The sequence below is a fragment of the Chlorocebus sabaeus genome, chromosome 16 (assembly GCF_047675955.1).
Source record: "Chlorocebus sabaeus isolate Y175 chromosome 16, mChlSab1.0.hap1, whole genome shotgun sequence".
NCBI classification, from domain to species: domain Eukaryota; kingdom Metazoa; phylum Chordata; class Mammalia; order Primates; family Cercopithecidae; genus Chlorocebus; species Chlorocebus sabaeus.
The window spans coordinates 4,817,881-4,951,516 of record NC_132919.1 but is presented as its reverse complement, the minus strand read 5'-3'; the positions used below and the strand labels follow the sequence as shown (position 1 = coordinate 4,951,516).

The window sequence follows — 133,636 nt, the reverse complement described above, 5'->3', positions numbered from 1 at the left end:
CTGACTTCCAACCAATCAAATCATCTGAAAAATCTTCTTTTTAGTTTTTCAGACAGGGTCTCACTCTTTCGCCCAGGCTGGAGCGCTGTGGTGTGATCTCGGCTCACTGAAGCCTCAACCTGGTGGGCTCAAGGGATCCTCCCACCTCAGCCTCCTGAGTAGCTGGAACTACAGGTGCACACCAGCATGCCCAACTAAATTTTGTATTTTGTGTAGAGACGGGGTTTCGCCATGTTGCTTGGGCTAGTCTCGAATTCCTGGACTCCTGTGACCCGCTCACCTCAGCCTCCCAGAGTGCTGGGACTACAGGCATGGGCCATCATGCCTAGCCTGTAAAATATTCTTTTCAACTTGACAGATGGTATCTTACTGATGTCTTAATTTGCCTTTCTATATATATATAGTCAGGAAGAACACCTTTTCCACATGTCTGTTGTCCACGTGTATTTCCCATGAAATATTTCATACCACCCCCTCACCATTTTACAGTATGATCTTTATCAGTGTCACAGCACTAGGATATGTCTCTAACCTGTATCTTTTATTTTCTTTCTTTCCTTTTTTTTTTTTTTGATGTGGAGTTTTCCTCTTGTCGTCCAGTCTGGAATGCAATGACACGATCTCGACTCACTGCAATCTCCGCCTCCCGGGTTCAAGCAATTCTCCTGCCTCAGCCTCCCGAGTAGTTGGGATTATAGGCATGTTCCACTATGCCCAGCTAATTTTTTTTTATTTTTTTTATTTTTTGAGATGGAATCTCGCTCTGTCGCCCAGGCTAGAGTGCAGCGGCGCGATCTCGGCTCATTGCCAGCTCTGCCTCCCGGGTTCACGCCATTCTCCTGCCTCAGCCTCCCGAGTAGCTGGGACCACAGGCGCCTGCCACCACACACAGCTAATTTTTTGTATTTTTAGTAGAGATGGGGTTTCACCGTGTTAGCCAGGATGGTTTCGATCTTCTGACCTCATGATCCGCCTGCCTCAGCCTCCCAAAGTGCTGGGATTACAGGCGTGAGCCACCACGCCTGGCTAGTTTTGTATTTTTAGTAGAGACAGGGTTTCGCCATGTTGGTCAGGCTGGTCTCAAACTCCTGACCTCAGGTGATCCACCGCCCCCTCTTGGCCTCCCAAAGTGCTGGGATTACAGGCACGAACCACTGTGCCTGGGATCCACCCCCCTCAGCCTCCCAAAGTGCTGGGATTACGGGTGTGAACCACTGTGCCTGGGATTAACCTATATCTTTTCACTTATTAACTTGTCTGTGCTTACTGGAGTGCACAGTACTGAGTTGAGCCTGGACAGGTGAGACTTTCTGTCTCTAGAGGTTTGCCTATTCTATATATTTCCTATAAACAGGATCATACAATATATTGGAATTGCGTCTTTATGTCTCTTTTCAGTAGTCCAATGGCACAATCTCAAAAACAGTCTAACTTCTGAACTTTCGCATACTGTTTGTTTGTGTTCTTCACATCTGGATTTGGCATTCCCACGCTGGAATGCTGTTTGGGGGGATGACACACAATCTTCACTCAGTCTCCATGGTTATTGCTGTGAACTCACCGCCCCGCTGTAGGGCAGCACGTGCACGTGACCATTGTAAACTGCAATACACATTCAACTGAAATATAAAACCACCTCAAGGATGCACAGTGAAGCTGGTTTTTTTTTTGGGGGGGCGGTGGGGAGGGGACGATGTCTTGCTCTTGTCGCCCAGGCTGGAATGCAACGGCAAGATCTCGGCTCACTGCCACCTCCGCCTTCCGGGTTCAAGCGATTCTCATGCCTCAGCCTCCTGAATAGCTGGGATTTCAGATGCCTGCCACCACACCTGGCTAATTTTTGTATTTTTAATAGAGACGGGTTTTCACTATGTTGGCCAGGCTGGTGTCGAACTCCTGACCTCAGGTGATCCACCTGCCTCGGCCTCCCAAAGTGCTGGGATTACAGGTTTGAGCCACCGTGCCTGGCCTGCAGTGAAGTTTTCAAGTCTATCTTTTCTTTTCTCCTTTCCTTTCCTGTGGCAAAGCTGTCCCAAAGGTAGGACTATGCCCCTCCTCTTGAAGTTCCTCTGATTGTCCAGTCCTCCACGGAAAATCTTATTATTTGTTTATAGAACAGAAACAAAATAAAAGCCCTTAAAAGGTGACAAGCAACAGCATGAGGAGGACCCCGCTTGCCCAGGCAACCTCCTCCAATCCCACCCTTGCCCCACACCAGAACGGAGGATAATTTCAGCGCCTGTGCCTGGGAAGACACCCAAAATGGGTGTCTGGAATTTGTTCCCTCTTTGAAAGAATGCAGGGCTTGAGAAGGCTCCCTTTCCCTGCAGGCCTCTGTCTGTGCCAGTTGGTGTAAGGGAGCAAAAACAGGCAAAGGACTAGCTGCTTTCAGCTTCAGGGTTTTCAGTGTGGTTAATAGACAATTGAAATCAAAGAATCATGTTTACTTCTTTTTTCTTTTTCTTTTTCTTTTTTTTTTTTTTTTTGACAGAGTGTTGCTCAGGCTGGAGTGCAGTGGTGCTATCTGGGCGCACTGAGGCCTCAAACTCCTAGGCTCCAGGCTGGGGTGCGGTGGTGCGATCTCAGCTCACCACAACCTCCGCCCCCAGGCTCAAGCGATTCTCCTGCTTCAGCCTTCCGAGTAGCTGGGACTATAGGCGCGCACCACCACACCTGGCTAATTTTTGTATTTGTTTTTGTAGAGATGGGGTTTTGCCATGTTGCCCAGGCTGGTCTCCAACTCCTGGGCTCAAAGCAATCCTCCCTCCTCGGCCTCCCAAAGATCTTGGATTACAGGCATGAGCCACCATGTCCAGTGGAAATCCATGTGGAACATATTCGTTTTCCCTCTACTAGCTTGCAGCCCGGCTTTCACTCCACTATTTGTGTTATTTCACCTCCTCCCACTTCAGCACCTCAGTCTCTTTCATCCTAAGAAAACCTACCTCACCCTGTGGAATTAAACACATGTAAACCAGCCAGGCACAGTGGTTCACGCCTGTAATCCCAGCACTTTGGGAGGCCAAGGCAGGTGGATCACCTGAGGTCAGGAGTTCAAGACCAGCCTGACGTACCAACATGGTGAAACCCTGTGTCTACTAAAAAATACAAAAATTATTTGGGCATGGTGGTGGGCGCCTGTAATCCTAGCTACTTGGGAGGCTGAAGCAGGAGAATCGCTTGACCCCAGGAGGCAGAGGTTTCAGTGAGCCGAAATCACGCCATTGCACTCCAGCCTGGATGACAAGAACAAGACTCCATCTAAAAAAACAAAAAAACAAAAAACCTTTAAGCCAAATAATTTGGATGCAGATTGAAATGGTTAAAGAATGTGGCCGGGCACGGTGACTCACACCTATAATCCCAGCACTTTGGGAGGCCGAGGCAGACGGATCACCTGAGGTCAGGAGTTCGAGACCATCCTGTCCAACATGGTAAAACCCTGTCTCTACTAAAAATACAAAAATTAGCCGGCTGTGGTGGCACATGCCTGTAATCCCAGTTCCTTGGGAGGCTGAGGCAGGAGAATCGCTTGAACCTAGGAGGCAGAGGTTGCAGTGAGCTGAGATGGTGCCATTGCACTCCAGCCTGGGGCACAAGAGCAAGACAATGTCTCAAAAAATAAAAAAGAAAAAGAAAAAGAAAAAAAAAGAAAAGAAATAGTTAGAGAATGCAAGGCCCTGGGTTAGTCATTAGCCTTTGTTTTTCAGAAGGACAAGAAATAAGGTGGGGAAATTTTTACATACCAGTGGCCATAAAATTTAAGTTAAATCTTGACTTATTCTGTGTCTTGGCCTGCTAAAACTGGGTTTCAGTTTCTTTTGGTTTTCTATAACGGGAAAGGAGCTTTTCCTTCCTATGAGAAAGGTCATTTTCATAATTGTGAGAATTGTCACTTTGTCACCTTCAAACTTTGAGTCTGATCATGTTTGTTATTAGAATCTACATCTGTTTGAGTGTTTGTTGTGGAAAACTGTCTTTGTTCCAGGAAGTCGTAAACAATGTTGATCCTAAGATGCTGACTTCACTGCTGAATAGCACGACCTAATCGACCTAATCGCTATTAACCCCAGTGGCATTACTATTCTAGCTGTAATTAACTCTACCAATAACAAAACCTCTGAGGATTCTCTGAAAATCAGGAAGCTATCTAAAGGCATTCCTTCTTGTAAAACACACACACACACCACATCAATTAATAAGTAAATCTAGGCTGGGTGCCATGGCTCATGGCTGTAATCCCAGCACTTTGGGAGGCCGAGACAGAAGGATTGCTTGAGCCCAGGAGTTCGAAACAAACCTGGGCAACATAGAGAGACCTCGTCTCTACAGATACTTTTAAAATTAGCCGGGAGTGGTGGCACATGCCTGTGGTCCTAGCTACTTGGAAGGCTAAGGCGGGAGGATTACTTGAGCCCAGGAGGTCGAGGCTGTAGTGAGCCATGATTGTGCCACTACGCTCCAACCTGGGTGACAGAGCGAGACCCTGTCTCAAAAGTAAATCTACACTCTACTTTTTGCATTTTATTTATTTATTTTATTTATTTATTTTTAGACGGGGTCTTGCTCTATTGCCCAGGCTGGAGTGCAGTGGCGTGATCTCTGCTCACTGCAACCTCCGCCTCCTGGGTTCATGCCATTCTCCCGCCTCAGCCTCCCAATTAGCTGGGACTACAGGCGCCTGCCACCAGGCCCGGCTAATTTTTTTGTATTTTTAGTAGAGACAGGGTTTCACTGTGTTAGCCAGGATGGTCTCGATCTCCTGACCTCGTGATCCACCCGCTTTGGCCTCCCAAAGTGCTGGGATTACAGGCATGAGCCACTGCGCCTGGCCAATCTAAACTCTACTTTAAACTGCAGACCCAAACCAAGTAATCCACAAAAATATCTAGGACAAGAAAAGTTCCCTGGAAGGGTTTCACCGCTTATCAGTAGATTGGTCACAGCAGATTTGGAGGTCGAGGAAGAAGCCTCTCAGGGAGGGGAAATATCTGATCCCCTACAGTGTTTCAGTAGCAAGGACAGCTTCACAGCTCTGACACATTTTTTCTTTTAGACAGAGTCTCGCTGTGTCGCCCAGGCTGGAGTGCGGTGGCGCAATCTCGGCTCACTGCAACCTCCGACTCCTGGGTTCAAACAATTCTCATGCCTCAGCCTCCTGAGCAGCTGGGATTACAGGTGCCCTCCACCATGCCTGGTTAATTTTTGTATTTTTAATAGAGATGGGTTTTCACCATGTTGGCCAGGCTGGCCTTGAACTCCTGACCTAATGATCCACCCACCTTGGCCTCCTAAAGTGCTGGGATTACAGGCGTGAGCCACAGCGCCCGGCCAGCTCTGACACATTTTGAAGGAGGAAGGGCCTAGGAGCTAACACTGACAGTGCTTACCATGTGCCAGACATGGGGCCAGGTGCCCATCGATGCCTCAGCACAGCCTCATGAAGTTGGCACCATTATGTCCCTATTACTGTTGGGGACATTTCAGCACAGAAAGTTTTAGTGACTTCCCAAAGTCACACAGCTAGCGGGTGGCTCAGAGTCCATGCCTTTGGCCACTGCAGTTTACTGATAAGAGGGAGCCATTCTTTTGGTCAACAAATATTTGAGCCGGGCACACTGGCTCACGCCTGTAATCCCAGAACTTTGGGAGGCCAAGGTGGGCGGATCACTTGAGGTCAGGAGTTCGAGACCAGCCTGGCAACATGGTGAAATCCCATCTCTACTAAAAAAATATAAAAATTAGCTGGGCATGGTGGCTCATGCCTGTAATCCCAGCTACTTGGGAGGCTGAGACACAAGAATTGCTTGAACCCAAGAGGCAGAGGTTGTAGTTAGCCAGGAGCATGCCACTGCACTCCAGCCTGGGCGACAGAGTAAGACCCAAAGTCTAAAAAAAAAAAAAAAAAAAAACAAAGGCCAGGTGCGGTGGCTCACGCCTGTAATCCTAGCACTTTGGGAGGCCAAGGTGGGTGGATCACGAGGTCAGGAGATCAAGACCATCCTGGCTAACACGGTGAAACCCCGTCTCTACTAAAAATACAAAAAATTAGCCGGGCGTGGTGGCGGGCGCCTGTAGTCCCAGCTACTTGGGAGGCTGAGGCAGGAGAATGGCGTGAACCCAGGAGATGGAGCTTGCAGTGAGCCGAGATCGTGCCACTGCTCTCCAGCCTGGGTGAAAGTGCGAGACTCCATCTCAAAAAAAAAAAAAAAAAAAAAAAAAACCCCACAAATATTTGAGCATCTGCCATAAGTTAGGTAATAAGGAAGCTACGTAAACCAATGTGGCCTTTGCTCTCGAGAGGGGGAAATGTAATGGGGGTAAATTACTAGGGGAAAGCAAGATAAGCACATAAGTAAACAGTAAAGCAGGATAAGATTCAGCTTCCTAAGAAGGGAACATAATTTTTTTCTTTTTTCTTTTCTTTCTTTTTTTTTTTTTTTTTGAGCAAACATCTTGCTCTGTTGCCCAGGCTGGAGTGCAGAGGCACAATCTCGGCTCGCGGCAATCTCTGCCTCCAGAGTTCAAGAGATTCTCCTGCCTCAGCCTCTTGAGTAGCTGAGATTACAGGCGCACGCCACCATGCCCGGCTAATTTTTGTATTGTTTTAAGTAGAGACAGGGTTCGCCATGTTGGCCAGACTGGTCTCGAACTCCTGACCTCAGGTGATCCACCCGCCTCGGCTTCCCAAAGTGCTGGGATTACAGGCGTGAGCCACGGCGCCCGGCCGGTCAATTTTTTTCTATGGGCGTTCAGAGGAGGGAAGAGAAGCCCTCAGCCTACACCTGGTAGGGAAGACGAAGAGGCTTCACTCAGGAGGTAGAAGCTGAGCTGGATCTTAAGGAAGGGCAGTTTATTGGCCAGGAGATGCTTGGGGAAGGACAGAAGTCACCTTATGCTCAGAAAAAGATGTGACATCTTGGGGAGGCCCATTTGGCCAAAGGGTTCTCATCATGGAATGAAGTGAATTGAAGGCAAGAGGTCAGGGGGAACAGAGCATGAACCAAGACCCAGGTCTCCTGGTGGCCAGTCTCAGGCTCCTTTCACTACTCCTCACTGCCTCGTCATCCAGAAAAACATTCCCCAGTTTAGGCTGCGGGCTCCTGATCTCAGTCACAACTGCCCTGAGGCTCAAGGGCCTTCAGCTCTGAGGTGAAAGGTTGGGTTGCTTTCAAATCCCTTCCCAGGCTCCAATTGGAGGTGGACTTCCAGCTCTGGCCACCTGCCAAGAAGCTGAGGGTGACTTCAGGCAAGGCACAGCCTCAGTTTCCTCATTTGTACTGCTCTTCTGGCATCTATCACACCCACTCTGATGGAATCATGTTACAAGATCATGCTGCCTTCTCTCTCCTACTAGGCTGCAATCCCTATTAGAGGAAAATCGGGGCCGGGCGCGGTGGCTCAAGCCTGTAATCCCAGCACTTTGGGAGGCCGAGGCGGGCGAATCACAAGGTCAGGAGATCGAGACCATCCTGGCTAACACGGTGAAACCCCGTCTCTACTAAAAAATACGAGAAAATTAGCTGGGTGTGGTGCCAGGCGCCTGTAGTCCCAGCTACATGGGAGGCTGAGGCAGGAGAATGGCGTGAACCCGGGGGAGCAGAGCTGGCAGTGAGCCAAGATAGAGCCACTGCACTCCAGCCTGGGGCACAGAGCAAGACTCTGTCTCAAAAAAAAAAAAAAAAAGAAAAGAAAATCGGGTAATCCCAGCACTCTGGGAGGCCAAGGCGGGAGTATGGCTTGATCTCAGGAGTTTAAGACCAGCCTGGACCACATAGTGAGACCCTGTCTCTACCAAAAAATAAAAATTAAAAAAAAAATCACCAGGTGTAGTGGCATGTACCTGTAGCCCCAGCTACTGAAGAGGCTGAGGTGGGAGGATTGCCTGAGCCCTGGGGATCAAGGCTGCAGTGAGCTGTGATCACACAACTGCACTACAGCCTGGGCAACAGAGCAAGACCCCGTAGAAAGAAAGGAAATGTAGCCAGGCACAGTGACTCATGCCTATAATCCCAGCACTTTGGGAGGCCGTAGGCAGGCAGATCACCTGAGGTCAGGAGTTTGAGACCAGCTTGACCAACATGGAGAAACCCTGTCTCTACTAAAAATTCAAAATTAGCCAGGTGTGGTGGCGCATGCCTGTAATCCCAGCTACTAGGGAGGCTGAGGCAGGAGAATTGCTTGAACTTGGGAGGCGGAGGTTGCGGTGAGCCGAGATGGCGCCATTGCACTCCAGCCTGGGCAACAAGAACAAGACTCCATCTCAAAAATAATAATAATAATAAAGAAAAAGAAAGAAAGGAAAGGAAAGAAGGAAGGAAGGAAGGAAGGAAGGAAGGAAGGAAGGAAGGAAGGAAGGAAGGAAGGAAGGAACGAACGAACGAACTTAACCCAGTCTGAAAGAGTCAAGGCCTCTTCACGCTACAGCAGCTAAGCTGAGACTCACCGGTGAGTAGGAGTCAGCCAGTAGAAGGGGGCTGTGAGGTGTGGAGGATCTTCCAGGAAGAGGAAAGACACAAAGGTAGGACACAGTGTGGGGTCTGCAGAGAACCACAAGCAATTTGGTGGGAGGCCTAGAGTGCTAGAAAGGAGGTAGGAGAGGAAGGACAGGGCCCGGCCTTGTAGGATTTTACTTATGTATATGTCTTTGTGTCATCCAAATACATAACAAAATGCATTCTATACAGTGGGCCTTCCATAAATACTTTCAAAAATGAATACAATGATTGGCTGGGCACGGTGACTCACGCCTGTAATGCTAACACTCTGGGAGGCCGAGGCGGGCGGATCACCCGAGGTCAGGAGTTCGAGACCAGCCTGGCCAACATAGTGAAACCCCACCTCTATTAAAAATACAAAAATTAGCTAGGCAAGGTGGCGGGCGCCTGTAATCCCAGCTACTTGGGAGGCTGAGGCAGGAGAATCACCTGAACCCAGGAGGCGGAGGTTGCAGTGAGCCGAGATTGCGCCACTGCACTCCAGCCTGGGCGACAGCACGACTCAGTCTCAAAAAAAAAAAAAAAAAAAAGAAAAGAAAAGAATACAATGAGATGATGAATTAGATGTTCTCTAAATTTCTTTCCAGCCCTCGAAAGCCAGCATTGCCGCTCAAGGCCTCCCTGAGATTTGAGTTCCAAATATTCCCAAGTCTTTAATGGAAGAGTATCAAACCTCATCTGTGGGCTTATTTCACAAAACGTTTGCTCTGTAGAGGTATCTGTTCAGGCAGGAGACAAGGCAGTGTTAAATTCACCCTGACGGTTTAAGTTGTACCACTTGGCTGGATTTTCTCTCCCTGCCAGGCAAGTTGTCAAACCCAGGCCAGGCCCAGAGACAGTCATGCTGGAGGGGTAAGAACTATGGCCTTTTGCCGGGCACGGTGGCTCACGCCTATAATCCCACACTTTGGGAAGCCGAGGGGGGCGGATCACCTGAGGTTGGGAGTTCAAGATGAGCCTGACCAACATGGAGAAACCCCGTCTCTACTGAAAAACAAAAAAATACAAAATTAGCCAGGCGTGGTGGCGCATTCCTGTAATACCAGATCCCAGCTACTCAGGAGGCTGAGGCGGGAGAATCGCTTGAAACCAAGAGGTGGAGGTTGTGGTGAGCTGAGATGCGCGCCACTGCACTCCAGCCTGGGAAACAAAAGCAAAACTCTGTCTCAAAAAAAAAAAAAAAAAAAAAAGAACTATGGCCTTTTAACCCACAGGGAAAGGTTGAAGATCTGGGAGGAGCCAGACAGATTGAAGCCAGCAGGAGTAAGATAAGGATTCAGACTGATTGGGCTTACCTTGTCCTCTGAGCTCTGAGGCCAGGTGTTCCTGAGATAGAGGAAGAGGGTGGAGAGCAGCTGCCTGAGCAGAAGGCAAAGGAAGACAGCACATTTCTTTCTTTTTTTTTTTTTTTTGAGACGGAGTCTCGCTGTGTCGCCCAGGCTGGAGTGCAGTGACCGGATCTCAGCTCACTGCAAGCTCCGCCTCCCGGGTTTATGCCATTCTCCTGCCTCAGCCTCCGGAGTAGCTGGGACTACAGGCGCCCGCCACCTCGCCCGGCTAGTTTTTTGTACTTTTTAGTAGAGACGGGGTTTCACCGTGTTAGCCAGGATGGTCTCGATCTCCTGATCTCGTGATCCGCACGTCTTGGCCTCCCAAAGTGCTGGGATTACAGGCTTGAGCCACCGCGCCCGGCCGTGGAAGACAGCACATTCCTTTGTGATGACCTTTCTCTACACAGACACGGGAAGTGGAACAGGGGGTTCAACAGGAAGTCAGTGGGAAGAGTTTATCCCCTGCACCACAGTTCATGAATGAAGGGCCTTCAAGTGCTTACTGTAAGGCCAGCCCAGTGCCCCAAAAGGCTGTGGGGACTGTGTGCCCCTCTCCCTATCCATCCCCAACATGAGAATGCTAAATGCTGCGCTGAGGTCTTCAGAATAGGAGCCCTAACCGTTGTCTAGGATTCCAGGTACTTTCTGGGTAAGGAAATTAGGGGCAGTGAAAAATTGGAAGTTGGACGGCTGGTCATGGTGACTCACGCCTGTAATACCAGCACTTTGAGAGGCTGAGGCAGGAGGACCGCTTGATCCTAGAAGTTTGAGACCAGTCTGGGAAACATATTGAGACCCTATCCTTAAAAATAGGCCAGGTGCGATGGCTCAAGCCTGTAATCCCAGCACTTTGGGAGGCCGAGATGGGCGGATCACGAGGTCAGGAGATTGAGACCATCCTGGCTAACATGGTGAAACCCCGTCTCTACTAAAAAATACAAAAAAAACTAGCCGGGCGAGGTGGCAGCGCCTGTAGTCCCAGCTACTGGGGAGGTTGAGGCAGGAGAATGGCGTGAACCCGGGAGGCGGAGCTTTCAGTGAGCTGAGATCCGGCCACTGCACTCCAGCCTGGGCAACAGAGCGAGACTCCGTCTCAAAAAAAAAAAAAAAAAAAATGCCGGGCGCGGTGGCTCACACCTGTAATTCCAGCACTGTGGGAAGCTGAGGCAAGTGGATCACTTGAGGTCAGGAGTTCAAGACCATCCTGACCAACATAATGAAACCCATCTCTACTAAAAACAAAAAAAAATGCGGGGTGTAGTGGCTCACACCTGTAATCCCAGCACTTTGGGAGGCCGAGGGGGGCGGATCACCTGAGGTCAGGAGTTTGAGACCAGCCTGGCCAACATGATAAAATCCCATCTCTACTAAAAATACAAAAAATTAGCTGGGCATGGTGATGGGCACCTGTAGTCCCATCTACTAGGGAGCCTGAGGCAGGAGAATCGCTTGAACCCAGGAGGCGGAGGTTGCAGTGAGCTGAGATCGCACCATTGCACTCCAGCCTGGGCAACAAGAGTGAAACTCCGACTCAGAAAAATAAAACAAAACAAAACAAAACAAAATTAGCTGGGCATGGTGGTGTGCACCTGTAGTCCCAGCTACTTGGGAGGATGAGATGGGAGAATCACTTGAACCCGGGAGGCGGAGGTTGCAGTGAGCCGAGAGTGCACCACTATACTCCAGCCTGGGCAACAAGACGAGTCTCCATCTCAAAAATAAATAAATAAATAAATAAATAAAAGTAAAAAATTAGCCAGGCATGGTGGCTGGCACACACCTATGGTCCCAGCTACTTGGGAGGTCAAAGCTGGAGGACCACTTGGAACTCAGGAGTTCAAGGCTACAGCAAGCTATGATCTTGCCACTGGACTCTAGCCTGGGTGACAAAGTGAGACCCTGTCTCAAAAATAACAACAACAAAAACAACAAAATTGGAGGTTGGAGACTTAGAAAACCCTTACCACTGCCCCTCCTGCCCAAGTGCACTGACTGTTATGAGTGAGCATGAGGGCTCATCCTCTTCTTGCCTGCTGAAGGAGGACAGCCCGTGCCCCTCCCCTCAAACTCAGCCCCTCTCTAAGAAGAGCTATTCTTTCACAGGTTGTCAAGATTTGGAAAAGGAAGGCCCAGGCGCGGTGGCTTATGCCTGTAATCCCAGCATTTTGAGAGGCTGAGGTGGGTGGATCACCTGAGTTCAGGAGTTCAAGACCAGCCTGACCCAGACGGTGGAACGCCGTCTCTACTAAAAATACAAAAATTAGCTGGGTGTGGTGATGCACATCTGTAATCCCAGGTTGCCTGGGCAACAGAGTGGGACTCCATCTCAATAATAAAATAATAATAATAATAATAATATCTTAAAATAAAATAAAATAAAATACAAAAATTAGCCTAGCAAGGTGGCAGGTGCCTATAATCACAGCTACTCTGGAGGCTAGGGCGGGAGAATCGCTTAAGCCCGGGAGGTGGAGGTTGCGGTGAGCTGAGATAGCACCACTGCACTCCAGCCTGGGCCACAGAGTGAGACTCTGTCTAAAAAAAAAAAAAAAGTGCTATTCGGTGCTATAAGGTTATGGTGAACTGAGCTGGCAAGTAACAGCCTTAGGGCTTTGTAGACACAGTAGAGTACCAGGTAGCCTATCTACCAAGAAGCACAGGGATCTTCCAGGTGAGGATTCTGCACCTTGGTGAGTTAGACCTTCGGTCCCCTTGGTTATTCTCTGCGACCCCAACCCCATGGCCATCCCTTGCTCTTTTCTGAAAATTCAGGGTGAAGCTAAGGTTTGAGGCACCTAGTGTTGAAACAACAATGACATATCCTATCATTTGCATTAAGTTCTCTCACCCCATGCAAGAACAAATTTGGGCTGGGAATGGTGGTTCATGCCTATAAACCCAACACTTTGGGAGGCCGAGGTGGGAGGATTGCTTGAGCCCAGGAGTTTGGGACCAGCCTGTGCAACATAGCAAGACCTAGTCTTTACTTGTGGGGGGACTGGGTTAGGCTGAAGTGGGAGGATCGCTTGAGCCTCCGAGGTTGAGGCTGTAGTGAGCCGCGATCGCCACCGCTGCGCCCCAGCCTGGGTGAGAGAGCGAGACCCTGTCTCAAAATTAATTAATTAATTTAAATAACAAACAACAAAATCGGAGCCGTGCAGGCTCTGGGCTGGGCCGCCTCCCCGGCGGAGGGGGCTCCCTCTCAGGGGGACCGCCAGCTGCTGGTTCCGGGGACTGCTGCATCCGGAGGCGCGGGGACTCCTGCGCACCTGGCGGCTCCCGGGACGCCCCCCCTAACGCAGGCGGGAGGGCAGAACGGAACGCCCCTCCGGGCAGAGCCCGCCCCGGCCACTCCCCTCTCCAACCCGACCTGCCTCGGCAAGTCCTGAGTGTCGCAAAAGCGCTAGGGTTGCGCGTGGCACCTGAGAGGTCCCCTTGTCCCGGGGTCCATTTGAAGGTGAGGGTGTTGGTGCGGAGCTGTTGTTTTGTGTTGTTTTGTTTTTTGTTTTTGAGACCGAGTATCGTTCTGTCGCCCAGGCTGGAATGCAGTGGCGCGATCTTCGCTCACTGAAAGCTCCGCCTTCCGGGTTCAAGTGAATCTCCTGCCTCAGCCTCCTGAGTAGCTGGGATTGCAGGTGCATGCCACCACGCCCAGCTGATTATTGTATTTTTAGTGGAGACCAGGTTTCACCATGTTTGCCAGGCTGGTCTCAAACTCCTGACCTCAGGCGATCAGCCTGCCTCAGCTTCCCAAAGTGCTGCGATTACAGGCGTGAGCCACCGCACCCCGCCAGTGCGGAGCTGTTTTGACAACTGGGACCTCCGGTCCTCTGTGGGTAGGAAAATCAGCTCCCTCTTTGCTCCTCTGGGGCAGCTGCACCTCGGGCCAGCTTCCTGCCTCTCTCCCTGCCGGCACTGCTGGGGTGCCGCCCCTACACGCGCAGCCGGTGCCCCGTGGTAAGTCCTGGCCCCCCCTCTTCCCCGCCGGCGCCTGGCCACTGCTCCCTCCAGTTGCCCTGGTCTTAGCAGTCTGACCGACTTGTCTTCTGACTCCGGTTCTGTTCCACCTGCCTATTACCTGCCAGTCTGTCGGTTTCCTTCCAGCTAGAAGGTCTTCAGTTTCCAGAAGAGCCGAAGGGTCTTTGGACCTACCTGGGAAGGACCTGCCTGTGACCTCTGCACTGTCCTGGAGGGTCCAGCTTTGGGCTGAATGGCAGCACCCACGCTGGGCCATCTGGTGCTGACCCACCTGCTGGTGGCCCTTTTCGGCATGGGCTCTTGGGCTGCTGTCAACGGGATCTGGGTGGAGCTGCCTGTGGTGGTAAAAGACCTTCCAGAGGGTGAGTGGGAGGGAGGTACAGGGAAGCGTGGGGCAGGTGTGCCCAGAAAGGTGGCCTGTGGCAGCTCTTTGTCCTTTAACCGCTATGCTCCTGACGTAGCGTCATTCCTTCCCCGCAGGTTGGAGCCTCCCCTCATACCTCTCTGTGGTTGTGGCCCTGGGAAACCTGGGTCTGCTGGTGGTGACTCTGTGGAGGCGGCTGGCCCCGGGCAAGGGCGAGCGGGTCCCCATCCAGGTGGTACAGGTGCTGAGTGTAGTGGGCACAGCCCTGCTGGCCCCTCTGTGGCACCACGTGGCCCCAGTGGCAGGGCAACTCCACTCCGTGGCCTTCCTAACACTGGCCTTAGTGTTGGCACTGGCCTGCTGTACCTCTAATGTCACTTTCCTGCCCTTCCTGAGCCACCTGCCACCTCCTTTCTTACGGTCTTTCTTCCTGGGTCAGGGTCTCAGTGCCCTGCTCCCCTGTGTGCTGGCCCTAGTGCAGGGTGTAGGCCGCTTCGAGTGCTCGCCAGCGCCCACCAATGGCACCTCTGGGCCTCCCCTCAACTTCCCTGAGCGTTTTCCTGCCAGCACCTTCTTCTGGGCACTGACTGCCCTTCTGGTCACTTCGGCTGCCGCCTTCCAGGGTCTGCTGTTGCTGTTGCCATCACTACCATCTGTAACCACAGGGGGCGCAGGGCCTGAACTTCCATTGGGATCCCCAGGAGCAGAGGAGGAAGAGAAGGAGGAAGAAGAGGCTTTGCCATTGCAGGAGCCACCAAGCCAGGCAGCAGGCACCATCCCTGGCCCAGACCCTGAGGCCCGTCAGCTGTTCTCAGCCCATGGTGCCTTCCTGCTGGGTCTGCTGGCCATCACCAGTGCCCTGACCAATGGCGTGCTGCCTGCCGTGCAGAGCTTTTCCTGTTTGCCCTATGGGCGCCTGGCCTACCACCTGGCTGTGGTGCTGGGCAGTGCCGCCAACCCCCTTGCCTGCTTCCTGGCCATGGGCGTGCTGTGCAGGTGCAAAAGGGGCCCCAAGCTTGGCGGGTGGAACTTACAGTTGGGGCCCAGGTCCCAGAACAATCAGCCCTGAGTCTGCTCATCCCCAACAGGTCCCTGGCAGGGCTGGTTGGTCTTTCTCTGCTGGGCATGCTCTTTGGGGCCTACCTGATGGTACTGGCAATCCTGAGCCCCTGCCCACCCCTGGTGGGCACCACTGCAGGGGTGGTCCTTGTGGTGAGCAAGTGGGGACATGAAGTGGGGAGGAGGGTGTTCCCTGGGGCAAAGGCATTCACACTCAGCCTGCTGCTGTGTCCCCCCTTGCAGGTACTGTCGTGGGTACTGTGTCTGTGTGTGTTCTCATATGTGAAGGTGGCTGCAAGCTCCCTGCTGCATGGTGGGGGTCGGCCGGCATTGCTGGCGGCTGGTGTGGCCATCCAGGTGGGCTCCCTGCTTGGTGCCGGCGCCATGTTCCCTCCCACCAGCGTCTACCACGTGTTTCAAAGCAGAAAGGACTGTGTAGACCCCTGTGGTCCCTGAGCCTGGGCAGGTGGGGACCCAACTCTACACCACCTGCCTTCATCTTGAGGCTGCCACAGTGCCTGATTACTTGTGGCCGAGGCAGGCTTCCCCCAACACAGGAACGCTCATGGACACCTGCACACTCCAAAGAAGACCTTGGCTCATCAGGCCAGGGTGGGCACCAAAGACCAGGCCCGGAGCCAGGGGACAGGTTGGCGCTGTGGGCTTGGCCCCAGGACCTGAGACCTTTGTGGGATTTGGGCAATAAAGTATTCTTATAAAACAACAACAACAACAACAACAACAACAAAAACCTAATGAAAACCTTGGCTGGGCGCGGTGGCTCAAGCCTGTAATCCCAGCACTTTGGGAGGCCGAGACTGGCGGATCACGAGGTCAGGAGATCGAGACCATCCTGGCTAATACGGTGAAACCCTGTCTCTACTAAAAAATACAAAAAACTAGCCGGGCAAGGTTGTGGGCACCTGTAGTCCCAGCTACTCGGGAGGCTGAGGCAGGAGAATGTCGTAAACCCGGGAGGCAGAGCTTGCAGTGAGCTGAGATCCGGCCACTGCACTCCAGCCTGGGCGACAGAGCGAGACTCCGTCTCAAAAAAAAAAAAAAGAAAGAAAAGAAAACCTTATAAGAAATATATAATGAATATATAATGAAATCAGGAAACTGGGTTAAATAATTTTTCATATATATATTATCTAATGTGCAATTAGATTTAAATAGATTGTAGTGTCTTTCTTATCATATCCACAGCTTATCTCTTCTTCTGTGGGTTTTCTTTGTCAAAAACCTTTCTTAGTCAGGTGAGTCTCTGTAATATACTATGGGATTGGCCCTTAAAGACAATAGAGTCTCGCTCTGTTGCTCAGGCTGGAGTGCAGTGGTACGATATCAGCTCACTGCAACCTTTACTCTCCCGGGTTCAAGTGATTCTCCTGCCTCAGCCTCCTGAGTAGCTGGGATTACAGGTGAGTGACACAACACCCAGATAATTTTTGTATTTTTAGTAGAGACGGGGTTTCACCATGTTGGCCAGGTTGGTCTTGAACTCCTGACTTCAGGTAATCCACCTGCCTTGGCCTGCCAAAGTGCTGGGATTACAGTCATGAGCCACCTCGCCCTGCTTTTTTTTTTTTTTTTTTTTTTTTTTAGACGGAGTGTCACTCTGTTGCCCAGGCTGGAGTGCAGTAGTGCGATCTCGGCTCACTGCAAGCTCCGCCTCCCAGGTTCAAGCGATTCTCCTGCCTCAGCCTTCTGAGTAGCCGGGATTACAGGCGTGTGCCACCACGACCGGCTAATTTTGTAATTTTAGTAGAGACGGGGTTTCACCAGGTTGGTCAGGCTGGTCTCAAACTCCTGACCTCGTGATTCGCCCGCCTGGGCCTCCCAAAGTGCTGGGATTACAGGAGTGAGCCACAGCGCCCCGTGGAAACACGGATTACTTCAATTTTCTTCCTTCTGCTTTTCTGTATTTGTTAAATTTCAAATAAAGCAAACCTGATCCAAACCTCCTCTAAGAAGAGGGTATCGTTTCCCCTAAGGTCGATCTACCCCCTACCAAAGTCCCCAAGGCAGAAGAAGCTGCTCAATGACAGCTTCTCTTCCTTTCCTTTGGAACTCAAGAGCATCCACGAAGGGGAAGAAATGCTAATTCTGAAAGGAGTCAGGTCCTCCCTTCTGAAAAACGAAGATGACAGCTAGTCCTGGGGGAAGAGGAAATCCTCGCAGAGTTCGCACCCACCTCCGGACCTTCCTCCAGCCCCAGCTCCAGCCACGCGGAATACAGAAGCCCAAACCCGGCGCCGCGTCACGCCCAGCCAGCCTGCTGCGCGTGCGCCCTCCCGCCTCGCCCCCGGGAGACTCACGGGCGCGCACGGCCGCGGGGGTCCGCTCGGACACTCCTTCTCAAGGCTCCATGAACGCGCAAGCAAAGACGTCCTTCGAGGGAACCTTTTCTCCTCCTGGCGGACAAGAGTGGAACAACAGGGCTTGAGGAGAAGATTTGCCGGGTTGGGGGTGACATCTTTTGAAACTTGACCTCGTTTTTTATTTTGTTTGTTTGCTTGAGACGGACTCTCGCTCTGTCGCCCAGGCTGGAGTGCAATGGTGCAGTCTTGGCTCACTGCAACCTCCGCCTCCTGGGTTCAAGCGAGTCTCCTGCCTTAACCTCCCGAGTAACCAGGATTACAGGCACCCTGCCACCATGCCCGTCTAATTTTTGTATTTTTAGTAGAGACGCAGTTTCACCATGTTGGCCAGGCTGGTCTTGAACTCCTGACTTCAGGTGATCCACCTGCCTCGGCTTCCCAAAGTGCTAGGATTACAGGCATGAGTAACTGCACCCGGCCTTTTTTTTTTTTTTTTTTGTCTGAATCTCGCTCTGTCGCCCAGGCTGGAGTGCAGTGGCAGGATCTCAGCTCACTGCAACCTCCACCTCCCAGCTTCAAGCTATTCTTCTGCCTCAGCCTCCTGAGTAGCTGGCATTAGGGTGAGAGCCACTACGCCTGACTAATTTTTGTATTTTTAGTAGAGACGGGGGTTTCTCCATATTGGCCAGGCTGGTCTCAAACTCCTGACCTCAGGCGATCCACCTGCCTCAGCCTCCCAAAGTTCTGGGATTACAGGCATGAGTCACCACGCCTGGCTGTTGGGGGCATGGCAGGTTAATGTCAGCTCCTACAACTGTGAAATTGTTGAGGGATGAGAGAAGTAGTTTCTACAACTCACATCTGGTGACCAGGCCTTTAGATGAAACATACTATCCCGATGATGCCACAGTCTCCTCCTGCCTTTCAGTAGAGACAGAAGTGTGTAGCGGGAGTGAGAACAATCCTGTACAAGGCAGAGGCTGCTGGCCTTTGAACTGGAGAGATGGACACTAAGCCAACCTTAACTGAGTAGCCAGAGATGTTTATGAGGCAGCAGAGTACCAGAGGTGCAGGGAGAGCCTGTGAGCCAGATTAGATTAAGTAGGATTTTTTTTTTTTTTTTTTTTTTGAGACATAGTCTCACTCTAGCCCAGGCTGGAGTGCAGTGGCCAGATCTCAGCTCACTGCAAGCTCCACCTCCCGGGTTTTTGCCATTCTCCTGCCTCAGCCTCCCAAGTAGCTGGGACTACAGGTGCCCGCCACCTCGCCCGGCTAGTTTTTTGTATTTTTTTTTTTTTAGTAGAGACGGGGTTTCACCATGTTAGCCAGGATGGTCTCGATCTCCTGACCTTGTGATCCGCCCGTCTTGGCCTCCCAAAGTGCTGGGATTACAGGCTTGAGCCACCACACCTGGCCTAAGTAGGATATTTAAAGCCAGACTGCCTTGAGTAGTGTTTAAAACCCTACTGGTACAGGAAGCAGAACCTCAGTGACAACCAGGGGCCCATAGACTCTGTTTGAAGGAATAAGATGATGGTGCAAGTGTTGTTTGTGACTCATCAGGAGTGGCAACCTTTGGGCGTGACGAGTGAAACCTATTCACAGTCCATCTGAAACAAAACGGCATCCAGTAGCTGTGGACACAAACTCTTTAAAAGGGAAAAGAAGGCTACTTTTAGGGCCAGGTGCAGTGGTTCATGCCTGTAATCCTAGCATTTTGGGAGGCCGAGGCGGGCGGATCACGAGGTTAAGAGATCAAGACCATCCTGGCCCACGTGGTAAAACCCCGCCTCTACTGAAAATACAAAAATTAGCTGGGCGTGGTGGTGCGCGCCTGTAATCCCAGCTACTCGGGAGGCTGAGGCAGAGGTTGCAGTGAGTCAAGATTGTGTCACTGCACTCCAGCCTGCTCTGTCTCAAAAATAAAATAAAAATAAATTAATAAAATAAAATAAAAGGGAAAAGGTTACTGGCTCACACCTATAATCCCAGCATTTGGGGATGCAGACATGGATGGATCGCTTGAGCTCCAAAGTTCCAGATCACCCTGGGCAACATGACAAAACCCTGTCTCTATGAAAATTACAAAAAATTAGCTGGGCATGGTGGCATGCGCCTGCAGTCCCACCTATTCGGGAAGCTGAGGTGGGAGGATCACTTGAGCCTGGGAGGTTGAGGCTGCAATGAGCTGTGATGGCACCACTGCACTCCAGCCTAGGTGACAGAGTGAGATTCTTTCTCAAAAATAAATAAATAAAAGTTAAAAAAAAAAAAAAAAAACCAGGTGTGGTGGCTCACGGCTATAATCCCAATACTTTGGGAGGCTGAGGTGGGTAGATCACTTGAGGTCAGGAGTTCGAGACCAGCCTGGCTAACATGCCAAAACCCCATCTCTACTAAAAATACAAATATTAGTCGGGTGTGGTGGCACGCACCTGTAATTCCAGCTACTCAGGAGGCTGAGGCAGGAGAATCGCTTGAACCTGGGAGGCGGAGGTTGCAGTAAGCGGACATCGCGCCAGTGCACTCCAGCCTGGGTGTCAAGAGCACGACTCCATCTCAAATTAAAAAAAAAAAAAGGTTTGGGGGAGAACAATTTCAAACCAAATCAAATTTGAAGCTCTTAATATAGAAAGGTATAAATAAGACTGGTGGAGAAAAAATGTAATCGATCCCCAAATTTATTCAAGATACAAAAGTTCCAAATGACAACAACAACAACAAAAAAATGTCTAAAAGAATAACCAACATATGCTGGTATGGTGTGGGAAGTTAAAAATAAAATAGTGACCAACAAGAGGAAAGAAGCTCCAAAGAAAGACAATGAAGAAAAGCAAATTAATTTCCAAGAAAACCAAGGATGACATTGTAGAAATGTCAAGATTGAGTGAGCTAGAAAACTGAGATTGTTTGGGTGACTTATGATTCCAGAGGTGGCCCATGAAATAGCTGCTCTCACTCACAGGACAACCTGGGCAATTTGGGAGAGAACAGAAACTAGATCCAAGTTCATGAAATACCTCGGAGGATCTGATTTGAGGAGAAGGGCTCATGGTTTCTAGGAGAGGTGATGGTGATGTCTGATATTCTTTTTATTTTTTATACATATTTTTGAGACAGGGTCTCCCTCTGTCACCTAGGCTGGAGTGACAATCACAGCTCACTGCAGCCGTGACCTCCCAGGCTCAAGCCATCCTCCCACCTCAGCTTCCCAAGTAGCTACAGGTGTGAGCCACTACACCCAGCTAATTTATATATTTTTTGTCTTGCTATGTTGCCCAGGCTGGTCTCAAACTCCTGAGCTCAAACAATCCTCCCACCTCCGCCTCCGCCTCCGCCTCCGCCTCCCAAAGTGCTGGGATTACAGACAGGAACCACCACACCCAGCCAATATTGGGATGAGATGGGGTTTGGGCTTTAGTTACATTGACCTGGATTGGAATCCTAACTTTGCCACTTAAGAACTGTCTGAATTTGGGCAAGTCATTAATCTAATCAAATCTGTCTTCAGGAGCCAGGCATGGTGGCACATGCTTGCAGTACCAGCTACTTGGTTTGGGAGGCTGAGGCAGGATTGCTTGAGCCTGGGAGTTAGAGTTCAGCCTGGGCAACATAGCAAGATCTTGATTCTAAAAAAATAAATAGGCCGGGCATGGTGGCTCATGCTTGAAATCCCAACATTTTGGGAACCAGAGGCAGGCGGATCACCTGAGGTCAGGAGTTGGAAACCAGCCTGGCCAACATAGTGAAACCCCGTCTCTAGTAAAAATACAAAAAATTAGCTGGGCACGGTGGTGGGTGCCTGTAAATCCCAGCTACTCAAGAAGCTGAGGCAGGAGAATTGCTTGAACCCGACAGGCGGAGGTTGTAGTGAACCAAGATTGTGCCATCGCACTCCAGCCTGGGCGATGGTGTGAGACTCCGTCTCAAAAAATACATAAATAAAAATAAATAAACAAAACCTCAGTCTTCCCATCTGAAAAATGCAGACAAAAGACCTATTTTACAGGGGTACTTTAAGGACTAAATGAAATGTGTATGGAATGCTGGCACATGTAGCACAGATAAAAGATAAGTAGGCAGCCGGGCGCAGTGGTTTACGCCTGTAATCCCAGCACTTTGGGTGGCCGAGGCGGGTGGATCACGAGGTCAGGAGATCGAGACCATGGCGAAACCCCGTCGCTCCTAAAAATACAAAAAATTAGTTGGGCGTGGTGGCTGGCACCTATAGTCCCAGCTACTTTGGAGGCTGAGGCAGGAGAATGGCGTGAACCCGGCAGGCGGAGCTTGCAGTGAGCCGAGATCACGCCACTGCACTCCAGCTTGGGCGACAGAGCGAGACTCCGTCTCAAAAAAAAAAAAAAAAAAAAAGATAAAAAAAGATAAATAGGCACTATTCTGAATAAAATCTAAACAAGTTTGCCTGCATTATTATTTTTTATTTTTATTTTTTGTAGAGATGGGGGGGTCTCACTATGTTGCCCAGGCTGGTCTCAAATTCCTGGCCTCAAGTGATGCTCACACCCTAATATCCCAAAGTGCTGGGATTACGAGCGTGAGTCACTGTGCCTGGCCCATGCACATTATTAAAGATTGACTTGCGAGGCTGGATATGTTGATTTTTTTTTTTTTTTTTTTTTTTTTTTGAGAGGGTCCCATTCTTGCCCAGGCCAGAGTGCAGTGGTGCCTTCATGGCTCACTGCAGCCTCAATCTCCATGGGCTCAGGTGATTCTCCTACCTCCCTAGTAGCTGGAACTACAGGCACACACCACCACACCCAGCTAGTTTTTGTATTTTTTGTAGGTACAGGGTTTTGCTGTGTTGCCCAGGCTGGTCTCGAACTCCTGGACTCAACTGATCCTCCTGCCTCAGCCTCCCAAAGTGCTGGGATTACAGGTGTGAGCCTCTGTGCCTGGCCATAAGTGCATTTTTAAAATTATGGATAATATACATTTATATAAGGCAAGGTCTTTTGGGAAAAATAATCCATCTTTTAAATTAGCAAGCTATTTTTCTCATCTTGAACCCCACAGTGTTCTCTGTAACACTCAGCTCCCTGTGACCTCCAGAGAACTTTGTATTCTATCATTTTCTTGCTCACATTTAGTCTCCCTGGCCAGATTTTAAACTGCTCAAGCAAACACTGTTGCCAAACCATCCATTACATTCCAGGTCTTGGGTCACTGTCAACAGGTCTGTGAAAACCTGGCAGTCAGAGGTGTCAAAATAAAGGTAGGAGCATCGGGGTGTGGAAACCACACCCTGTGGAAACCAAGAGTAAACCTAATCCTTCCTTCGCCCAGAGCCGTGGTTTGGCTGCAGTTGGCATATCTATGGTTTTGGCTGCTTGCAACTGGAGACTGGCCTCAGAAAGCTGTGCAGTAGCAGCTCAGAGCTTCAAGTGGGTCAAAGTGTTTTCCTGAGAACAGGATAAAAATGTGGGGACTCCAGAGTCTGGCAAGCCTACGGCAGTGCTGGAGTACAATCTAACCTGCAAAATCCTGGCAATGTGGCATAGTCAAGGGCTCGCTGCCTCGATCCAGAACATTAAAACAAGCAGGTGGCCGGGTGCGGTGGCTCAAGCCTGTAATCCCAGCACTTTGGGAGGCCAAGACGGGCGGATCACGAGGTCAGAAGATCGAGACCATCCTGGCTAACACGGTGAAACCCCGTCTCTACTAAGAAAAAATACAAAAAACTAGCCGGGCGAGGTGGCGGGCGCCTGTAGTCCCAGCTACTCGGGAGGCTGAGGCAGGAGAATGGTGTAAACCCGGGAGGCGGAGCTTGCAGTGAGCTGAGATCCGGCCACTGCACTCCAGCCTGGGCGACAGAGCGAGACTCCGTCTCAAAAACAAACAAACAAACAAACAAAAAAAAACAAGCAGGCAACAGTCTGGGAACAATGATGTACCCGGCCAGAAGGCAGGTGACACAACCAGGATGAAAACAATCAGGAAAGTGCTTGCCCAACCCATGCGCTATCAGGAGAAACTAGCTACTTGGGGGACCTTTCAAACAAGTGAGGAGACTTAATAAAGCAGAACTCCTCTGTGTCCACGGGTCCTTCTGTATCTGTCCGCAACAGCCAGCGAGGCATTGACAGGCTGGCAGTCCCTCTACCTCCCCTCGCATCCCCCCTTCTGTGCTTTGTCCATAGCAGACAGTGGTGTGGCTGGCACAGATTGAGACACTGGATAAGCAAAAATGAAAGCAGGGGAGGCCAGGCGCGGTGGCTCACACCTGTAATCCCAGCACTTTGGGAGGCCGAAGTGGGCGGATCACTTGAGGTCAGGAGGTCGACACCAGCCTGGCCAACATGGTGAAACCTCGTCACTACTGAAAATACAATAATGAGCTGGGTGTGGTGGCACATGCCTGTAATCCCAGCTACTCGGGAGGTGGAGGCTGCAGTGAGTCAAGACTGCACCTCCAGCCTGGGCGACAAAGCAAGACCCTGTCTCCACCCCTCCCCCACCAAAAAAGAAGCAGGCGGAAAAGACCGGGCTGCGCACCCTGAAGGAAGAGACGGGAGGCTGCAGTTCAGGACGACAAGATGGAAACATTCTTATGTCCAGATCCGGGTGGTGCCTGCGCAGAGCACACATGTAAAACTTCACTGGTAAGTATGCTTAAGACCTGTGCCATTTCCTTATATAACCTACACCTCCATGAAAATCCAAAACAAACAGGCCACAAGCTCCCTGTTCACTATCCTTTATTAAAGGGGCCACATCCTCATGGGACTCCAGCCACACCAGTCAGGTCCCCCAAATACAGCAGGAGGCCTGGAAGAGGAGGGGAATGACTTATGATCCTACCATGTCTCCCTAGAAACAGAAACCACCACAGACAGACAGACAGACGGACAGAGGCTGGGGAGAACTTGCCTCACTCTGTCCTCTCCCCCTTTCCCCTACTTAAAAAGAAAGTCAAACACTGGCTACGCAGCACCCCAGCCCCCCACCCCACCCATAGCAGCGTTTGTGGGACCCACCCCCTTGCGAGGGGTGGCCCCGAGGCAGCTTCCTCTCTTGCTTCACTTTGGTTTGCTCCTGGCAACTCCGTGCCCTCTTCCTTTCCTCAGCCTCCAGCTCGGCCTCCCCTGCGTCTTCTATCACCTACTCGGACCTTCTCTCTCATCTCCTGGGCCTCCCTGCCCCAGCGCTTCCGGGGAAGCAGCGTCTCGGGCATCTTCCCTTTTCCTAGCAAGGGGCCCCACCAGGCCCTCTGCCCAGGATGTGGGACTCACACAGCCGCCCCACTCTCCTTGAGGTCAGGGGCAGAGCGCTGCCGTCTCATTCGTGGGGGAGTAGTGTATGGGGGGTAGCGGGGCCCTGGGGGCCGCTGGGCTGGGTAGGGTTGGGGCGCCTGGGGATGAGAGTTGTGCTTTTTGGGTTGGAAGTGCTGGGGTTCAGGCTGTGCAGAACCCGCTCCCCGGGATCGGCCCCCTCCATCCAGGGAGTTCCTGCGGGGATGGTGGGACCTTCGGGGACTCGGAGGCCTGCGGGCAGGGGTGGCTGGAGGGGGAGTGACCTCCTCAGGGGGTTGGGGTGGAGCTGGAGCCTCCCCGCTCCCCATCCCTGGCCAAGACTCCCGGTGCTGGGGGTTGCTCTTGAAGGGGAAGCGTAGCTTGCAGTCGTGAGGGGGCACAAAGCGGGCTGGGGGCCTGCGCAGCCCCCCGCCCCGGCCCCCAGAGCCCTGCAGTCCCTGCAGCCGTAGCTGCTCCTGCTTAAGCCAGCGAAGACGACCACGACGGAAGGCAGGGTCCTCCTCCATGAGCCGTGACACCCGCTCCCAGCTTGACAGTGGTGGCGAGGGGGGCCGGGCTGACGGCATGCGGTCACTGGGGGCTGCCTCCTCTGCTGCCTCTGATCCTTCAGGCGGGGCCCAGGGGACCTCGCCACCTTCTTCATTCTCATCCTCATGATCCTGGGAGGGAGGAGTGAGAGAAAAGGAGAAGGGATGTGAGGAGAGCTGAATCCTCAGGACATGTGGATTCAAGAGGGACCTGGAGTGCCTGGAGGTCAAAGGGTCTGGAGAAAAGCCTGCAGATAAGGAAGCTGGAAAAATAGGGGTTTAGGGCCGGGCACGGTGGCTCACGCCTGTAATCCCAGCACTTTGGGAGGCTGAGGCAGGCAGATCACAAGATCAAGAGATCAAGACCATCCTGGCCAACATGGTGAAACCCCGTCTCTACTAAAATACAAAAAAAAAAAAAATTAGCCGGGCATGGTGGTGCACACCTGTAGTCCCAGCTACTCAGGAGGCTGAGGCAGGAGAATTGCTTGAACCTGGGAGGCGGAGGTTGCAGTGATCTGAGATCGTGCTACTGCACTCCAGACAGGCAACAGAGCGAGACTCTGCCTCAGAAAAAAAACAAAACAAAAAAACCCTGCACACTTTATATCAGTGGGTCTTAAACTTCGCTGTACTTCAGAAACACCCAGAGCTTATTACAAATGCAGATTTGTCCCCAAAGATGTGATTCAGTAGGTCTGGGGTGGAACTCAGAAATCTGCATTTTTAATTAGCAGTCTGGTGACAGTGAGGCATGTGGTTCATAAACAATATTGGAAAAAAACTGTGCTATACTTGGCAGTGAATTTTTTTCCAGACTCGGGGAAGGTTAGGCTCTGAGATGGAAGGTTCAGACTCCTAAAGGGAAGAGCTGAGGGAGGAGAGAAGGACGGGAGAAGGCCAGACCTACCTGGGCCAGGGGGATGACCCTCTCCATGCGGAGCATGCGGTCCCGCAGGGCCTGCAGCTCCCGGTCCTTGCTGCTGTTCTGCAGCTTCACCTCCTGCAGAATCCCTGTCAGCTTGTCGATGTGGGCCCGGAGGTCCTCCACCTCTGCCCCTCGGGCTCCCTCCTCACTGCCACCACCACTGCCAGCTCCACCTCCTTCCTCCTCGCCAACAGTGTCCCAGACATCCCGGGCCACGGCCCTCCAGGCATCTCCAGGGCCCTCCGGCTTGCCATAGGTGCGACACAGCTCCCGCATCTTGAGGGCGGCCAGGGCCTCAATCTCAGCCCGCCCGTGGCGGAAGTCAGCCAGGGCCACCTCGTAGCAGATCTCCTTCACGGCCTGCATCTTCAGGTCAGCCATGGTGGCCCAGCGGGGATCTTTGCCCTGCAGCCTCCGTCGCTGGGGGATCTGATAAACCCTGCGAGGGGCCCTGCGTTTGCCACTGCTGGGCAGGCCACAGCGTTTGACAATGGTCTGGACCGTGGTGGGCGGCAGCTGCTCTCGCAAGGAGGAGATGAGTCGCCAGCTCTCTTCACAGGAGCGCTTGTCAGAGTCATCCCCGCTGTCTGAGTCTGCATACTGGGGCCAGAGAAAGAGGAAGAGAGGGCTAAGGACATCCAGAGCCCATGTGTCACTGAGGACACTGGAAACGCACCCATCAGGGAGCCTGGGTTCAAGTCCTGCTCCATCCCGACAGCACACCCTTGGGCAGACTGCTTAACCTCTGCTCCTCTAGACAACAGAGATAATGACGGTATCTACCTCCCAGATCCATTTGGAGTACTTAGAACCATGGCTGGCACGGAGAAAGTTACCATAAGTATTAGCTGTAGCTAATCAAGTGTGGAACTTTGTGCAAGACTTAAAAGACCACTGAGGGGTGGTGGCTCGTGCCTGCAATCCCAGCATGTTGGAAGGCCAAGGCAGGAGGATCGCTTGAGCCCAGGAGCTGAAGACCAGCCTGGGCAATGTAGTGAGACCACCATCTCTAAAAAAAAAAAAAAAAAAAAAATGTAGCCAGGCATGGAAGTGCACACCTGTAATCCCAGCTACTCAGGAGGTTGAGTTGGGAGGATTGCTTGAACCCAAGGAGTTCGAGGCTGCAGTGAGCTATGATCAGGTCACTGCACTCCAGCCAGGGTGACAGAGCAAGATCCTGTCTCAAAAACAAACCAGAAAGTCCACAGCCAGGCGCAGTGGCTCACGTCTGTAATCCCAGCACTTTGGAAGGCCAAGGCGGGCAGATCACGAGGTCAGGAGTTCGAGACCAGCCTGGCCAATATGGTGAAACTCTGTCTCTACTAAAAATAGAAAAATTAGCTGGGCGTGGTAGCAGGCTCCTGTAATCCCAGCTACTGGGGAGGCTGAGGCAGGAGAATTGCTTGAACCCGGGAGGCAGAGGCTACAGTGAGCTGAGACTGTCCCACTGTCCCACTGCATTCCAGCCTGTGTGACAGAGGGAGACTCCGTCTCAAAAAAAAAAAAAAAGAACAATCTTAATAGCAACACAGGTAGTACTTGGATACGGTGAAAATCATAAACTTGGCATGATCAACTGGAGTATGGGAAGCCCTGGTCAACTGGAGGAATCTTACTTCCTTCCTCACAATGGATTCCTCCTGTAGTCACATCTCTCTCCTGGCTTTTTCCTCTCGGACCCTTCCCCTTACCCCCATGCCCACTTCCTTCCCACTCTGGCTCAGTGGTGAGCACTGCACTCGGACTCAGGCTTGCTGCTCATCCGCCCATCAGCCCATCTCCAGCTCCTGCTGCCCCTTACCAGTCGCTGCTGCTCCAGCAGAAGATCGGCTTCTTCCTTTTCTTTCCGGTACTGATTCTCCAGATCCTGCAGCCTGGGATTGGGCCGGGAGGGAAGGAAGAGCAACCTTGGTGAGGTACCTGACAAGAGGAGGACACGGGCCCAGAGGCCTGGGAGGGATGGCCTAGAGGGCCGTGGGGCACGTGGGTATCCCCCTCGCACCTCTTCTCCATTTCCAGCTTGATGTCAATGCCTTGCTGCTCCAGCAGTTCCTTCTGGGCAAAGTTCCAGTCGACTGGCTCAGAGGGCGGTCCTGGGGGTGGGGGGACCCCTCGTTCCCGTTCCAGCCTCGCCTGCTCCGGGTGGTTGAAGCGGAAAACGTGGTTCTTGCCCATCACAATCCTATTCCCTAGAGATGGGAGGAGGGAAAACTAAACTCGCTCCCCAACAGCACCAAACCCATCCCTACACCCAAGGCATAGAGGATCTAGCACAGGGGCTGTGACACCCTCTCTTCCATCACCCCAAGTCTGAAGGCAGCTGGAGCCTATGCTCCCCTGGCTGACACCCAGGGACCAACCCCATTCCTATCAGCCAAAGGGAATTGCGAGAGCTTGGCATCCTCTTCCTGTTCCCTGGGACAGCAGGAGAAACCAAGAACTGATTCCTTGACCTTCGCTTCCCAGTTCCTGTTTTATATCCCCGTGCTATTTCTGATGTATTTCAGGGTCCTCCTCTAGGATGCACCCAGAAGGCCCTCCCTTGAGACTTCCTCCACACAGCCAGGCCCCAGAACCCTCACTCTGTGACACAGCTTCTACCTGACTTCAGCACCAGCGGCTCCGTCACAAGCTTCCCATTCACATATGTCTCAGCTCCTTCACAAGGCTCCAGAGTGACCACCACTGAACGGAAGGGCAGAGGAAGGGGAAAGATCAGACCCTGGAGGAAGGTGGGTCATGGTCACAGATTCCCACCTTGCCTTACCCCGAAAACCACACATGCACCACCAGTCCCACCCCCAGTACCTGTGGGGGGTGCCATGGCCCCTCTGGTGGCAGGCAGCACGGGAAAGGAAGAGCAGAAGGAGGGTTAGAGCCCCAACTACAATTCCCAGAAGCCTCTGCAGTGGCTCCTGACTCACCCACCTCTACCCTCCCCAGTAGCAGCTTAGAAAACCAATAATCGTCAAAAGGATTCATTCCTCATGTTTAACTGCTCAGAGGCCCTGTCATTTCTGCCTTCCAGATGTCCATTCCTACTTTCCCACTGACATTATCCCTGGTGGGGCCTGGGTTTCTCCAGCAGGCTTGTAGTCCACCTCTCTGCCTCATGCATCTTGCAAACTGCTGCCTGACTCACCTTCTCAAGACACAGCTGACATACGACAAGAGAAAGTCAGCCCAACCCAAACATCCATCAAGCTGCTCCTCAGTACAAATCACTGAGCCTGCCAGTTTCTGGGGACACGAAGATGCATGAGGCAACTCCTTGCCCTCAAGGAGCAGTGGCCATTGCCACAGAGGAACCCTGGTTTCCCAAAGGCCCAGGCTCTGCAGCTCCTTAGCCAGCGATGCTGAACAAGTCAATCTAACTTCTGTGATATTTTATAAGATGGGATAATGAAGTCTGAATGAAGAGTTGTTAGAAGGCCCAAATAAGTAAACTATAAAATAACATGCAATCATGTTTTATTATTATAATACTTATACTAGAAGTAATAGAGAAACACAGAAACTGGGATGAACTATAACATCAGGCAGGGATGGGGACAACGGATGCTGCTGGGAGAACAAGGAGAGCAGAGGACTCAGCTTAGGGGCAGAGGACAGGAAATGAGCCAATGCAAAGAGAGACTCAGAAGATGATGGCGAGAGAGGCAGCCAAGGGCATCACGGTGGCTCAGGGAAACGGCAGCAGCAGAAGTGGACAGCAGGACGGGATGCGGGTGCCTAGAGGGGGTGCCATCTATCCCCACCTTTTCTTCATTTCTCATCATGCCCCAAAATTCATTTATTGATTTAAACCCAAATATACCACACTCCTACTATCTTCCAAACACTATTTTATTAGGTCTTAGAAATACAGTGGTGATATAAAACAAAAAATCCCTGCTCTCATAGACCTTACTTCCGGCTGGAAAGACAGACAATAAACAAGATAATCTAAAGTCATTTAATCGTGATGGTGTTTTTTTTTTTGAGATGGAGTTTCGCTCTTGTTGCCCAGGCTGGAGTGCAATGGTGCAATCTTGGCTCACTGCAACCTCTGCCTCCTGGGTTTAAGCAATTCTCCAGCCTCAGCCTCCTGAGTAGCTGGGATTACAGGCATGTGCCACCATACCCAGCTAATTTAGTATTTTTAGTAGAGATGGGGTTTCTCCATGTTGCCCAGGCTGGTCTCTAACTCCCGACCTCAGGTGATCCACCCGCCTCAGCCTCCCAAAGTAGTGGGATTACAGGTGGGAGCCACCGCACCCAGCCAGATGCCATTTATTAAAACTAAAAAAAGAGTGAAAAAAAGGCGTTTAATTCTATTAATATTTTTAAAAGGAGATAATCTAAAGTCCTCTCTAAAGAAGGGAGTTGGGTTGGGTGCAGTTGCTCATGCCTGTAATCCCAGCACTCTGGGAGGCCGAGGCAGGTAGACTGCTTGGGCTTAGGACCTTGAGACCAGCCTGGGTAACACGTTAAAACCCTGTCTGTACAAAAAGTACGAAAATTAGCCAGGTGTGGTGGTGCAGGTCTGTAGTTCCAGCTACTCAGGAGGCTGAAGTGGGAGGATCACTTTAACCTGGGAGGTTGAAGCTGCAGTAAACCATGATCGTGCCACTGCACCCTAGCCTGGGCAACAGGGCAAGACCCTGTCTCAAAAACTAAAAACGAAAATGAAAATAAAAAAGGAGAGTATAGGTGTTACGCAGGGTAAGTGGGGCTGGGTGAGAAGACTGCTCCAGCTTGGCCCAGGCAGCCTTACCCTGAACCTATGATAATCTGACAGTCCAGGGCAGAGTTCACAGCACAGCCCCTGGTGCCTTCCACTCTGTGTCTGAATCCAGTTCTGCCATTTTGTGTGCTATTTTGCAAATCACCTAACCCCCTAACCCCCGAGAGCCTCAGTTCTCTCACCTGTGAGCTGTGTGAGACAATGCAGATGCACAGAGTAGATGGTTAGTAAAAACCATTCTTCTACATCTGTACCTGTCTGTGCTGCCCCAGTCCTCTCTGCCTGTCTCTGGCCAGGACTTAAATCTGCTGTTAAGAACCGAGGCCCAGGCCGGGCGCAGTGGCTCACGCCTGTAATCCCACCACTTTGGGAGGCTGAGGCAGGAGGATCACAAGGTCAGGAGTTCAAGACTAGCCTGACCAACATGGTGAAACCCTGTCTCTACTAAAAATATAAAAATTAGCCGGGCGCGGTGGCTCACGCCTGTAATCCCAGCACTTTGGGAGGCGGAGGCGGGCGGATCATGAGGTCAGGAGATCGAGACCATCCTGGCTAACACGGTGAAACCCCGTCTCTACTAAAAATACAAAAAATTAGCCAGGCGTGGTGGCGGGCGCCTGTAGTCCCAGCTACTCGGGAAGCTGAGGCAGGAGAATGGCGTGAACCCGGGAGGTGGAGCATGCAGTGAGCCGAGATTGCGCCACTGCACTCCAGCCTGGGTGACAGAGCAAGACTGACTCAAAAAAAAAAAAAAAAATATATATATATATATATATATATTTATATTAAAATATATATATAAAAATTAGGACTGGGTGTGGTGGCTCACACCTGTAATCCCAGCACTTTGGGAGGTCAAGGCGGGCGGATCACCTGAGGTTGGGAATTCGAGACCAGCCTGACCAACATGGAGAAACCCTATCTCTACTAAAAACACAAAATTAGCCAGGTGTGGTGGCACACACCTCTAATCCCAGCTACTCAGGAGGCTGAGGCAGGAGAATTGCTTGAACCTAGGAGGTGGAGGTTGCAGTGAGTCAAGATCGCACCACTGCACTTCAGCCTGGGTGATAGAGCAAGACTCTGTCTCAAAAAAAAAAAAAACAAACAGCTAACCATACAGGTCCCAGGTCCCTTGTTCCCTGGAAGGTGTTAGGCCAAGCACTCCTAGGTTTCTGAGGCACAACACATACACCAAGTCCAAGCTGACAGACGGCACATGTGTACCATGTCCTGCCTCCCTGCCCAACTCATTTTCACAGAGACTTTGCTTGAGTTTATGTGAACCCAAATCATTCTATTTTTTTTAAAGTGTCAGAACTAAAACAAACTGGCAACCTCAAAAATACACCTCAGCAGGTGCAGTGGCTCACGCCTGTAATCCCAGCGCTTTGGGAGGCCGACGCAGACGGATCACCTGAGGTCACGAGTTTGAGACCAGCCTGACCAACATGGTGAAACCCCATCTCTACCGAAAATACACAAATTAGCCTGGCGTGGTGGCGCGTGCCTGTAATCCCAGCTACTCAGGGGGTTGAGGCAAGAGAACCACTTGAATCTGGGAGGTGGGGGCTGCAGTGAGTCCAGATCACGCCACTGCACTCCAGTCTTGGGGAGACAGCGAGACTCCGTCTCAAAAAAAAAGGCCGGGCACAGTGGCTCACGCCTGTAATCCCAGCACTTTGGGAGGCCGAGGCAGGCAGATCACCTGAGGTCAGGAGTTCGAGACCAGCCTGAACAACATGGAGAAACCCCGTCTCTACTAAAAACACAAAATTAGCCAGGCATGGTGGTGCATGCTTGTAATCCCAGCTACTCAGGAGGCTGAGGCAGGAGAATCGCTTGAACTCGGGAGGTGGAGGCTGCAGTGAGCCCAGATAGCGCCACTGCACTCCAGCCTGCACGACAAGAGCAAAAACGCCATCTCAAAAAGACAAAAACAAAAAGAAAAAGAAACGTCGGCAATCATAGCTGGATAAAAGCAGGTTTTCCACAGGGATAAGTTCCGATATTCAAATACAGGTCTTTATTTAAAAAGGATCAGGGTGCTAGTTTTCATTAACAAGATCAAGAAGGGCAGGATCTTCTCTTCAGCAAAATCCCACCCTCTGGCTCACCAGTGTTCCATTTCTTTTTTTTTCTTCTTTTTTTTTTTTTTTTGAGATGGAGTCTCGCTCTGTCACCCAGGCTGGAGTGCAGTGGCCGGATCTCAGCTCACTGCAAGCTCCGTCTCCCGGGTTTACATTATTCTCCTGCCTCAGCCTCCCGAGTAGCTGGGACTACAGGCGCCTGCCACCATGCCCGGCTAATTTTTTGCATTTTTTAGTAGAGACTGGGTTTCACCATGTCAGCCAGGATGGTCTCAATCTCCTGACCTTGTGATCTGCCCGCCTCGGCCTCCCAAAGTGCTGGGATTACAGGCATGAGCCACTGCGCCCAGCCAGTGTCCCATTTCTACCTTGGGACCCTCACCAGTTCCTAAGCACGCAGTAGTCTGCCCTCTCAGGGTGAGTGCAGAGGGCCGGGCCTGGGGTCTTCCTCCATTCATACCCATGAGCCCGAAGCCCCTCTGAGGACAAGACCGCATCCCCTCTTCATATGGCCGCACTCCCTGGTGCCTGACCCAGACCTCTGTGTTCAGTGTCTGGGGTGGAACATGGGGGCCTCTCTGTCTCCCCGTCTGGCCTCTCTCATCCCCTCAGCCATTACCTTCTCCATCTGGCTGGGGGATGCTCCGGAAGAGACAATGTTGCTCCCGAATGAACTGTCCGGTCAGCTTGATGTCCATATCTACCTGGCCGACCCTGGGGAAGCAGTGGCCAACATGTGTGAGCATACGCCAGACTTTAACCAAGCCCTGAACACTAATTTATCCAACTCAATGAGCCAAGCAGATTACTCCCATTTCACAGATGAGGAAGCAGAGGCTCAGGGAGGAGATCGGGTATGCCCAGGGTCATTCCGGTGGGCAGTGGTGATGCTGGGATCTGAGCCCAGGTCTGCCTGACTCTGAAGCCATGCTCTTAGTCACCATGTTACAGCAAAGGGAAAAAGCAAACCTGGGAGAAAGGGGCACCCTCAGCCACAGGCCTCCACCCATCCTTAGGCTGATGATCCTGAGAGCTCACTCCCTACCCACGATGCTCACCAAGGACAGCCACAAATGCCTGTGGTGGGAGGGGAAGGGCACCCTCACCCCTTTAGGGCAGGCACCGAGCCCCCAGGACTTCATAATACCAGCCCAAGGAGCCACCTGCCTTTAGCTGCCCAGCCCTCAACCACACAGACCAGGCTGTGTTTCCCTTCTCCCGCCCCCAGGGAAGGCCCTACCAAGGGAGGCCAAGGCAATGGCATCAGGGGCTAAGAATGCAGGGGTCTACGTTTCCCAACTCTCCTGCCCCAGTAAACAAGGTTGTCTCGCCCTAACCAGACTGCCAGGTGGAGGCAAGACAAGCACTGAGCAGGCAGGCTCAGCGACTTCTCTTGAAGCTGGGAGAGCATGCAGGGCTGTGGAGGCAGCTGTTTAGAGATCTGAGGTATCTCCAGGGACCACCAGGGAAGGGAGACACCAATGTGGCCAACCCCCTGCAGCCACACCCCAAAAGCACAGGCTGCCCCTCAGGCTGCTGGGTACATGCTACCTGGTGACGCCATCCTTGATGTGGTAGAGCAGACACTCAGACATCAGAGGATCTTCATTCAGGTTCACCAGGTGGGGAGTCTAAGACGGGAGAGAAATGTGGTCAGGGGGAGCCAGCCACGGCTGCTATGGAAAGGAAGAAACAGAGTGGTGGGAGGAGACACTCCTCCAGGCCTGGCACTGCCAGCTGCACCCCCTCACTCTGGAGAGCTCTCCTGCCCTCTGTGTTCCTCCCATCGTCATCCTTCCACCCTGAGGATCACATTGGTTCTTTGGTTCCCACCTCTCACACCAGCTGCCTTCAGGACAGCCTGATCCACCCTCTCCTCACACAAGGGGCCTACAAAAATTGCCCTACCCATCCAGCTGTGTCCAGGTCAGCAACCCTTCCCAAGGCCTGTCTCTTCAGAGCACCTCGACCCCAGACTCCCTGACCAGAAGTCCTGGACCCCCCTGCATTCCCTTCTTCTTCCCTATATTCCTCTGTCTCAGGTCCCATCATTTCTTTCCTCAAAATGTACCTTGCAGCTTCTGGAGAGTTGGGGGAGACTGAGTGAGCAGACTGGTGCTCCCCACCTTTCATCAACCTTGAATTTCCTACACACATGAATTACTTTCACAATTTAAAAATGAAAAGTGGCGCTTCAACTTAAAAGCAAATGGAACAAACATGTTTCTTGAAGCGGACTCCCTGACTCTTCCCCAGTGACTACCTCTCCCTGGACTGCTTCACCTCAAGCCCGCGTCCCTGCAGCGCCTGCCTGGGGCTGTCCTTGCCTGAGCCCCTCAGCGAAGTCCATCCTGAGTGACTGTCATGCTGCTTTGTGCTGAAAACCCAGCCCATTCCCTTCTCCCAAAGCACCTTCTCCTGACTTGTTTCTGTTACAACAGCCCTGCCCTTGCTAGGCAGTACTCTGGGTGGCACACAGGCCTTGCTGCCTCTGTACCCGTTCATGCCACTGCTGCCACACCTGAGGAAGCCTCCCTTCCTGCCAGCTGCTGCCCCCTCACACACCTGTCCATCCCTGGGCACCACCCTGTCCCAGGCCCACCTGCCTTCCTGCCACCCCTCAGGTCTCCCAGCTTCCTGCCCACACCTCGCTATGGCCATGTCTTTGCGTCTCTGCTGAGAGCTCTCCAGCTGGAACCCCAGGCCCGCAGGACTTGAGCCTGCTTTTTCCCCTGGCATCCCTGGGCCTCCTCCATGTCCCGGCTCTAGTCCACCTGTGCAAGCCCCCCTCCCAGGCGTCTCTCTCAGGCTCTGGACTTCCACTCAGCGGACCCCTGAGTACTCACTCCAAAGCAGGCCTCCCTGACCGCCAGTGTCCCCAACAACAGCCCCACTCCCACCCTGCCCCCACCTGCCAAAATCATTCACTTCCTTCACGTTCCTCCCAGTCTGTCTGAAATGTACCTTCCTCCAGGAAGTTTTCCTGAGCCTTCCATCAGAACACAAGACCCCTGCCTCTGCTGCAGAAGGACTGACTGTGGCCTCTCCACCTCACCCTGGTGGAGCACTAGGCGGGGTACAGAGATGAGTCAAGCCCAGGCACTGCTGTCCAGTCAGGAAATCAGAGTCAGCTAGGGGAGGTGAGGCTTGGCATGGAAACACCATTACGAGTGGGAAACAAGTGGGAAACGGATGCCTCATGGGGGAGTTTCTGATCGTCTCATGCTCTTGCTTAAGTCCATTTGTTCATTCATTTGTTCCCAGGGGGTTGAGCGCCTCTGTGTTCTGGGAGGGACTCACATGCAAAGAGGAACAAAGTGAAGAACTGTGGGATTTCAAGGGGACCAGGACGACTTAACGGAAGGGCAATGCGGGAGCTAGCCTTGGAGGACGAGGAGGGCGTGGACATGCACAAGGAAGAGCGCTCCAGGAGAAAGCAGCCTGGACAGAAGCACGGAGGCAGAAAGCACAGGGTACAGAAGGGAAACAGCACGGAGTCAAACTTCTGTTTCTCTGGGAGCCACCTGAACACTCAAGAGCCCAAAGCTGTGTCCCCCACGGGTGTCTGTGTATCCTGTGCATCCGCTCTTCGCCCAAGTGCTCCAACGATCACTCCTGTGACACTTCTCCTGAGGGACACCCATGTCCTTCCCTACACTGCAGTGTCAGGCCTGCTCTGGGACTGGCAAACACTGATGGGCTCCAGAAGCGGAAAGCAATCTGTCCCTGGGGAGAGGGAACACGATTTGGGGCAGTGCTTTTCAACTTTTTCTTCAGCCCTATAACTCTTGGTTCAAAATGAAACCTTCTCTAGAAGCCAAGGACATCAAGCAGATAAGCAAGAAGCCGCTCAGGCCCAGGGTGGGGGTGGGAGCCCCTGGGTCTGGTCCTGCCCCTCTCCTCAGCCCCTGAGAAGGAAACTCAGAACCAGGTTTGAATACCACTGATTTAAGCAATCATTAGCCCCGGTGAGGGGGGTCTTACCAAGAGGAGACTCCCTCCAAGACAAACTGTAGTTTTTTCCTCTAGGACCCAACCATTCCCTGTTGGAGCTATCCACACCAAACCCATTTCCCCCATGAGTCTAACAGTTCTCTCTTCTGGCTTCAGATCACATGGCTTTCAAACATGAGAATAGTTCTTTTTTTTTTTTTTGAGATGGAGACTCGCTCTGTCACCCAGGCTGGAGTACAGTGGCGCGATCTTGGCTCATTGCAAGCTCCGCCTCCCGGGTTCACGCCATTCTCCTGCCTCAGCTTCCCCAGTAGCTGGGACTACAGGCGCCTGCCACCACGCCCGGCTAATTTTTTTTCCTTTTTTTGTATTTTTAGTAGAGATGGGGTTTCACCGTGTTAGTCAGGGTGGTCTCGATCTCCCGACCTTGTGATCTGCCCATCTCGGCCTCCCAAAGTGTTGGGATTACAGGCGTGAGCCACTGCGCCACATGGGCTTTCAAACACGAGAATAGTTTGTCACCGTCTTGAGAAAAATGTAAAAGTGAACTACCCTAAGACAACTTCTCACCAATCACACTGGCAAAGAGAAAAGTCTTATTAAGCCGGAATGTGGAAAAGGGTGAGGGGAAATGGGCTGTCTTGTATGTTACCCTTGGGAGTATAAATTGGTATGCTTATAATCTTCAGAGGGCATTTTGGCAATATAGATTAAAATTTTACATGGCTACTATTTGATTCAAAATCTACACTTCTAGGAATCTGCTCTACAGATAACACATTTGTAAGACTATGCATTGTAGCCTTTTTTGTGGTATCAAGGAATGGAAAACATGCTGAATGTCCATCAGTGGGAAGCTGGTTAAATACATTATCCTACATCTACACAACAGAATACCCTGACACCAGGGAAAAAAATAAAGGAACCTTTAAAATAAGGTATACAGGCCAAGCGCAGTAGCTCACATATGTAATCCCAGCACTTTGGGAGGTCAAGGCCGGCGCATCATTTGAGGCCAGGAGTTTGAGAACAGCCTGGCCAACATGGCAAAACCCCGTCTCTACCAAAATACAAAAATTAGCCTGGCGTGGTGGCGGGTGCCCGTAATCCCGGCTACTCGGGAGGCTGAGGCATGAGAATCACTTGAACCTGGGAGGCAGGGTTTGCACTGAGCCAAGATTGGGCCACTGCACTCCAGCCTGGGTGACTCTGTCTCAAAAATAAATAAATAAACAAACAAATAAAATGTAAAATAAGCTATGCAACTACAAGTATTAGAGAGGCCGTGAATGTGTGCAAACGTGCATAGTTCTACATAACACATGCCTGTACACGTATTATAACATCCCCTAGACAGCATCTCTAGGAGAACTTTTTTTTTTTTTTGAGACGGAGTCTCGCTCTGTCACCCAGGCTGGAGTGCAGTAGCGCGATCTCTGCTCACTGCAACCTCTACCTCCCGGGTTCATGCCATGCTCCTGTCTCAGCCTCCCTAGTAGCTGGGACTACAGGCGCCCACCACCATGCCTGGCTAATTTTTTTTGTCTTTAGTAGAGACGGGTTTCACCATATTAGCCAGGATGGTCTCGATCTCCTGACCTCATGGTCCCCCTGCCTCGGCCTCCCAAAGAGCTGGGATTACAAGTGCGAGCCACCGCACCCAGCCCAAAGAGAATATATTAATCACTCATAATGGGCCGGGCACAGTGGCTTATACCTGTAATCCCAAGACTTTGGGACTCCAAAGTGGGTGGACCACAAGGACAGAAGTTCAAGACCACTCTGGCCAATATAGTGAAACCTCATCTCTAATAAAAATACAAAAAATTAGCTGGGTGTGGTGGTGTGCGCCTGTAATCCCAGCTACTCAGGAGGCTGAGGCGGGAGAATCGCATGAACCCGGGAGGCAGAGCTTGCAGTGAGCCAAGATCATGCCGTTGCACTCCAGCCCGGGTGACAGTGTGAGACTCCGTCTCAAAAAAAAAAAAGAACTCATAATGAATGCTGCCTCTGAGAGGGGAACTTAAGGGTGGGAAGGATGGAGAGTTACTTTTTTCTTTTCTATAACAAAATGCTGTAAACGGAGAGACTTTTCACTGTACACACCTTTTAGAACTATTAGAATGTTCTCTCTGGTGTGTATTACCTTTATAAGAACAATTAAAAACAAAATAAGAACCTCCTTCTTTGGTCTCCAGGCTTTGGCAGGTGGCATCTCTGCAAGCTCTCCAAGGAACAAACCTTCACCCCACCAGTCTCCCACTCCTTTCTGCTTTTTCTCCATCCTTGCGACCATGGTGGAAATGGCCCAACTCCAGGTATACAAAGGTGGATGGAAGCCATGCTGAGAGCATCTGTAGCCCCTCTCTCCACCTAGATGTGGCTGCGTCCCAGAAGAGTCTGGCTCCTTCAGAAGGACCCCAAAGCCCAGGGTACCCAGCCCCAGACAAGACCCCGGACAAGCAGCCTGGCCTGCCGCCCACAGCTCTCTCACTCCCTCACTGTGGCTTGAGCCAGGCAAGGCAAAACCCCTCTCCTCTTTTCAGAACAGGGGTTCAGTGATCCCTGCTTGCTTAGTCCCCCAGATGGACCTGACTTTACAAAACAGAGAAGAGCCTTGTTCTGAGAACCCATCACCTCTTCCAGGCAGCCCCCAGTGACCCTATCAGGCCCAGAGCACAGTGTATCTGATTTAGGGCCTGATCCTCTGCTGCTTCACACCATGGTCCAACGGGCTAGGCTGGTTCCCTGGTGGAACTGGAAGTTCATGCTCTGCTCAAACTGGCCTCTGCACCATCCCTTCATTGGTATGCACCAGTACAGCGGAGTGGCTGTCTATAGCCAGTGTCCTTTCTGACTGGTCAGTCCCTCTGCCGAATGGTTATTAATATTTTGAGTATCATTCCTGCCTCCACCTGAGCCTGACCTCTCCTGCCCTGTTCCTTCCTTCCTTTCAGCAAAGATTTATTAGGCACCTAAAACCTGGCGGCAGGCACGCGTCGGGCACTGGCATGTCCCACTCACCCCAACACGTACCCCAGGCTGTTCAACCTCATGTCGGCCCTACTCCTCCATACCCCCCAAGTCCTGTCCATCTTTCAGGTTCCACTTTCCAAACCACCTTCTCCAGGAAACCAGTTGCAGCATAGCTCCAAGTCACATGGGTGCCTCCATCTATAACCAACCCCTCACTGCACTGGCAACCACTGTCTTACATCGCAGTGCTTATGCCTCCTCTATTCCTTTAGTCTAGTCTTCCCAAGTTATCCTTTTGAAAATAGATTCCTTTAGTTATCTTTTTAAGCATGCACAGAATACAAACCTCAAATGATACAAAAGCATGCACAGTGCCTCAGTCTCTATCCTAACCAACCTCTGACTTCCCAGGTCCTCTCCCTCTCCTGAGGCTGACTGTCAAGTGGCTGGAGGGAGAAGGCAGGGATGACTAGACAACAGAGAGGTGGTGGCAGGGTGGGGACAGAAATGGAGGGACAAGCCAGGGAACTCAAAGGGAGCGATCAGGGACAGCATTCACCACCCTGCACCTGCTGCCTCTTTTCTAAGCATCCAGAGGCTCTCTAGGCCTCCTCGCCCGATTCCTCACTCACCTTCTTTGGAGAGAAGACGCCCACAGTTCCCCCGTCCTCCCGGACGGCCACCCCCATCTCAGCCAGCAATGCTTCTCTGTGGGCAGAGGAGAGGCAAATGTCAGTCTTACCTTCACTGCCTGTGACCTCCTTCCCTGTGGGACCTGACCTCCCCGCAGCCTCCAACTCCTCCCAGGACCCCAGCAGTCAGGCCTCACACCTCTCCATCCTCAAGGCTTCTGTCTTGCGTAGCTTCTCCTCCCACGTCTCGTTCAGCTCAGCTATTATCTTCTCTGTCTCCTGGGAGTATAAGGGTGGGTAGGTTTCAGGATGGTCTGGGTCAAGCAGACCCAGGGTAGGGACAATCTGCCCTGGGGCCATGCTACTCCTAGAATTCCTTCTTTCTCAAGCTTGACTTTGGAGAAGTAAACTCCCAGGAACGCCCAGACCCCCAGCCCTTGCCAGCTCCAGCTTCCCACCTGTAGCCTCTCCATGGCTTCCTCAGGCCCAATCTGGGGCTCTGTGTTGGGGGAGAATGACAGCTCCAGCTCCCCATTATGTGTGGTGGGTGATGAGGGTGAAACTGGAGCCGGGGGGGATGACACAGCTGGCAGGGCGCTTCCGACACTCCCTTCCTCTGCCTTCAGGCCTGGGAGGGAGATAGGGGAAAAAGAATGAGGCTAAGGAAAGAAGGAGCTGATGAGAGACATCCAGGAGACCAAGAGCTTCACAGAAGACAATTCTGTAAGGACTACAGAAGACCGCTGGTCAGCCTCCTACCAGGCGGGGAGCCCTCCTACTGCAGCCATGACAAACGGGCACCCAGTCTCTCTGCATGAACTCCAGGGGTGGAGAGCTTGTTACTGAAGAAGGCGGCCAGTCCTTTCCACTATTACATGACTTGCACCATCAGAAAACTTTTAGGTGGGGCCAGGTGTGGTGGCTCACACTTGTAATCCTAGCACTTTGGGAGGCCAAGATGGGTGGATCACCTGAGGTCAGGAGTTTGAGACCAGCCTGGCCAACATGGTGAAACCCCGTCGCTACTAAAATACAAAAATTAGTCTGGTGTGGTGATGGGCACCTATAATTCCAGCTATCTGGGAGGCTGGGGGAGGAGAATCACTTAAACCCAGGAAGCGGAGGTTGCAGTGAGCTGAGACCACATCGTTGCATTACAGACGGGGTTTCAACATTTGGTCAGGCTGGTCACGAACTCTGACCTCAGGTGATCTGCCTGATCTGGCCTCCCCAAATGCTGGGATTACAGGCATGAGCCACCATGCTAGGCCAAAACCCCCATCTCTACTAAAAACACAAAAATTAGCCAGGTGTGGTGGTGGGCGCCTGTAATCCCAGCTATTCAGGAGGCTGAGGCAGGAGAATCACTTGAACCCAGGAGGCGGAGGTTGAAGTGAGCCAAGACTGAGCCACTGCATTCCAGCCTGGCGACAGAGCAAGACTCCGTCTCAAAAAATAAATTAATTAATTAAAAAGAAATTCTTGGCTGTGTTGAGCTGAAACTGGCCCCACGTCATGTGTGCTGGTGTTTCTAGTTCTGCCCTCTGGGATAAAAAAGTCTTACTGCTTTCTCTTCTGCAAGACAATCCCTCAAATGTTGGAAGGCAAACATCCTAGTTACCTTCTCCTTCACTTCCCAAGAACGCTCATATTCTCCGCACTGTGCCCTCAGCACCCTAACCATCTTCAATGCGATGATCTCAAGGCTGAATGCAGGGCCCATTCCTGACCCAGTCAACATGGATTACACACCCTCTGACTTGGACACTGTTTCCATCAGCGAGGCTGAGAATGACATGCCAGAAAGCAGTCCACTGCGAACTGCTAAGCTATGGTCCACCTGGACTCTGGTGTTTTACAAGAACTTCTGTCAAGAAAGTTACAGTAGCCTAGCCTCTTCTCAACAATGTACTGTTTGACCCATAAGTCCAGATTGCCATTTTTTCCTATAACGGTCATTAGTTCCAGGAGCCTGACAGGTCCCTCTGGATCCTGACTCTCCCCGAGAGTATCAGTCCCTCCCTGTAACATGTGAAGACATACATCCCCTCTCCACATCTGTGTCCACGTCACTGAGCACATGGAGGGTTTCATAGTGTGTGGTCCCTCCCTGGCTCCAGGACTGGGCAAAGGCAAGGGAGGAGGGATGGGGTGGGCCAAGGGGCATCCCTGAGCTGCCCCTCCCTGGACACTCGACCTTCCAGAGCAGAGGCTGACAGTCCCTGAGCCATCAGTAGTTCCCGCAGCCGGGCTACTTCCTCCTGCAGCTCTCTGATCAGCCGGGCATTCGGGTCCTCGTTGATGATGGCATTGCAGCGGATTTGCTTGGTGCGGTCAGCATACCTGGGTGAGAGAAGAGAAGGGTCAGTGAGGCCTGGGTGCATGGGACCCTTGGTCTGCTGTTTCTCCTTCCCTCTCTCCCAGGTCTCAAGATATTGTGGCAGGGCTCGGGCATCTCCCCCATCTCGTCTCACGAGCAGGGTCCTGAGCAGCTTGCTGAACTCCTGGCACTTTTCCTATGCTGCCCCATCCCTGCTAGAGCCAGAAGCCACACCTGAGGGTGCTGAGAGTCTCCTCGTAATTGATGTCAGCAGGGCTCAGGGCTGCAATCATTGCTGTGCGTGAGTTCCCACCTGTGAATGGAGTGCAGGGAAAAGCTTTAGCTGAAGTAGGGGCTAAGAAAAGTCAGACCTGGGCCGGGCGCGGTGGCTCAAGCCTGTAATCCCAGCACTTTGGGAGGCAGAGATGGGCAGATCACGAGGTCAGGAGATCAAGACCATCCTGGCTAACCCAGTGAAACCCCCATCTCTACTAAAAAATACAAAAAAACTAGCCGGGTGAGGTGGCGGGCACCTGTAGTCTCAGCTACTCGGGAGGCTGAGGCAGGAGAATGGCGTAAACCCGGGAGGCGGAGCTTGCAGTGAGCTGAGATCCGGCCACTGCACTCCAGCCTGGGTGACAGAGCGAGACTCCGTCTCAAAAAAAAAAAAAAAAAAAAGAAAAGTCAGACCGGGTCATGGGGCTGGGGCCCACTGCCCAGGTGGGGGTCTTATAGGGTCACGTCCTGAGGTAGGGGAATCTAGTGGGGTGGAACTAACCATGACATGTGGTTGTGGTAGGGAATGAGGTCAGGGAGATAAATCTGCAGGACAGTCACAGAACCATGGAAGGGGGATGAAGTGAGCAGTGCAGCAGTGGGTGTGAGATCAGGGATTGGGGATCAGGGAGGGGTCATGAGTAGCCAGGTCAGTGAGGCCCTTGGCTTGGCAGGAGGGTATGGCCTTGTTCTCAGCATCAGGAAATCTTCGAAGGATGTTTCCTTTGAAGGACCAAGGGGAGAAGTGAGACAGTGGGATTTGGGACTCTCGGCACAGCAAGGGGATTTGTCAGATGTATCGAAGGAGTTTGTGGGATGTGCCAGGGTCAGCAGACAGAAAGGAAGAGGCCCTCACCCAAATTTTCCTTGAGCAGCCAGGTGAGCACAGAGTCCCTGTAGGGGATAAAATCCGACTTCCGCTTCTTTGATTGCTGGGGAATAAAAAGGTGGAGGAGATTAGGGTGGGTTACCCCCCTTTCCCAAGCCCCTTCTCTTTCCAACACCCAGGTCTCACCATATCTGCAAGGGCCGAGATCACCTTCCCTAGAGTAGTTAGGGACTTATTAATGTTGGCGCCCTCCTGGAAAAGGATAAGGAATGTGGGGGATAAGTGTGCTCTCCCAATCCGATCCATTTCCCCTTCCTACCTCCCCAGTGAGAGTCTCATGTTCCGACTGGAGACCTCCACATACAGCCCACAACACTGTGAAGCCCCTCACCTTCAGGCGCATGCCCCGGGCCCCTGAGGAGTCGGCTCGCTCACTCCCAGCAAGGTCCACCAAACTGATCTTACTGACCTGGGGTCAGAGGAAACAGGCAGGAGATAAGGTGCGGGTGGGGGATGGGGCAGGCAAATCAGGGAAGCACCCAGCAGGAATGTGGGCAGCTGGCAAGGGCTAGAGAGAGCCAGGAGGAGGCGAGGGAGGAGGCCGGGGGAAACAGAATACATGACAACAGTGAGACGGTGGTTACTCACTCAATTACAAATAGCTACAGGCCCACCGTAGGCACGGACAAGGGACACACAGGGGATCCAAGCCCTGTCCTGGGTCTCGTAAGAACAGCCGGGTGCGGTGGCTCACATCTGTAATCCCAGCACTTTGGGAGGTTGAGGCGGGTGGATCACCTGAGGTCAGGAGTTCAAGACTAGCCTGGCCAACACGGCGAAACCTTGTCTCTACTAAAAATACAAAAAAATTAGCCAGGCGTGGTGGCACACGCCTGTAATCCCAGGTACTCGGGAGGCTGAGGCAGGAGAATCGATTAAACCCAGGAGGTGGAGGGTGCGGTGAGCCGAGATCGCACCACAGCACCACTGCACTCCAACCTGGGCGACAGAGCAAGACCCTTAAAAAAAAAAAAAAGACAAGCAAACAGTAGAGGGGGACAGATTGATCTGATGGGAAAACGGGGTCGGGGTGGGGCAGGGTCATGGAAGGCCTGAGGAGGCACTCAACCCAGCATGGGCAAGGAGGGCCCAAGACCTTCTACCATGTCCCTGTCCCTGTTGCCAGGGGAGGTTGTGTCCAGTGCAGGGCCGGGGAGCAGTCTCACCTTCTCCGAGTCCAGCCCAGTGAGCTGGTCATGGCAGCGCTGTGTGAAGACGATGGTAAAGACGGCATGGGATCGGCTGCTGGTCTCATTCATGTTGGTGGCAGCCACAGTCCTTGGGGGCAAAGGAAGCAGTCACTGGATCCTGCCTCTCACCTTCCCAACCCTGGCCCCCTTGCCCTCTGCTCCATCAGCCTGCCTCACCGTGCTTTATTTCCACAGTCCATGAGGTCAGCAATGTCTGCATAGGAGGTCACAGCCAACTTGGACAGGTCCTGCACGTAGGGGCCCAGGATGGGATGCTCCCGGACCCGCAGAGAACCCCGACTCTTGGGGTTCAAGAGGTCGCGTACCCGCTCACAGTAGATCTCCATATAGCTCACCTGAGTGGGAGAAGCAAATGAGAAGTAACAAAACTAGCAACAACAATGACAACGAAACTTAATCTGACTCCACTGGACATGATCCAGGTGACTGCAGCTAATACACAGTGCAAAGCATTCTGCAGATGCTAGCTCAGCAACCTGTCCAACAGGCCAGGAGGTGCGTCCGATCATTAGCATCTCCCAGATGAACGTACAAAGCTGAAGGACAGAATCACTGCCCCAAAGTCACAGTTTATAACCAGCAGAGCCAGGATTAGATCCCTGGCTGTCTGATTTCAGCAATGGCCCTCAGCAGTCTGGACCGCTCTCAGCCCCGCCACCAGGACCCGGGCTTACCTCCACAGAGTAGGATAGCTGAGCACTCTGGTTCTCACTAACTCGAGAGAAGAGATCCTCACAGAGCTGGAGGGGGACACAGGGAAATACAGAGAAGCTCCTAGTTTAGGGCACACCTAAAGTATCCAGCCACAGGCCAGGCCCAGTCCCAAGTGACCCCATTTAACCCTTGCTGCAGCCCTGAGGGTGGGGTTATTCCCATTTCACAGATGGGAAAACAACCTCAGAGAGGTTCCCACTTGCCCAAGAACACAGGCTAGCGTTCAGCCACCCAGGGCGCAAACCCCAGGCATCCTGACTCCCACACCTGTGTGCCAGGTTGCTATGCTGGACAGTCAGGGACAATTATGGTTAACTCTGTTATCGCAACTGGCGTTTCTACAGTTAACATTCTGCGATGGTACACAAGCCTGCAGGAGAACCATCCTCACAGATTATTATGAAACTAAGTAAAACAGTAATAAGTGGCAACACTGGCGCTCAAACCCAAGACTCACTGATGCCAAAACCTTGCTCTTCTCACTAAGGCTCGTTGCCTCTGATAGGGACAAAGACCCTCCCACCCCAAAGGGTTGTCCAGCTTGAGTCAACCTCTATCTCCCATCACCAGTGGCCTCAGAGCCAGGTCTCTGTTCCACAATCCTCAGACCCCGGTCCTTCCTTCCTCAGGGGGCAGCTAAAGATGTTCCTGCCCTGGCTGCCCCACCAGGTCCTAGGTGTACCTGGGGCACGATGCCCTGCTGCCCTGGCTCCTGCCGCCCCATCATGGTATAGGATTTTCCAGCCCCCGTCTGCCCATAGGCAAAGATGCACACGTTGTAGCCTTCAAAGGCGTGGAGCAGCATCTCTTCTCCAATGTCCCGATACACTTGCTGCTGAGATGCAAACTGGGGGTCCTCCGCCTAGGACAAAGCGGGGGCAGAGAAAAACAGAAGGAACCCTGGATGTCTTTATCTTTTGTGTCTGTCCGAAGAGCCTTGCTTCCATCACTGATGATTCTCCAAAGGTCCTATGTGCCCTCCCACCCTCATCATTGTCCTAATCACCCCGAGGATCCTATCCAGCCCCTGCTAGTCCTAATTACCCCAAGGGATTCTGCCTTCTTGTCATGGCCTCAATCACAGCCTAAGGGTCCTACCACCCCCATCCAGGATCATCCTCCCAATTCGGCCTGAATAATCCCCTGGGGGTCCTATTTCTCAACATGTCCCCTCCCCAGGACCTAAATCCACTGTCTCTCACTGCCCTGCTCTTCCCCCAGCCCAACAACCCACCGAAGTATGTGACCAGTAGGAGTAGTCAAAGGTGAAGCTTTTGGGGGCATCTTTGCTCTGTTTAGGATTGATGATGGCTGAGGGGCAGGAGAGGGTAAAGGAAGGAAAGTCAAGGTCAGGTACTCCCAGCCCCTGCCCATACCCCCACCAGCCCCTGGAATCCAAGCATCCCACTCCTCACCACTGCCCTGACTCATCTCTCCCCTTTAATATTCCCCACCCCCTCCAGCCACCAAAGCTAATTTTGGCTTCCTAGGACCCGCCCCCACTGAGCTGCCTCCCTGGATTGGGCAATGGAGGGCTCCAGGCCAACATTCCCCCTCCCAGAAGACTGGGAACACGGGAAAGGCCAGCCTGCCCCAGCCCCCGCCCTCACGACTAGCACCTGCTCTGTGCCCGGCACAGACCTCCTCTTAGTTTGGCCCAGCGGGACTGGCCTGTGTGGTGGGCCCGGCCTTCCCTATCTGTGCCCAGCCAGGCCCCGGGGACTCACTCACAGGTGGTGTTGCCCTGCATGCTGACCACACACTTGGCATCCTGGCTGGTCTCACGGGCGTTAAAGGGCCGAACCCTCACTGCTACTTTCACCGAGGCACCAGCCATGGCTTCAGACACTCCTGCCCTCCTCAGCTGGAGGACAGAGAAAGGAGTGGTGGGGTCAGAGCCACTGGGGGGACCCAGACATTGCCTCCCAGCTTCTTCCCAGAACCAGTCTCTTCACATCTCCCCCAGAGCCACCCAGCCTCTCGAGGACCCAGTCTTATTCCCCTGGCTTTCCTCCCAAATGTCACTGTCTTGGGAGACTCCCAAAGGTATTTCTGCCTCTCTCCCCAGCCATATTCCACCTTGCAGGAACCTGGGCGGTCTCCCCCAGAGTTACCTGGCGTCCTGGCCCCAGACCAGGGGGGCTGTATCAGTTCTCGCTGCCACTGGCCCTCGTAGGGGGAGCCCCATCCTACTACTGGGACCTGGCCACACCAGCTGGGGCTCTGGGAGATACCCTGGTTGTGGGGGAAGAGTTGTTAGGAGGCACCTGTGGCTCCAGAGACCTGTCTGGGGTTCCCAGGTTGGGGGGCCACGGTTAGGGGGGAATAGTAGGAAAAGTATGGACAGCTGCCCCTCTGGAGTGGCAGAATGCAATGTGAATCCAAGGGCAAGGACGGTGATATTTTTATTCCTCGTCACTCGCGAGTGTACTGAACGTTCAGATAGAGAAGAGAGAGAGAAAGAGGCTGGACAGAGGGCAATTCAGAGAGAGGGGCACACGGGCAGAGACGTGAGGGTGGCGGGAAGAGAGAGAGGAGGGGTAGAGAGTCACAGACACCAAGAAAATGAGAGAAATAAGACAAAAGGCAAGCCTGAGGTCATGCTATGAAGGAAAGAATGGTAGAGGAAAGGAGAAAGAGACACAGCACAGCAAACACAAGCTGTTAAAGAGGCAGGAACTCCGGGGCCAAAGCACAAACTGGGAGCCCAGAAGAGACATCAGAGAAAACTGCAAATGCAAAACCTGTTCTAAAATTCCCCACAGGGTCGGCAAGGGAGAATCTAGTTGCCACCTAAGGCCCACAGCCTCCACATGCCAGGCTGGTAGTGCGGATGGGCAAAGTCCAAGGACTGTAGGTAGGGCCCAGGACTGGGATCCATAGGGCCAGCTGTGTGGGCTTTAAGCCCCTTGCCCAGCCCCCAGCACTTCCTCCTCAGGATCCAGGACAATGGGCAGGGGAGGGTGGGGTCATCCTGTAGCCATCAGACCAACCCTCAGGGCTCCACCCTTGGGGTGCCCAGAAATACCTGTGTTTGAGGGTAGAGGGTCCCTGGGGCCTCCCTGAAAGGGAGAAAGAAAAGCAAAAGGAAGCCGGCTGGCCAGTGCCAGCCCCAGCCTGGGGCTAGTGCTATGGCGTCCACTGCCCTGGGGAAGGTGCCAGGCTGGAGCCCAGGAATGTGGGTGATCGGGTGCCCACACCCTGTGAGGAGAGGCTGAGCAGCCCACGCCCACGGACAACAGGGAGGAGAACCACGAAGAGGAATAAGGGATGCTGAGCCCCCTCCTGTGACCCCAGTGGGCCCCAAACTCCTGTCACACTGGGCCTCCCCTCACCAGCCTTCCTGGGCAGAGCATGGGAGGGTGACGAGCTGGTCTGTCCCAGGACAGGAAGGGAGTAGCTGGAATCACAGAAGCTGGCTCAGGAAGAACAGCCCTGACCCCCTAGACCCTGACCAGGGGAGGGAAGGACACTGGTGGGGATAAGCCATGGTGACGCCGTTGCTGCAGCTAATGGGACAGGGAATGGGGTAGCATGGCTGGGGGCCAGCAGGGTAAGGGAACAGAGGTAGGGACAGGGGTCAGCCGGTGCAGCTATGAAGGAGCCGTGGGGTACAAGGAGGATACTGGGCGGCTGGGTGGGGCCGCCCGGCCCGAAAGGGAGTCTTGGGCCACCTGCACCTTGCCCACCCGGCAGTTCTCACACAGGTCCCCGCCCGGCCTCTCTGGGCGGCCATGCGGACCGGTCCTCCTGTCTAGCCCTAAGCCGGCGGCCGCCCGGGCCTGGCACCTCTCTGCGCCTCCGCGGAACAAACAGCACATGATCCCGGCTCTCGAGCCTAGATCGCGCCGCCGGACCCCGGCTCCCCGCCCCCCAACCCGGCACATTCCTCCGCGGGCGTCCCTTCCCTCCCCCTTGCCCAGCCCTCACCTCGGCGCGGCGGGGCTCCCGGAGCGGCTCGGCGGAGAAGGACAAGCTTTCCGGGAAGCGTGAGGAGGCGACGGGAAGGATCCGGGGCCGGTTCGGAGCTGCCCCCGCCCCTCGCCGGGTCCCCGGGCGGCGGGCGGCGGACTCGCGCCCCGGGGGCGGCAGCAGTAGCGGCGCCAGCGGCCGGCGCCCGCCCGGGCAGCGCGAGCTGGGGCGAGAGCGAGGGGCGGGGGACGCGCGGGCGCGCGCGGAGGGGCGGGCGCGCGCCGTCCTGGGAAGGAGCCGGGAGCGACCCGGGCTACTCTTGTTAAAGGGGCAACGCTCCCGGTCTGTGGGGCCCAGCGAGCAGGGACGCGGGGACCGAGCTGCGGACGCAGAAGGGCGAGCAGATGCCGCAACCCAGGAGGGTTGCAGACGCCTGAGGAGCAGGGAAACGTCGGGGGCTGACCCGCGGGGGCACCCAGGCCCCGGCCCAGCGCAGGTCGCCGCCGTTGGAGGCGCGTCCAGGGGGCGGAGCCTCCTGCCGAGGCCCGCCCAGAAGGCGGCTCCGCTCAGGCCCCGCCCTCAGGCGAGCACCGCCCGCCGGCTCCTCCCGCGGCTCGAATCGCCGTCTCTCTCCTCCCCGCCCCGCCGAGTTCTAGAATTCGCCGCGCAGCTGCTTCAGGTGCTGGGGCCAAGTGCGACTCGGGCGCTCTGTCCCCGCCTGGCCCTCAAGTTCGGCCGCCCCGGACGCCGCCTCAGGCCCAAACAATCCCTTCAGGCCCGGGTGCCGCCTAAGGCCGGAGCTGCCCCCTCAGACGCGGGGCTCCTCTCAGGCCCCAGCCTGCCGCTCAGCCTGGGCCCACCACCTCAGGGCCCCTCTCGGGGGACGCAGCCCCCAGGCTGGGCTGCCCGGAAGGTCTGGCCGCGCCCGGTCCACCTGTCGAGGGTCCGGGTCGCCCTTTCAGGCGCCCGCCGCGCTCTCCGGCCCGGCGCTTCCCTCCAGCGGGGCTCCAGGCTCCAGGCAGCCCCTCAGCCCCAGCCTGACTCTCGGGTCCTCATCCACCCTTGCAGGCCCGGGCCGTGGCTACCCCGAAGTCAACTGTGGAGGATCCTTCCTGGCTTCCTTCAGCTCCGTCCTGCCCTTGGATCTAGGTCACCCGCTTGGGCCCCACTTATCTGAGGCCCGAATGCCCCGCAGCTCCCGCTTACCACCCCCCCCCCCAGCCCCCCGCGTTCTGCTGACCCCCCTCCGAGTCAGGACATCCCCTTTAGACCCCACTTTAGGCCCTTTCAGCTCAACTCCAACCTTTGACCTCTCTCCGCCTTTGACCTCACCTGCTTGCTTAGGCCATCCCTAGTTCCCTTGGATAAATGCTAGTTCACCTCTACAGTTCTAGCTGGCTGCTTCTGTCCTTCAGGAGCCTACAGGCACTCTCTCCTAACTTATCTAGTTTTTGTGTTTTTTGTTTGTTTGTTTGTTTGTTTGTTTGCTTTGAGACGGAGTCTTGCTTTGTCGCCCAGGCTGGAGTTCAGTGGTGCAACCTCGGCTCATGGCAACCTCCGCCTCCTGGGTTCAAGCAATTATCCTGACTCAGCCTTCTGAATAGCTGGGATTACAGGTGCACACCACCACACCCGGCTAATTTTTGTAATTTTAGTAGAGACAGGGTTTCACTGTGTTAGTCAGGCTGGTCTCAAACTCCTGACCTCAAGTGATCCGCCCACCTTGGCCTCCCAAAATACTGGGATTACAGTCTTGAGCCACCGCGCCTGGCTTTTTTTTTCTTCTTCTTAGAGACAGGGTCTCACTCTGACACCCAGGCTGGAGTGCAGTGGTGTGATCTCACCTCACTGCAGCCTTGACCTCCCAGGGCTCAGATGATACTCCCACCTCAGCCTCCCAGGTACAAGTGCACACCACCACACTTGGCTAAATTTTTTTGTATTTTTGTAGAGAGGGGTTTTTGCCATGTTGCCCAGGCTGTTCTCAAACTCCTGGGCTCAAGTGATCCACCCACTTCCACCTCCCAAATTGCTGGGATTACAGGCGTTAGCCACTCTCCCCAGCCTTAACTGCCCTTTCTCCCCACCCCAGCTGGCCTTCAGGTCATCTTTGGCTGTCCCTCATTTTAGCTATATGCAACTGACCTCCCTGCTCACCTTCCTATCCACAGGCATTCCCAACTGCCCCCTCCTTCCCTGTCACCAGTTGACCATTATGTCCACACTTAACTTTTAAAAATTTATTTATTTTTGAGACAGAGTTTCACTCTTGTTGCCCAGGCTAGAGTGCAATGGGATGATCTCTACTCACCGCAACCTCTGCCTCCCCAATTCAAGCGATTCTCCTGCCTCAGCCTCCTGAGTAGCTGGAATTACAGGCACCCGCCACCACTCAGCTAATTTTTGTATTTTTTAGTAGAGACAGGGTTTCTCCATGTTGGTCAGACTGGTCTCGAACTCCCAACCTCAGGTGATCCACCCGCCTCGGCCTCCCAGAGTGCTGGGATTACAGGCATGAGCCACCACACCCGGCCAACTTTTTTTTAAAATAGAGATGATGTCTCTCTGTGTTGCCCAGGCTGGTCTCCAACTCCTAAGGTCAGGCAATTCTCACGCCCCAGCCCCTCAAAGTGCTGGGATTACAGGTGTGAGCCACAGCGCCCAGTCCACACACTTAACTTTCACTAACCACTCAGTTGATTCATTGAGAACCCTCAATTCTGTCACTTCTCTTACCCCCAAATGCCTCTGCCCCATCCAATCTCCACTGTCATTATTTTTCAATTGTTCCATATTGCCAGTTGTCACTTAACTGCCATCTGTAAATTTCACTTATTTTGCACATTTAGCTTCAGAAGGTTTGCTTTCTCCTTTATCTTTTTACCATATCCACTTTTCCTGTGCTCACTGTCTTCAACCTAATGTTCAATTAATAGTCCAGCACTACAAATACCTTTTTCTTTTTCTTTTTTTTTTGAGATAGAGTCTTGCTCTGTTGCCAGGCTGGAGTGCACTGGTGCAATTTCAGCTCACTGCAACTTCCTACTCCCTGGTTCAAACGATTCTTCTGCCTGAGCCTCCCGAGTAGCTGGGATTAGAGGCATGCACCACCATGCCCAGCTAATTTTGTATTTTTAGTAGAGATGGGGTTTCTCCATGTTGGTCAGACTGGTCTTGAACTCCCGACCTCAGGTGATCCGCCTACCTTGGCCTCCCAAAGGGCTGGGATTACAGGCGTGCGCCACCGTGCCCAGCCGCTACAAATACCTTTTAAGCTCTCTCTTTTTTTCAGCATCCATATGTTCTTTTTCCAGTCTCTAGATCTGCTACTGGTCTCATCCCTACAGACATTATATGAATGAATGTCTTTTTTTTTTTTTTTTTTTTTTTTGTGTGTCGGAGTCTTGCTCTGTCCCCCAGGCTGGAGTGCAGTGGCATGATCTCAGCTCACTGCAACCTCCGACTCCCAGGTTCAAGCGATTCTTCTGCCTCAGCCTTGTGGGTAGCTGGGATTACAGGTGCACAGCACCACGCCCTACTAATTTTTGTATTTTTAGTAGAGATGAGGTTTCACCATATTGGCCAGGTTGGTCTCGAACTCCTGACCTCATGATCCGCCTGCCTTGGCCTCCCAAAGTGCTGGGATTACAGGCGTGAGCCACCATGCCTAGCAGGAATGAATGACTTCTTTTCCATTATCCTCCCAGCACCAAAAAGGAAACTAGCTACCCAGCCCAGTCCAGTCATGCAGGTGCAGGATGATGGAGGCAACCTCATCCCCTTTGCCAAGTGAGTCCTCCCACTGGGTGGGGAGCATGGGGAGGGGATGGAGGGAATATTGCATGCCTGGGTCCTTCCCTAAGAGGATTAGAAAATAAAGAATAGGAAATGCAATGCCTGGTCTCAGGGGATTGATGATTCATTAATTTATTCAACAAATAGTTTGAACACAACAATGTTCCAGGGACTGTATTAGGCACTGGGGATTCAGCAATTAGCAGGATAGAGGTCCTGCTCTTGTAGAGCTTACATTCTAGAGAGGGGAACACATTCTAGAATGTGTAAACAAATAAAATTTCAGTTAATGATGGGTACTATTAAAACACAGGGCCAGGTGTGGTGGCTGACTCCTGTAATCCCAGCACTTTGGGAGGCCGAGGCGGGCGGATCACCTGCGATCAGGAGTTCGAGACCAGCCTGGCCAACATGGCAAAACCCCATCTCTACTAGAAATACAAAAATTAGCCAGGCACGGTGGTGCTCGCCTGTAATCCCAGCTACTCGAGAGGCTGAGGCATGAGAATCGCTTGAACCTGGGAGGCGGAGGTTGCCGTGAGCTAAGATCGTGCTATTGCACTCCAGCCTGGGCGACAAAAGCGAAATGCCATCTCAAATAAATAAATAAAATTATGAATTTTTTTGTGATTTTTTTTTTTTTCTTTGTGAGACGGAGTCTCGCTCCGTCCCCCAGGCTGGAGTGCAGTGGCGCCATCTCGGCTCACTGCAAGCTCCGCCTCCTGGGTTCCCACCATTCTCCTGCCTCAGCCTCCTGAGTAGCTGGGACTACAGGCACCTGCCACCGCGCCCAGCTAATTTTTTGTATTTTTAATAGAGACGGGGTTTCACCATGGTCTCTATCTCCTGACCTTGTGATCCACCCGCCTTGGCCTCCCAAAGTTCTGGGATTACAGGCGTGAGCCACCACGCCTGGCCTTTTTTTCTTTTTTGAGACGGAGTTTCTCCCTTGTTGCCCAGGCTGGAGTACTATGGCGCGATCTTGGCTCACTGCAACCTCCACCCTCTGGCAGGATTCTCCTGCCTCAGCCTCCCAAGTAGCTGAGATTACAGGTGCCTGCCATCACACCTGGCTAATTTTTTGTAGTTTTAGTAGAGGCGGGGTTTCAACATGTTGGCCAGGCTGATCTTGGACTTCAGATCTCAAGTGATCCACTCACACTGGCCTCCCAAAGTGTTGGGATTACAGGCGTGAGCCATCATGCCCGGCCAGTGTTAGTGTACTTTATGTGTGGCCCAAGACAATTTTTCTTCTTCCAATGTGGCCCAGGAAGCCAAAAGATTGGATATCCCCAGTATAGAGCTTAGACTCAGTGAGATCTGAGGGTCAAACTACAACCAATCTCCACCCTCAACCCAGCTTCAATTTCCTTTCAAGGCAGAGGCCTTACCACCTTCTTCAGCTAAAGTAGTTAAGAGAGAACACGGCCTGAGGGAACCTGGGCAGCTTTATAGTCCCACGGAAAGATGGCCCTTGAATCCTTCGGGTAAGTAGATTGCTGTAAGGGAAGAGCCAGACCTGAGCCTACCTTGTCCTCCCCTCAGGTGTTCCAGGGTGGTCAGCCGATCTCCACCACCAAGGTTGCCTTCCCAGAGCCTCAGACTCATGCCCCAGCGTTATGGAGATGTCTTCTGGAAGAACCTTAGTCAAAGGCCCAGGTGAGTAGAGGAGAAAATGGATACCAGCTGGATGTGGTCTTAACTGGATTAAACTACCATAAACCCATATAGCAATAGGCCCTAGTCTGGGGTTAATTTCCCACTGGCTGGTGGACATTGTAGCTCCTAATGACAGAAAGGAGGTTGGGAGAGATTATTGAAGCAGCAATATGGATGGACGTGTCCCCTCTGCACTTATAGCCCCCTTTTTGTTCTTCACAGCCTCACTTGGCTGGAGGAGCAGCACATTCCACCCATGCTGGTAAGATAGACCCTCTGCCTTCAACAGTTCTCTGTTAAAACTGCACCCACTGCTATCCTGTCCCAAGCTCTCCTCATCACTGCTTCCCTATGGTATTCCCCAACCAGTGCACTTCCTTTCTATGAATCAGTCATCATGTTTTCGAGATATCACAGGGGTCTTCCTAAGACCCCGGACTCCCTACCTAGTTCAATCCAAGCTCCCTTGAGAGAGCCAGTTCTTTTTTCTAGCTCTTTTTCCCCATTCTCTGGCACAGAGAGCCACTGGTTGCTCCCAGCTTGGTCTGTATCCTCCTGAGCAGCTCCCACCCCCTGAAATGCTTTGGAGAAGAAAGAAGAGGAGGCCATGTTTGGAGAGAATGCAGCAGCAGGGGCTTGGGGGGGTCCCCGCCCGGGTGAGGGCTGTCACTTACCACCTGGAGGACCTAAGAAGGCGTCAGAGCATCATCAATGAGTAAGGAAGGGAGACATCTAGGTTCTGGCAGTCATGCAGGATTTGGGGGCAGAACAGTTTGAGCTAAGGAAGGGGTTGAGAGCTTTGAGGGGAGGTTTGAGGGGAGCTTTGAGGGGAGACTGCTTGGGAGGAAGCTGTGGGCTTTGGTGTGATTGAGACAGATTTCTGTAATATGAAAAGGAGGAGGGAATTGCGGTAAGGAGGATGAGCCACTTGAGCTGGAAGGAGTAGAAACTGGATCACTGAAGACAGGAAAGCAAACCGTAGAACTGGAGGACAGTGGGGAGGCTGGGGTCACCTCTGGGTTCCTAGACAATATGCTTCAGTCTGAGGGGAGCAGAAAATTGGGAGTGGAGAGTTAGAGGTCAAATGACAACTCCCTGGAGTCCCAGCAGGAAGTATTTCAGAACAGAAAGGTGAAGAATGGAGAGACAGGAAGCCTGGTCTCCAGGTACTTCTCTCCTCAGCCTAAAGTCTCCACAGACTGAAGAAGGCCCAGTGGGGCAGCTCTGGGGCTGCATCTGAGCCAGTGGTGCTTGGCGAAGAGGGCTGTGGATTTCCCAGCACCGATGAATACCCTGATCTGGAAGAGGAGAGGGCAACCTATCCACAGGAAGAGAACAGTTTTCTCACTCCTGGCAGGGCCCAGGTATTGTTGGAGTGGAACTGGGTGGAGTGAGAGGGAGTGACGTGGGTTTCTGGTGTTGCATGGAGATGCAGTAGAAGCTGAGAGCCAGGTTGGAGAGCTGGATTTGAGAGGAACAAAAATAACGTAGCTGAGAGCCAGAGACTTTGAGGTACCTAAGCTTGGGTACTAGGAAATCTGGAAAAAAGACCTACTTTTCCATTCTCGTTTTCAATTTCTCTCATCTTTACAGCTGCTTTGGTCTCCCTGGAGTCCCCTGGGTCAGGAGGCAGCTTGTGCCTCCAGGCAGCTGCACTCTCTGGCCTCCTTCAGCACGGTCACAGCCAGGAGGAACCCCCTTCACAATCCCTGGGGGATGCAGTTGGCAGCGTCTGAAGAGTAAAGAGAAACCACCGATGCCGAGATACTGGTGGTGCCCCAGGGACCCAAGACTAGTTCCGTCATTAGAGTCACCCCCATTGCTGACATGAAGGCGTTTCCCCTTCCTTAGCCTCTCCAATTGCCTTTCCCATCCTCTGAACTAGGCATTAACAACCCCCCTGGGCTCCCAAATCAACCCACCGCTCTCACAGGAGCACCCCAAGTCCTGTTTTCCTCCAGGCCCCGCCCCTGGCCTTGTGTTCTCTCTGCTCTGTTATTAAAAAGCAAGCAAGTGGAGCCCGAGTTGTCTTTCTTCTTGGGATGCAGCGATGGAGAGGCCAATGGGGAAGGAGGGCTCCTTTCGCTTTCTCGAGGACTCAGCTACAATGAAGTCGGGCTGGGTCCCCAAATTCAAGGAGTCTTGTCCGAGGCGAGAAGGGTCCTGCTCCCAGTCCTGTGTTCCTCGCCCGGCCCCTCGGGTTCCAGCACCGGTCGGCCGCCCCTGCCCCGTTCTCTCGGACTGGGAGTTCGTCGGCCGAGCTTCCGCCTCCAGGACCCTGGAATCCTGCCCCTCAGCGCTGCTGCCCTTTTGGGGACTTCCCAGTAGTATGTCCCTCGGCCTGGCTCAGAGCCTCAGAAGCCGAGTCCCTCTGCCCAGCGCCCCACCCAGAACCCCACGTGTGCTGACCCCAGGTTCCCTTCCTGACCCCCATCCCCTTAATTGGGAAGCCCCGCCCCGTGCGCAGTGACGTCGGACGCCGCTGTCAGCCGGCGCTGGGGGGGGGTCGGTGTGGGGTAGAATGGCCGCTGCCGCCGTCACCCGCGGGACCCCGGGAGGTAAGAGCCAGGGCCTCTCGCCCGCCTCTCCGCCCCCGCGCCAGGGGGCGCAGCTCCTCCAGGCCCTGACGCGGAGCGCCGCGCCGGGGACCACCGTCCCTCCTCCCCGTTCGCCCTCACCTCCCGCTTCCGTCCTCCTCCCCCGCGCCAGGGGGCGCCGCTCATCGCAGGGCCCCACGGCGGACCAGCGCGTGCCGGGGACTGTCCCGGAGACCCCCGCACCCGGCACCCGCACTGTCCCTCGCCCACCGCGTGCCCGCGGACTCTGCTCCCGGCTTCTCCAGAACATCCCTCTATGCGGGCGGGACCCTCCCACCTCGAAGGTTCTCCTGGGACCACCACTCCGCCGGGGGGCCGCCCAGAGTGCCAAGTGTCCGATCCGGCGCCGCCCAAGTGCGGCCCAAGGACCCGCTCCCGCTCTGCACCCTGGCAGACTGCCTTAGCCGGGACTGCGCACCTGCGCCCTGGGGCGGAGTCCTTACCCCAACCCCAGCTTCACTGCACACAGTCGAGCCCGACGGGCCTCCTCCCATCTCCATCCTGGACACCTGGCGGAGCCCGTGCTGAGAGCCTCCTCCAGCTCCCATCTGTTCCCCCAGAAGGGCGGGGGGCTCAGGCTGGAGCCAGAGCGGTAGATGGGGTAGGCTAGGCCTGGAGGCCAGGGGAGGCAGAGGCGTTTGGGGAGAGGGAGGTAGAGAAGGCTGTCAGCTGGAGGGCGGGTGGTCCTGAGGGTGGGAATCTGGGTATCTGGCCCAGATTCTGTCAGGTCCTAACCAACCTGGAGGAGAGAATAGGTTAGGCTCAGTTATCAGATCTGCCCTTCCCCCTTGGAAAAATCAAATAGAGAAGGAACTCAGGGCGTGTCTTCTAAAGGCCTAGCTCTCTACCGGAGGTAGAATCTCCTGCCCTGCCCCCAGGATCCTGGCTGTCTCGCCAAACCATCCTCCAAGGACCGGATGGCCTGAGTCCCAACCCCCAGGACCTGACCCAGCCATAGCCCCAGTCTGTGCAAAAGCTCAAGCTTTAGGGCCTCTGAGGCCCCAGACCTGCCTGTCTTCTCCCCTCCCCCACCCCAACCCATTTCTTCCTGCTCACTCTTTCTGTCCAGTCTCCTCACTCATATGGACTCTGGGCATCGTGTCTGGTTCTCCCTTCTACTGTCACATCACAGTCAGCCCCTCCCTCCCTTTCCTCATCCTTCCCAGATACTATGACCCAGTTCTATACTCACTCCCCACCTCATACTTCTCATCCTGGATTAATGTGGGGGTTTCTGCCATGACCTTGTTCTCTCCCTTCCCAGCACAGACTCCCCCTCCCCCCGGCCCCTCAGGCCGGGGGTGACCTTGCCCCCCGGAACCCTCACCATGAATACCAAGGACACCACCGAGGTTGCTGGTAAGTTCACAAAGCAGGTTCCCAATGTGGCCACAGCCTTTCGTTCTCCCCATGCCTTAGTAGCCCTCTAATTCTTGGATTCCTTGTTCTCCTTAGTGAGGTTTCAGTTCTCCCCAGTGCTCTGTATTGCCTTCAGCCCTTTCCCCTTGGACAGGGATGCCCCGGGGTAGCACACTAAACCCTCCCTTCTAATTCCCTCTAGAAAACAGCCACCACCTGAAGATCTTTCTCCCCAAGAAGCTGCTGGAGTGTCTTCCTCGCTGCCCGCTGCTGCCTCCAGAGAGGCTACGGTGGAATACAAATGAGGTTTTCTAGGGAGGCTGGGGGTTGGGGCCCAGCAAGACCTAGTAGGCTGGAGGAGGGTGAGTGGGGGGTCTTTCCGTGTCTCTCGACACTCTTAACTGCAGAGCACCATTCTGAGCTCTTTGGGGATCATAGGAGAGGTATAAAGAACATGGATCTTGGCCAGGTGCGGTGGCTCACGCCTGTAAGCCCAGCACTTTGGGAGGCTGAGGCGGGTGGATCACCTGAGGTCAGGAGTTCAAGACCAGCCTGGCCAACATGGTGGAACCTGTCTCTACTAAAATTACAAAAAATCAGCCAGGCGTGGTGATGTGCGGCTGTATTCCCAGCTACTTGGGAGGCTGAGGCAGGAGAATCATTTGAGCCAGGGAGGCGGAGGCTGCAGTGAGCCGAGATTGCGCCACTGCACTACAGCCTGGGCGACAGAGCGAGACTCTGTCTCAAAAAAAAAAAAAAAAAAAAAAAAGACATGGATCTTGTAGGAGCCCTCTTTTCCATGGCATAGCCCCCTGGTAAAAACAAAGGCTACTGCCAATAAAATACTAGGCACTGTGCTGAACACTTGGCCGGCCTTGTCTCGTTTAATCCTCTAAGGATGCTACAGAGCAAGCCCTGTTATTGCTCCTATGTTATTGATGAGGAAACTGATTTACCTCATAGTTTATCTAACTTACTCCAGAGCCCCCCCTCCCTTTTTTGTTTTGAGATGGAGTCTCACTCTTGTTGCCCAGGCTGGAGTGCAATGGCACGGTGATCTCAGCTCACTGCAACCCCTGCCTCCTGGGTTCAAACGATTCTCCTGCCTCAGCCTCCCAAGTAGCTGGGATTACAGGCGTGTGCCACCATGTTGGTCAGGCTGGTCTCAAACTCCTGACCTCAGGTGATCGTTCTGTTTTGGCCTCCCCAAGTGCTGGGATTACAGGTGTGAGCCACCGAGTTCGGCTTTTTTTTTTTTTTTTTTTTGAGATGGAGTCTCACTCTGTCGCCCAGGCTGGAGTGCAGTGGTGCGCGGTCTTGGCTCACTGCAACCTCCGCCTCCCAGGTTCAAGTGATTCTTCTGCCTCAGCCTCCCGAGTAGCTGGGACTACAGGCGCACCACCACACCCAGCTAATTTTTGTATTTTTAGTAGAGACAGGGTTTCACTAGGTTGGCCAGGCTGGTCTCGAACACTGGACCTAGTGATCCACCCGCCTCGGCCTCCTACAGTGCTGGGATTACAGGCATGAGCCACCATGCCTGGCCGGAACCTTTGTTCTTAACCACCACTGATACTGGCTCCTTCTGGAGGGGGCACAGTCCTTGTGTACACACCTTCTGTATTCTGCATACTTAGTGTCTTGTATGTAGTTGGTTGTTAATATTTATCAATTTGATGTCAGAAGAGAACTGTCAGTAAAAGGGTGTGCATATGTGTGTATGTGTGATTGTTGTGCTCTAGAGCCTTTAGGAAGGGCCAGTGTGGTCAGCAGGGCTTCATGGAGCATCTGAAAAGGGGTTTGGTTTATGGAATGGCTAGGATTTCCAGACACGGACAGGTGTGCACATGGTACCTGCCTTGTAGGGCACTAACATGCAGGAGGTAACTGTTCAAAGCATGTTCAGGAAGGAATCAATGGACCCATCTGGTAGGAATTGTAGGAGCAGTATGGGTAAATAGTGGGCACAGTGAAAGTTTGATCCCTTGTTGGGGAGAACCTTGGAGTCAGGCTAAAGAATCTGAAATTCCAGGCCGGGCGTGGTGGCTCAAGCCTGTAATCCCAGCACTTTGGGAGGCTGAGACGGGTGGATCACGAGGTCGGGAGATCGAGACCAGCCTGGCTAACACGGTGAAACCCCATCTCTACTAAAAAATACAAAAAACTAGCCGGACGAGGTGGTGGGCGCCTGTAGTCCCAGCTACTCGGGAGGCTGAGGCAGGAGAATGGCATAAACCCGGAAGGCGGAGCTTGCAGTGAGCTGAGATCCGGCCATTGCACTCCAGCCTGGGCGACAGAGCGAGACTCCGTCTCAAAAAAAAAAAAAAATTAAAGAATCTGAAATTCCTGCCAGGCACGGTGGCTCACGCCTGTAATCCCAGCACTTTGGGAGGCCAAGGCAGGCGGATCATGAGGTCAGGTGATCGAGACCAGCCTGGTTAACACGGTGAAACCCTGTCTCTACTAAAAATACAAAAAATTAGCCAGGCGTGGTGGCGGGTGCCTGTAGTCCCAGTTACTCGGGAGGCTGAGGCAGGAGAATGGTGTGAACCCAGGAGGTGGAGCTTGCAGTGAGCTGAGATCACGCCACTGCACTCCAGCCTGGGCGACAGAGCGAGACTCTGTCTCAATCAATCAATCAATCAATCAATAAAAGAATCTGAAATTCCTGGCAGTGTCAAACTACTGAAATTTAGGAAGGGGCACAGAGGCCAAGCGTGGTGGCTCACGCCTATAATCCCAGCACTTTGGGAGGCCAAGGCGGGTGGATCACCTGAGGTCTGAAGTTCGAGATCAGCCTGAGCAATGTGGAGAAACCCCATCTCTACTCAAAACAAAACAAAACAAAACAAACAACAAAATTACCTGGGTGTGGTAGCGCATGCCTATAATCCCAGCTACTTGGGAGGCTGAGGCAGGAGAACTGCTTGAACCTGGGAGGCAGAGGTTGCAGTGAGCTGAGATCGCGTCATTGCACTCCAGCCTGGGCAACAAAAGTGAAACTCCATCTCAAAAGAAAAGAAAAGAAAAAAAAAGCAAGGGGCACAGAAATGAGATTTTTGGGGAGTAAAATAATTCACAGTATGATGAATGGACGATGAAGAATGTGGGCCTGCCCCCAAGATAAAGGCCCCAGGTGGGAGTAAGGGAAGGATAAAATGTTAGACTTTTGTCTTAGGACAAAAGAGGGGTTCTTAGGAGGGCAGTGGGTCTTGCTGGGTCCAGATACCTAGAAGCATCCTCCACTAGCTGCCACAATTCAGCAGAGAGAGACACTGACAGGATGACCAAGAGGTCAGGCTGAGACTATGAAGGAGACACCCACCTGAGTGCCTACTCTTCTACAGGAGATTGCATCCTACCTGATCACCTTTGAGAAGCATGATGAGTGGCTGTCTTGTGCCCCAAAGACAAGGTGAGAAAGTTTGAGAACGTGGGGGAGTGGCAGGGGTTCTGGGTTCTGTTCACAGAATTCCAGGGCAACCCTTCCCTTCACAGGCCTCAGAATGGCTCCATCATCCTCTACAATCGCAAGAAGGTGAAATATCGGAAGGACGGTTACCTCTGGAAGAAGCGGAAGGATGGGAAGACCACCCGAGAGGACCACATGAAGCTGAAGGTCCAGGGCATGGAGGTAAGAGAGTCAGACATTCAGCTCATCTTCCTGAGCCTGCCCTCCTCCACCCTTAGCTGGACTGTAGCCCTACCAGGGCTTGGCGGCATTGTCCACCTCAGCCCCCTCCCAGTTACTCTTCCCTTCTCACTCACTCTGGGTCGGCTGACATTGCTTTGGCCACTCTCCACTTCCCATTTCCCTCCAGGCCGTAGGCCATGCCTCTCTTCCAGAACACTGATGCCCAGGCCGCTCACTGCTCTTGTGTTTCCCTCAGAGATCCCAGCAGTGATGCTCTCAGCACAGGTTTCTCTTCCCCAGATCACTGCCCCTCATCTCAGATGCGTTCTTGCTCTGCCGTCTGGTTTCTAGATAGTCCCATATCTCAAATCTGGTCCTCACTGTAAGGCCCCAGCCCCACTGCTCATCTATGACTCAGGGCTGCTGGGCTTCAAAAGGGATGGGGACTAGGTGGGGGCGAGGGTGGGGGAAGGGTTGAAGAGGAACTGGTGGAAAGATTGGGATTCCTGCAAAGGGACTGAACAGAGGAAGAGTTGGGGAGCAGACTAGCCCTCCCCCCACCCCAGCCTGTCTCCTGGCAGTGTCTCTATGGCTGCTACGTTCACTCTTCCATCGTCCCCACATTCCATCGGCGCTGCTACTGGCTGCTCCAGGTAAGGACGGAAGAGCCCAGGGAGCCACAGTCTTCCTGGTTTTTTGAGGGTCTGAAAGAAGGAAGTGAAAGGATGACTAAGTTCTGAGTGAGGAAAGGAGCCTGGGAAGAAGAGAAAGGGGCTTGGGGATGGAGAGAGTCAGAAATTGGGGGTGAGGTTAGGAGGGTGCCCAGGAAGAAGTGAGGATTAGGAAGCTGAGCACCTGGACCTCAGGACCCCATGGCTCTGTGTGTCCCCTTATGCTCTCAGAACCCTGACATCGTCCTTGTGCACTACCTGAACGTCCCAGCCCTGGAGGACTGTGGAAAGGGCTGCAGCCCCATCTTTTGTTCCATCAGCAGCGACCGTCGAGAGTGGCTGAAGTGGTCCCGGGAGGAGTTGTTGGGACAGCTGAAGCCCATGTGTAAGGCAGCAGGGTGGGGATAGAGCTCCCAGGGGAGAGTAGAAACAGGGCTCCCAGCGGGGCCATGGTTCTGGACCCAAAGCCTGAGGGCTGATCGTCTCCCTCCAAGCTGGGAGGGTGCTAGGATTCCTGGCGTGTTCTCAGGTATTAGAATACGGAGAAAGGACTAAAGCGACATGTCTGAGCAGTCTTGAGGCTGCTGGCCTCTGTTCACCTGGCCAGAAGTCTTGAAGCGTGTCAGGTGCTTGGAGGAGCCATCAAGGTACTCTGGGGCCTGTTTCGTGGGGGTCCCACAGCACTTCCCCCTAACTTCTCTAGTTCATGGCATCAAGTGGAGCTGTGGGAATGGAACAGAGGAGTTCTCTGTAGAACAGCTGGTGCAGCAGATTTTGGACACCCATCCAACCAAGCCTGCGCCCCGAACCCACGCCTGCCTCTGCAGTGGGGGACTTGGTAAGTTACTGCCTGACCTTTTGGCTGTCTTCCCACCAAGCCACCCTGCTCTTACGCAAGCCAGGGGGATATCCGTCTTGATGGGATTTGCATGCTGATTTGCAGGTCTTTTGCATGTCCCAGAAAGATGAGCCAAATGAACAGAGATGTTCCCATCTGGGTGCACACTGGCTTCAGCCTTGCACTCAGCTGTCCTGGCAGCCTCTGCCCTTCTTGTCTTCTACCTTCAGCAATCCCTGTCACCTCAGCACCACCAAGGACACTCAGCCTTAGCCTTCCTCCTAGTTGGCACCCCCTTGGTTCTGTTCTTTTGTCCTTTTCCTATGCCTTTACCTTTGGCTTTTAGCTACTCTCCCAAGCCCTCAGTTCTCCTCTGCGGTGTTCCTCTGGTTTTGCTTGTTTTGGGGGGAAACAGAGAGGGGGAGGGGCAATAAAGGGTAGGGGTAGAGAACAGACATTTCTCATGCCTCCCAGTGGCTACAATCAGTATTACACCTCTGGTTTATAGGGATGTCCCAGGAAATACTTCTGAGGGCTTCGAGGTAGAGAAGGGTACGGAATGAAGCATCTTACCTTCTCTCCTTCCTACTCCTCTCCACTCCAGGTTCTGGGAGCCTTACCCACAAATGCAGCAGCACGAAACACCGCATCATCTCTCCCAAAGTGGAGCCCCGAGCTTTAACCCTGACCTCTGTCCCCCACACTCACCCCCCAGAGCCTCCTCCACTGATAACCCCACTTCCCCCAGAGCTCCCTAAGGCACACACCTCCCCATCTTCTTCCTCTTCTTCCTCCTCATCAGGTTTTGCAGAGCCCCTGGAAATCAGACCTAGCCCACCCACTTCTCGAGGGGGTTCTTCAAGAGGAGGCACGGCTATCCTCCTCCTGACAGGACTGGAGCAGCGGGCTGGGGGCCTGACGCCCACCAGGCACTTGGCTCCCCAGGCTGATCCTAGGCCTTCTATGAGTCTGGCAGTGGTTGTAGGCACTGAGCCTTCTGCCCCACCGGCTCCTCCCAGTCCTGCCTTTGACCCTGATCGTTTTCTCAACAGCCCCCAGAGGGGCCAGACATATGGAGGGGGGCAGGGAGTAAGCCCAGACTTCCCCGAGGCAGAGGCCACTCATACCCCCTGTTCTGCCCTAGAGCCTGCTGCTGCCCTGGAGCCCCAGGCAGCCGCTCGGGGTCCCCCACCACAGTCGGGAGCAGGTGGGAGAAGAGGAAACTGCTTCTTCATCCAAGATGACGACAGTGGGGAGGAGCTCAAGGGTCAGGGGGCTGCCCCACCCATACCTTCACCCCCTCCCTCACCCCCACCCTCACCTGCCCCCTTGGAGCCATCAAGCAGGGCAGGAAGAGGAGAGGCCTTGTTTGGAGGACCTGTTGGGGCCAGCGAACTGGAGCCCTTCGGTCTTTCATCATTCCCAGACCTTATGGGAGAACTCATCAGTGAGGAAGCTGCAAGCATCCCTGCTCCAACCCCCCAACTCTCTCCTGCTCTTAGCACCATCACAGACTTCTCCCCAGAGTGGTCCTACCCAGAGGTGAGGCTCAGGCTTATCTCCTCCCTTCTCCCTCCCATTTGTTTTCTGACTGCCCAAAACAAATGGTATTAATGCTTACCCCGTGGTCTGTGACCTAGTTTCCCTCAGTTTTCATGGCTTCTTAGGCTTTACTTAGTTCTCTACCCAATCCCTGTCTTTTTTTTTTTTTCTTTTTGAGAAGGAGTCTCACCCTGACGCCCAGGCTGGAGAGCAATGGCACGATCTCGGCTCACTGCAACCTCCACCACCTGGGTTCAAATGATTTTCCTGCCTCAGCCTCCTGAGTAGCTGGGATTATAGGTGCCCACCACCGCACCTGGCTAATTTTTGTATTTTTAGTAGAGACAGGGTTTCATCATGTTGGCCAGGCTGGTCTCGAACTCCTGACCTCAGGTGATTGCCTGCCTTGGCCTCCCAAAGTGCTGGGATCACAGGCGTGAGCCACCGCGCCCGGGCGCCAATCTCTTTTTTACATAGAGTGAAGCTGCTTTCTTGTTTCCAGAGTCCTCAGCAACTTAACCTTTTTTCTGTTCCTCTCCCTTCCACGTGTTAGCATGGTTTCTGGAGTCTCGTGGGACCTCATTTCCTTCCTGACTGTTTTCAGGGGTAGGGAACTGGGGCTGTGCAACCTGCAGAAGAAAAGAAAGATCAGGGATGTGATTGCAGACTTTGAGTAGCCGAAAGACTGTCTTCAGCAGTGCAGAAGTTCTGTTTTGTGCTGCCTTTGAGAGGGAAAGGAGGAACTGCAGTGGGGGTGAATTAGACCAAGAACAGAACTTCCTTCTGGTGACAGCTCTGTGGTAGCTTTCAGGGAGGCCCTGAATTCCCAGTTGCTGGCAGATTCAGGTAGAGACCAGGCAACCACTTAGCAGGAATGTTGGGGAGGGATAGACTAACTGACCTCACCCCACTGGATCCTGTCTATCCCTGTACCCCCAGGCTCTAGCACAGGACCTGACATACCCTATAAGGGTCTGAATACATGAATAAGGGAGTGGATGAACACCCAACTCCAGTCACATGGTCTCTGACTTCTGTCTGCAGGGTGGGGTCAAGGTGCTCATCACAGGTCCTTGGACCGAGGCCGCCGAGCATTACTCCTGTGTCTTTGATCACATCGCAGTACCAGCCTCACTTGTCCAGCCTGGTGTCTTACGCTGCTACTGTCCCGGTATGAGGATTGGGAACTGTAGGGGGAGGGACTGACGGGGGCAGTTAGGATAGATCAGGACTTCCAGGCTTCCAGAAAGCACTGGGAACGAATGGGTGGTTTTGAGAGCACAAGGACTTCATGCAGTCCTGAGGTTGAGCCCCATGCTCTCCCAGCAGGCAGAAGAGCCTGGACTTAGGTGTCAGATCTAGGTTCTGGTCCAAGAAATCTACTCCTTAGCCAACCAGTGACCTCAGATAACTCTGATCCTTCCTGAGGTCCTTGGCCTCCCCTCCTGTAGGGTTAGGCATTGACCAAAGGGATTCCTAATGTCCGTCCAGGCTTTCCGGCCTAGTTAGAGTCAGAGTCTCCCACTCCACTCCCGGGGGAAGGAGAAAGAAGACATGTGGGTGTCCTCTAACCAGTCTTGGGACTGAAGGACATTGGCTTTTAGAACTGTGGTGTCCAGTATGGTAGCCATTAGCCACACGAGCCTATTTAATTAAAGCTAAAGAACACTTAAAATTGACTTCCCCAGTCTCACTGACCACATTCCAAGTGCTCAGTAGCCACACGTGGCTGGTGTTACCCTGTTGGATAGTGACGACACAGAACATTTTTGTCACTGCAGAAATGTTCTTTTGGACAGCACTGGTCTAGACTTCATTGCCAAGGTTCATCTCTGCCCTTTTGCCACCAGCCTTGCCCTTACCCTCCACTCAAAAATCAGCCTTACTAGGGGACCTCAAGGACCACCAAAGTGACAGGTTGGCAGCTTTGCCGTCTGTGAGTGTGTTCGCCCCCAGTCTCTGCAGCAGCGTCCAGCATGTGTGGATGGAAAGGGGATGAGACCAGAGAATCTGGGGACTGGGAGAAAAAGTCTCAGCACCTAGTCTTAGGATCAGGGCCTGCTGGTTCCATCCTTATGGCCACTGGACACTGTTTATGAGCAGCGAGATCCCCTTTCCTCCATCTCAGTAACAAGGTCGTAACTTCTGGACTCTGATCCAGGAATCAAGAGGATTTTCCAACATCAAATTGTTCATAATTACTCTCTTGACCCTCAGTTTCCAAACCTTCTTGCTGAATAACAAATATCTTCAACTACAGGGTCTAGAATCCAAGGGCTCTCTGGCCCACAGTTTGTATTAAGTTCTCAAACAAATGGACTCCCTTCCCAGTTAGTGCCAAAGCCACCGAAGCCAGGGGCCTCTTGGCCCACAGCAGGGCAGTAGGGGAAATAGCTGTGGAATAATTGTCTATGGCTGACCCAGGTAGCCAGAGAAGGAGCCAGGCAAAGAGAGCCCTTCTCGCTGATCCTGCGCTCTCCAGCCCACGAGGTAGGGCTGGTGTCTTTGCAGGTAGCAGGGCGGGAGGGGCCCCTTTCTGCTTCTGTGCTCTTTGAGTATCGAGCTCGCCGATTCCTGTCTCTGCCTAGTACTCAACTTGACTGGCTGTCACTGGACGGTGAGTACCTAGCCCTCTGACCCAAAGTATTGGGCCCACAGCCTTCAAGCATGACATGCTCCTAGACCCCTCAGGGTTCAGGTGACCACCAATGAGCCCCAACTTTACCATTCTTTTTTTTTTTTTCAATTCCTGTTTCATTAGTGGTTTCTCTCTCTCTTTTTTTTTTTTTTTTTTTTTTTGAGGCGGAGTTTCGCTCTTGTTGCCCAGGCTGGAGTGCAGTGGCACAATCTTGGCTCACTGCAACCTCCGCCTCCCGGGTTCAAGCAATTCTCCTGCCTTAGCCTCCAGAGTAGCTGAGATTACAGGCATGCGCCACCATGCCCAGCTAATTTTTTTGTGTTTTTAGTAGAGACGGGGTTTCTCCACGTTGGTCAGGCTGGTCTCAAACTCCTGACCTCAGATGATCCACCCACCTCGGCCTCCCGAAGTGCTGGGATTACAGGTGTGAGGCCACTGCGCCCGGCCCTTCATTAGTGATTTCTAAATGTGGCAGCAAACTTCCCTCACCTCCTCTTCCCCATAAATCTTGGGGTCATTTTTATACCAGTTCTTTTTTTTTTTTTTTGAGACGGAGTCTTACTCTGTCACCCAGGCTAGAGTGCAGTGGCATGATCTCGGCTCACTGCAAGCTCTGCCTCCTGGGTTCACGCCATTCTCCTGCCTCAGCCTCCTGAGTAGCTGGGACTACAGGTGCCCGCCACCACGCCCGGCTAATTTCTTTTTTTTTTTTTTTTTTTTTTGTATTTTTAATAGAGACAGGGTTTCACCGTGTTAGCCAGGATGGTCTCGATCTCCTGACCTCATGATCCGCCCGCCTCGTCCTCTGAAAGTGCTGGGATTACAGGCGTGAGCCACTGCGCCCGGCCTTTATACCAGTTCTTGACCTGCCCTCCATCCCAAAGGGTGGAATCTAGACAAGGAAGGTCAACAGGAAGGGCAGGGATAGTGTCCAGAGCAACATATAGGTGCTATGTACAAGTTTATATATTATTTATTTTTCTCTTCTTTTTTGAGACAGAGTCTCGCTCTGTCTCCCAGGCTGGATTGCAGTGGCATGATCTCAGCTCACTGCAACCTCCACCTCCAGGGTTCAAGTGATCCTCCTGCCTCAGCCTCCCGAGTAGCTGGGATTACAGGCACCCACCACCACGCCCAGCTACTTTTTTGTATTTTTAGTAGAGACAGGGTTCTCCATGTTGGTCAGGCTGGTCTCAAACTCCTGACCTCAAGCAATCCGCCCCGCTCAGCCTCCCAAAGTGTTGGGATTACAGGCGTGAGCTACCATACCCAGTTGTAGTTACGTATTTAAATTTCTATTGTTTTTCCTCTTCTGATTATAAAGATGCGTTCATTAATGGAAATTCAGAAATTACACAAAAGCACAAAATAGAAAATAAAAATTCCAACTGGGCCTGGTGGCTCACACTTGTAATCCCAGCACTCTGTGGGGCCAGAGCGGATGGATCACCTGAGGTCAGGAGTTTGAGACAAGCCTGACCAATATGGTGAAACCTTGTCTCCACTGAAAATACAAAAATTAGCCGGGCGTGGGGGCGGATGCCTGTAGTCCCAGCTACTTGGGAGGTCAAGACAGGATAACTGCTTGAACCCGGGAGGCGGAGCTTGCAGTGAGCTGAGATCGTGCGACTGCACTGCAGCCTGGGCGACAGAGCGAGACTCCATCTCAAAAAAAAAAAGAAAAGAAAAATTTCCTATACTACTACTTCTCAGTGATATCCATTGCTAATAACATGGTGTACTAACACAAACACAGAGGCACACGCATACATGTGTGTGTGTGTGTGTGTGTGTATTTATTTAAATCTGGGATTGTTTTTGTTCCTGTTACTGGTTATCTCTCTCGTTGCCTTAAGCACTGTTTCCGTCTGCACCTGCTGCTTTCTCAAGGTTTGCTTTTCTCCCTGTCTTCCTCTTGGTGTCTTTGTTGGTGCCTCTTCGTTCCTCTCAGTTCTGCGGCCGTCTGTGTTATCTTAGTCTCTCTCTGTCCTTACTTCTCTCTCCGGAGCTCTGGTCCCTAGTTTTGCCTCGGCCTTGGAGCTGGCGCCCACACAAAGCCTGCGTGTGTGCTGGGTTGCTTGTCTCTGACTTGAGTCTGCCTACCTTGGGATCTGGCCAGGTCTCTCAGTCCTGTGCTGTCTCTGTCCTGCCCTGTGACTGTTCATTACCTTATTTCTCTGTCCCTGTCTAATCTGCATTTTACCATCTCTCCTATGAGTCTCTTCCATCCCTCTTCTTTCCATTTCTTCTTGAACCAACATTTTAACTTGCCTCTCTTTGATCATCCTTTCTTACTGCTCGTTTGGCACTTTCCTCCAGCCCTCCTTTGTCCTTTATTCTCCTTCACTTGATCTTTTTTGCTCTCTCTCCTCCCTTTGCTTTACTTGGGTTTCTGTTAATCATTCTCTGTCCTCCTCCCTTATTATCACCCGTGTACCTTTATCCCCTTCTATCCTGGCATTTCAGAACATCTCCAACCTTCACCCTGTTTCTCTGTGTCTGTTTTCCTACGGCTCTGATCCCCTCCCACCTCCCCTTGTCCTTGTTTGATCTCAAGACGGGACACATATAGCTTGGGGGATGTGTGTGTCCGTGCATATGTGTGTGTGTGTGTGTGTGTGTGTGTGTGTGTGTGTGTGTATGGGGGGCAGGAGGAGGAGAAATGGACATGGCTATCCATCTCTGTCACCTTCCCTCCCCCACCATCATCTTTGTGGACAGCTGCAGGGGGCTGGGAGGAGGGAGAGGTGCTTTTCAAATCACAGTCCCTGAGCTCTTTGGGGCAGTGGTTATTACAGAGGAGGGACCCTGGAATCCTTCACCTTCACCATGGGGGACAAAGGTAGGGTCTGCTGCAAAAACTGACGGAACATTTTACCTAGGAAAAGGCTGGGGGGAAGAGTGTGTATGCATGGGATTTGGGACAGCAGAAGGCTGGATGGCCATCCGGGAATTCCTACTACCTCTGTACCTTGAAGCAAACAGTTTTGGTTCCAGATCCGGGTTCTAGGTCAGTGGGCAGTATTCACAGCCCTAGCTTAAGGACTGAGTCCTGGTGGGCTTTATTGGGGTAAAGGAGCTGCTGTTTTGGGGAAGATAAAAGAATATGGTTCTGTGTCCTCATCCCCAGATCTTGGGACAGGTCTACTTTTGGTGTTCAGGGCATCACCTAGACTCTGCCCACTCAGCCTCCCACACCCATTCCCCCTCAGACAACCAGTTCCGGATGTCCATACTAGAGCGACTGGAGCAGATGGAGAAGCGGATGGCAGAGATTGCAGCAGCTGGGCAGGCGCCTTGCCGGGGTCCTGACGCTCCTCCAGTTCAGGTACTTCTGTGAGGAGGGAGGTGGTCTATGGTGGGAAGCAGGGGGAGGACGCAGCTGAAGAAAACGTCTAGCGCCCGTGGCTCTCCTCCCTCCCGTCCCCAGCCTCCTCAGCCTGTCTTCCCTCTCCCTGACGTCACCCCCGTTCCCATCCCCACCTCGTGGATAGAGTGGCTATTCTGGGCATCCTCTTGGCATGACGGGCTTCAGACTATTTCTGGTCTGAAGAAGGGTGGAGGTGAAGGAGAGGGCGGGGGAGGGGTCAGGAGCATTTTGGGGCTTAGATCGCAGTGGGTCCCAAGTTTCTGAAAGAAGAGGGCTGAGGAACTGCTCAGAGAAGGCTCTGGCTTCTGAGGGGAAGAAGCTATGTGTGAATATGGCACTCATCTGAGCTGATGGGAAGGCACGTGGGCAAGATGGTGAGAGCTCTGGCTGCTGGATGGGCCGGAGGAAGTGGCTCTGGGAGCAGGAGTCACTGAGGCCACACAGGAACTTTAACTGATGGGATCCTAGAGTGGGACGCGTGGGGAGGGGGTAAAATTCGAAGCTGGGAGGACAGATGTGAGGTGGCCAAGGCCATCCCAAGCCAGGGGAGCAGATACCTGGGTCTCTGCCTAAGAGTGTGTATGTCGCAGGATGAAGGCCAGGGGCCTGGGTTCGAGGCACGGGTAGTGGTCTTGGTAGAAAGCATGATCCCACGCTCCACCTGGAAGGGTCCTGAACGTCTGGCCCACGGAAGCCCCTTCCGGGGCATGAGCCTTCTACACCTGGCTGCTGCCCAGGGCTATGCCCGCCTCATCGAGACCCTGAGCCAGTGGCGGTGAGCAAGGGCAGCTGGGTGAGGGCTGGGCAGCCTCTGGGACAGAAGCGTCAGGGGACTGAAGAGGGACTGAAGAGGAACTGGAGGACCTGGGGCCCTACCAAGTGGGAGCTGGGGTCATTGTGGGAAGGGAGGGGGCTGGGAGAGGACTTACATTTTGGGGAACTTTGATATCCGGACTTAAGACACTTTGACTTCTTGACCTCCTTAAACTAGTGTCCTTGACTGCCTCTTCCCACCGGCCCTGTACAGCTTGCCTCCTAGTGCCTTTACTTCTGATGTTCTTACTTTGCCCACTTCTTCCCTCATTGGGCTCCGCTGTCTCTCTCCCAAACCCTCCAGGAGTGTGGAGACTGGAAGCTTGGACTTAGAGCAAGAGGTTGACCCGCTCAACGTGGATCATTTCTCTTGCACCCCTCTGGTGAGGATGACAATTCCTGAGTGCACATGGGGCACTGGGCAATGGGAACTGCCCTTGAAAAGGAAGATCCTCAGGAATGCAGGGAGTGGGGTGGGCTGGGGTCTGAAGACCTGACTACTGAAGGAAGAGCCCCGGGCCTCAACCTCCACCTCCTGTCCCGCCCCCTTCCTCAGATGTGGGCTTGTGCCTTGGGACACCTGGAAGCTGCTGTGCTCCTTTTCCGTTGGAACCGACAGGCACTGAGCATTCCCGACTCTCTGGGCCGTCTGCCATTGTCTGTGGCTCATTCCCGGGGTCATGTGCGCCTTGCCCGCTGCCTTGAAGAACTACAGAGACAAGAGGCTTCGGTGGAGCCCCCACTTGCCCTATCACCACCCTCCTCCAGCCCGGACACTGGTGAGGGTGGCCCTAATCTTTTGGAGAGAGGGATGTGGGTAGGAGGCTAGGCCAGGGCAAAGCCAAAGGGTGGGAAACGAGTAAAAGAGAAGACAAATCACAGAGGCAGGGATGAGATAACAGAAGCAAGAACAGACAGGGGAACCCATAACAGGATGGCGGAGGCAGGAGACTCGATCGAGGGATGGCCGTGGCTCCTGCTGCCCTGACCCTCTTCCCTCCCCACACAGGTCTGAGCAGCGTCTCCTCACCCTCGGAGCTGTCGGATGGCACCTTCTCCGTCACATCAGCCTATTCTAGTGCCCCAGATGGCAGTCCCCCCCCTGCATCTCTGCCAGCCTCTGAGATGACTATGGAGGATATGGCCCCAGGCCAGCTTTCCTCTGGTGTCCCAGAGGCCCCCCTACTCCTCATGGACTATGAGGCTACCAACTCCAAGGGGCCCCTGTCCTCCCCTCCTGCCCTCCCACCAGCCTCAGATGATGGGGCCGCTCCAGAGGATGCCGACAGCCCACAGGCTGTGGATGTGATCCCGGTACTGCTTCTGTCGACGGAGTTATGGGGGCTAGAAGTGGAGTAGGTAGGGTGAGGCCGACTTCCATGAAGCAGAATCAAAGTCTGGCTTCAGTTTAGGAAAGACCCCTTTACTTCATTTTGGGACAGGCAAGGTAGCCTTTTGCTTAGCTCCTTTCAGACCATGTGACTTGGAAGTCATGAGGCAGTGCAGGTTAAAAATTCTGGCTGATCCCACAATTCAGATGTTGGAAAAAAAAATTTTTTTGGCCGGGCTGGGTGGCTCACACCTGTGATCCCAGCACTTTGGGTGGCCGAGGCGGGTGGATCACTTCAGGCCCGGAGTTTGAGACCAGCCTGGGCAACATGGCGAAACCCCACCTCTACAAGAGATACAAAAACTAACTGGGCATGGTGGTACATGCCTGTAATCCCAGCTGCTTGCGAGGCTGAGACATGAGAATCGCTTGAACCTGGGAGGCATAGGCTGCAGTGAACGGAGATTGCACCACTGCACTCCAGCCTGGGTGACAGAGTGAGACTCTGTCTCAAAAAAAAAAAAAAAAAAAAAAGACAAAATAGTAAGATTTAAAATATAAAAAGCATTAAAAAATATTCTGGCTGGGTGCAGTGGCTCACCCCTGTAATCCCAGCACTTTAGAGAACGAGGTGAGAGGATCACTTGAGGCCAGGGATTTGAGACCAGTCTGGCCAACATAACAAGACCCTATCTCTACAAAAAGTAATTTTTAAAAAGTAGGCATGGTGGCACACACCTGCAGTTGTAGCTACTTGGGAGGCTGAAGTAGGAGAATCCCTTGAGCCCGTGAGTATGAAGCTGCAGTGAGCTGACTACCATTGCATTCCAGCCTGGGCAAGAAACCCTGTCTCTATAACGAACGAAAATTCTGGGGAATATCTTCAGTTAGAGCTGGTTTGTAGGAGTTACCTGTTGATCCATGTAGGGACAAGGTTCTAGGAGAACCGAGATGACAGAGGGCAGCTGGGAGTTGTGTGGAGAAGGAAGGTGGGCAAGATGGGGGTATTTGGCAGTGATCTCATGCAGGAGGAGGCCTGCACATGATAAAGCTAAGAAAGTCTGTGGAATGAAAGTGAATCTTCAAGTATAGCCTTGTACTTATCTGCTAGAGACTGGGGACATACGTGGTTTAGAGAGACTAATGGGAGTAAGTGGGTGGCACTTTAAGTACAAAAAGCTTAAGAGAACTCCACAAGTAGGCCGTGTTGAGTGTGTCCAGCAGGAAGTACTGGAGCATAGGCTTCAGGGCTGAAGCAAAGGCCAGACTGGAGCCATTCATCAGGGCAGTAGTTGGCAAGTGTTGGGATGGTTCTTGGAGAGTTGAAAGGGAGTTGGGGGTGGGCACAGCCAAGCCTATGGGGAGCATGTGCTGGTCAGCTGGCATGGGGCAGGTCCAGGTAGGACAGTGGATGGTTGGCCTGAAAGGGTGTCAAGTCCTCCATTTGTTCAGCTTCTGAATCCCCACTTGGGAGTATCTCCTTTTTATCCTGTATTCTCCATAGCATCTCAGCACTGAGGGACCCCCAAGTGGGAGCCCCACCAGTATCAATGAATGAGTCTGGAACAGTGGCCCAGAAAGACAGGGTTAGCAGCGCCTGGCAGGGAGAGAAGGAACGGGACAGGAATGGACGGAGGTTACAGCTGGCAGTTGGGCCCCCTAAGGGTTCACTCAGCTTCTCCCTTCATCCAGGTGGACATGATCTCACTGGCCAAGCAGATCATCGAAGCCACACCAGAGCGGATTAAACGAGAGGACTTTGTGGGGCTGCCTGAGGCTGGAGCCTCAATGCGGGAGCGAACAGGGGCTGTGGGACTCAGTGAGACCATGTCCTGGCTGGCCAGCTACCTGGAGAATGTGGACCATTTCCCCAGCTCAACCCCTCCCAGGTGACTAGCTCAGGACAAAGCCTCCAGATTCTTCAGAGATGGGAGGAAGGGAGAAAGGTGGTTTTCCACAGCCAAAGCTCCATTCTGGCGGAGGCCCCAGTGCCTTGGAGAAGCGAACTGAACTGGCTGATGAACTCTGAAGTCTCTCTCCAGACTCACTTGCTGGTGGTCTTCCTTCATAGCCACCCATAGGTAGCAGAGGAGACACTTCAGATGCTTCATGACACCCTCTTTCCCTGCCCCCTACAGCGAACTGCCCTTTGAGCGAGGTCGCCTGGCTGTCCCTCCAGCACCCTCCTGGGCAGAGTTTCTCTCTGCATCTACCAGTGGCAAGATGGAAAGTGATTTTGCCCTGCTGACATTATCCGACCATGAGCAGCGGGAACTGTATGAGGCGGCCCGAGTCATCCAGACGGCCTTCCGAAAGTACAAGGTCAGAGGGACAGGGGACTCAGGATGAATTATACCATCTCCAGTCAGGGGAGACTGGGCTCCCAGGGCTTTTGGAGGACGAGTAGTCATGCAGACAGGCCTTGGATGGGGTAAAGGGTCAGGGGAACCCCAGAAAAGTTGGAGGGACAAGTCAGATATCCCATTATGTGGGTCATGAGGTGCTGAGACTTCTCTCCCCTCAGGGCCGGCGGCTGAAGGAGCAGCAGGAGGTAGCAGCAGCTGTAATCCAGCGCTGTTACCGCAAGTACAAGCAGGTGAGACCCTTCTCCCTCAAAAGCATACCCGCCAACCCACCAACCCACACCCACGCCTAACCATTCCAGAATGCTGCCAGCGTCCTAACTCCCCTTCTCTCTCCACAAGCTGACCTGGATTGCACTTAAGGTATTAGGCATGAGATCTGAGTGTGAGGTCTGTGATGATTCAGACTTTCCTTGAGTGTGTGGGTTACAGAAAGAGCCTTGCATCAGCCTATCTTGGGTGAGCCCCAAGGCTTTGGGTCTCTGTCCCTCGATTTCAGCCCCTGTCCCTCCTCCCCACCCCTGCAGTTTGCACTCTATAAGAAGATGACCCAGGCGGCCATCCTGATCCAGAGCAAGTTCCGAAGCTACTATGAACAGAAGCGATTTCAGCAGAGCCGCCGAGCGGCTGTGCTCATCCAGCAGCACTACCGCTCCTACCGCCGCAGGCCCGGCCCTCCCCACCGGCCTTCGGCCACCCTGCCTGCCCGCAACAAGTAGGGCTCAGCCCCAGCCCTCTGTGCCCACCCACTGCGTCCACGCCATTCCCCCTTATTCATCTTCTTGATCATCTTGCCTCACTGATATTCCCTGCCTAGGGTTCCAGGGGGCCGAAGGCATGCAATGCCTGGGGGGTTCTGTGAGGTCCATCTTTTATTTCTTTCACCAGAGGCTCCTTTCTCACCAAGAAGCAGGACCAGGCAGCCCGGAAGATCATGAGATTCCTGCGGCGCTGCCGACACAGGTACTCATCCCTTCTCCCCCTGCCACCCGTCCTGATCGCCAGTCTTCTCTGACTCCTATCTTTCTTTCTGCAGGATGAGGGAACTGAAGCAGAACCAGGAGCTGGAAGGGCTTCCCCAGCCGGGACTGGCCACCTGACCTGGCCACCGCCTTTCTCACCACCCTGGGGACGCCTCGTGCAGTCTTAACAGGGAGAGGGCTTTCTGGGGCAGGGGGAGCCCCTGTCGGCAGCTTTCCCGTTCACCTTTGTTGGAGCCCTTCGAAGGCCTCCGCCCTCCTCCCCACGCCTTGCTCCCACACCCCTCTCCTCGTCCCTCCTGGTCGTGCCCCATCTCTTTTGGTCCTGGCTCCAGAGGAGCCGCGCCCCACATACCTGCATCTTCCGCTGTGACCTCCAGAGCCCTGCCTGCCCCTGCTCCCCAGCTCCTCCTGCCTGCACCCGACTCGGCCCCCTCCTGACTTGCCTTATTTATTTGTTCGACGCGTCTCTGAATGTATCCGCCTCGGTTCCCACCTCTGCCTTCGCTGCGCACGCCCCTCGTGTTTCAGGGCTGACCATGCCCCCACCCGACTCCGCATGTTTGCGTCTGTTTCCTCCCTTTCTGGCCCTGTCTTACCCCATCACCCGACTCTGGCCACCGACCTCAGGGCCGAAGGGGAGGTGGTGTACATAGGAACGCGTTGCGGAGTCCGCCCCGTCCCCCGAGGGGAGGGGTCTTGTACATACTGTAACATACAGAGTATAGTGAAGAATCTATTTAAGGCGCCGCGGGGAGGGCTGCACGGCCGGGCTTGTGGTTCTCTAGCGCGGCGGGGGCCTCCTGCCGGCTCCACGGGCACTTTCTACTTGTGCATGGGCTTGGTTTATACGAATTGCCATTAAACATCGCTGCACCAGCCAGCCTGCGGCCTCTGTCTACGGGGGCGGGGCGGGGCCTCGGCCAGCTGGAGGTCGCCACGCGCCGCTGGCATCGGATCTGCGCCCGGGCCAGGCGGGCTCGGGATTTTCCGCCTCCGACGTGTTTCCGGCCTTAAAGGCATTCCGCCCTTCCCTTTAAGACGCACCGCCCCCTCTCAGTCACTCCCAAGATGGCGGACCTACTGGGCTCCATCCTGAGCTCCATGGAGAAGCCACCCAGCCTCGGTGACCAGGAGACTCGGCGCAAGGCCCGAGGTGAGGATCCCAAATTCACAACCGCCTTCCTTCGCCCGGTTCTCAGGACCGCACTTTTCCCTCTTTGGACGATGCCGCCTCCTCAACCTTGAAAGACCCCTCACAGGCCCCTTCCGAGACCCTCAGAGTCCCTAAAAGGGCTGCTGACACGCCCGCTGTTCTTAGCGGACAGTGATTGGCTACCTGAAAGATAGCGCCAGCCTCCTGCCTCTTCTCCCGACCCTGGCCTTCCGCAGTCCTTGTTTCCCATTAGCCAACCGGCCCGCCTGTCCGCTGCTGACCTGGTCTGATTGGTAGGGTGCCTCCAATCTGCCGCATTCCTGCCCCGCCCGCCTCTAGCTCTATTTCGATTGGATTTAGGACACGCCCATCTACTCTGCCTTCATCTCCATTGGCTATCTCAACTTGAAGCTCTGCCTCCTAGGCCGTTTCGACCTTCCTTCGGACCCACCCCAGCCTCAGAACTCCCATTGGTTGTTGGGTCCTCTGTGTCTTCTTGCCCCTCCTGCTTGATTTAACCCAGTCCCTTCTGCCTCCTTTCTACAACCTTTTTCCCATCTGTAGCCTTAAATTCCCGAGCTGCCCTGGCGGATCGTAGTGTTGATTGGAGGGATGAGAATGCCCGCCGGGTCCGATTGGCCACTGTCTCCGCTTGCGTTCTCTGAGTAGCTTCCCTGCGGGCGGGCTGGAGTTCGGCGGCCGGCGTAGGGCGCGGCCCGGCGGGGCGGTGGGAGCCTCCACGGAGTTGGTCGTGTTTGGGCTTGGGATGATCCTGGCGGAATGCAGGACCCCAACTCCCAAACCTGCGGACCTTGACCGCGGACGAACCCTGTCCCGGCTCCCCACATGCCCCAGGGGGGCCAGGGCAGGCAGGACGCCTTCCGAGTATTCAAGGGGTGCTGGATGCCTACACTTCGTCTCGTTATTTCCTGAACAACTGTTAGGAGCCAGGGGTACCCCTCAGGGAGGCCACAGTCCGGGGCTGGGGCGCTCATTGATGCAGTGATCACATGGAAGTTTAATAACCAACTTGATAAGTGCTCTGAGAGAAAAATAACTGTGAGAGCGTCCACCTGAGTTTCTCCCCCAGGCTGCAGTGAGCCGAGATCAGAACAGATAATTCTGTAAATGAGAGAGAGAAGCAAAGCGTTACAGGCAGAAGAGTCTATTTGAAATCTCTGAGGAAGGAGGAAGCATGATGGGAACGGGGAACTGGAATTCTGTAATGCTCTGATGACTGACTGTCTAAGTGGGTGATCACCAGCTGCATTGACAGACTAGGAAGCTTAAGTTAGTCACTCGCCTGAGGTCACATGGTTAGTTTGGTAAGTGGCAGAGTTTCAAACCCAGGTATGACTGGGCTTGAAGCCTATGTTCTTGACCATAATCTTATGCCACTTCTCTAGATGCAGAGAAGACTCGAAAACCAGTTAAAGAACAGTCAGTGGGGTCCGGCCTTGTAGCTCACACCTGTAATCCCACCACTTTGGGAGGCTGCGGCGGATGGATCACTTGAGCCCAGGAGTTCAAGATCAGTCTAGGCAACATGGAGAAACCCCGTCTCTACAAAAAAATACAAAAATTGGCCAGGCGCTGTGGCTCACGCCTGTAATCCCAAAACTTTGGGAGGCCGAGGCGGGCGATCATGAGACCAAGAGATCGAGACCATCCTGGCCAACATGGTGAAACCCTGTCTCTACTAAAAATACAAAAATTAGCTGGGCGTGGTGGCGCGTGCCTGTAATCCCAGCTACTTAGGAGGCTGAGGCAGGAGAATCGGTTGAACCCGGGAGGCGGAGGTTGCAGTAAGCCAAGATTGCGCCACTGCACTCCAGCCTGGCGGCAGAGCTAGACTCCGTCTCATAAATAAATAAATAAATAAATAAATGATAACCGGGCTCAGTGGCGCGCTCCTGTGGTCCCAATTCTCCGGAGAATCTTGGGAGAATTCCAAAAGCTGGGAGAATCACTTGAGTCTGGGAGGTTGAGGCTGCAAGTGAGAGGTGATTGCGTCACTGCACTCCAGTCTGGGCAGTGAAATTGAGACTGTTTCCAACAACAAAAAATGAAATTCCCTGATGGTCAGTGAGGGCAGAGGGATGAGAGCTCCTAGGCTGTCAGGCCCTGGGGCTCCAGAGGATAACTGAGCAGTAGATGAACAGGATCCCTGCCCTCCAGGAGCTCATACTATGCTAAAGGAGACAAAAAGTTATGATACGTTAGTTCTGTATGCTATGCTGGGTGTCTGAGCCAAAGGACCTTGGAGCCCAGGGGAAGAAGTAACTCTGACTCATGGTAGATCTCAATGTTTGCAAGAAGAGGAAAAGCATTCCAAGCAGAGGAACATGTGCAAAGGCATGGAGTTATTTTTAAAAAATGGGGAGAGGGCTGGGCACCGTGGCTCATGCCTATAATCCCAGAACTTTGGGAGGCTGAGGCAGGCAGATCACTTGAAGTCAGGAGTTCAAGACTAGCCTGGCCAACATGGTGAAACATCGTCTCTACAAAAAATACAAAAAAATGGCCGGGCGTGGTGGCTCACGCCTATAGTCCTAGCACTTTGGGAGGCTGAGGCGGACAGATGAACTCCGACCTGAGGTCGGGAGTTTGAGACCAGCCTCACCAACATGGAGAAACCCCATCTCTACTAAAAATACAAAAATTAGTCAGGTGTGGTGACGCATGACTGTGATCCTAGCTACTTGGGAGGCTGAGGCAGGAGAATTACTTGAACCCAGGAAGCAGAGGTTGCAGTGAGCCAAGATTGCGCCACTGCACTCCAGCATGGGCAAAGAGAGCGAAACTCCATCTCATAAAAAGAAAAAGAAAAAAAAAAAAATTAGCCAGATGTGGTGGTTCACACCTGTAATCCCAGCTACTTAGGAGGCTGAGGCATGAGAATCGCTGGAACCTGGGAGGCAGAGGTTGCAGAGAACCGAGATCGCGCCACTGCACTCCAGCCTGGGCACAGAGCGAGACTCTGTCTCGAAATAAATAAATAAATAAATAAATAAATAAATAAATAAATAAATGATGGGGAGAGGTTCAGTGCAGCTGGAGAGGATTCAGATCCTGTGGAAGAAGGAGGCCTTAAGGATGTAAAGGATTTGAAATGGCAAAAGAGAGAAAAATTTCAGGCTGAGGAGCAGGAATAGGAAGAAGCATGCACCCAAATCTCAAGAGGTAGTAAAATCACATCGTGGGGAAGACAGGCAAGCATGGAGGGCCCCGGGTTAGAAATTCCTCCTCCTCGGCAGGGCGCGGTGGCTCACGCCTGTAATCCCAGCACTTTGGGAGGCCAAGGCGGGTGGATCAGGAGGTCAGGAGATCGAGACCATCCTAGCTAACATGGTGAAACCCCGTCTCTACTAAAAATACAACAAATTAGCCAGGCGTGGTGGCCGGCGCCTGTAGTCCCAGCTACTCGGAGGCTGAGGTGGGAGAATGGCGTGAACCCGGGAGGCAGAGCTTGCAGTGAGCCGCGATCGCGCCACTGTACTCCAGCCTGTGCGACACAGCGAGACTCCGTCTCAAAAAAAAAAAAAAAGAAAGAAAGAAATTCCTCCTCCTCCTCCAGAGGCAGCATGAAGGAAGAGGAAGAAAGTTAAATAAGACCCTTAGCCAGGCGAGGGGACTCACTGCTGTAATCCCAGCACTTTGGGAGGCTGGTCTTGAACTCCCAGCCTCAAGTGATCCTCCCACCTTGGCCTCTCAAATTGCTTGAGAAGCTTGAGTCTCTGCACCCAGACCTGGCTATTTTTTTTTTTTTTTTTTTACGTTTTCTGTAAAGATGGGGTCTCGGGCATCTTCAGGCAAGAGGCAGGCAGATCTCTTGGGCCCAAGAGTTCAGAAAAAAAAGACCCTTCACAGCTAACCTTGGACTCCCAAAGGAGAAGGGTGTCAGATTATCCATTTCGGCTTTATCCTGTCTGTAGAAGTGGGAAGTGGGGGATTTTACAAAATATAGGAAGTTAAATAATTTCCCCTTTCTGGCCGGGCGCGGTGGCTCAAGCCTGTAATCCTGGCACTTTGGTAGGCCGAGGCAGGCGGATCACAAGGTCAGGAGTTCGAGACCAGCCTGGCCAATATGGTGAAACCGCATCTCTACTAAAAATACAAAAATTAGCTGGGTGTGGTGGCGGGTGCCTATAGTCCCAGCTACTCAGACAGCTGAGGCAGAAGAATCGCTTGAACCCAGGAGGCGGAGGTTGCAGTGAGCCGAGATCATGCCACTGCACTCCAGCCTGGGTGACAAAACGAGGTTCTGTCTCAAAAAAAAAAAAAATTCCCCTTTGCTGTGTAGACAACGAGATGATAGACTCTTTGAGGCCAGGGTCTGAGTCTCTTTTCCTTCCCAGATGCATTATAGTTCTTCTTTTTTTTTTTTTTTGACAGGGTCTTGCTCTGTCACCTAGACCTCTCGGGCTCAAGTGAGCTTCCTACCTCAACCTCCCGAGTAGCTGGGACTACAGGCATGCATCACGATGCCTGACTAATTCTTTATTTTTTGTAGAGACAGGGTCTCACTATATTGCCCACACTGGTCTCGAACTTCTGACCTCAAGCAGTCCTCCCACCTTGGCCTTCCAAAATGCTGGGATTATATACGTAAGCCACCACACTCAGCCCAAACATTTATTTAATGCCCACAATGTACAAAGAACTAACTATAGTCCGGGCATGGTGGCTCACACCTATAATCCCAACACTTTGGAAGGCCAAGGTGGGAGGATTGCTTGAAGCCAGTTGGAGACCAGGCTGGGCAACAAACTGAGACCCCATCTTAACAGAAAACTTAAAAAAAAAAATCCAAGGCTAGGTGCGGAGGCCCAAGCCTCTCAAGCAGTTTGAGAGGCCCAGGTGGGAGGGGTATTTGAAGCTGAGTTCAAGACCAGCCTGGGCCCACACTTATAATCTCAGCACTTTGGGAGGCTGAGGTGGGCAGATCACGAGATCAGGAGTTCGAGACAAGTCTGACCAACATACTGAAACCCCATCTCTACTAAAAATACAAAAATTAGCCAGGTGTGGTGCCACACGCCTGTAGTCCCAGCTGCTTGGGAGGCTGAGGCGGGAGAATCTCTTGAACCTGGGAGGCAGAGGTTGCAGTCAGCCAAGACTGTGCCATTGCACTCCAGCCTGTGTGACAGGGTGAGACTCCGTCTCAAAAAAAAAAAAAAAAAAAACCATCCTGGGCAACGTAGTGAGACCTCATCTCACAAATATTTTTGTTTAATTATTTTTTAAAAAGTAGCTGAGCATGGAGGCACACGGCTGTGGCCCCAGCTACTTGAGAAGCTAAGGTAGGAGGATCCCTTGAGCCAGGGAGGTCTAGGCTGCAGTGAGCTGTGATTGTGCCAGTGCACTCCAGCCTGGGCAATAAAGTGAGATCCTGTCCCAGAAATAAATATATAGGCCGGGTGCAGTGGCTCACGCCTGTAATCCCAGCACTTTGGGAGGCCGAGGTGGGTGGATCACCTGCGCTCAGGAGTTCGAGACCAGCCTGGCCAACATGGGGAAACCCTATCTCTACTAAAAATACAAAAATTAGCTGGGTGTGGTGGTGTGTGCCTGTAATCCCAGCTACTTGGGAGGCTGAGGCAGGAGAATCGCTTGAACCCGGGAGGCGGAGGTTGCAGCAAGCTGAGATCATGCCACTGCACTCCAGCCTGGGTGACAGAGTGAGCCTCCATCTCAAAAATCAATCAATGAATCAATGTTTGTTCATTGGTTTCCCCAGTGGAGTTGGAAAAGGGGGTTAAGCATTATTCTGATCTTTGTCACTTCCACTAAACTGGGAACTCTTGAAGGGCCACATTGTGTCTTAATCATCTCAGTACTTCAGGGTCTCGCCTGGTGCCAGATACAGTAGTCCCTGCTCTCCCTTATCCAAGGTTTTGCTTTCCAAGGTTTTAGTTACCTGCAGCCCGGAACTATTATATACAATAAGATATTTTGAGAGAGAGAGAGAGCACAGCCACAAACTTTTATTTCAGTACATTGTTATAAGTGTTCTATTGTATTATTGTTTTTTTTTCTCTCTCTCTCTTTTTTTTTTTTTTTTCTCTGAGGTGGAGTCTAGCTCTGTCGCCCAGGCTGAAGTGCATTGGCGCCATCTCGGCTCACTGCAAGCTCCGCCTCCCAGGTTCATGCCATTCTCCTGCCTCAGCCTCCCAAGTAGCTGGGATTACAGGCACCCACCACCACGCCTGGCTAATTTTTTGTATATATATATTTTTTAGTAGAGATGGGGTTTCACCGTGTTAGCCAGGATGGTCTCGATCTCATGACCTCATGATCCGCCCACCTCGGCCTCCCAAAGTGCTGGGATTACAGGTGTGAGCCACCGCGCCCAGCCATCTCTCTTTTTTTTTTTTTTTTTTTCTTTTGAGACAGAATTTCACTCTTGTTGCCCAGGCTGGAGTGTAATGGCACGATCTCAGCTCACTGCAACCTCTGCCTCTCAGGTTCAAGAAATTCTCCTGCCTCAGCCTCCCCAGTGGCTGAAATTATAGGTGCCCACCACCACACCTGGCTAATTTTTGTATTTTTAGTAGAGATGGGGTTTCACCATGTTGACTAGGCTGGTCTCGAACTCCTGACCTCAGGTGATCCACCCGCCTTGGCCTCCCAAAGTGCTGGGATATAGGCTTGAGCCACCGTGCCTGGCTTGTTATTCTTAATCTCTTACTGTGCCTAATTTATAAGTTAAACTTTATCATAGCCATGTATGTGTAGAAAAAGACATAGTATATATAAGGGTCAGTACTATCCACAATTTCAGGCATCCACTGAGAGCCCCCGTGGATAAGGGGGACTATTAGGTAGAATAAACATCAATAAATGCTTGATGAATAAACGCTAATCCTACCTTCCCAGCCTGACACTTCCCAGGGGGCACCACACTTCACTTGAAGACTTAGAAACCTTCCCCATCCATGCTTCCAGCCCCGGCTTCATGCTGCCATTTCTCACCCCCAGAACAGGCTGCCCGCCTGAAGAAACTACAAGAGCAAGAGAAACAACAGAAAGTGGAGTTTCGTAAAAGGGTGAGAACAACTGGAGTGATCAAAGGCAGACTCAGGAAGGACTTCCAATAAGTTAAAATTGGAAGGTTGAGGACTCAGTTTTGCTGAAAATGTCTCGAGAGAGGTGATGCCTGGAAGCCAGTGGCATGGAGGCTCGGGAGGGTGCTGGGGAGGCGTAGAAGGGCCGCCAACTCAGCTGGGGAGGGGGGTACTTGGGTGGAGCCATTGTTTCATATCTTGTTCCTTTCCCCTCTCCCAAGATGGAGAAGGAGGTGTCAGATTTCATTCAAGACAGTGGGCAGATCAAGAAAAAGTTTCAGCCAATGAACAAGATCGAGAGGAGCATACTGTGAGTGTCCAGGGGCTGGGGGAAGAAGGAAATGGGTGGCTAGCGGGGCATGAAAGGGCCAGCAGGGGGCTCCTCCAGAGGAGGGCACTAGGCCCGCTCCTGGCTCACGATACTCTTTCCCCTCTGCTGTCCCATCCCAGACATGATGTAGTGGAAGTGGCTGGCCTGACATCCTTCTCCTTTGGGGAAGATGATGACTGTCGCTATGTCATGATCTTCAAAAAGGTAAAAGACCTGAGTTCCTCTTTCTCTCCTCTCCCCTTTGTGGCCTTCTCCCCTCTCCCCGACGAAGGAATGAAATGAAACATTTGTATGGACTCTGACCCCATCATTGTGCCCTTCTCCAGGAGTTTGCACCCTCAGATGAAGAGCTAGACTCCTACCGTCGTGGAGAGGAATGGGATCCCCAGAAGGCTGAGGAGAAGCGGAAGCTGAAGGTGAGCTATGCTTGGCAGCCCTTGGGGCCCAGAAGCCCACCACCTGGGAGGGGTGGGGATTTGGGCTGGGGCCCTGAGCACCAGTGCCCCCACTTTCACCCCTAGGAGCTGGCTCAGAGGCAGGAGGAGGAGGCAGCCCAGCAGGGGCCCGTGGTGGTGAGCCCTGCTAGCGACTACAAGGACAAGTACAGCCACCTCATTGGCAAGGGAGCAGCGAAAGACGCAGCCCACATGCTGCAGGCCAATAAAACCTACGGCTGTGGTGAGGCCACAGTGCAGCCGGGGGTGGCTGGGAGAGGAGCATAGGATGTGGTGGGAGGGCAGTGGAGGCTGAGGTACGGGTTTCTAAGTCCTCCCTACCCTCCTCTCTGCCCCTAGTGCCCGTGGCCAATAAGAGGGACACACGCTCCATTGAAGAGGCTATGAATGAGATCAGAGCCAAGAAGCGTCTGCGGCAGAGTGGGGAAGAGTTGCCACCAACCTCGTAGGCGCCCCGCCCAGCTCCCTTTGATCCCTGGGGCAGGGCAGGGGGCAGGGAGGGACTAGGCTGCTGCTATTAGAACCCATCCTGGAGCCCCACCTCTGAACCGCCTCCTACCAGCTGTCCCGCGGGCTGGGGGAAAACAGGTGTTTGATTTGTCACTGTTGGAGCGTGGATATGTGTGTGGTGTGTGTGTGTTTGTGTGAGAGTGTGAATGCACAGTGGGTATTTAATCTGTATGATTCCCTGTTCTTGGAATTTTCTTCCCCATGGGGCTGGGGTACTTTACATTCAATAAATGCTGTTTAACCCAATATCCTGGTTGGTTTGTGCCCAGAAAGGTGGGTCCTGGAGCCACTGGTAGAGAAGAAGGGGAATAATTTTCAGCTGAACAGCATAAAATTGCTGTTTGTGTAGGTTAAACATGGCCAGATGACACTATCAGAGGTTTTTTGTTTGTTTTGAGACGGAGTCTTTGTTGCCCAGGCTAGAGTGTAGTAGTGTGATCTCGGTTCACTGCAACCTCCGCCTCCAGGGTTCAAGCGATTCTCCTGCCTCAGCCTCCTGAGTAGCTGGGATTACAGGCATGTGCCACCACACCCGGGTAATTTTTTGTGTGTTTAGTAGAGACAGGGTTTCATCATATTGGCCAGGCTGGTCTCTAACTCCCAACCTCAGGTGATCTGCCCACCTCAGCCTCCCAAAGTGCTGGGATTACAAGTGTGAGCCACTGTGCCCAGCCCAGAGGGTTTTATAAGATGCAGTATTTTAAGAGTGCAATCAGAGGCTGGGCACAGTGGCTCACACCTGTAATCCCAGCATTTTAGGAGGCCAAGGCTGGAGGATCACTTGAGGCCAGGAGGTCAAGATCAGCCTGGGCAACATAGTGAGACTTTCTCTCTACAAAATTAAAAAATTGGCCGGGCGCGGTGGCTCACACCTGCAATCCCAGCACTTTGGGAGGCTGAGGCAGGCGGATCATGAGGTCAGGAGATGGAGACCATCCTGGCTAACATGGTGAAACCCCGTCTCTACTAAAAATACAAAAAAATTAGCCGGGCGTGGTGGCGGGCGCCTGTAGTCCCAGCTACTCAGGAGGTTGAGGCAGGAGAATGGCGTGAACCCGGGAGGCAGAGCTTGCAGTGAGCCGAGTCCTGCCACTGCACTCCAGGCTGGGGGACAGAGCAAGACTCTGTCTCAAAAAATAAATAAATAAAAATTAAATTAAATTACATTAAATTTAAAAATTGGCTGGGTGCAGTGACTCACACCTGTACTCCCAGCATTTTGGGAGGCCGAGGCAGGAGAATCACTTGACTCCGGGAGTTTGAGATCAGTCTAGGCCACAAACCTTCTCTACAAAAAGAAAATAAAATATACAAAATTTAAAAATTAGCCATGTGGCCGGGCGCGGTGGCTCAAGCCTGTAATCCCAGCACTTTGGGAGGCCGAGACGGGCGGATCACGAGGTCAGGAGATCAAGACCATCCTGGCTAACCCGGTGAAACCCCGTCTCTACTAAAAAATACAAAAAATCTAGCCGGGCGAGGTGGCGGGCGCCTGTAGTCCCAGCTACTCGGGAGGCTGAGGCAGGAGAATGGCGTGAACCCGGGAGGCGGAGCTTGCAGTGAGCTGAGATCCGGCCACTGCACTCCAGCCTGGGCGACAGAGCGAAACTCCGCCTCAAAAAAAAAAAAAAAAAAAAAAAAAAAAAAAAAATTAGCCATGCATGGTGGTGTGCACTTGTAGTCCCAGCTACTTTGCAGGCTGAGGCAAGAGGATTGCTTGAGCCCAGGAGTTTGAGGCTACAGTGAACTGTGATCGCATCACTGCACTCCTGCCTGGGTGACAGATCCAGAAGCTGGCTCAAAATAAAGATACAAGAGTATAATTGCTGGAGTCAAATACCTTGGCTTTGGATCCTAATCCTGCCAGCTGCCAACCGTTACTTTGGGTAAGGCATTTAACCTTTTGTACCTCAGTTTCCTCACCTGTAAAATAAGGATAATTATGGCAGCTATCTGACAGACCTGTTTGAACAATTGCGCAGGACAATACGTGTCAAATATTTGGAACAGTTTCAGATCCTGTCATTATCACTGTCATTATCACTCTCATCCTCACAAAGCCCTCACTGGGACTGCAGCCTCACTCTAGTGTCCTCTGCAGGCCATTTACTTCACAGCCAGCTTCCCCCTCATGGTGGTGGCAGGACCCTCAGCCCCACCCTGCTCCCCTCTCCTGGAGCTGGTTTCTTACTCCCTCTGAAACTCTTTATTTAGTTTTTTGTTTTCGTTTTTGTTGTTGTTGTTGTTGTTGCTTTGAGACAGGGTCTTGCTCTGCAGCCCAGGCTGGAGTGCAGTGGTACGAACAGAGTGTACCGCAGCCTCGACCTCCTGGGCTCAAGCGATCCTCTCAACTCAGCTTCCCAGGTAGATGGGGCTACAGGTGTGCGCCACCATGCCTGGCTCCACTGGCAACTCTGCCTCATTTTACCATATAGCATCTGCTTCCCCCTACCTCCTTTGGAAATGTGAACACCTCTGTTCTAGATCCACCCAGCTTCCTCTCTGAGTCCCTCACCTCCTCTTTGTCCTAGTGGGTTACACATCTATTTGCCTCCCCTCCCTGCTCCCATCTCTCCACCTCCTGTCTTTCCCAGCTCAGCCCAGAAACCAGCATCCCTCCCCTCGCTCCCACAAAGAAGCACACAGCTGTCTTGGTTGGCACTAGTGTTTATTTCAGGAAGCAGGTCTGGAAGACCTGGGTCGGTCCAGGATTTCTTTCCTGGAGCCTCCAGCTTCTCACTTGGCCTTTGGGTTACGGAACTTGCGTCCAGCAAAGACTGCCTTGTCCCCAAGAGCCTCCTCGATCCTAGAATGCAGGCAAGGTCAGGGCTGCTGCCTTCCAACCTCACGGCCTCCAGCACCCCAATGCCCAGGCCCACTCTTCCCGCTGTACCTCATGAGTTGGTTGTATTTGGCCAGACGCTCTGAGCGGCAGGGGGCGCCAGTCTTGATCTGATGAGGGAAGAAGGATTTGGAGGGTTGGGTGAGGTTGGAGAGGAGGGGTTGGACCTGGCCCCAAGGGAACATTCACCTCAGAGGCAGGAGGCCAGGGACCCCAAGAAAACTTGGTGAGACACCCAGTAGACAGAAGCTGCAAGTACCTGTCCTGTGCAGAGCCCCACCACAAGGTCAGCAATGAATGTGTCCTCAGTCTCCCCAGAGCGGTGGCTCACCATCACCCCCCAGCCATTAGACTGAGCCAGTTTGCACCTGAGTGGAGAGGACATTTGATGTGGCTTTCTAGAAACTCCTCAGTGGGAAAGCAGGGGTTGGGTGGGGCCTGTCCCTGCTGTTTGGGTAGCAAGCACTCTGCAGGGAGGGCAGTGACTAAGTTCTTTGGGAAGTAGGAGAGGAAAAGAATTCTCATCTTGATTTTGGGCTCTTGAGATGCTGGTGAGAAGAGGAGAATCTAAGAGAGGAATGATGTGGGCTGCGGGTTGGGGGTCATGACAGGGCCACAGTGGCAAAGCTCTTGGAGTCAGGCCAAGGATTAGTCAAAGCCTTGAGATCAACGTGTGGGTAGGTCAGGTGCCAGGGGAAAGGTAAGCTTGGAGTTAGTGGGTGAGACTGTAGCTGGAGTGGGCAGAGCTGGGGCAGAGGGAGGCGATGGTGAGCCTCAGGGTCAGGAGACACTCACGCCTGGATTGATTCGGTCACCGAGCCAATCTGGTTGACCTTTAGCAGCAGACAGTTGCAGGCCTTCTTCTCAACGGCCTGGGCAATCCTCTTGGGGTTGGTGACTGTCAGGTCATCCCCCACAATCTGGATGTTCACCCCCGAGAGGAAGGAGGTCCAAGTGGCCCAGTCATCCTGGTCAAAGGGGTCCTCGATGGAGACCACTGGTGGGGTTTGGGAGCAGAGACAGGGCTAGAGGTCAGAAGGCCCCTCATGGATGGGTAACAGGGCAGAAGAGCTTAAATGGGGATTTCAATGGGGCTAAGGATTGGAAGGATCCAAGCCCATGGTAAAGCAGGTCACTGAAATCAGGATATTAGGCAGCTGCAGGGGATTCGGGCAGGAACACTGGGACACCTGAGCGCCTCACCAGGATAGTTCTTGATAAAGCTCTTATAGAGCTCTCCGAGCTTCTCCCCAGTGATGTGCCGTGCGGGATCATCGGGCGACTTGAAGTCAAGATCGTACTTCCCATTGCGATAGAACTCAGATGCTGCCACATCCATGCCGATCACCACCTTGTCTGGGTAACCAGCTGCCTGGATGGCTGTCTTCAGCAGCTCCAGGGCTGGGGGAGGACCAAGAAAGGACCTGAGACTCCAGCACCCCTTGTCTACAGCCTCCCCTGCCCATGTGGAGATCCAGGGGGTCTGCCCCCCAGGGTGCTCAGCACTGACCCTCATTGTTCTCCAGGATGTTGGGTGCGAAGCCACCTTCATCACCCACATTGGTGGCATCCTTCCCATATTTGGCCTTGATGACCCCCTTAAGGTGGTGGTAGACCTCAGCACCAATGCGCATGGCTTCCTTGAAGGAGCTGGCTCCCACAGGCAGAATCATGAACTCCTGCATGGCCAGCTTGTTTCCAGCATGGGAGCCCCCGTTGATCACATTGAAGGCCTGAGATGGGGAGAGGGTGTCTGGACCTGGGCTGGGGCATGAGGGCTCAAGAAGGGACGGGGGCGGGGGGTGTTGGGGTGGAAACCTGGCTTCCCTACTTACTAGCTCAGTGGTCTAGGATGAGTAATTTTGCTCAAGAGCCTCTTTCCTCATTTTTTTTTTTTTTTTTTCTTGAGACAGAGACTCGCTTTGTCACCAGGCTGGAGGGCAATGGTGCAATTTCGGCTTACCGCAACCTCTGCCTCCCGGGTTCAAGTGATTCTCCTGCCTTAGCCTCCCAAGTAGCTGGGACTATAGGCGGGCGCCACCATGCCCGGGTAATTTTTGTATTTTTAGTAGAGACAGGGTTTCACCACGTTGGTCAGGCTGCTGTCGAACTCCTGACCTCATGATCTGCCCGCCTTGGCCTCCCAAAGTGCTGGGATTACAGGCGTGAGCCACCACGCCCAGCCTCTCTTTCCTCATTTCTATAAAATGGGGATAGCACCTACTTCCCTGTAGGATCTTTTGCTGAAAATTAGAGAAATTGAATGTAAAGTTCTTAGCATGTGCCTAGTATATAATAGCTAACACTTTTTTTTTTTTTTGAGACGGAGTCTGGCTCTGTTGCCCAGGCTGGAGTGCAGTGGCCCGATCTCGGCTCACTGCAAGCTCCGCCTCCCGGGTTCACGCCATTCTCCTGCCTCAGCCTCCCGTGTAGCTGGGACTACAGGCGCCCGCCACCATGCCCGGCTAATTTTTGTATTTTTAGTAGAGACGGGATTTCATCATGTTAGCCAGGATGGTCTTGATCTCCTGACCTCATGATCTGCCCATCTCGGCCTCCCAAAGTGCTGGGATTACAGGCATGAGCCACCGCGCCCGGCCTTTTTTTTTTTTAGATGGAGTCTTGCTCTTTTGCCCAGGCTGGAGTGCAGTGGCACGATCTCGGCTCACTGCAACCTCCGCCTCCCGGGTTCAAGAAATTCTCCTGCCTCAGCCTCCTGAGTAGCTGCAATTACAGGCGCCCACCACCATGCCCAGCTAATTTTTTGTATTTTTAGTAGAGATGGGGTTTCACCATGTTGGTCAGGCTGGTCTCGAACCACTGACCTCGTGATCCACCCACCTCGGCCTCCCAAAGTGCTGGGATTACAGGCGTGAGCCACCGCGCCCAGCCATAGCTAACACTTTTATATGGCATTTACTACCTGCCAGGCACTAAGTACTTTACATATATAAGCCCATTTCATTCTCAAAACACCTCTATTCATTGGTATCATTATTACCCCCCATTTTACAGATGGGGAAACTGAGACGGAGCAGTTAAAGAACTTGCCTAATATCATACAACTAATAACAGGCAGAGCCAGGATTCAAACCCAGCAATCTATCTCTAGAGTCCATGCTCTTATGCAATCTTCCTAGTAAGTAACAAGAAATGGTAACATTATTATTGAGATTAAATTCAAAGAGTTTCCATTCATTAAGAGGGCACTGGTGTAAGAAGGACTCAAGAAGATACAAAGAAATGCCAAGATCTTTGCCTCAAAGAAACTCTCAATATGATTTGGGGTGTGGGGTGTAGGGTGCGGGGTTGGAATGAGGCTGGAGTGACCCAGCCTAGGATTGGAATGGGAAGGAACTGGGTTATATGGCAGGGAAGGAAGCACATAGAGGCTTCAGGGAAGGTTTGGATTGTGGGAAAGAGGGAGGGGCTGGACCACAGCAGGAGAGATTCAGTTTCAGGAAACTGCTTCTTAGGAGCTGGTCTGAAAGGTGGATTTTCCATGGGGGCATCCCTGGCTGGGTGGGGGTGGCTGTGTCACAGCGAGATCTAGTGGGGGCGGGTAGCTGCACTTACTGGCACTGGGAGTATGAGGTCAGGGTTCCCAGCGAGATCTGCGATGTGGCGGTACAGGGGGACCCCCTTCTCAGCTGCTCCTGCCTTACACACGGCCAAGGACACGCCCAGGATGGCATTGGCCCCAAACTTGGCTGGAAGGAGGCAAGCGGGAAGAAAGGATGAGAGCTTCTTCCGGGTTTGGGGTGGCTACTCCAGGAAGACGCCAGAGCTCCAAACCACTGAGCATGAAGAATTGGTTAACAGATCTCTCTCCTACCGCCTGAGTAGCTCTGGGAGCCCCCACCCCGGGGGAATGTGTCAGCTGCATGTCTGTGTCCACGGCCCAGCCCAGGCCTGGCAGAGGGCAGGCATAGGAAATGCCTGTGGAATGAACACAAATCCATCCAGCTGCGGTGTGACCCAAAATGGGGGACTCAGAAATAACCCATCAGGCCTCACCCCTGTGGCCTCTCACCATCTCTCCCATACCTCAACCCTTCCCCACCGCTGCCCTTCACTCACACTTATTCTCGGTCCCATCCAGCTCAATCATAAATTTGTCAACTTTTTCTTGATCCACAACACTTAGTTTCTGGAAGGGTGGGTTTGAGAGGGGAGAGGAGGTCAGATTTCTCAGAAGTCAGGGCACGTACAAGGGGAGGATAAGTGAAAATGGGGAGAGGCGTGTCTGGGGTGAGGGAGCAGGGGCATGGAGAGGAGACTCCAGGGAGCCGGCTTCCCCACTTGCCTTTTCCAGCAGAGCAGGGCCTAGAGTCTTGTTGATGTGCTCCACAGCCTTCAGGACTCCTAGACAGGCCAGAGGACGAGGTTTGGATCTCAATCAATTGGGCCTCTTTCTGTGGACCCCAGCTCCTCAAGAGCTTTGGGGGTTCCGGTCCTCTACCCATTGTGCACCCATGTCCTAAAGCCACCCACACAGACTCCTGCACTGGTGTCTCCTCACCTTTCCCCAGGTAGCGGCCTTTGTCCCCATCTCTTAGTTCCAGAGCTTCATAGATACCCGTGGAAGCCCCACTGGGCACAGCTGCTCGGAATCGGCCTGGGGCAGGAGGAATTGGAAGATCACAGGGATGGCTAGGCCAAGTGGCTCATGCCTGTAATTCCAGCACTTTGGGAGGCCTAGGCAGGTGGATCACTTGAGGTCAAGAGTTCAAGACCAGCCTGGCCAACATGGTGAAACCGTCTCTACTAAAAATACAAAAATTAGCTGGGCGTGATGGCACAGGCATGTAATCCCAGCTACTTGGGAGGTTGAGGCATGAGAATCGCTTGAACCTGGGAGGTGGAGGTTGCAGTGAGCCGAGATTGCACCACTGCACTCCAGCCTGGGTGACAGAGCGAGACTCAGTCTCAAAAAAAAAAAAAAAAAAAAGAGCTCCCAGGGAGTCCCCTCTACCCCTCAAAGGGCTGAGGTATCCTCTCTAAGCTCAGGGACAGGAGGCAGTGCAGAGAGAGACTCCTGCTTCTCCTCTTCTCCCAGCTTCCAGCTCTGGTTCCATTTTGGAAGAGGGCTTGGGAAGAAGTCTGGGAAAGGGAACCTGAGAGAAAGGAGAAGATATGGCACAGAATTGGGGGGTAAAGGCCAAAGAGTTGGGGTCTTCTGGGGCAAGCCTATCCAATGGGCCTCATGTTACCCTTGGCTGTGTGCAGGTCCACCTCCACTGTGGGGTTGCCCCTGGAGTCCAGGATTTCCCGGGCAAAGATTTTCTGCATGGCCATGGCTGCAGGACAGGAGGTGTGAGTGTAGACAGTTGATCTCTTAAGGAACCAGAAATCCCTTGCCCTTTAAGAGTCTTCCCCACTCCAAGAAGGCAGGTGCTGGAGCTAAAAATACCCTACAAAAAGGTCACAGACCAAAGAGGCAGGCGCAGCCCCCTCCCCCACTCAGAACAGCTCTTATTCCACCCTCCCATCCTAAGAATCCAGGGGCCTCTCATCTATGGCTCCTAGGATGCCATCACTCCCCAAGCCCCCACCTCCCCCAGGGCTGCACTTAGGCCTTCTCCTTCCACCCTCTGGTCAAGCAATCTGTTCTTCACCGCTGGTGGCCTTCAAATCCTTTCTGGTTCTCATTTTCCTGCTCCGATATCCTCTTGGGCCCCCAGTTCCCTACCAGGTTCCAACTCTAGCTGCCCTTCTCTATCCATCCTTACTGCCCCTCCTCACAGCCTCCTTTCCCTAGATCCTTGGGTGCTCCCAGAGTTTGTCCCATCTGCTTGCTCCAGCCGCCCTTCCCCCAGCTTTTTCAAGCACCTCCAGTCCCAGGAGAAAAAAAAGCAGAAACGTCCCCCACTTCCTCCAACTCAACACCATGCGCACCCTTTACTACGTCCACCTCGGGGGCTGGAAGATTTACCTGACCTGGGATGTCTTCGTTGGAGGTTTGGATGGAGCTCCGAGTCTAGGTGGCAGCTGGGACAGTGTCAGCTCACCCCCTCTCAGGCTGCGCATTTATCCCTGAGCCACTGGGTCCCCAGCCAGCCCCGCCTCTCTCTCTCTCCATCCTCCCCCCTTCACACTGGGCTGGCAGCCAAGTGCCCACTACAGCCTAAAGCAGAAGCCTCTGGCCCTGGGCACCTGCCCCCTTACCAAAGGTCAACTACTATCCCCCACTTTCTTTCCGTCCCCCAGTAACAGTCCCTGTTTTAATTCCACCCTTTGGGAGGAGCAGGGGAGGGGCTTCAGATGAGGGGTCTCCCCCACCCCAGGATTACATTCCCCTTTTGCAAACGTCAAGAGGAATGTGTGACCTTTAGGAAAGGCCAGGGGTAACCTGAGCCCTGCAAGCCTGGGGAGGGGGCCTGGAAGAGGGGCTGCAGGATTGACGTCCACACACGCTCAGATCGCTGGGCGGGCCTCTGCCCTCAGTGGGGGAAGGGAGGGGACTTCTGGGCAAGCTCTGACGTCTAAAATTGAACCCCCCCACCCCAGAAGGCGAGAGGGTCTCACCTCTTAGGGTCCTCATAACGGCCATTATCGGCGCCGCCCCATCCTACCCTCTCCAGGCCAGCCAGGGTGGGGATGAATTAGGGGCCAGGAGACAAATTTAGACGGGCCCTCTCGGCTGGCGCGGCGCCCGATTGATAACGCTGGGACAGCACTTGTCGCCCGGCGTGGGGACTATTGGTCAGAGCCCTTCTCCCCACCGACTGTGGGCGCTCAGCGCACGGCCCCAGCCCATCAATGAATGGGGTTGAATCAACAGTGAACAAAAATGAATGGACCGAGGACGGGTGGCCCTTTGTGAGCTTCTGCACGCCTGGGGCTCCTCCGGCGCCCCGCCGTAGCACTGCGGGGAGGTGGGTCTCTGCTCTCGGTAGAGATCTCCACCTTGCCGGCTCTGGGGCCAGTGCGGGGTCTGCCCCGAGCTCCTCTGCAGCCATGCCAGCCGAACGGCTGGGGTCACGGGGCTCGACTCGGAGGCCCTTCCCGCCGGCGCCGGGGCAGCCCGCGCCCGGTGACTCACCCCCGCCTCCCTCTCCCCACCCCTGCTCCCCGCCCCGCCGGCCAGCGCGGCCTCCCAGCCCCCACCTCAGGCCACCTGCCCCGCCACCCGTCCCGTCTCCCATCTCGCCCCGCCCTCTCATCTCAGGCCGCTCCTCCCGGGATTTTTCCACCCTAGGGTGGGGGTGCGGCGGGTCAGGGGTCAGGAGATGGCGGGCGGGGAGCGCCGCCACGTGCCCGGGTGCGGCCCCGCCCGAGCCCGCCAGTGACTCAGCCGCGCGGCTGTCGAGGAACACGGGCTCGAGGGGCGTCGGGGACTGTGGGGTTCGGCGTGGACGCCAGGGATGCGCGCCGCGCTCGGGAGGAGGAGAGAAAAAACCAAGCCCCTTTCCGCCCGGGCCGCGCTCCGTGACCTCGCGCCCCTAACCCAGGCTCCGGAAGCTGCCCAGCCTTCGGCGGCGGGTCGGAGAAGACGGCTTCACCGCGGCCGCCGCCCGGCCGCCCCGCCCTCCCCAGGTGGCGGCGAGCGCACATCTGACTGAGAAAAAACCCAAAGGGCCCGAAGTGGGACTTTCCCCTTCTTGAAAAAGTTGCCACTCTTGCAACTTGAGTATTCTTCCGCCTCGAAAAATAGCCCCGCCTGTTAAACCCCGCGGGTGTCCGCGCTCAGTGACCTCTGCAGACTCAGGCCAAGGGACACGGCTGGTGATCCAGACATTGCCTGCCCGGGGCAGGCGCGGCTGGGATATGGGATAAGGCCCTGGGCTAGAGCCGATCCAGAGAAGGGACAATCCTCTGGACTGAGAATGGGCCCTGGTGAACCTAACCTGCACTACCCGGGAAGACGCTGGGGGCAGAAGTGGCCCCGGTGGGTGCCTTCAGCTATGAGAGCGACTAGGGTATTTGGCCAAACTCCCTTTGCTTTCCTATTGAATAAGTAAAATCAAGGGTGGTGAGGCGGCAGCGTGCACGGCTTCGCCCCCGCCCTTTCCGCCAGGCGGGAGACACGTCCCCAGCCCGCCTTCCTTTCCCGGAGGGTCCACATGGGTCGGGCCGGGCGCGCTCCCGTGCAGCCGGCTCCGGCCCGGACCGCCCCATGCGCTCTCCCTCCCGGCCCTGGCGCAGGCGCAGGCGCGGGCACACGCGCCGCCGCCCGCCGGTCCTTCCCTTCGGCGGAGGTGGGGAAAGGAGGAGTCATCCCGTTTAACCCTGGACTCCCCGAACTCTCCTTAATTTGCTAAATTTGCGGCTTGCTAATTCTTCCTCCTTTCTCTTCCCTTCCTTCCTTCTGGCTCACTCCCTGCCCCGATAGCAAAGTCTGGTTTATATTCAATGCAAATTGGAGCAAACCCTACCCTTCACCTCTCTCCCGCCACCCCCTATCTTTCTACATTGCTTTCCATCGAACTCTGCAAATTTTGCAATAGGGGGAGGGATTTTTAAAATTGCATTTGCAAAGTTCGGTGTCTGGGCTGGCGAGTGGGGGAGGAAGGGAATGGGGAGTAGGCCCCGCCCCTACCGTCCTTTGCAAATAAAAATCTAGCGGGGCGGGGGGGAGGAGCAGGAAGTGGCGGTGCGAGGGCTGCTGCACAGCGAGCAGAGCCGCGGTCCGGACGGCAGCGCGTGTCTCGAGCTCTCCGCCTCCCCCCGCCCGCCAGCCGAGGCAGCTCGAGCCCAGCCCGCGGCCCCAGCAGCAGCGCCGAGAGCAGCCCCAGTAGCAGCGCCATGGCCGGGTGGAACGCCTACATCGACAACCTCATGGCGGACGGGACCTGTCAGGACGCGGCCATCGTGGGTTACAAGGACTCGCCCTCCGTCTGGGCCGCCGTCCCCGGGAAAACCTTCGTCAACATCACGGTACTGCGAGGCCTGCGGTCCGGGGCACTGGTCGGGCTTGGACCCTGAGGGAGGGACTTGGGTGGGGGCGGGCGCGGTCTAGAGCGCGCAGCGAGAGGCCCTGACTGGGTGCTTGCCCTGGAAGCGGCGCGAACGGCGGCTGCACGTGAGCGGGTCCCTCGGTTGCTCCTAAGTCCTATGCCCCAGGCGGCGGCGCCCATCCCGCCCGCTACCCCGCTTTCCGCGACGGGGCGTTACATCCGGGGCACAGGGCGGGGAGGGGCGCGACGCCTGGTGCGGCGGCCCACTTCCGCCTCTCCCAGGGCGGGGTGGGGACGCGCCTCAATTTTAATTGGGGATTGAGATTGAGAGGGGACCCAGGGACCCTCGAACCCCCAGCTCCCCGTCCGGCCGCCAGCTCGCGCCCCTCTACCATTGTTTCCCCTGGTGCGGGAGGGAGCCCCAGGCGCGTGGTATTGGTCCCTTGCCCACCCTCTGTGGACTCCCGGCCCCTCCCAACTCCGTTAGAGAGGGCGAGGCCACCACACGCCCCCCCAGCTCAGCACGTTGGACTCAACATTCCTGCGAGGCCAATCCCGGAAGTCCCCTCGCCCTCCCTTCCCGCCATCCGGCGGGGCCTGGAGCAGGGGAACTTTGTGAGAAGTTCTGAGACAGCATATGCGAAAGAATATGGGTTGACTACTGCTGCTCCCACCACCATCTCCCTGTCCGCACTGCCCGGAAGTGGGGAGGGGGAGCGGAAGTTCGAAAGGGGGGGAAGGGGGTTTCCGGGCGGGAGGGGACCGGATGTGGGGGCTTGGGGTGAAAGGGGGAGGGGGGAAAAGGTTCCTGGGGTACCTAGACCCGAGAGCTGGCCTGCCGGGTCTAGCCCCCGTCCACCTTCAAAAGTTTTCCAACTTTCCCGGAAAGCCCCCAGGGGTCTGCTTCCTCTTGTCAGGGCAAACATACCTGGAGCTAAACTAGGTTACTTGGAGACCCAGGCGTCCGGGCCCTAAGAGCTCCTGCAGAACCTTTGACCAAATAAGGGCAAAGTTGCTTCTCTTGCCTCGCCCGCCCCCCTCCCTTCCCCTCTCCGCTTCTGCTTTTCCTGAAGGAGAGTTCTGAGCATCCAAAGACTCCTCACTTTTCTCACTGATTCCCTTTATTTCCTGGGTTTACTTTCCCCCATTAACACTGAGATCTAAATCTCTAGAGGAGTATGTCATCCCTTCCTCCCTGGTCCCATATTCTAAGTTTGAGAATCATGATCGTTTTCTGCACTAACGTTCCACAGTCCTCAGGGTTTCTCACAGTTCATTGATGGGTACTGAGTATATAACTTCGCGGGGTGGGTCTTTGGAGAACAAGGTGGGAATCTTGGTGCACTGACTAACTTGATGGGCGCTTGGTTCCTCTTCCAGCCAGCTGAGGTGGGTGTCCTGGTTGGCAAAGACCGGTCAAGTTTTTACGTCAATGGGCTGACACTTGGGGGCCAGAAATGTTCGGTGATCCGGGACTCACTGCTGCAGGATGGGGAGTTTAGCATGGATCTTCGTACCAAGAGCACCGGTGGGGCCCCCACCTTCAATGTCACTGTCACCAAGACTGACAAGAGTGAGTTCCTGAGTCTTATCCTTCCTCTAGCGCCAAGATCTCTCATGTACCGCCTTCTGGTAATCTTGAGGGTGCTTTCTTGTGTGATTCCCCAGCATGAAGGGAGTCAGACCAGTATTCTGCCCCTTGTCTGCTGGATGCTGGATGGAACATGGGATAGTCCCTCCATTTCCGTCTCAGTTCCTCATCTTGTAATTCGAAGTTGTTGAACTGCATTACCTCTTAAGTTACTTCCTGCCTTGAGCTCGGATTAGAAACTGTTTTCTAGGAGTATAGGTAGATTGTTGGGGTCCTGAATCATCATTTAGTTAATCGTTTGAGCTCTTTTGTTAGAACCTGGAGGTGGCATGCTCATCCACAGCCCTTTCTAGCCTGAACATGAGTCAACAGTCTATGAGCCTTTGACCCCTAAGTTTTTAGTCTGTTCCTCTCCAGCATTTAAGCTTGATTTTCCTCTTTTGAAAAGCCTTATTGTTTCAGGGTGACTGACAGCCTGCCTGTGTGTGTGTGTGTTGGGGGGGGGTTGGGAGAGATGAGGTTGGGTTACAGCCCCCAGGGCTGGACAGCTGCTGAACAGCTGGCAGGGGTGGAATTGTGACACCTGGGTCCTAGCCTCCTTTCTCTTTCCTCCTCCTCCAGCGCTAGTCCTGCTGATGGGCAAAGAAGGTGTCCACGGTGGTTTGATCAACAAGAAATGTTATGAAATGGCCTCCCACCTTCGGCGCTCCCAGTACTGACCTCGTCTGTCCCTTCCCCTTCACCGCTCCCCACAGCTTTGCACCCCTTTCCTCCCCCATACACACATACACCATTTTATTTTTTCGGCCATTACCCCATACCCCTTATTGCTGCCAAAACCACATGGGCTGGGGACCAGGGCTGGATGGACAGACACCTCCCCCTACCCATACCCCTCCTGTGTGTAGTTGGAAAACTTTTTTGTTTTTTGGGTTTTGTTTTTTTTTTTCTGAATAAAAAAGATTCTAACAAGGTGCTGTGTGATTTGAGCTTGGGTGTCAGAATGGGGGACAGGTAGTGTGACTTGCCTCCTTTATCATGGCTTGGGAGCAGGAAGGTTGAGGCACTACAAGGTGCAGGAATTTGAGCTTCTGGCCAGGTGGCCCTGCCCCTCCACAGTGGCATTTCCAGGCCTAAGTCCTCAGTGTGCTGGTTAAATTGGTGGATAATGGAATGGAGCCATCTGGACCAGAGAATGGGTGCAGGCCTGCAGGCAAGGCAGGGCTAGTTGAGTCATCCTTGTGGGTGGGGCTCCCCCTGAGTCATAGCAAATGCTTGCTGGGGCTGTCCCCATGACTATAGGTTAGTGTCTCAGCATTCTCTTGGTCCTTATGGCTAAAGGGGTGATTCCCCCAAAGGGTTAAGTTCACCTAAAAATGATCTCACCCTTCCTTAGTCCACAAAAAACAATTTTATTAGCCCAAGAAGTGAAGACCCAGTCCCTTTGCTTGCCCCAGCCCCACCCCAATGCCCCTCAAAAGGATAGGTGTGGGTAAGGGAGCAGCTTAGGATGGAATGTCCCCTATCCCTCAACTTAGAAGACTGGAGGGAAGAAGACGGTCTGTGCAAATAGGTCACCAGAAGTGTACCTGTAGAGGGTTATTAGGCCAGGAATACAGGGGAACAGGGAGGAGTGGGTGGAGGATCTGTTGAAGGCCCAGGAAAAACAAGGGGAGCTGGGGCTAGGGAACCAAATGAGGTGGGAAGAGTGGGGCTAGAACCCAAAAGTGGGGTCCTTTCTGAAGCAGGGTGGTCCCTTGGCTCCCCTTCTTCATCACCCTCCTCTTGCCCCTGAGCTTCTTCCTCTTGCTCTTCGTCCCCAGGACCACGATGAACAGGCTGCTTGCAAATGGGGCAGGTCTTCCGGGTCTGAGTGAGCCAGGGGTCCACGCAGCGGCTGTGGTAGGCTGCAGAGAGGAACAAGGTGAAGCACCTGGTGGCTGCCAGTGGCAGAGGGGCATGGGCAGGCAGTGAGGGCCTCACCATGAGCACAGGGGAGTACCCGCAGCTTGTCTCCATCCTCATATTCATCCAGGCAGATGGCACAGACATCATACTGGTCTCCTGGGACAGAAAGAAAATAATCTAGTCCTTCACTGAGCCACCATGATCCAGGGCTAAGGCTTTTAAAGCCTTGCGAAAATTTTCCCTCACCTACAAAGCCAGTGGAAGAGCTAAGACAGGTAGGCAGGATAAGGTCAGGGCAGAACATGGAAGAATTTAGGGCTAAAAGGGACAAGCAAAGAGAAGCAGAGGTAAGAAGGGAAGTGGTTTTTGGGGAGGTGTGAGGGTGGAGATAGGGAGTGGAAGGGACGGAAATGGGCAGGGCTTCTGCCATAGCCTTATACGGGCATTGGAGGCCCCAGGGCCTAAAGCCCCAGCCCCACAGTACCACTTTCTTCCTTCTCTAACTGAATCCTCCCCATTCCTCCCATTTTTCTGCTCTCTCCACATCCCCCATAAGCAAAGTCTATCCCTCTATTGTTTGGCACAATTATTTCACTTAATCATCTTTGCTTTGCATCTCTCCCGTCTTCACTGTATTTATGGGTAAAAACAAGACAAGACAGCATCTGAAGCTGAAAACTTCTTACTGCCATCTTTATTACTTTTATTTTTTTGAGAAAGGGGCTCCCTCTGTCGCCCAGGCTGGAGCACAGTGGTGCAATCTCAGCCCCCTACAACCTCCGCCTTCCTGGTTCAAGTGATTCTCCTTTCTCAGTCTCCCAAGTAGCTGGGACTACAAGCGCACAACACCATGCTCAGCTAATTTTTGTTATTTTTTATAGAGATGGGGTCTCACCACGTTGCCCAGGCTGGCCTGGAACTCCTGGGGTCCAGGGATCCACTTGCCTCAGCCTCCCAAAGTGGTGGGATTTTTTTGTTTCATCATGTTGCCCAGGCTGGTCTCAAACTCCTGGGCTCAAGCGACCTACCCACCTCGGCCTTCCAAAGTGCTGGGATTACAGGCACTTGGGATTACGTGAGCCACTGTGCCCAGCCACTGCCATCTTTGTATACCCTATCTTCTGGGCTCAAAGTCCTTCAGAACCAGGTAAACGGTGGGAAAAGCCCTCTTCTCCCCTAACCCCTCACCCTTCTGATAGTCATGTGTAGGAATCTGTTTCAGTTGCTCTTTGGTAAGTCGATTCCGCTGGAGCCGTTTCCGGTGCTGGATACAACGAACTATCTGGTGGAAGAGGGGGTGGATGGACAAGGCTTAGGAATAAAACTAGACAATCTAAGACAAGCCACTCCCATCTCCCAACGCCAGATCCAGTCTGGCCTCATAGGCCTCAGTGCTTCCCATCATGTTCCCTCAGCTACTCACCATTACTGCTCCCATGGCCAAAACCAGCAGTCCCACAATCCCTGTGAAAGGGATGAGGTAATAGCCCAAGGGGAAGGTATTGTCTGGAACCAGAAGCACCCGAGCCCTGGGAAAGGACGACCAGTCTCAGCAGGGCAAGAAAGGCAAAGGGAGAAAAACAGAGGGACAAAGCAACTGGCTCTGGACGAAGCCCATAGGTGGGGATGGGAATGGGAAGAAAGTCAAAGAGGCAGGGAAGGAAGGACAGGAGGCTGAATGGTTCGGGTAATGAGGCCTGGGCTCCAGGTTGGCATGGAACTGCTTGCTGAAGAATGGGAAGGAGGCATATGTCCTACCCCTTTTCGTAGACAAAGAGGGCACGCAGGTACTCGGAGCTTCTCTCCCCAATAAATACAGATGGGATCCAGATCTGCTGCTGGATTTCCTCTGCAGGGATCAAGGTGTTACTCTGGGGACTCACAACCTTCTACTGAAATCCTTTGGGAACCCTGGCATCTGGCACTTTCGCCCCAGCCCACCTAAAGGATTGGCTTCTTTTCCTGAAGCCTTCAGCCTTCCCACCATCTCTGGGTCCTACTGAAAAGCCCAGCTGTATAGATTCCCCCAGCCTTACCACTGTTCCACACCATGTTCAGAAGTTCATTGGAATTCACATTGTGTACTACAGCGGCACCATATCCAGCCTTCTGGGCATTTAGGACCTAGGGAGACAAGGCAGAGGACAAGGAGCCATCATAGGCCTGACTTGTCTTCATTCCTGGTGCCTTTTTTTACCCTCAGCTGCCCAGTTCCCACTCCACATTCAGCAACCTTGAGGTCAAAGTTGCAGTCGAATCTTCGAAGCAGCGCAATGAAGACTGACCCATTGACCGGGGCTGGGGGTGGTGGGGCAATGGGGCTGCAGGCATTGTCTGGGTGAGCCTCCACAAGGAACCCCTGAAGGATGGAAGCAAACAACAGTGAGATTTCTCCTCCCTAGGTTTCACTCTCTACAAGGGCCACCAAACACACCAGCCCACATGCTGCACATCCTCTATCCTCACTTCCTTCTCCTTCCTGGGGTCTGAGCATCGCAACCTCACAACTTTCTCTTAGCCTCTTGAAAAGGTAATGACATAAAACATCCCTTCACCAAACTCTCCCATCATCCCTCTCGCTGTCCCAGATGGGCTAATCTGTACTCTAAACCGCAAGCTAATGCAATTACTTTGTCTTCTAATGTTCCGACCCTCAAGTTCTGTTTCACAGTTTCCTCTCCAACACTTACTCACACAGAACACACTCCCCTCCCTTCAATTTTCTTTTTCTTCTTTTTTTGAGATGGAGTCTCGTTCTGCCACCCAGGCTGGAGTGCAGTGGTGCGATCTCGACTCACTGCGACCTCCACCTCCCGGGTTCAGGTGATTCTCCTGCCTCAGTCTCCCAAGTAGTTGGGACCACAGTCATGCACCATCATGCCCAGCTAATTTTTGTAATTTTAGTAGAGATAGGGTTTCACCATGTTGGCCAGGCTGGTCTTGAACTGGGATTACAGATGTGAGTCACCGCGCCCGGCCTCTTCAATTTTCTTATTACCCATCTCACAAACAACTCGACTGCTACTACGGTCCAACTGAGTTCTTGCTATGTGGCAGTCTTTGGGATGAAGTACTACAAAAATTGCGTATCTAATTTAATCTTCACAATAACCCTAGGAAAACTTATAATATCCCATTTTACAGTAAAACAAACTAAGGCTCAAAGAGAAATTAACTTGCCCAAGGTCATACAAGCAATAACTTCTGAGACCCTCTTGATAAGGACCGTTGATCCTACCTTCCGTCTCTGTCCACTTTCAGTCTCCCTGATAACCTCGGAGTTCCAGGGGTGGACACTTTTGTCTTCTCCCTCTGGATTCTGGATTCTACACTATACGTGCTCAGTTCCTAACTTGATTTTCCTACCTCCAGTTTCACCCAGGACAAACCTCCCCAACCCCAGCCCAGGATGGAAGATCTTGCTAAATACTAAAAAAAGAAAAAAGACAGAAAAGGAAGGAAAGGGGGGGAAGGAGAGGAAGAAAGAAAAGAAAGAAAGAAAATCACCTGGAGTCCCTCTTGGCTCAAGGTAGCCCCAAACAGAGCTGGGAGGTCTGCAAAGTCCATGCTGGCATTGTGGTCCGAGGTCTGCGGACAAAAAAGGCAATGTTCCCCTTCAGCCTGCAACCCTTCCCTTCAGCGCCCTTGCCTCCTCCGTCCCTCGGACTCACCGCTCGAATGAGCCCCCGGATGGGGGCCGCTCCCCACAGCACAGCGGCCACAACCACAGGAAGCGGGAAGGCTGCAGGGTGCATGGCAGCGGGAGGAAAGAGGCTGAGGAGGCCGCTCGTCCTGGTAGCAAGGAGCAGAAGCGGAGTTCTGCGCCCTCCCTGCCCCTCCTTTAGGATCCCAGGGGTCCAACCACCCCCAGGTCCCACTTCCCAGCTACATGGAGGCGCCGGGGAAGGAACCCCGACTCAAAGAATGAGATATCCAACCCGTTTAGTGGAGCTGGGTGAGAGGCACTAAATGTATCCTTTTCTGGTACGGGGACAAAACGGGGAAAGGGGACGGAGCCTAACACAGGTGACAGAAAAACTTCGGGAAGGGTGGCGGAGCTCAAGGAGGTGGGACTTCCTGCCAGGTGGGCCGTGTTCCCAGCCTCTGGAAAAGGGCTTCCGGTAGAGAAAGTCAGGCCGCTTTCAGCATTTGATGCTTGAGATGAAGAACTTTCGGTCCTAAAAGGCCGGTTAAAAAAAGGTCAGCGATGGAGGGAGTGCCTGTGGAGATGGAAGGAGCACTGGTGGCCCAGAAGACGACCTAACAAAGGTGCCCGGAAACCTGGAGCCGCCTAGTTTACAAACCTTTCCTCCCGCTGGCCGCCGCCACCGCTCCTTCAAATCTCGCGAGAGTGCTCACCACCTCCCCCGTCCCCTCGCTGCTGAACGCTTGGTGTGTCTATCGCGAGAGCTCTCCTACTCTAGTGAGCCGTACTCACTCGATCTCGCGAGACCTTGAGACAAACTCATCTCTATTTTCCCGCGATTCCAATTTGGTGAAAACTGCGCCTTTCCTCTGGTTTCCTAAATCAGTTACACTCTTTCTCGCATGCTTCCCTCAAGCTCCTCCTTCAGCTCCGCCTTACTCCCGGCCGCCTTTGCGCTGCGCGCCTGCGCCCGTGCTGGCTTCCAGCGGGTGCCGGACCTGAGAGCCGGAGGGGCGTGCGCGCGCCCTCGCCCTATTGCGCGCGCGGTGTCACCTTGGGCGCGAGCGGGGCCGCGCGCGCACGGGACCCGGAGCCGAGGGCCATTGAGTGGCGATGGCGGCGACGGCGAGTGCCGGGGCCGGCGGGATGGACGGGAAGCCCCGTACCTCCCCTAAGTCCGTCAAGTTCCTGTTTGGGGGCCTGGCCGGGTAAGCTCAGGCCCCAGGGATGGAAAAGAGGAGGAAGGGACGGGTGCAAGGAACCGGGCCCGGTTCATCTCTGGGTCTGTTGCAGTGAACTGTGCCGGCACGGGGTCAGCGTGATCTCCAGCGTATTACGAGTTCCCCAATGGGCTGCTAGGGCCCCATTGCAAGGCCCCTTCTGGACTGCATGCGGGGTCGTTGCACAACCCCCGCCGGGCCACCTGAGTTTCCCAGCGCATTGCTATGCTTGGCCGGGCTACAGGGGGTTCCAGGCCATTAAATGGCTCCTGGATGACTACCTGGAGTCCTAAATCTTGGATGCCCCTTCGTCCCCTCCCTGTGTCGGACTGCGTGCAGCCCCAGGTCACTGCTTGACTGTCATGAAGCTGCTTGGAGCACTTTCATTGCATGGCCCCGACTGGACAACTAGACTTTTCAGACCCGTTGCACTCGGTGTACATATAGACTCTTATACACATGTTCACCAGCATACTGATTCTTGAATCGCATGGCAGGCCCTGACCTTTGTAACCTCTTGCTGCCAGGCTCCAGTGGGCACTAGTAGATCTGGAATGCCTGGCCCTTCACTCCACCTCTGTCTTCCCCCAGGATGGGAGCTACAGTTTTTGTCCAGCCCCTGGACCTGGTGAAGAACCGGATGCAGCTGAGCGGGGAAGGGGCCAAGACTCGAGAGTACAAAACCAGCTTCCATGCCCTCACCAGTATCCTGAAGGCAGAAGGCCTGAGGGGCATTTACACCGGGTATTGGGGCCTCAGGATGGAGGGAGGCTGTGGGTTGGTAGCTCCAGACCTTGGCCTGATATGCTGACCCCTCTGCTCCTCAGGCTGTCGGCTGGCCTGCTGCGCCAGGCCACCTACACCACTACCCGCCTTGGCATCTATACCGTGCTGTTTGAGCGCCTGACTGGGGCTGATGGTACTCCCCCTGGCTTTCTGCTGAAGGCTCTGATTGGCATGACCGCAGGTGCCACTGGTGCCTTTGTGGGAACACCAGCCGAAGTGGCTCTTATCCGCATGACTGCGGATGGCCGGTGAGTTCCAAGTCTGAGCCTCACCCCAGCCCCATTCCCTGGAATCTAGAATGAAAGGACCACTTTTCTATCCCAGATCTAGAGCAGAGCGTTTACCTGTTCTGGCCTTCCTTTCTTTGCATCTGTGGGCCCCTGTGGGCTATCCTTATCTTGACCTCTTCCTGCCTTCCCATCAGGCTTCCAGCTGACCAGCGCCGTGGCTACAAAAATGTGTTTAATGCCCTGATTCGGATCACCCGGGAAGAGGGAGTCCTCACCCTGTGGCGGGTGAGTGGAGGGGCTGGAGACTTGGGGGCTGTGAAGTCCGGTTTTAGGGGTTTCTGACTCTTGCCCGCTCCCCTCCCTCCAGGGCTGCATCCCTACCATGGCTCGGGCCGTCGTCGTCAATGCTGCCCAGCTGGCCTCCTACTCCCAATCCAAGCAGTTCTTGCTGGACTCAGGTGAGACCCAGAGCTGGGCCCTTAGCTCCCCGCCTGGCCTGAGCCACCTCTGAGCTGACTGCCACCCCCGCCTCACCTCCCCCAGGCTACTTCTCTGACAACATCTTGTGCCACTTCTGCGCCAGCATGATAAGCGGTCTTGTCACCACTGCTGCCTCCATGCCTGTGGATATTGCCAAGACCCGGTGAGTGTGCAGTCTGGTCCTGGAGGTGGGTGGGAAGGTGTCCTTTTGGTCTCTCATGCCCCTGCCTCCTCCCCTTCAGAATCCAGAACATGCGGATGATTGATGGGAAGCCGGAATACAAGAACGGACTGGTGAGGAAGCCATTCTGGGAGCCTGGGTGGGGTGTCGGATCCCCTGAGAAAGGTGTGAAGGCAGCTGGGTAAGGGGGATGGGGCCCTAGAGTCCTAGCCCCAGCACCCTGCTTGTTTGTGTCTAGGATGTCCTGTTCAAGGTTGTCCGCTACGAGGGCTTCTTCAGCCTGTGGAAGGGCTTCACACCGTACTATGCCCGCCTGGGTCCCCACACCGTCCTCACCTTCATCTTCTTGGAGCAGATGAACAAGGCCTACAGGCGTCTCTTCCTCAGTGGCTGAAGCGGCCGGGGGCTCCCACTTGCCTGCTGTGTCTATGGCCACTGCGCCCTGGGGGCCTGGGCTCTGCTGCCCTGGACCCCTCTATTTATTTCCCTTCCACAGTGTGGTTTCTTCTTCTGCGGTAAAGGACTTGGTCTGTTCTACCCCCTGCTCCAGCTTGCCCTGCTCATCCTGATCCTGTGATTTCTCTGTCCCTGGCTATTCTTGCAGGGAGCTGGAAAACTTCCTGAGGATTTCTGGCCTCCCCTTGGGTTTTAGTTTCAGGGCACACAGGACAGCAGAAGATCCCCCTTCTCAGTGGGGAAACCAAGGCAGAACTGAGGGGACAGGGAGGAGCAGAAGCCATCAAGATGGTCAAAGGACCTACAGAGGGAGATGTGGCCCTTCCTCCCCCTCACTGAGGACTTAATAAATCGGATTGATGACACCAGCCCCAAATCTGGAGAGTCTGGGGGGTGGCTAGGAGAGGGGAGGAGACTGGACAAAGAAGCTGGTGCCCCTGGAGAATAGGAACTGGAGTTTTTAAGAAAAATTGTTAAAGAAAAAGCAGCCACTGGTTTTATGCAAATGCTGTGTAAATCTGTCATGCCACAGCAGCTGACAGGGCTGGAAAAACTCAAATCCCAGGCCCGGCGTGTTTCCTCCAGCCACTTGCCCAAGAATGCCACAGACGCACAGATCATTTCACATAATCCCCAGGAAAAGCCCCTCGGTCTGATGACTGCTTCTGCAGCCTAAAGAGGGAGGAATTAAAGAGACCCTGAGAGAGGAAGACCATTGTGGGCTGGAGGCAGTGCGGGTGGAGGGCCAGGGCTTAAGTGGGTGGGCACTGGAAGCTTGAGGAAAGGGGGATGCTGGCCAGAGACCTGATCTTCGTCCTTGGCTGGGGAGAGTGAGAACCTTATCCATTTCTTTAGAAGAGGTGTGTTTCCCAGGCCAGCCCTCAAGGAGCCTTAAAACCTCTTCGGGGCATAAAAGAACTTGGGAAGGTCAAACTGAGGAGTGCTGGCCAGGCTAGGGGACAGGCAGGCAGCAGGTGGGAGCTGTCCCTTTGGCAGAGCCTCATCAGCAGAAGAGGTGGAGCTCAGCATCGTGGCACCCCTGCTGCTGCCTCCGTGTACACTCTGTCCTGGGCCTTAGTGGCTATTGTGAGACACTTGAAGCCTAGACCTTGTCCTTAAGGAGTTTCCAGTCCAGAAGGAAAGATTATACAGGAGAAGTTGGGAAACTGAGTGTAGCAATAGTGTTGCAGGGTAACCTGGAAAGCACCTGACCTCACCTGGGAGAAGTGACTTGCACACTGAGTGGTTATTCTGACTGGGGAGGGGGCAAGGACAGCACACCTGGCTGGACTGAGGGCAAAGGCCTAGATTAAAACACTGTCGGGGAGGCCGGGCGCGGTGGCTCAAGCCTGTAATCCCAGCACTTTGGGAGGCCGAGACGGGCGGATCACGAGGTCAGGAGATCGAGACCATCCTGGCTAACCCGGTGAAACCCCGTCTCTACTAAAAAAATACAAAAAACTAGCCGGGCGAGGTGGTGGGCGCCTGTAGTCCCAGCTACTCGGGAGGCTGAGGCAGGAGAATGGCGTGAACCCGGGAGGCGGAGCTTGCAGTGAGCAGAGATCCGGCCACTGCACTCCAGCCTGGGCGACAGAGCGAGACTCCGTCTCAAAAAAAAAACAAAAAACAAAAAACAAACAAAAAAAAAACACTGTCGGGGAGCAGGTGATCTATAGGCTTGTTATAGTTGGAGCACAGGCTGTGATCTGCCTTGAGATGAAGCTGGACTGTCAGATGGGGTCAGTGCGTGGCACGCCCTGACTGCCAAGCTCAGGAGTTGGTCCTCCACCTGGGGAGAGATGCAGTCAGACTTTCAGGTTTGGGAGATCTTCCGGGACCGTCTGGAGGGGGATGGGGGTCTCCATGGTCCCATTCTCTGGGCTCCAAGCCCTGAATTGGGCTAGAGACAAGGCAGGAGAGGAAGCCACACCAGTGTGTTTAGGGAATGGCAGGATTTATGAGAAAAATGGGGTTCCGTTTGCCTGTGTCCCAGCCTGCGAGCAGGAAACCCAAGACTATTCAGTTACACTCACCAAATGGTGCATGCTGCAGGGCCCACCCCTTGCTGTCCTGCTGACCTGGGCAGTGAGAGCTGCACTTCTGAGACTGCAGGTGCAAAGCAGGCACCCACCTTTGCCCCTAGTACTGCAGGCTGCTGCCAGGTGGGTGTCAGCAGTTATCGTTAAACTCCAGGAAGACGACCATTTTTGAGCTGGATCTGATGCCTAGGGTGGCCTGGTGGGTGGCCAGCCCTGGAGGAGAGAAGGAGGCACCCCAGGCAGGGGAAGTGCAGGCTATCACTGAAGGTCTATTGGATACGTTGTGACCAGTGTAGGGGCAGTTGGAGCCTTGTGAATTCTCATGGCAGGTGCCCCAGCCACTCTTCACCAAAAGAAACCAAGTCGTTTTGAGACAGGCTCTCACTCTGTCACCCAGGCTGGAGGACAGTGGCACAGTCAGGGCTCACTGCAGCCTCCATCTCCCAGGCTCAGGTGATCCTCCCTCCTCAGCCACCCAGGTACCTGGGACCACAGGCACACACCACCACACCTGGCTGACATTTTGTATTTTTTGTAGAGATCAGGTTTTGCCATGTTGCCAAGCCTGGCGTCAAACTCCTGGGTCCAAGCAACCCACCCGCCTCAGCCTTTCAGAGTGTGGAATTACAGGTGTGAGCCCCTGCACCTGGCCAGAAGGCTTTTTTTTTTAGATGGAGCCTCACTCTGTTACCCAGGCTGGAGTTCAGTGGCACAATCTTGGCTTTCTGCAACTTCCACCTCCCAGGTTCAAGCAATTCTCCTGCCCCAGCCTCCCGAGTAGCCGGGATTACAGGTGTGCACCACCATGCCTGGCTAATTTTTGTGTTTTTAGTAGAGACCGGATTTCACCATGTTTGCCAGGCTGGTCTCTAATTCCCGACCTCTGGCGATCCACCCACCTTGGCCTCCCAAAGTGCTGGGATTACAGGCATGAGCCATCACTCCCAACTCTAAAATTATTTTTTATTATACAGATAATATACAATAACAGTGGAAAACTAGAAAATGCTAAACAGGGAAAAAGAAAATAAAACCACCCATATTTGTAACATCCAGACACAATGAGTGCTCACATCCTGATAAATCACTTTCCAGATTTTCTTCTGTGCATAGATGCACGTGGGAACCATGCTGTATTCTGCCAAAATGATTCACCGGGAGGTCTGGCAGCGCCTCATGCAGCATCGGGAGCTTTGTCCTGTGACCCACCCAACTCCATGTCATTACCCCTTCCGCTTTGCTGGGACTGAAGTTGTGTGCCTGTGGTGTGAAGAGAGGGCTTCTGATACAGAAAAAGGAATTAAGACCCCTTCCCCATGACTCTATGTTCCTTATCCCCCCAACCCCCAACTAGATTCGATAGGAGAGCCCATAGGCTCCTCTCTCAAGGTCCACAAGCCTCCCACCCTCAGAGGCTGTGGCCAGAGTACCTAATGCTCACTGTGCCCAGCAGGTCCTGACCACGACCCTGACTCAGAGCTGAGGGCCTCCTTCCTGCCACTAGAGGCCCCACACGGCCATTAGGCCGTACCCACAGGAAGAGGCTGGAGCGGAAAGTGGGGAGTGAGCCTCGAAGGAAGAGAAGCCAGGCCCGGGGCACCGTCACTTGCCGTCCCCTCTGCAGCTCCAGATGTGTGGTTTGTGTGGCTGTGGCCAGAGGAGCACCTTGGCCAGAGTCCAGGGCGTGTGGTTTCACATGCCTGACCCAGGTCAGCATCAGGATGAGGACCACAGAGGCAAAGAGCAGCCAGAGGAGACCCAAGACATAGAAGCCCAGGGGGAGGAGGCAGCAAAAGTCGGGGTGGAGAAAAGGGTCATTTCTGTAGCTCTCGAAATGCCCTTGGAGCACCGCACGGAGCTTTGGTTGCTGATCAAATTCAAGGATGGTTTTTTTGGTGGATTCTAAGAGTGATACGGGTTTTGTGGTAGTCAAAAATATGATGCTTTTTGGAGTGATCAGGCTTGTGGCAGACTCAGGGATGGTCGGGCTTGAGGCCAGCTCTGGGGTGATCGGGCTTGGGGTGGGCTCTGGGGTGGTCTGAGTTGGAGTGGGCTCTGGGGTGGTCTGAGTTGGAGTGGGCTCTGGGGTGGTCTGAGTTGGAGTGGGCTCTGGGGTGGTCGGGCTTGGGGCAGGCTCTGGGGTGGGCTCCGGGGTGGTTGGGCTTGGGGCAGGCTCTGGGGTGGTCGGGCTTGGGGCAGGCTCTGGGGTGGGCTCCGGGGTGGCTGGGCTTGGGGTGGGCTCCGGGGTGGTTGGGCTTGGGGCAGGCTCTGGGGTGGGCTCCGGGGTGGCTGGGCTTGGGGTGGGCTCTGGGGTGGTTGGGCTTGGGGTGGTCTCTGGGGTGATCGGGCTTGGGGTGGGCTCCCAGGTGGTTGGGCTTGGGGTGGGCTCCCAGGTGGTCGGGCTTGGGGCGGGCTCTGGGGTGGGCTCCGGAGTAGTTGGGCTTGGGATGGGCTCTGAGGTGGTCGGGCTTGGCGTCAGTTCAGTAGTGGATTTTGGAGTTTTGGAGAACGTGGCGGATCCCATGTGAAGTGTGAAATCTGAGGTCCATCTGGGTGGGAATGTGGTCTGCTCCTTAGTGGATTCTTGTGTTGGATGCAAGGAGGAGGGCATCTGGCCGTCTAGAGAAGCAGCAGACCGTGAGTGGAATAGACCCCAGGGAGTTGTGTGGGCTTTGGTGGAGAACTTGACCACAGTCCTCGTGGCACGCACCTCATCACCCTCAGTGTCCTCGTCTGTGTAGTAATCATATAGGCCTGGGTCATCTTCATCACCAAGGGTGGGGCATCCCTTTCCTGGGTATTTGTAGACAGGAGTCTTGTCTGAATTGTCACACTGCACACTGGCCACGTTAGAGGTCATGGCTTTGACGTCCACACCTTGCTTCCACACGTAGACATTTTCGGCATTGTCCTGCAGCCAGCGACGAAAATAGAGGATCTCACAGTTGCATAACCAGGGGTTCCCATGGAGAAAAGCAAAAGGCAGGAGGTGGAACCCAAAAAAGCCCTTTGGTATCGTATACAGCGAGTTCTCTTGGAGGAGAAGGGTGTCGAGATTCCCCAGCCCATCCAGGAGCCCGGCGGGGAGCTCGGTCAAGTGGTTGTTAGCCAGACTGAGCTTCTCCAGCTTGGGTGTGGGTGTCAGGAGCCCTGGGGGCAGGGTCTTCAGCTCATTGCCTTTCAGGTAGAGCTCTTGGAGTTTGCCAAGACCATGGAGGGCACCAAGAGGCAGCGAGGTCAGCTGGTTGAAGGAGACGTCCAGGATGGTGAGAGCAGGCAGTGACTGCCCTAGCAAGGGCAGGCTTTGCAGCTTATTGTGGGATAGATCCAGGGTCCCCAGCACTGGCAGTGTCCCATCGACCTGGAGCTTGGTGAGCTCGCACTTATCTAAGTACAGCTGAGCAAGGCGAGTGAAAGGCACCAGGGATGCCAGGGAGAAGGTGTACAGGAGGTTCTCACCCAAGTGGAGGATTGTCATGTCTTTTGGCAGGTCTGGAGGCAGCGCTATCAGATTCCTCTTGTCACAGTTCACTTCTAGGTGGCTGGCCACTTTGGAGACCTCACAGATGGGGTGGGGATGTAAGGGGCTTGGCAGCAGGAGCAGCAAGAGGAGGAGAGGCATGAGGACCTGTGGGCAAGGGGGCCTTGAGTGGACCCCCCTGCAGCCCCTGGAAGCATTCCCCCAGGTCCCAGCCCCCTTCCCCCTGCAGCTTCGCTTCCAGAAACAGCGTTCACACCTCCTGTCCTCCCTACTCCCCTCTCCCACCCTTGCCTGCAGAGCTTAAACTACTAGCTCCAGGCCCTCTTTCCCCTCCCTCCAACCCCTCTCCTGCCCCAGCACCAACCCCGGCTTACAGGCAGGCAGAAAGACCTCCGAAGGCACACAGCGTCTTCTGAGGTGCCACTCAACTCAGTCCTTCTCTCTTCTAGCCCCATGGAGGACTAAGCCAGTGGCAAGGAAGGGGATGGGGGTGAGGAGGAAATGCAGGCCTGATAGGGATTCCAGTGACCAGGAATCCCTTGGACACAAGCCCTTATCGCCTCACTCCATGGCTTTCCCCCAAGCCGCCTTTGTGGTTCTCTCTTCCGCTTTCCTTTTACACAGGGGAGATGGGGGTGGACTCCTCCAAACAGCCTTCCACCATCTTTTAAAAACCTCTCCAGGGCCGGGCACAGTGGCTTACACCTGTAATCCCATAGCTTTGGGAGGCTGAGATGGGTGGATCACCTGAGGTTGGGAGTTCGAGACCAGCCTGACCAACATGGAGAAACCCTGTCTCTACTAAAAATACATTAGCCAGGTGTGGTGGCACATGCCTGTAATTCCAGCTCCTCAGGAGGCTGAGGCAGGAGAATCACTTAAACCCAGGAAGTGGAAGGAGGTTGCGGTGAGCCGAGATGGTGCCATTGTACTCCAGCCTGGGTGACAAGAGCGAAACTCCATCTTAAAAACAAAAAAAACTCTCCAGATGCCACCTTCTCTTCCTCTTCACAGCTGCATTCTGAGAATTGCCTACTTTTTTTTTTTTTTTTTTTTGAGATGGAGTCTCACTCTGTCACCCAGGCTGAAGTGCAGTGGCACCATCTCGGCTCACTGCAACCTCCGCCTCCCGGGTTCACGCCATTCTCCTGTCTCAGCCTCCCGAGTAGCTGGGACTATCGGCGCCTGCTACCATGTCCGGCTAATTTTTTGTATTTTTTTTAGTAGAGACGGGGTTTCACCGTGTTAGCTAGGATGGTCTCGATCTCCTGACCTCGTGATCTGCCCGCCTCGGCCTGAGTTGCCTACTTTTAATTCTCCCCCACCTTTCTCTCTGCCTTCTCATTCCCAGTCTATGCTGATTTCTTTCCCCTGCTACTCCATTGACTCAGTTCTTACCAAGGTCTTTAATGCCCTCCCTTCTCTACGTCCGTGGGACACTTCTCCACTGTGATCTTACTTTATTTCAGCAGCCCACATACCCATGGCCTCTCACCCCTTGGGATTCTCCTTTTGGTCTCTCTGTGACACATGACCCTGGGATTTTCTTGGTTTTCTTCTTACCTGTTTGGTTGGGCCTTCTCAGTCTCCTTCACAGATTCCCCTTCCTGTGCCTTTCCTGAACAATTAACCTGCCCCCAGAGTTTGTGCTTAGGATCTCTTCTTTCCCTTTTTTTTTTTGAGACAGAGTCTTGCTCTGTCGCCCAGGCTGGAATACAGTGGCATGATCTTGGCTCACTGCAGCCTCTGCCTCTCAGGTTCAAGCAATTCTCCTGCGTCAGCCTCCCGAGTAACCGGGATTACAGGCATGTACCACAATGCCCAGCTAATTTTTGTATTTTTAGTAGAGATGGGGTTTCACCATGTTGGTCAGCCTGGTCTTGAACTCCTGACCTCCAGTGATCCACCCACATTGGCCTCCCGAAGTGCTGGGATTAGAGGCAGGAGCCACCGTGCCCGGCCTTCTCTTCTTTCCTTACGCTATGCAACCACCTGAGATTATCCTCATCCATTCCCTTGCCTTCAACTACCACCTACAACCTAATGACTCTCAAATCTATGTCTCTAGTCCAGACCCTTCTCCTGAGACACAAGCACATATGTACAGCTGCCTTCTGGACATCTCTACTTGGATGTCCCACAGACACCAAAACAGTATGTTCAAAGCTGAAGTCATCATGTCTCTCCAAATGGCTTCTCCTCCTGTGTTGCTTAACCTGGTGAATGGCACCATCATCCACTCATTTACCTAACCATTCAATCAACACAGACGCAATCCCTAATAGTCATCTCTAATGTCTCCCGTCTTTCATCCCCCATCTCCAAATCCTGCTGATTTTATCTCCCATCTCTCCCAAATCTACTCTCCATCCACACCATCCTGCCAGCATGCCTAGTCCAAGGTGGTTGTTGTTTCTTCCTCCTCCTCCTCTTCCTCCTCTTCTTCCTTTTCCTCCTTTCTTCTTCTTTCTTGTTCTTCTTCCTCTTCTTCTTCTTCCTCTTCCTCTTCCTCTTCTTCCTCTTCCTCTTCCTCTTCCTCTTCTCCTTCTTCTTCTCCTTCTTCTTCTCCTTCTTCTTATCCTTCTTCTTCTTCTCCTTCTTCTTCTCCTTCTTCTTCTTCTTCTTCCTCCTCCTTCCTTTTTTGAGACAGAGTCTCGCTCTGTCGCCCAGGCTGGAGTGCAGTGGCCGGATCTCAGCTCACTGCAAGCTCCGCCTCCCGGGTTCACGGCCATTCTCCTGCCTCAGCCTCCCGAGTAGCTGGGACCACAGGCGCCCGCTACCTCGCCCGGCTAGTTTTTTTGTACTTTTTAGTAGAGATGGGGTTTCACCGTGTTAGCCAGGATGGTCTCAATCTCCTGACCTCGTGATCCACTCGTCTCGGCCTCCCAGAGTGCTGGGATAACAGGCTTGAGCCACCGTGCCCGTCCTTTCTTCTTCTTCTTTCTTCTTTCTTCTTCTTCCTTATTCCTCCTCCTCTTCCTCCTCCTCTTCCTCCTCCTCCTCTTCTTCTTCCTCTTCCTCTTCTTCCTCTTCCTCCTCTTCCTCCTCCTCCTCTTCCTCCTCCTCCTCTTCCTCCTCTTCTTCTTCTTCTCCTCCTTCTCCTCCTTCTCCTCCTCCTCCTCCTTCTCCTCCTCCTCCTCCTTCTTCTTCTTTTTTTTTTTTTTTTTTTTTTTTTTGACACGGAGTCTCGCTGTCTCCCAGGCTGGAGTGCAGTGGCGCAATCTCGGCTCACTGCAAGCTCCGCCTCCCGGGTTCACGCCATTCTCCTGCCTCAGCCTCCCGAGTAGCTGGGACTACAGGCGCCCGCCACTGCGCCCGGCTAATTTTTTGTATTTTTTAGTAGAGACGGCGTTTCACAGTGTTAGCCAGGATGGTCTCGATCTCCTGACCTCGTGATCCGCCCGTCTCGGCCTCCCAAAGTGCTGGGATTACAGGCTTGAGCCACCGCGCCCGGCCCTTCTTCTTTTTCTTTTTCCCTTTTTTTGAGATGGAGTCTTGCCCTGTCACCCAGGCTGGAGGGCAGTGGCGCCATCTCAGCTCACTGCAACCTCTGCCTCCCGGGTTCAAGCGATTCTTCTGCCTCAGCCTCCTGAGTAGCTGGGATTACAGGTTCATACCACCATGCCCGGCTAATTTTTCGTATCTTTAGTAGAGACAGGGTTTCACCATGTTGTCCAGGCTGGTCTCCCTTGCTCTGTCTCCCTGGCTGGAATGGAGTGGCGCAATCATGGCTCACTCAACAGCAAACTCCTGGACCCAAAGGATCCTCCCGCTTCAGCCTCCCAAGAAGTTGGGACTACAGGCGTGCACCACCATACCTGGCTGATTTAATTTTTTTTTCTAGAGACAGGGTCTCCCTTTGTTGCCTAGGCTGGTCTTAAACTCCTAGGCTCAAGCGATCCTCCCACCTCGGCCTCCCAAAGTGCTGGAAGTACAGGTGTGAGCCACCATGCCCCACCCAGGGCACCATCTTCTTGCTATTGCTTCCCTGCAACAGCCTCCTTGCTGGTCTCCCCACTTCCCAATTCCCTTTCTTCTCTTTATTCTCCACTGGAGTGGTCTTTCAGATCTTCACATTTGCTCATATCCTTCCATTGCTTGAAATTCACCAGTGAGGCCGGGCGCGGTGGCTCATGCCTGTAATCCCAGCACTTTGGGAGTCTGAAGTGGGCGGATCACGAGGTCAGGAGATGGAGACCATTCTGGCTAACACAGTGAAACCCTGTCTCTACTAAAAATACAAAAAATTAGTTGGGCATGGTGGCGGGCGCCTATAGTCCCAGCTACTCCAGAGGCTGAGGCAGGAGAATGGCGTGAACCCGGGAGGCTGAGCTTGCAGTGAGCCGAGATCGCACCACTGCACTCCAGCCTGGGTAACAGAGCGAGACTCCGTCTCAAAAAAAAAAAAAAGAAAGAAATTCACCAATGGGCTCACACCTGTAATCCTAGCAGTTTGGGAGGCCAAGGTGGGTGGATCACCTGAGGTCAGGAGTTTGAGAACAGCGTGGCCAACATGGCAAAAACCCATCTCTACTAAAAATACAAAAAATTAGCCGGGCGTGGTGGCGGGTGCCTGTAATCCCAGCTACTAGGGAGGCTGAGGCAGGAGAATCGCTTGAACCCTGGGGGCATAGGTTGCAGTGAGCTGAGATCATGCCACCTCACTCCAGCCTGGGTGAAAGAGCGAAATTCTGTCTCTAAATAAATAAATAAATACATTCACCAATGGCTCCTCGTAGATCTCAGGAGGAAGTCGAAAGTTCCCAACGTGGCCTGCAGGATCCTGCAAGATCTCACCTTTGCCTGCGTGTCCAGCCCCGTCAGTTACCACTCTACCCTTACTCTTGTTCATTCTCTCCTGTGCCTGAACTTTTTCTTCAACCTTATCCCCTTCTGCCTAACTTGTACTTATTTGGCAAGTTCCAGCTCAGAATTCCTTCCTCTGGAAAGCCTTTTCTGACTTCCCAAGACGAGGTTAAATGTCTATTACAGAAAGTCAGACACCATGCCCCACCTGTTGGCCCACTGCCCCTTCTGTGATGAGAATGTGGCTTGCACTATTCCCCAGGAGGAGCTCCAGGCAGTCGCCTGAGCCTGCCCCTATCTGCTTCCAGCTGGTGACTGGACAAGGGACAGACATTTAAGCCAGATGCAGTTAATCCATAGATTTGCCATTTATATAATTTGCCAGCTGCAAAGGTATTACAAAATGTGGAGAAAACAAGGTAGTATAGAAAGTGAGGTAGAAGATTGTCTAGAGAGAAGCCATGAAATTAAATAAGGACCCCAAGCCCCAAGGCTGTTGAAAAAAAAATTTTTTTTTTTTGACATTCACCCAGGCTAGAGTGCAGTGGCATGATCTCAGCTTACTGCAACCTGTTCAAGAAATTCTCCTACCTCAGCCTCCCAGATAGCTGGGATTATAGGTGTGCACCACCATGCCGGCTAATTTTTATATTTTTAGTAGAGATGGGGTTTCACCATGTTGGCCAGTCTGGTCTTGAACTCCTGCTCTCAAGTGATCTGCCCACCTCGGCCTCCCAAAGTTCTGGAATGACAGGTCTGAGCCACTGCACCCAGCCCGCTGTTGATTTTTGAGGGCATTTTACTGTATCAGAATGTTTAGTTGTAAGCAACAGAAAATGGTCTGCCTAATTTAGGCTGCAAAGGAATTCATTAAAAATACATTGGTGGGGCATATTTCCCTTTTTTTTTTTTTTTTTTTTTTTTTTTTTGAGATGGAGTCTCTCTCTGTCGCCCAGGCTGGAGTGCAGTGGCGTGATCTCGGCTCACTGCAAGCTCTGCCTCCCAGGTTCACGCCATTCTCCTGCTTCAGCCTCCCGAGTCGCTGGGACTACAGGCACCCGCCACCACGCCTGGCTAATTTTTTTTGTATTTTAGTAGAGACGGGGTTTCACCGTGTTAGCCAGGATGGTCTCGATCTCCTGACCTCGTGATCCGCCCGTCTCGGCCTCCCAAAGTGCTGGGATTACAGGCGCGAGCCACTGCGCCCGGCCTGTGGGGCACATTTTCTCAGGACCTCCTGGGACAGTGTCATGGGTGAAAAAACAAAAAATGAAACGAAACAAAACAAAACGACAACAACAACAAAAACCCTGGCTACTTCAAAGACTTCCCAGTGAGGCCTGGAGAAGCAGACATGGAGCTATGCAGCCAGGAACAGTGCCCAGGACCAGGCTGCAGAACCAGTCTGGTGAGCAAAATTCTGCTCCTGCTGCAAGACCAGGTTATGGAAGCGTGTAGAACTCGAGCTGCTGAGCCAGAAACAGTGTCATCACAACAGCACCTGCTGCAGACAAAATCCTACACCATCCCTATTCCTTTGTGATACTGGCTCCCAATTCAAAGTCTGGGTGGAGCGTGGTGGCTCACACCTGTAATCCCAGCACTCTGGGAGGCTGAGGCAGGTGGATCACCTGAGGTCAGAGTTCAAGACCAGCCTGGCCAACATAGTGAAACCCTGTCTCTACTAAAAATAAAACTTAGCCGGGCGTGGTGGTGCGCACCCATAATCCCAGCTACTTAGGAGGCTGAGGCAGGAGAATCACTTGAACCCGGGAGGCGGAGGTTGCAGTGAGCCAAGATCGCGCCATTGCACTCCAGCCTGGGTGACAGAGTGAGACTCCGTCTAGAAAAAACACAACAAAACAAAGTCTGGGTGAGTCTGATTGGGCATGTGTCTGTGACCCAGCTGCAAGAGAGTCTGGAAAAGCAGGTGTCTGGCATTTCCAGCTAGGAAAGCTGAAGCATGCTCCACTTCTCCAAAGATTCTGAAGTTGAAGGATTTTCCAAACATAGACTCACATGCTTTGGCACCTACTAAAGTGATCCTATGTTTTACTTTCTTCAGATGTCAATGTCCTGTTTTTTAATTTTTTATTTTTATATTTATTTATTTATTTATTTAGTCTTCTGGCTCTGTTGCCCAGGCTGTAGTGCAGTGGCACGATCTCAGCTCACTGCAACCTCTGCCTCCTGGGTTCAAGCAGTCCTCCCACCTCAGCCTCCCAAGAAGCTGGGATTACAGGCACATGCCACCATGTCTGGCTAGTTTTTGTATTTTTTGTAGAGATGGGTTTTGCTATGGCTGATTGTGAACTTTGAGTTCAAGCGATCTGCCTGCCTCGGCCTCCCAAAGTGTTGAGATTATAGGTGTGAGCCATCGTGTCACGCCTTGAATTGTATTAACACATTTTCAGATTTTGCATCTTTGAGTCCTTGGAATTAACCTTACTTGGTCAATGTAATTCTGAGTTGATTTGCTCCCTTTTTTTTTTTTTTTTGGAGACAGAGTCTTACTCTGTTGCCAGGCTGGAGTGTAGTGGCACGATCTTGGCTCACTACAGCCTCCGCCTCCCAGGTTCAAGCAATTCTTCTGCCTCAGCCTCCTGAGTAGCTGGGATTACAGGGACACCACCACACCCGGCTAATGTTTTGTATTTTAGAGAAAGTGCTTCACCATGTTGGCCAGGATGGTCTCAATCTCTTTTTTTGCTCTTGTTGCCCGGGCTGGAGTTCAATGGCGTGATCTCAGCTCACTGCAACCTCCACCCCTGGGTTCATGTGATTCTCCTGCCTCAGTCTCCCAAGTAGCCGGGATTAAAGGCATGCACCACCATGCCTGACTAATTTTGTATTTTTAATAGAGATAGGGTTTCTCCATGTTGGCAGGCTGGTCTTGATCTTCCGACCTCAGGTGATCTGCCTGCTTCAGCCTCCCAAAGTGCTGGGATTATAGGGGTGAGCCACCGCACCTGGCTAGTCTGGATCTCTTGACCTCGTGATCCACCCGCCTCGGCCTCCCAAAGTGCTGGGATTACAGGCGTGAGCCACCACGTCCGGCCTGCTCACATTTTATTTAGGACTTCTGCATCTAACTTAGAAAATAGGAGTGGCTTATAGATCTCTTTTGGGGATCTTTGTCTGTTTTTCTGTTTGTTTGGTTGTTTGGTTTTATGATCAGAGTTATGCCAGCCTTGAAAATTGGAAAACTATATTCTCTGGAACAGTTATAGATAGGGATTTTCTGTTCTATATAGATTGGTGGAGTTCACCTATAAACCCATCTGGATGTGGTGCCATTTTGGAGATAGCTTTCTGTGTTTTTTGTTTGCTGGGTTTGGTTTGATTTGAGACAGGGTCTCACTTTGTCACCCAGGGTAGAGTGCAGTGGTGCCATCATGGCTCACTGCAGCCTCAACCTCCCAGGCTCAAGCGATCTTCCTACCTCAGTCTCCTAAGTAGCTGGGACCTCAGGCATGTGCCACTATGCCCAGCTGTTGTTTTTTTTTTTTTCTTTTTTGAGACAGAGTCTCGTGCTGTCGCCCAGGCTGGAGTGCAGCAGCTGGATCTCAGCTCACTGCAAGCTCCGCCTCCCGGGTTTACGCCATTCTCCTGCCTCAGCCTCCCGAGTAGCTGGGACTACAGGCGCCCGCCACCTCGCCTGGCTATTTTTTTGTATTTTTTAGTAGAGACGGGGTTTCACCGTGTTAGCCAGGATGGTCTTGATCTCCTGACCTCGTGATCCGCCCGTCTCGGCCTCCCAAAGTGCTGGGATTACAGGCTTGAGCCACCGTGCCCGGCCTATGCCCAGCTGTTTTAAAAAATTTTTTGTAGAGACAGAGTCTCACTATGTTACCCAAGCTGGTCTCGAACTCCTGGGCTCAAGCAGTCCTCCTGTCTCCACCTTCCAGCCACTCGAAAGGCTGAGGTAGGAGGATTGCTTGAGCCCAGGAGGTCGAGGCTGCAGTAAGCCATGATTGCACCACTGCACTCTGGCCTGGGTGACACAGTGAGACCCTGTCTCAAAAAGAAAAGAAAAGAGAAGGGGAGGGGAGGGGAGGGAAGGAGAGGGGAGGGGAGGGGAGAGGAGAGGAGAAGAGAGGAGAGGATGCTTCCCTAATATTCTTCCTATTATTGAAGCCACCTTTGCAAAATTATGGCTGAGACAGTGAAAGAGATCTAACCAACTCCATCATGCTTCTAAACTTTAAGCTGTGCTTGTTCCTTCCTGGGCATAGGCTGAGCTAACTCTGAGAGGAACTTAGTTTATTGTTTATAGTTACAGGCATAAGCCATCACACCCAGCCTATAGTTTATGGTTTAAAACAAAGACGGTAACAGCCCTTTCCCAAAACAAACCTACTTCTTGCCTGGGGACTAGACTGCCTTTGTAGGACTAACAAACTAGCCACAGGATTAGCAATTGTGGTTTAGGAGGCCGGGCGCCAGTGGCTCACGCCTGTAATCCCAGCACTTTGGGAGGCCAAGGTGGGCGGATCACCTGAGGTCGGGAGTTTGAGACCAGCATGACCAACATGGTGAAACCCTGTCTCTACTAAAAATATAAAAATTAGCTGGGCGTGGTGGTGGGCACCTGTAATCCCAGCTACTCGGGAGGCTGAGATGGGAGAATTGCTTGAACCCCAGAGGCAGAGGTTGCAGTGAGCCGAGACGGCGCCACTGCACTCCAGCCTGGCTGACAGAGCAAGACTCTGTCTCAATAAAGAGAAAGAAAGAAAGAAAGAGAGAAAGAGAAAAAGAGAGAAAGAGAGAAAGAAAGAGAAGAAAGGAAAGAAAGGAAAGAGAGAGAAAGAGAGGAAGAAAAGAATGAAAGAAAGAAAGAGAGAGAGAGAGAAAGAAAGAAAGAGAAAAAGAAATTATGGTTTAGGAGTCCTGCAGCTGGAGGCCACAGGATCCTGACCCTCCCCGGACTGCCCCTAGGCCCAGTGCTGGAGGTATTTTGCAGACCCTGCCCTTGATGGATCAGCTGGCCCCACCCAGATCAATCAACTGGCTCATCTGATCTTGTGGCCCCACCCGGGAACTGACTCAGCACAAGAGAACAGCTTCAGCTTCCCATATTTTCATCTCTGACCTGATCAATCAGCACTCCCGGCTCACTGGCTTTCCCCCACCCACCAGGTTGTTCTTAAAAACTCTCATCCCCAAATGCTCAGGGAGACTGATTTGAGTAACAGTAAAACTCTGGTCTCCCACACAGTCGGCTGTGCGTGAATTACTCTTTCTCTATTGCAGTTCCCCTGTCTTGATAAATCGGCTCTGTCTAGGCAGTGGGCAAGGTGAACCCATTGGATGGTTACCTTATTATCTGAGCCTAGCCCGGGAGTGTAACCTAATCGTGGACAACTGTACTCCTAGGATTCCACATGGTGAATGAGGTGATAAGGAAAGAGGATGCAGAACTGGTCTTCATTCATTTCAGCAGTGTGCAGGAAAAGCTGTAGAGACGTTCCTGCTACTAAGGTCCCCAAAGTTACCTGATTCCTGAGCTGTCCTGCGTTGTCAATGTTCTCTTCATCTAGTGAGCTCCTGTATCTCTTTCCAAGAAATTTCTGTTGGATTACGTTAGCTAGAGTAGATTTCTGTTACATGCATTCGAAGAAACCTAATCCAGTTCTTGTTTTTGTTGTTGTTGTTGTTGAGACAGAGTCTCACTCTGTCAGGCTGGAGTGCAGTGGCACAATCTCGGCTCACTGAAGCCTCCTGCTCACTGGAACCTCCGCCTCCCGGGTTCAAGCGATTCTCCTGCCTTAGCCTCCCAAGCAGCTGGGATTACAGGCACACGCCACCACACCTCGCTAATTTTTGTATTTTTGTAGAGACGGGGTTTCACCATGTTGGCCAGGCTGGTCTTGAACTCCTGACCTAAGGTGATCCGCCCACCTTGGCCTCCCAAAGTGCTGGGATTACAGGTGGGAGTCACCACGCCTGGTCCCTAATCCAGTTCTCCAGTCTCTAGTGTAATTCCTTCTTTCCTTTCTTTCCTTTTTCTTTCCTTTCTTTCCTTTCCCTCCCTTCCTTCCTTCCCTTCCTTCCTTCCTTCCTTCCTTCCTTCCTTCCTTCCTTCCTTCCTTCCTTCCTTCCCTCCCTCCCTCCCTCCTTCCTTCCTTCCTTCTTTTTTTTCTTTTCTCTTCTTTCTTTTTTTTTTTTTTTTTTTGAGATAGGGTCTCACTCTGTTACCCAGATGGGAGTGCAGTGGAGTGGCATGATTGTGGCTCGCTGCAACCTCCACCTCCCAGGCTCAAGGGATCCTCCCACCTTGGCCTGCCTGGTGGCTGGGACTGCAGGCGTGTGCCACCACGTCCGGCTAATTTTTTTTTTTTTTTTGAGAGATAGAATTTGCTATGTTGCACAGGCTAGTCTTGAACTCCTGGACTCAAGTGATTCACCTGCCTCAGCTTCCCAAAATGCTGGGATTACAGGCGTGAGCCCATGCACCCCCCCAGTGTAGTTCATGTCTAAAGAATTTGTGTAGAAGACATTAGTTGGAGGTCTATCTAAAATCCATTCAACTTTTGCTCTTTTTTTTCTTTTGAGAAACTACTCCTATCTCATCCCTAGAATTTTTGGTGACATTGACTCTCTCTCAGCTGTGAGAGTGGATCTAAGCCACTCAATAGACTCCCTCCTCTTTGACACAGTTTATGGACCCGACAAGTACCCTGACATAAGCTGATTAGGGTGTTCATGGTCAGGGTGATTGGCCCAGGGATAGAAATAGGACGTAAGTTGGTGCTTTCATAATGAAACCCAAGACTCTTGTTTGATGGTTAAGGTATACAAACCTTCTCTGAATGTGGATGAGGAAATATGTAACTCCAGCTGAGCTGTCAGCTGTTGGCATTATTCTCGTGATTATGATGGGGTCTAGCCTTAGGATGAAGCTATTGCCAGAAAAGGTATGTGTTCATCAACAGTTGACTGGATAAAGAAAATGTGAGGTCAGGGCCGGGCGCGTGGCTCATGCCTGTAATCCGAGCACTTTGGGAGGTGGAGGTGGGCGGATCATGAAGTCAGGAGATCCAGACCATCCTGGCTGACATGGTGAAACCCCGTCTCTACTAAAAAAAAAATACAACAAATTAGCCAGGTGTAGTGGCGGGCGCCTGTAGTCCCAGCTACTCGTGAGGCTGAGGCAGGAGAATGGCACAAACCCAGGAGGTGGAGATTGCAGTGAGCCGAGATTGCACCACGGCACTCCAGCCTGGACGACAGAGCGAGACTCCGTCTCAAAAAAAAAAAAAAAAGGGGGAGGTCAGATGTAGTGGCTCCAGCTTGTAACCCCAGCACTTTGGGAGGTCAGAGCCAGGGTGGGAGATCATTTGAGCCCGGGTTCTGGAGGCTGCAGTGAGCTATGATCATGCCACTGCACTCCAGCCCGGGCGACAGAGCGAAACCCTGTCTCTAAAAATTAATTAAGCCGGGCACGGTGGCTCATGCCTATAATCCCAGCACTTTGGGAGGCCGAGGCAGGCGGATCACCTGAGGTCAGGGGTTCGAGACAAGCCTGGCCAACATGGCAAAACCCCATCTCTACTAAAAATATAAAAATTAGCCGGGCTTGGTGGTGGGAGCCTGTAATCCCAGTTACTCGGCAGGCTGAGGCAGGAGAATCTCTTGAACCCAGGAGGCAGAGGTTGCAGTGAGCCAAGATTGGGCCACTATACCCCAGCTTGGGTGACAGAGCAAGATTCCATCTAAAGAAAAAAAAATTACCTAATGGGTCCAGTGTTCACTGTTTGGATAATGGGCACACTAGAAGCCCAATCCTCACCAGGGTGTAATATATTCACATAGCAAATATGCACATGTACCCCCAAATCAAAAATAAAATAAACATCTTTTAAAAGAGATTGAGGGGCCAGGCGCGGTGGCTCAAGCCTGTAATCCCAGCACTTTGGGAGGCCGAGACGGGCGGATCATGAGATCAGGAGATCGAGACCATCCGGGCTAACACAGTGAAACCCCGTCTCTACTAAAAAATACGAAAAACTAGCCGGGCGAGGTGGCGGGCGCCTGTAGTCCCAGCTACTCGGGAGGCTGAGGCAGGAGAATGGCGCAAACCCGGGAGGCGGAGCTTACAGTGAACCGAGATCCGGCCACTGCACTCCAGCCTGGGCAACAGAGCGAGACTCCGTCTCAAAAAAAAAAAAAAAAAAGAGAGAGATTGAGGGTGCCGGGCACGGTGGCTCATGCCTGTAATGCTAGCACTTTGGGAGGCCGAGGCAGGTGAATCACGAGGTCAAGAGATCGAGACCATGCTGGTTAACACGGTGAAAACCCATCTCTACTAAAAATACAAGAAATTAGACAGACGTGGTAGTGGGCACCTGTAGTCCCAGCTACTCGGGAGGCTGAGGAAGGAGAATGGCGTGAACCCGGGAGGCAGAGCTTGCAGTGAACCGAGATAGCACCACTGCACTCCAGCCTGGGCGACAGAGAGAGACTCCGTCTCAAAATAAATAAAATAAAATAAAATAAAAGAGCCTGGGGATGGTGGCTCATGCCTGTAACCCCGGCACTTTGGGAGACCGAAGCTGGAGGATTGCTTAAGTTTAGGAGTTTGAGACCGGCCTGGGTAACACAGTGAGATCTCATCTCTACCAAAAACAAAAACAAAAAGATTAACAGGACTTGGTGGTGTACTCTTGTAGTCTCAGCTACTGAGGCAGGAGGCTCGCTTTAGCCCAGGAGGCCAGAGCTGCAGTGAAACGTGATTGTGTCACTGTACTCCAGTCTGGATGACAGAGCCAGACCCTGTCTCCCTGTCTCAAAAAAAAAAAGTTGGGAGGCCGAGGCTGACGGATTGCTTGAGCCCAAGAGCTTGAGACCAGCCTGGGCTACATGGCAAAACTTGGTCTCTACAAAAAAATATAAAAAATTAGCTGGGCATGGGCATGGTGCCTCCTGCCTGTGGTCCCAGCTACTCAGGACGCACAGGTGGGAGGATCACCTGAGCCTGTGAGATCGAGGGTGCAGTGAGCTGTGATCTCAACACTGTACTCCAGCCTGGGCAACACAGTTAGACCGTTTTTTTTGTGTTTTGTTTTTTTGTTTTGAGATGGAGCCTCAGTCTGTCGCCCAGGCTGGAGTGCAGTGGTGCCATCTCAGCTCACTGCAACCTTCGACTCCTGGGTTCAAGTGATTCTCCTGTCTGAGCCTCCCAAGTAGCTGGGACTACAGGCCCATGCCACCACGCCTGGCTAATTTTTTTTTGTGTGTGTGTATTTTTAGTAGAGACAGGGTTTTACCGTGTTGCCTAGGCTGGTTTTGAACTCCTAAGCTCAGACAATCCGCCCGCCTCAGCCTCCCACAGTGCTAGGATTATAGGCATGAGCCACCGCACCCAGCCGCCAGACCCGGTTTTTTTTTTTTTTTTTTTTTTTTTTAAGGTGGAGTCTTGCTCTGTCACCAGGCTGGGGTGTAGTGGCGCGATCTTGGCTCACTGCAACCTCCGCCTCCCAGGTTCAAGCGATTCTCCTGCCTCAGCCTCCCAAATAGCTGGGATTACAGGTGTGCACCACCACACCCAGCTAATTTTTGTATTTTTAGTAGAGACGCGGTTTCACAGTGTTGACCAGGATGGTCTCGATCTCTTGACCTTGTGATCCGCCTGCCTCGGCCTCCCAAAGTGCTGGGATTACAGGCGTGAGCCACCGTGCCTGGCCGTGTGCATGTCTGGTACATGGGTATATTGTGTTCTAGTGGAGATTGGGCTTCCAGTGTACCCATTACCTGATAGGTAATTTTTCAACCCTTGCTCCCTCCCACAAATTCCCTTATATTAAAAAATCAGTTGGTATTGGAATAAATTTTAAGAGATAAAAATTGTGTTATCAGTTTTTATTTCTTATTTTACTTTAGTTTACTTTAGTTTGAAATAGGGTTTCACTCTGTTCCCCAGGCTGAAGAGGCATCATAGTTCACTGCAGCCTCAGCCTCCCAGGCTCAGGTGATCCCCGCCTCAGCCTCCCGAGTAGCTGGGATGACAGGCATGTAACACCATGCTTGGTTAATTTTTGTATTTTTTGTAGAGATGGGGTTTCACCACGTTGCCCAGGCTGGTCTCAAACTCCTAGACTCGAGCTATCCCCTCCACCTCGGCCTTCCACAGTGCTGTGATGTCGGCTGTGAGCCACCATGCCTGGGTGCCTGACCTCAATTTTAATATTTTTTTTTTTTTTGGAGACAGAGTCTTGCTCTGTCGAGCAGGCTGGAGTGCAGTGGTATGATCTTGGCTCACTGCAACCCCCACCTCTCACCTCCTGGATTCAGACTCCCTAGTAGCTGGGATTCCAGGTGCACACCACCATGCTTGGCTAATTTTTATGTTTTTAGTAGAGACGGGGTTTTACCATGTTGGCCAGGCTGGTCTCAAACTCCTGGTCTCAAGTGATCCGGCTGCCTCAGCCTTCCAAAGTGCTGGAATTACAGGTGTGAGCCCTTGCGCCTGGCCTCAATTTTTGTTTTTTAAGTGGAGTTATTGACAGATATTTTTTATATTTCAGGTGTTTATTGAAATTAAACTTTCTATTTTGATATCACTGTAAATTCACATGCATTTGCAAGAAATTATCTAGAGGGACCCCATGTTCTCTTTACCCAGTTTGCCCCAGTGGGTAACGTCTTACAAAACTATAGTGCAATATCACAACCAGAAAATTGACATTGTTCTGTTTCCATCATCACAAGGATCTCTCATGTTGCCCTTTTACAGTGACAACCACTTCCTTCCTACTGCTACCCTCCTTACTGTCTGGCAACGAGTCATCTCTTCTTCATTTCTATAATTTTGTCATTTCAAGAATGTTATATAAATGGGGTTGGGAGCAGTGGCTCACACTTGTAATCCCAGCACTTTGGGAGGCGGGGGTGGGTGGATGATTTGAGGTCAGGAGTTGGAGACCAGCCTGGCCGACATGGTGAAACTCCATCTCTACTAAAAATACAAAAATTAGCCAGGTGTGGCGGTGGGCACCTGTAATCTCAGTTACTCAGGAGGCTGAGGCAGGAGAATTGCTTGAACCCAGGAGGTGGCGGTTGCAGTGAGCTGAGATTGCGCCACTGCACTCCAGTCTGGGCGACAAGAGCGAGACTCCATCTCAAGGAAAAAAAAAAGAAAAAGAAAAAAAAAAAGAATGTTATATAAATGGAATCATACAGTATATAACGTTTAGAAATTGGCTTTTTTTCGTGCAACGTAATTCTCTGGAGATTCATCCAGGTTGTTACATATATCAATTCATTTCCTCCTCTTCTTTTTCTCTTTTCTTTCCTTTTCTCCTTCCTTCCTTCCTTCCTTTCCTCCCTCCCTGCCTCCCTCACTCCCTCTCTCTCTCTCTCTTTCTCTCTTTCTTTTTTTGAGACAGTCTTGCTCTGTTACTCAGGCTGGAGTGCAGTGGCACGATCACAGCTCACTGCTGCCTCCAACTCCTGGGCTCAAGTGATCCTCCTACCTTAGCCTCCCTAGTAGCTGGTACTACAGGCACACCACCACGCCAAGCTAATTTTTCAAAATTGTGTGTGTGTGTGTGTGATGCAGTCTTGGTCTGTCACCAGGCTAGATCGCAGTGGCGCAATCGTGGCTCCCTGTAATCTCTGCCTCCCCGGGTCAAACAATTCTCTGCCTCACCCTCCTGAGTGGCTGGGATTACAGGCGCCCACCACCACACCGGGCTAATATTTTGTATTTTTCATAGAAACAGGGTTTCACCATCTTGACCAGGCTGATCTTGAACTCCTGACCTCGTGATCCACCCGCCTCAGTCTCCCAAAGTGCTGGGATTACAGGCGTGAGCCACCGCGCCCGGCTTAATTTTTCAATTTTTTTTGTAGCAATAAAAGTCTAGTTATGGGGAGGCCGAGGCTGATGGATCAGGAGTTCAAGACCAGCCTGACCAACAGGGAGAAACCCCATCTCTATTAAAAATACAAAATTAGCCGGGTGTGGTGGCACATGCCTAGAATCCCAGCTACTCAGGAGGCTGAGGCAGGATAATTGCTTGAACCAGGAGGCGGAGCGAAGGTTGTGGTGAGCCGAGATTGAGCCATTGCACTCCATCCTGGGCAACAAGAGTAAGACTCCATCTCAAAAAAAGAAAAAAAAATGTCTAGTTATGTTGCCCAGGCTGATCTTTTTTTTTTTTTTTTTTTTTTTTTTTTTTTTGAGATGGAGTCTTGCTCTGTCGCCCAGGCTGGAGTACAGTGGCGCAATCTCGGCTCACTGCAAGCTCCGCCTCCCGGGTTCACGCCATTCTCCTGCCTCAGCCTCCCGAGTAGCTGGGACTACAGGCGCCCGCCACCACGCCCGGCTAGTTTTTTGTGTTTTTTAGTAGAGACAGGGTTTCACCTGTTAGCCAGCATGGTCTCGATCTCCTGACCTTGTGATCCGCCCGTCTCGGCCTCCCAAAGTGCTGGGATTACAGGCTTGAGCCACCGCGCCCGGCCCACTGAGAAATGTCTATTTAGATTATCAGACTGATGCACTGCCTGTGGCACTAAGGAGGCAACTAGAAATGTCTATTTAGATCTTTTGTCCATTTTTATTTTTTAAATTTTTATCTATTTATTTATTTATTGAGACAGAGTCTCGCTCTGTTGCCCAGGCTGGAGTGCAGTGGCTCAATCTCGTCTCACTGCAATCTCCCTGTCCCAGGTTCAAGCAATTCTCCTGCCTCAGCCTCCCGAGTAGCTGGGACTACAGGTGCCCGCCAAGACGCCCGGCTAATTTTTTGTCTTTTTAGTAGAGACAGGGTTTTCACCGTGTTAGCCAGGATGGTCTCGATCTCCTGACCATGTGATCTGCCCGCCTCGGCCTCCCAAAGTGCTGGGATTACAGGCATGAGCCACTGTGTCCGGCCTTTTGCCCATTTTTAAATCAGATTATTAGATTTTTTTCTGTTGAATTATCTGAGCTCCTTATGTATCGTAGTTATTAATGCCTTGTTGGATGGATAGTTTGCAAATCTTTTCTCCCATTCTGTGGGTTGTCTTTTCACTTTTTTGGTTGTTTCCTTTGCTGTACAGAAGCTTCCTTAACTTGATGTGAGTCCATTTGCCCATCTTTGCTTTGGTTGCCTGTGCAAGATTTGTAGTTGGGTTTTTTTTTTTAAACAGAGTCTTGCTATTGTCACTCGGGCTGGAGTGCAATTGCTACAATAGGCCAGGCATGGTGGAAGGACGGCTTGAGCCCAGGAATTCCAGACCAGCCTGGGCAACAGAGCAAGATCCCACCTCTAAAAAAAAAAAAAAGAAAGAAAGAAAGAAAAAGTTTATATTAAAAAAAAAAATCCATCTGAGAGACTTCTGCTTCTGGGAAGATGGAGTACACTTTCTTTTCCCTGTTCCACCTGCGAAGTACAACAAAACCCTGGATATTATACATGAAACACAGAAACACGGTGGCAGGTTCCTGTAATCTCAGCCGCTCAGAAGGCTGAGGCAGGAGAATCGATTGAACCTGGGAGGCAGAGGTTGCAGTGAGCCAAGATTGCACCACTGCTCTCCAGCTTGGGCAACACAGCGAGACTCTGTCTCAAAAAAAGAAAAGAAAACAAAAATGAAAAATGAAAAAACAACCCACTATTCTACATGTTGCTGTGAAGGCATTTTCAGATGTGATTAACATTTAAATCAGTATGCCTGGAGTAAAGCAGATTATCTTTCTTAACGTGGGTGGGCCTCATCCAACCAGTTGAATGGCTTAGGAGGAAAGACTGAGGTTCCCTTGAGAAGGAAGGAATTCTGCCTCCAGACTACCTTTGGACCCAGGATTACGTAAACTCTTCCCTCGGTCTTTAGCTTGCTGACTCGCTAGTCAAGGTTTTGGACTTGCTAGCACACATAATCATGAATCATGTGAGCCAATTCCTTAAAATAAATATTTGTCGTGTGTGTGTGTGTGTGTGTGTGTGTATACATCCTATTGGCTTATTTATTTATTTATTTTTGAGACAGAGTCTCACTCT

The 133,636-nt window shown here is 53.0% G+C and overlaps 10 protein-coding genes and 1 pseudogene across 30 annotated transcripts; 6 read left to right on the top strand and 5 right to left on the bottom strand.

Moving 5' to 3' along the window:
• Positions 1 to 13,211: 13,211 nt before the first annotated feature.
• SLC52A1 (solute carrier family 52 member 1) lies at positions 13,212 to 16,181 on the top strand. Of its 2 annotated transcripts, XM_008010002.3 has the most exons (5): positions 13,212 to 13,786; positions 13,934 to 14,169; positions 14,288 to 15,167; positions 15,260 to 15,383; positions 15,474 to 16,181. In XM_008010002.3, exons 2-5 carry the CDS (start codon positions 14,040 to 14,042, stop codon positions 15,684 to 15,686), a joined length of 1,347 nt encoding a protein of 448 aa, XP_008008193.2. In that variant the 5' UTR covers positions 13,212 to 13,786; positions 13,934 to 14,039; the 3' UTR covers positions 15,687 to 16,181. The 2 variants fall into 2 exon arrangements, with proteins under 2 accessions (XP_008008193.2, XP_072860716.1); XM_073004615.1 differs by having other exon boundaries at positions 15,260 to 16,181.
• Positions 16,182 to 20,214: 4,033 nt separating this feature from the next.
• On the bottom strand, positions 20,215 to 50,104 carry KIF1C (kinesin family member 1C). The gene is made up of 23 exons (XM_037987409.2): positions 49,996 to 50,104; positions 48,180 to 48,300; positions 47,797 to 47,929; positions 47,300 to 47,376; positions 46,748 to 46,927; positions 46,026 to 46,091; positions 45,508 to 45,686; positions 45,307 to 45,418; positions 44,472 to 44,549; positions 44,267 to 44,332; positions 44,108 to 44,183; positions 43,210 to 43,288; positions 42,853 to 42,998; positions 41,114 to 41,283; positions 40,855 to 40,934; positions 40,656 to 40,731; positions 34,645 to 34,724; positions 33,713 to 33,807; positions 28,879 to 28,962; positions 28,280 to 28,466; positions 28,079 to 28,151; positions 26,260 to 26,877; positions 20,215 to 25,481 (listed from the first exon to the last, which is right to left on the bottom strand). Exons 3-23 carry the CDS (start codon positions 47,900 to 47,902, stop codon positions 24,798 to 24,800), a joined length of 3,312 nt encoding a protein of 1,103 aa, XP_037843337.1. The 5' UTR covers positions 47,903 to 47,929; positions 48,180 to 48,300; positions 49,996 to 50,104; the 3' UTR covers positions 20,215 to 24,797.
• A 292-nt stretch (positions 50,105 to 50,396) lies between these two features.
• On the top strand, positions 50,397 to 57,449 carry INCA1 (inhibitor of CDK, cyclin A1 interacting protein 1). 4 transcript variants are annotated; one of them, XM_073004623.1, is made up of 7 exons: positions 50,397 to 50,656; positions 53,685 to 53,766; positions 55,318 to 55,431; positions 55,654 to 55,693; positions 55,995 to 56,146; positions 56,630 to 56,795; positions 57,025 to 57,449. In XM_073004623.1, the coding sequence occupies exons 2-7, from the start codon at positions 53,723 to 53,725 to the stop codon at positions 57,172 to 57,174; spliced, it is 666 nt and encodes a 221-aa protein (XP_072860724.1). In that variant the 5' UTR covers positions 50,397 to 50,656; positions 53,685 to 53,722; the 3' UTR covers positions 57,175 to 57,449. The 4 variants fall into 4 exon arrangements, with proteins under 4 accessions (XP_072860724.1, XP_008008179.1, XP_008008178.1 ...); XM_008009988.3 differs by having other exon boundaries at positions 55,950 to 56,146; XM_008009987.3 differs by lacking the exon at positions 50,397 to 50,656 and having other exon boundaries at positions 53,252 to 53,766.
• LOC119620250 (uncharacterized) lies at positions 54,714 to 58,629 on the bottom strand (annotated as a pseudogene). The gene is made up of 3 exons (XR_012088726.1): positions 57,354 to 58,629; positions 56,987 to 57,163; positions 54,714 to 56,892 (listed from the first exon to the last, which is right to left on the bottom strand). The product of XR_012088726.1 is annotated as an uncharacterized protein (transcript).
• Positions 57,884 to 78,445, top strand: CAMTA2 (calmodulin binding transcription activator 2). 9 transcript variants are annotated; one of them, XM_008009998.3, is made up of 23 exons: positions 57,884 to 57,989; positions 59,293 to 59,387; positions 59,590 to 59,693; positions 62,735 to 62,802; positions 62,886 to 63,021; positions 63,603 to 63,674; positions 63,924 to 64,077; positions 64,396 to 64,530; positions 65,135 to 66,072; positions 67,117 to 67,243; positions 68,555 to 68,689; positions 71,923 to 72,038; positions 72,671 to 72,855; positions 73,198 to 73,276; positions 73,450 to 73,672; positions 73,903 to 74,207; positions 75,916 to 76,112; positions 76,362 to 76,545; positions 76,748 to 76,819; positions 76,929 to 76,949; positions 77,114 to 77,301; positions 77,475 to 77,549; positions 77,623 to 78,445. In XM_008009998.3, exons 2-23 carry the CDS (start codon positions 59,357 to 59,359, stop codon positions 77,684 to 77,686), a joined length of 3,609 nt encoding a protein of 1,202 aa, XP_008008189.3. In that variant the 5' UTR covers positions 57,884 to 57,989; positions 59,293 to 59,356; the 3' UTR covers positions 77,687 to 78,445. The 9 variants fall into 9 exon arrangements, with proteins under 9 accessions (XP_008008189.3, XP_008008187.3, XP_008008184.3 ...); XM_008009996.3 differs by having other exon boundaries at positions 63,588 to 63,674; XM_008009993.3 differs by lacking the exon at positions 57,884 to 57,989 and adding an exon at positions 58,158 to 58,629.
• A 118-nt stretch (positions 78,446 to 78,563) lies between these two features.
• Positions 78,564 to 87,331, top strand: SPAG7 (sperm associated antigen 7). 2 transcript variants are annotated; one of them, XM_008009985.3, is made up of 7 exons: positions 78,564 to 78,722; positions 85,704 to 85,771; positions 86,011 to 86,099; positions 86,240 to 86,324; positions 86,447 to 86,536; positions 86,642 to 86,798; positions 86,915 to 87,331. In XM_008009985.3, the coding sequence occupies exons 1-7, from the start codon at positions 78,638 to 78,640 to the stop codon at positions 87,022 to 87,024; spliced, it is 684 nt and encodes a 227-aa protein (XP_008008176.1). In that variant the 5' UTR covers positions 78,564 to 78,637; the 3' UTR covers positions 87,025 to 87,331. The 2 variants fall into 2 exon arrangements, with proteins under 2 accessions (XP_008008176.1, XP_037843341.1); XM_037987413.2 differs by having other exon boundaries at positions 78,634 to 78,722; positions 85,602 to 85,771.
• A 2,405-nt stretch (positions 87,332 to 89,736) lies between these two features.
• On the bottom strand, positions 89,737 to 95,973 carry ENO3 (enolase 3). Of its 3 annotated transcripts, none has more exons than XM_008009982.3 (12): positions 95,863 to 95,973; positions 95,141 to 95,227; positions 94,450 to 94,545; positions 94,234 to 94,292; positions 94,008 to 94,077; positions 93,504 to 93,637; positions 91,438 to 91,660; positions 91,131 to 91,328; positions 90,723 to 90,924; positions 90,187 to 90,295; positions 89,979 to 90,037; positions 89,737 to 89,891 (listed from the first exon to the last, which is right to left on the bottom strand). In XM_008009982.3, the coding sequence occupies exons 2-12, from the start codon at positions 95,223 to 95,225 to the stop codon at positions 89,822 to 89,824; spliced, it is 1,305 nt and encodes a 434-aa protein (XP_008008173.1). In that variant the 5' UTR covers positions 95,226 to 95,227; positions 95,863 to 95,973; the 3' UTR covers positions 89,737 to 89,821. The 3 variants fall into 3 exon arrangements, with proteins under 3 accessions (XP_008008173.1, XP_008008174.1, XP_037843342.1); XM_008009983.3 differs by having other exon boundaries at positions 95,868 to 95,959; XM_037987414.2 differs by having other exon boundaries at positions 95,141 to 95,330; positions 95,863 to 95,955.
• A 2,112-nt stretch (positions 95,974 to 98,085) lies between these two features.
• PFN1 (profilin 1) lies at positions 98,086 to 101,390 on the top strand. 2 transcript variants are annotated; one of them, XM_008009980.3, is made up of 3 exons: positions 98,086 to 98,807; positions 100,208 to 100,400; positions 101,040 to 101,390. In XM_008009980.3, exons 1-3 carry the CDS (start codon positions 98,676 to 98,678, stop codon positions 101,135 to 101,137), a joined length of 423 nt encoding a protein of 140 aa, XP_008008171.1. In that variant the 5' UTR covers positions 98,086 to 98,675; the 3' UTR covers positions 101,138 to 101,390. The 2 variants fall into 2 exon arrangements, with proteins under 2 accessions (XP_008008171.1, XP_037843348.1); XM_037987420.2 differs by lacking the exon at positions 101,040 to 101,390 and having other exon boundaries at positions 98,510 to 98,807; positions 100,208 to 100,624.
• Positions 101,391 to 101,810: 420 nt separating this feature from the next.
• On the bottom strand, positions 101,811 to 106,919 carry RNF167 (ring finger protein 167). Of its 3 annotated transcripts, none has more exons than XM_008009977.3 (10): positions 106,765 to 106,919; positions 105,998 to 106,504; positions 105,834 to 105,914; positions 104,560 to 104,685; positions 104,363 to 104,450; positions 104,085 to 104,175; positions 103,750 to 103,855; positions 103,515 to 103,608; positions 102,402 to 102,482; positions 101,811 to 102,325 (listed from the first exon to the last, which is right to left on the bottom strand). In XM_008009977.3, the coding sequence occupies exons 2-10, from the start codon at positions 106,079 to 106,081 to the stop codon at positions 102,021 to 102,023; spliced, it is 1,056 nt and encodes a 351-aa protein (XP_008008168.1). In that variant the 5' UTR covers positions 106,082 to 106,504; positions 106,765 to 106,919; the 3' UTR covers positions 101,811 to 102,020. The 3 variants fall into 3 exon arrangements, with proteins under 3 accessions (XP_008008168.1, XP_037843343.1, XP_037843346.1); XM_037987415.2 differs by lacking the exon at positions 106,765 to 106,919 and adding an exon at positions 106,631 to 106,740; XM_037987418.2 differs by lacking the exon at positions 106,765 to 106,919 and adding an exon at positions 106,631 to 106,727 and having other exon boundaries at positions 105,998 to 106,118.
• Positions 106,488 to 109,693, top strand: SLC25A11 (solute carrier family 25 member 11). 2 transcript variants are annotated; one of them, XM_008009979.3, is made up of 8 exons: positions 106,488 to 106,595; positions 107,784 to 107,936; positions 108,020 to 108,226; positions 108,403 to 108,493; positions 108,576 to 108,666; positions 108,752 to 108,851; positions 108,931 to 108,982; positions 109,108 to 109,693. In XM_008009979.3, the coding sequence occupies exons 2-8, from the start codon at positions 107,785 to 107,787 to the stop codon at positions 109,261 to 109,263; spliced, it is 849 nt and encodes a 282-aa protein (XP_008008170.1). In that variant the 5' UTR covers positions 106,488 to 106,595; position 107,784; the 3' UTR covers positions 109,264 to 109,693. The 2 variants fall into 2 exon arrangements, with proteins under 2 accessions (XP_008008170.1, XP_008008169.1); XM_008009978.3 differs by lacking the exon at positions 106,488 to 106,595 and adding an exon at positions 106,852 to 107,180.
• Positions 109,694 to 112,772: 3,079 nt separating this feature from the next.
• GP1BA (glycoprotein Ib platelet subunit alpha) lies at positions 112,773 to 115,389 on the bottom strand. The gene is made up of 3 exons (XM_073004621.1): positions 115,220 to 115,389; positions 113,807 to 114,992; positions 112,773 to 113,566 (listed from the first exon to the last, which is right to left on the bottom strand). The coding sequence occupies exons 1-3, from the start codon at positions 115,298 to 115,300 to the stop codon at positions 112,773 to 112,775; spliced, it is 2,061 nt and encodes a 686-aa protein (XP_072860722.1). The 5' UTR covers positions 115,301 to 115,389.
• Positions 115,390 to 133,636: the final 18,247 nt, after the last annotated feature.

Bases quoted from the DNA above. Each gene is read 5' to 3' on its own strand.
- PFN1 (XM_037987420.2), top strand. From the start codon at position 98,676: ATGGCCGGGTGGAACGCCTACATCGACAACCTCATGGCGGACGGGACC. The intron at 98,808-100,207 runs GTACTGCGAGGC...TTCCTCTTCCAG, and splicing joins AAACCTTCGTCAACATCACG to CCAGCTGAGGTGGGTGTCCT.
- GP1BA (XM_073004621.1), bottom strand. From the start codon at position 115,300: ATGGGGCTAGAAGAGAGAAGGACTGAGTTGAGTGGCACCTCAGAAGAC. The intron at 114,993-115,219 runs GTAAGCCGGGGT...CCTTGCCCACAG, and splicing joins GGAGGTCTTTCTGCCTGCCT to GTCCTCATGCCTCTCCTCCT. The intron at 113,567-113,806 runs GCCCAACTACTC...AGCCCACCCCAG, and splicing joins CACCTCAGAGCCCATCCCAA to AGCCTGCCCCAAGCCCGACC.
- KIF1C (XM_037987409.2), bottom strand. From the start codon at position 47,902: ATGGCTGGTGCCTCGGTGAAAGTAGCAGTGAGGGTTCGGCCCTTTAAC. The intron at 40,732-40,854 runs GTGTGAGGCCTG...CTCTGCCCACAG, and splicing joins GAAGCCTTGAGGATGGAGAG to AGAAGCATTGCTGGCTGAGA. The intron at 26,878-28,078 runs GTAAGGGGCAGC...CTCTGGCCCCAG, and splicing joins TGCTGGAGCAGCAGCGACTG to TATGCAGACTCAGACAGCGG.
- ENO3 (XM_008009982.3), bottom strand. From the start codon at position 95,225: ATGGCCATGCAGAAAATCTTTGCCCGGGAAATCCTGGACTCCAGGGGC. The intron at 91,329-91,437 runs GTCAGTGCTGAG...GTCCTCCCCCAG, and splicing joins CATCCTGGAGAACAATGAGG to CCCTGGAGCTGCTGAAGACA. The intron at 90,925-91,130 runs GTGAGGCGCTCA...AAACCCCACCAG, and splicing joins CTTTATCAAGAACTATCCTG to TGGTCTCCATCGAGGACCCC.
- SLC25A11 (XM_008009978.3), top strand. From the start codon at position 107,086: ATGGCGGCGACGGCGAGTGCCGGGGCCGGCGGGATGGACGGGAAGCCC. The intron at 108,494-108,575 runs GTGAGTGGAGGG...CCCTCCCTCCAG, and splicing joins GAGTCCTCACCCTGTGGCGG to GGCTGCATCCCTACCATGGC. The intron at 108,983-109,107 runs GTGAGGAAGCCA...GTTTGTGTCTAG, and splicing joins CGGAATACAAGAACGGACTG to GATGTCCTGTTCAAGGTTGT.
- INCA1 (XM_008009986.3), top strand. From the start codon at position 53,654: ATGAATGACTTCTTTTCCATTATCCTCCCAGCACCAAAAAGGAAACTA. The intron at 53,767-55,317 runs GTGAGTCCTCCC...TCCTCCCCTCAG, and splicing joins AACCTCATCCCCTTTGCCAA to GTGTTCCAGGGTGGTCAGCC. The intron at 56,147-56,629 runs GTAAGGAAGGGA...AAGTCTCCACAG, and splicing joins CGTCAGAGCATCATCAATGA to ACTGAAGAAGGCCCAGTGGG.
- RNF167 (XM_008009977.3), bottom strand. From the start codon at position 106,081: ATGCACCCTGCAGCCTTCCCGCTTCCTGTGGTTGTGGCCGCTGTGCTG. The intron at 103,609-103,749 runs GTGAGTAGCTGA...CTCTTCCACCAG, and splicing joins TGGCCATGGGAGCAGTAATG to ATAGTTCGTTGTATCCAGCA. The intron at 102,483-103,514 runs GTGAGGGGTTAG...TTTCTGTCCCAG, and splicing joins TACACATGACTATCAGAAGG to GAGACCAGTATGATGTCTGT.
- CAMTA2 (XM_008009992.3), top strand. The intron at 68,690-71,922 runs GTGAGTACCTAG...ATTCCCCCTCAG, and splicing joins TGACTGGCTGTCACTGGACG to ACAACCAGTTCCGGATGTCC. The intron at 73,277-73,449 runs GTGAGGATGACA...CCCCTTCCTCAG, and splicing joins ATTTCTCTTGCACCCCTCTG to ATGTGGGCTTGTGCCTTGGG.
- SPAG7 (XM_008009985.3), top strand. From the start codon at position 78,638: ATGGCGGACCTACTGGGCTCCATCCTGAGCTCCATGGAGAAGCCACCC. The intron at 86,100-86,239 runs GTGAGTGTCCAG...GTCCCATCCCAG, and splicing joins AAGATCGAGAGGAGCATACT to ACATGATGTAGTGGAAGTGG. The intron at 86,537-86,641 runs GTGAGCTATGCT...TTTCACCCCTAG, and splicing joins AGGAGAAGCGGAAGCTGAAG to GAGCTGGCTCAGAGGCAGGA.
- SLC52A1 (XM_073004615.1), top strand. From the start codon at position 14,040: ATGGCAGCACCCACGCTGGGCCATCTGGTGCTGACCCACCTGCTGGTG. The intron at 14,170-14,287 runs GTGAGTGGGAGG...CCTTCCCCGCAG, and splicing joins GGTAAAAGACCTTCCAGAGG to GTTGGAGCCTCCCCTCATAC. The intron at 15,168-15,259 runs GTGCAAAAGGGG...CATCCCCAACAG, and splicing joins GCCATGGGCGTGCTGTGCAG to GTCCCTGGCAGGGCTGGTTG.